The sequence below is a fragment of the Chionomys nivalis genome, chromosome 12, assembly GCF_950005125.1.
Source record: "Chionomys nivalis chromosome 12, mChiNiv1.1, whole genome shotgun sequence".
NCBI lineage: Eukaryota > Metazoa > Chordata > Mammalia > Rodentia > Cricetidae > Chionomys > Chionomys nivalis.
The window spans coordinates 26,632,969-26,777,147 of NC_080097.1; positions in this window are offsets into that span (position 1 = coordinate 26,632,969).

A 144,179-nucleotide genomic window follows, 5' to 3' on the forward strand; every position below is an offset into this window, starting at 1 on the left:
TCTGGCGTCTGTCTCCAACAGGAACATCTATACACTCATTTATTATTATTGCTTCTCCCTACTTCACCCTCTTTCTCTCAGCATTCAGTTTAGTTTTCCTACTTAGCTCCGTTCTTCTATAGGCTTAAAGCAGTTCTTTTATAATCAGTGGTAACCACAGCATACATAGGGGCATCTCACATCAACATCTTTATTGGTATAATAAAGTGTAGGGACATAGCCCCACCCATTGGGGGCGTGTTCGCCTCGGGCTAATGTTTACGGATAAATCTGCCGGGTGTGAGCCCAGCAGCCCTTTTCTTTTGCTCCGCTTTTCCGGTACACGGCGGGAACCTTTGGTCCTGTAAGTTTATTTCCTTATTAAAGCTGTATATATCTATATAATCTGTCTACATTCATTTGCGCCACCACAATAAAGAACTGAATGACCTATAGTCAGGCAGAAAAAAAGGTAAGTGGAGCTTGCAGGTAGAGAGAATAAACAGAAAGAGGAAGAAAGAGCAAGATAGAACAAAAGGAGGATGACATCAGGGGCTAGCCACCCAGTTAAACACAAAGAGAGAAGTAAGAAAAGATATTTAAAAAGTAGAGAAAATCAGGAGGCAAAAGGTAGATAATTTAAGATAAGAAAAACTAGCTAGAAAAAACCAAAGTAGGTCTGGGAATATATAAGAAAGAATAGGACTCTGCGTGTGATTCATTTGAGAGCTCTTAGTAGGCTCTCAAAGAGTAAAGAGCAAAAAGAGAGGAGTAAAATAATTAAATAGATAGATGACAGATAGATAGATAGATAGATAGATAGATAGATAGATAAAACTACAGTTTTATTTTTAAATATTAAAGGCACCAAGAAGACCTGTGGTGCTCATAATATTCAGGCAAAAATATTGTACACATAAAATTAAACGAATAAATCTAATTTTTAAGTGAATGTAAAAAATAATAGATTGTCTAATATTAGATTGCTAGGGAAAGGTGTCAAGAATTCATCAGAGAATTTGAATATTGAACCAAATTCACAAGATATAATTGACTTGTGGGATGTGGTTATCACATAAATTTTTGAAACTTATGCCACCAAATTGTAACTACTCTTGACATCTGAACTTTTAGATTTTCCTACTGACCTCCTAATTTTATCAAACATATAGAATAATCCCAAATACCTATTTTGAAACACACCATATGCATCAGTTACTCTTATAAGGTATAAATAATAAGATAAAATCAAATTTTAAAATAAAACAATGCAGGGTATATAAATATCAAAAGTGAATAAAATAAGAAGAAACCTGAGATAGTGAAGAGAAATAAATTATTAGATCTGTTCATCATAATGACTTCTTGTAAATTCTACTCCATTGTAATAAAAATATAAAGAATTAATATGTACTGAGGTTGTCTTCTCAGTGTATAAGTATGTATCATAAACCCTTTTTCTTCTCACCATTCTCTTTTTGTGTTTATCAGCTCTTATAGGCAGTCATGAGTTACACAACGAATGATTTTTTTAATCTGACATTTATATATTTAGAATTAATGTCACTGTGTTTGCTTAGCTAAATTTGTCTTGTTATCTTTTCTATCCTTCAACAAACAGATATTATTTAAAAAAGACTTTACAAATTCAATATTCAGAATTTACTAGCTCACTGTCCTTTCATCCCTTTCCTGATTCTTTTCACTGTTTTTGTCATATTTGTACATATATTATTTTTTTTTCAATTTATCTATTTAATTATTTATTTATTTTGTTGAAAAAGATTTCTGCCTCCTCCCTGTTTCCCATTTCCCTCCCCCTCCTCCCACTCCTCTCTCCCTACTCCCACTCCTCTCCCCCCCACTACTCTCCCCCTCCCCCCACTCCATTCCCCCTCCCTCTGGATGAAACTGGACTCTCTGAACAGGATGGACAATGAAGGCTGATGAGAAACCAAGGACAATGGAACTAGGTTTCGATCCTACTGCATGAACTGGCTTTGTGGGAGCCTAGCCTGTTTGGATGCTCACGCTCCTGGACCTGGATAGAAGTGGGAGGACCTTGGACTTCATGCAGGGCAGAGATTCTGGACCGCTCTTCATATATTAGTCTTAATGCTTGGATTTTTTGATTGTTATAGAATAAATAATATGATTTTAAAACATGATTGTATTTTAGTCTTGTATAAATAATTGTTTCTTATATAGTAAACTTACATGAATATACTTTATTTCAGTTTATTTATTTATTGGTTGTACACACATTATATAATTACATTTGGCCAGAATTCAATTATGAGGTTTTTTTGAATGTAGAGCTCAATAAAGATCAGTAATAAAGCACTGATGCTCTTACAGAGAAAAAAAATATGCTTCCTGTTTAATACCTCCTATCCTTGCTCTTCTTCCGATGATATTTTTCTTCAGATTGAATCATTCCTTGAACTTCTTATTTGTTGTTAATTGTTTGGTTAGATTTTTCATCTAATGATTGTTTATTTCATTTCCATATATATGAGTACATGCACATATACTGATAGATATTTTCTCTGAATTCTTATGTAACATTGGTTTGTTTAGTTTTCTTTTCACATTGTAGACTGACACATTACCTATTGTGTTTAGGTTGACATTCTTCCCTTGTTTTAACCTTGTTATTACTCAGCTATGTGTTTTGCATTGTCCTACTTAAATTGTGCTATCATTTTTACATCTGATTAATTTTTTACTTCCTCAAATAATTTTATGATTACTGAATGGCATATTCAAAGTAGTTTTTGACCATAGGATAGCTCAGTAGTTATGAGTACTTCTTCCCCTAGCAGAGGACCCAAGTGAGTTTTCCAGCACTCACAACCTTCAGTGACCCCAGTTCCTGTGTACCTGACTCTCTCTTCTGATCTACAAACATCACATATACACATGGTTTACATAAATAGAACCAAAACACTCACACACATGAAAATAAAAATAAATCTCCCCAGCTAGATCCTTGGGCAGCTGAGGAGAGAGAGCCTGAAATGGCCCGATCCTATAGCCATACTGATGAATATCTTGCATATCACCACAGAACCTTCATCTGGCGATGGATGGAGATAGAGACGGAGACCCACGTTGGAGCACTGGACTGAGCTCCCAAGGTCCAAATGAGGAGCAGAAGGAGGGAGACCATGAGCAAGGAAGTCAGGACCGTGAGGGGTGCACCCACCCACTGAGACAGTGGGGCTGATCTATTGGGAGCTCACCAAGGCCAGCAGGACTGGGACTGAAAAAGCATGGGATGAAACCGGACTCTCTGAACATGGTGGACAGTGAGGGCTGCTGAGAAGCCAAGGACAATGGCACTGGGTTTTGATCCTGCTGCATGTACTGGCTTTGTGGGAGCCTTGCCTGTTTGGATGCTCACCTTCCTAGACCTGGATAGAGAGCAGAGGACCTTGGACCTCCCACAGGGCAGGGAACCCTGACTGCCCTTAGGACTGGAGAGGGAGGGGGAGGGGAAGGGGGCATGGGGAGTGAGGGGAGGGGGAGGAAAAAGGGAGGCGGAGAGGAGGCAGAAATTTTGAATAAAAAAATAAATAAAGGAAAAAAATAAAATAAATCTAAAAGGTATTTTGAGTATCATGATGATGATCATTATTTGCATACCTTTCCTATAGCCTCTGCTAATTCAGTTAAATTAAACAAAAAAAATATTTGGTCTACATATTTCAACATATTTGAATTCTTTGGGTTATTATTTATTGAAAATATTTTATTTATTCGGATTTTTGACTGTGTATGCATTTTTATATTCTCATTTTAATTTTGGAAAATTCTGTATCTACATGTGCATTTTCTAGTATATTTACTGGGGTATCTAACTTCAGTTACTTGTAGTATTTTTGCAGTTTAAACCATTTACATTTATTTTCATGAATCTGAACTAGGAAATTTAAAAATTTTTTGTTTGTGATTTTATTGGATGTTTTTAGCCTGTCATCTGGCTTCCAAATACACAGGGTCTTCACAGACAGCAGCACTATTTCTTTTACCTGCTGATCCAGTCTGCTGCTAGAGTTATAAAATATATTCTTTAAATGAGATATTAGCACTTCATTTGATTCTTTTTGCAAGTTTTCATCTCTGCTTCTCTTATGTGTTTGCACAAGCTAAATTCCCCATTATTAATGTTTTAACTTATAAATAAAATTCTGAATTATTTCATGTCTGTTATTTAGATTAGCTTCTCATCTATTTTTTCTTTCTCTTTGTGTGTATTAGTGTGTATATGTGTATGTGTATGTATGTGTGTGTTTGTGTGATTTTAAAATGTTCTTACAATTAGGTGCTGTTAAGAGAGTCATAACATTGGAGGAAAATAGTGTTTTAGTAGTAGGTTTCATATTAATCTGACTGGGGTTTGGGAATGTTTAGTTTGTTTTGTCTGTGGGTGCCAGAGGCTTCACATTTTCTCTAGTGTCCTTGTTTTAATCTCTCCTATCGATTCTGGGTTTCCTTAAGTACACCTCTGAGAATGGCAGCTTTTTCTCTCGTAAACCACTATTATTACTTGAGACTTGTTTCTCTGTTGGTAAGATCCATGTGGGAGGAAGTATTCTGTAATCTTACGATTAAATCTCAGTCTTCAGAGTCCCTGAGATGCAATGTTCACAAGTATTTCTCGGCATTTTTCTCCTACTTAGATAAGAGGAGTTCTCTACAGGGCAGAGACTGAGAAAAGTGTACTTTTTCCAAAAAGAAGTAAATTCTGCTACGGTCTTTTCTTCTGGGGAAAAGGCTTTCACTGGAGACAAGTCACATAATATATTTCATCACTATGACTCATTCCTTACCTCTGCCAAAGTTATGAATTGTCATTCTTAAAGATTATTTCTAGTTTTGTATTCTAGGAAGGTGTAAAATCTTTTCCAAACGTTTCTGATTCCAATGTTAATTTAAGTCTTTTGATAATTCTTCCTAATTGTCATTTAATTGTTCTTTTCCTTGATCCAAAGTTTTGGTTCTACTGATTATATATCAAGTCACTGAATATTTCGCTTCTGTTGATTTTGACATCAATGTTTACAGTGTGACAGGCACAGTTTGAAGTTTTTGCTCTTTAAGATAAATCAAATTTATTAATGATAGGGATGTTTAGCATGAATCTGGTACACAGAAATCCATTTAGGTAAATCACACAAACATATCAAACAAAAGAAATAAAATAAGTACACAAAAAAGGATTGTACCGATGCACTGCATGACCTTCTCCCTTTTAGAGACAAAACTATCAGCTTATTAAAGGCTTTACATTATTTTCTCTCATTTTCAAAGACAGATGTGGTCAAGTTGGTTCCATTCTAGAGATGGAACACACTTCAAAATACGTAATTCATTAAATGTCTGCAGCATATCTGTCTAACTCCTTCTGGCTTTCGGAGTCTCCATAGAGAAGTATAGTATAATTTTAAAATGTCTGTCTTTATTTATTTCTTGGAACTTTATCACTTTATGAATGGAATGCATATTTCAAAATAAATTTGTCATGAAAAGTTGTATTGGGCAGCTTTAGAGGTCATATTTTGCTACTCCAATACTTCAAGAGCTATATATGTTTTATATTCCTTTTAAAAATTTATTTAATTTTTAATTATTTGTATGTCTGTCCCTTGAAGATCAGTATGTATACCAATGTGCAGATCCCTGTGGAAGTCAGAAGAAAATGCCAGATTCCCTCAAGCTAGAATAAAAATACAGTGTACTCACAAAACAAGCACAAGGATGACCCTAACTAAGACCCTAGGCAATAGTGAAGTGGGTGCCTGAACTGACCTTGGCCTGAAGTCAGATTGATGACTATCTTAAATGTCACCATAGACACTACAGGGGAACAGAAGCAGAGACTCACAACACAGCACTGACCTCCAAAAGTCCAATCGAAGAGTGGGAGAAGTAAGAATATGAGCAAAAAGGTCAAGACCATGAAATTGTCAAAGAACTAACAAAAATGAGATAAAATAAAAGTGTAACTCGTTCTTTCTCAAAGATTTGCTTCTCACTGTAAGACATTACTTTAATAACCACCACCTCACTAGTGAGTGCATATGGCAAAGAAAATGAACTGAAAACTCTCCTGTTCAATTTCATGCACATTGACAAAAACCTCTTCAGAATAATCTTTGAAGAATAGTTTGAACTCTCGGGATTCTTCAGTATCACCTAACACATGGTGGCCAGTGTTATAAACAATTTGGTTTTTATAACCAATTCTTTTATCCTGCTTATTGAGGATTGTTTTCATTTTTTATAAATATTCAGTATCTTCTCTTTTGTGACAAAATACACTGTAAGCTCAGATTCATTTTAGCACAAACATCTTAGCACAAACTCAGTCTTTTAAGTGTAGGATGCACTAATTCCTCAGAAATGAAGAAAAAATAAATAAATTACACATGCCCACATTCACATGTACACACACACACATACACACACACACATACATACACACACACAGAGACTCATAGACATAAACAAAGCTCTTTGTAGACTTAGGAAGAAGTACAAAAAAGCAGAATATTCTGGGTTCCCAAAGCCTCAAGTTATGATAAATTAAGCATCTAGAGGCGTTTTACATTCCAACACCCATTGTTTCTTGTAGGTTCATGTATCTCCCTTCTTTTATTGCCAGAGTTCACCAAAGAGGATTTAAAAAAGAAACAACTACTACCAGTACCAGGAACACATAGGACATGACCACCCTGTGCTCATACTCTGAATTATTACACGAAAGAGAGTGGTATACACACCCAGAATAGCTTTTGCTTTTTATTCAAGATTTTAACATTAATGACAAATTTTCAGTTTATTTCACAATATGTTCATATTATTTTGACTTTCCAAAAAGCCAAAGTAATTTCACTTTGTTAACACAGGGAATGTTTTAACATATTTTCTGTAGCATCTCACAGATGAACAATGGAGGTGTTGAAAAACTGGAAAACAAAGTACTTTGGTGATATTTCCCAGGTAGATAATACTACCTAATATTTTTATGCTAATTCAGTATTTTATGATTTTTCAAAAGAAAATAGTTTTGAAAATGAAGTTGTACACATTTACACATTCATTTAGGAAATTAAATGAATTGAATAGTTCAATCACAATATATTCAAAATCACTCCCCTGCTTTTCTCTTGGTGTGCATTTTTGTTTTATTCAAATTTGTTTTGTGGGGTTTTTCTGTAGTGTTTTGCTGTGTAGCCTAGGTTGGTCTCAGGCTTGCTAGCTCTTTACCACAGTCTCCCTCTCTCTCTTGATCTCACTCTTTTAGTCTTTTAAACAATTTCTATGTGTCACAGCTCCCACAGTCCTAGAATTCAGTCTGTAGAAAAGGTCGGCCACAAACTCAGAGAGATCTGCCTGCCTCCCAAGTCCTGGGATTAAAGGTATTTGTTGCAATCTCAAAGATACTGGTATTACATGTATGTACATTTACACATAGGTTCTGTGATATTCTATGTGGTTTGTAGCTGTATTGAATAGCGATGTTTCTCCGATTCCTTTCTTAACCCATCTATTATCTGTGTTAAGGAGGGGTACTATTTTTTTTTTGAGTTAATATTTTATCTTGCAACATTGCTGAAGGTGTTTATGAGGTGCAGAAGTTCTTAGGCATATTTTTTATGGTCACTTATCTACGGTATCATATTATCAGCAAATAATGAGAGTTTGACTTCTTTTCTGATTTGTATCCTCTTGATCTCCATTTGTTGTCTTATTGCTCTATCTAGAACCTCAAGAATTATGTTGTATAGATATGGAGAGACAGAACAAACTTGTCTTGTTCATGATTTCAGTTGGATTGCTTTGAGTTTCTCTTCAGTTTGATGTTGACTGTTGTTTTGCTGTATATTACCTTTTTCAATGAATAGGTATGTTCCCTGCATTCCTATTCTGTCCAGGACCTTTATCAAGAAGTGATGTTGTATTTTGTTGAAGGCTTCTTCAGCATTTAAGACATCTTTTTCTACCAAATCTTCACACATGTTTAAATTCATACATAACTCATTGCAGCTTACTTTGACCTTTTATGGATATTCTTATCACCACAGTATAAGAAGTCTATAGCGTATTCTCCCAATCAAAGTCCTTCACATTTAAGCAATGTGGTACAGATTTACTACTACACCTCAAATACCAATTAGAACTTTGTGTATTTGTGTTTTTAAAAACTTAGATAGGATATTTCTGTATTATTATAAGTTAAAATAACAAAGTTCAGAATATAAAATAACTTTACAAATTACAGATTGATGGAATAATTTATATTTTCTCTCATTTTCAGAGGGTTTAGTACATAGCACCAGAAGAGATAGAGAGAGAAGCTCATTTGAACCCAGGAAGCAGAGAGAAAACTATAAGTGAGCACAGAGAAGATATCATCAAGGATATATCTCTAGCAACTTATTTTTTCTAACCTTGCTGCACATAATAAAGTTCAAGAACTCTCAATATTTTACCAAAATTAGAACAAGCAGTTAAATAAAACTTCTAAGGGCCATTATCTTCTCAACAAATAAGAATAAAGTATTAAATTTTCTAAGTTACATAGATATATTTTGTTAAAACTTATGTAAAATATTCATTTACATGAAGTTATTAAGAAAAAATTTAAAGAAGTTTGCATAAATAAAATACTATTTCCAAAATACAATTATTCAGAAGTTTTGATGCTGAATTTTATTTGTGTGTTGTAGATATTTTTAAATCTCAGGGTGGTCGAAGTGAAATATATAGCATTTTCATTATAACTTTGTAATGTCTTTTTAATATTTTTATTTAAACACTAAATAATATAGATGTCAATCATTTTAACAATATAATATAAAAATATAAGAAATAATAGATAAATCATTGGATCTTTGTATTTCTTTCCTTTATAAATGTAAATTTCTTTGGATTGCACATATGTACATGGAAAAATAATAAAAAGCTAAAATTGTATTATACAACTTTTATTGTTAAAGTTATTTTTCATATATATTAATATTATAAGTGAAAAGTAAGGAAGAGATTTTTTAAAATTTAAATAATTTTAGAGCTCAAAATTATGAGTTATGAAATTATAATGACATATAAAATATTTTCTATGACAGTCCAATGCATAACATAGTTTTGTGTAGCATGTGAGACTTCACATTTATCACTAAAGATAAAGCACCTTTTTGATGAGGAAGGAAAAGTTTCAAACAAGTTAAAATATACATCTAATAGTTGAATATGACTTTTGTTGATGTGTAGGTTAAACTTTAATTTCCCTTCTGAGAGTTTCTTCACAATTAATGAACAGTAGCAATAATATAGTATCTTAAAGGAGATTTGAAAGTCATAGAAGTCACATTTATCACTAAAGATAAAGCACCTTTTTGATGAGGAAGGAAAAGTTTCAAACAAGTTAAAATATACATCTAATAGTTGAATATGACTTTTGTTGATGTGTAGGTTAAACTTTAATTTCCCTTCTGAGAGTTTCTTCACAATTAATGAACAGTAGCAATAATATAGTATCTTAAAGGAGATTTGAAAGTCATAGAAGTGCAACAAAGCAGTTAATTTTGACAATTAGTGAAATGTTGTGGAAAGTGAATCTTCTACCACCAAGTGGTAGTTTAGTATTATTACATATTAACATACTTCATTTACTTTCTCTGCTTAATTGGTGCTGTCTCAATAAAATTACCTATCAGTCCATATTCAGGAGAAGTAAAGAAAGCACACAGCAGAATTACATTTGCTGTCTGTTCTTATTCAGAAGAAATATAATGCTGCATACACAGTCATGTTTTAGTCTCAGGAGCAGCAATAGCTCTACCCTGTGATTAATAATTAATCAGAAAGCAATGAGTGTCTTAAATTATAGTTGATCATTTTAGAACTGATGGAAAGAAATTATTATGTCATGTTCAAATAATTTCCACAGTAAGTTATTAAAATAGATTATCTCATTTCAGGATTTTCCTGAAATCCACATACCCTTTGTTGATCATTTTTATTTCTGAATTAAGTCAAGTTTGATTTCTTTATATAATTGAAAGAAAGGTAGAATAACTATTGTTGAAGCATGTTGAGTCAATTAATTTTGATTTTAATGTATTTTTCAGGTTTTGTTAGGTTTAATTAGTTTTCCCATGATTTTTACTCATTCATTGAATACCATACATTTAATTCTGAGTCATAACTTACAGATTTATTATCCTCTTCAATATAAACAGCGTGCAACTGTCATTTTTTTCATTGCTTTGAAAGATCCAAGGTACAAAATTAATTTTTTATTTAACAGTGACTTTGAAAGTTACTGCATTTACAAAGATGTCTCCCTTGGCCATTTCTCTTTTGAGCCACTTGCTCTGGTCTTTATCTTGTGTCTATGTCTAGCACTGTATGAATACTGATCAATAGGGTATCTTGTAGGGAAAAGGGCAAGCTAGAAAACTTTTGATCCTTTACTTTCTTAAGCCAGAGTCTGAAACATATACCTAAAAATGCTTGTAGGATACAAACAGCAGTATTAATTGGTATATCATGTTAGTAACAAAAATGAACAGAGAGTCAGTCTCCACCCAGCTGCCTATACCTTTAGAGTTGGTAAAGAATGTGCTATAAATTGGTAATCAACTTTCCCATCACAGAGCCTAAAGTACTGCATGCATATGTTTTCTTGAAAGTGATTTTTCATATTTTGGAGACAAATCCTAGCTTCAAAATGTAATTGCATATAAACCTTTTCAAGATAATATATCCTAAAATTAACTATGAGAACTGAGAAAAAATAAATGAAATAGTGCTTGCTTTAAGAACCATAAATGTAGACATGGATGAAGAGGCAAATCATTGTCAAGGTACCTAGTAGTGGAAAACCTTCTCCATTATTAGACATTAAACAAAGCACCTATGTCTCTTCATAAATTGAGGGACTTAATTTTATTTTAGTTCTTTTCAAGCAGAATATATTAAAATTCTACTTTTTAACTAAGTATCATCTAGACACATCTTCAAAGATTTATAGGTCTATTTCTTAAATTATCATTTTTAAAATTGTCAATTGGATTAATTGTTTCATTTGGAAATACCGTGTCTCTAGCTGTTATCTAGAATGGCAAACATTGGTAGAGATTAATTCAATTATATTTGCCCTTGTGAGCATACTTGGTAAGTAAAATTAAAAACGTGTTGCAATATTTTAAAAATGTATAAATTCCCAACAGTTATTAATGTTATATATTTTACTAAAGTATAAAATAAACTATTTTTGCTAAATTAGAGTCATTAGAAAGTCTAGCGTTGACATACATGAAATAAAATGTTTCTACTTGGTAATCGTTTTTGCCATTTCCTTTATTAAAAACAACTCTGGTTATCCAAATTCTGAGTGGTGAAAGTTATCGTTGGAAGGCTTTATATTAGGAATATTGATAATAATCATATGACAATGAGTTCTCTTTGGATTTTGTGATTCTAAAATTCTTAGAAGATAGGTAGATTATATTAGAAGTTGCAAGTAGGAAGCAATTGGGACATGATGTTCACAAGGACACAGGGTTTCACACCTCCTTCTTCTGATCCATTAATTCACTCTCCATGTTTAAAGGAAACTCATTCTCAATCATCCACTATATCCCTTTTAAAAATGATAATCAAATATCTTAATTCTGTGTCACTTCAGCAGGATTCAGAACTGTGCCAATAAAATCAAACAATATTTGCTTACAAAATGAAATCCTATGAATGGCTTAGAAGAGGACTTTCTCAGATTGCTGCTGGTATGTAATAGACATAAGCAATGCAATGGCTGAAGGTAAACAAGATTTTCTTAAGGAAATTGAAAGAGGCAATACCATTTAATCAAAATGCAGCAATGTTTCCTTAAATTTTATTTATGTCTTCTGACATTATAACAACAGCAAAAAAGAATGGTACTAAAAAGTCACACAGAAGTCTAAAATATTTTTAAGTTCCCAAGATTCAAGTTCCAAAAATATAAAATAAAATAGACTGCATTTCCCATAAAAATTTATGGATATTTTAGGTCAAAATTATTATACAAATATTAAGAAAGTAAAACATACTTTAACTTCTTGAAAACATTAAACAATTTTGAATTTCCAAATCTGAAATATTACCTAAAATTTAAATATTTCTTGGTTTTATTATGTATTTCATGATTAGTGGACAATGTCTAGAATTCTGTAGTACATAAATTATATTATCATATACATTCACAAAACTTCTACTGTATTTTCGTTCATGGTTGAGTGATATGTGACCTATTAGAACTGTGATTAAATTTTATTTCTTAGCACACAAAAGCATACATAATATATTTTCTAATCTTTTGTCTTGATAATCTAAGATTTGAAACTTAATACATAATGCATGTGAAGAGAATTCACCTAGACTACTTGAATTTTTTGTTTTCTGTGCTTGTAGCATTAGCTATGGCTGTTTCTGAATTATTTCACTGATTATTTCTGTTCAAGTTTTGTCAGGGGCCAATTTCTGTAAGATCATCTTATAAAATAACATAATGTTATTGCTTTGAAAACATAAATAAGCAAGAAAGTTGCTATTCTGGATTCAATAACAAGCTTCACTGAGTATAATGTGATCACTTCTTTGTTATTTATTTTTTTAAAGGTACATACCACCTAAAATTCAATTCCATTATATTGGTCTGTCTAATATACAAAATATTCATATCATGACAGTAATCACTAAATTTATTTAAAAAGAATAAACAGTCTATATTTACTTTAAAGAATATTTTGTTCTTCTTATATTTATTTTTCATGTGTGACAATGTCTGAATATAATTTTGTTATCATATAAATTCTGCTGTCACTGAGTGTCTATTTTTTCATTTATACATGCAAACTTAATTTGAAGCAAGCTTCAGAGCTAGCCTATGAATTTTACATGTGTATATTAGAAATAAAAAGCATAGTTGCACTATACATTATTGAAGATAATCTTAGTAAGAAGCTGCATGTTGAATAATTTTTTTCTCTTCAAATTCTCCTCATTTTCATGTTAATGTCTTTGGAAATGTCACTCCAGTACTTTTGCCATTACAAATTTCCCAAAATCTGTCTATAAATAATGTATCCATGACAATATTGTCCTAATAACTTATTTAGGCCATAATTAATTCACAGCTCTGGGCGTACTTAAATAAGGGTCTACTTTAAAGTTTGTAACTTTCAGTGTTGCTGGTTTAGGCAACAGAAATGAAAATGAAATTCTAAATAAAAATAGTACATTTCCTGTGGCTCTAGTCTTGAAACCACAATCAAAAACAGATATGTGCTAAGTAAATTACCAAATATCTGCATAGGTTAGAATATTTTCCCAAACATATCTATCAAAAACACTGTCAGAAGTATTATGCATGGTGAGCAATACCTTGTCGTTAGTGTTTTTGATACTGGACATTCTGACAGGTTTAATGGTATCTATGAGTCATTTTGATTTATATTTCTCTGCTGAATAAAGATGATGACCATTTCTTTAAGTATCAGCCATTTGAGATTCTACTATTGAGAATTCTTTATTTAGATATGTAACCCCCTTATTAATTAGTATTAATTATATGGTATTTTGATGTCTAGTTTCTTGAGTTCTTTATAGAGATAAAACTTCTGTCTGATATGGGGCTGGTGAGGATCTTTTCCCATTCAGTAGGCTGCCTTTTTTGTCTTATTGGCTATGTCCTTTGCTTTACAGAGCTACTCTGTTGCATGAGGAGGCTTGTAGTAGTAGGAGCGGCGTCCCACCACCAGGCTAGCTTTACCTGAAGTAATTACACGGAAACTGTATTCTTTTAAACACTGCCTGGCCCATTAGTTTTAGCCTCATATTGGCTAGCTCTTACATATTGATCTAACCCATTTCTAATATTCTGTGTAACACCATGAGCTGGCTTACCAGGGAAGATCTTAACCTGCGTCTGTCTGGAGTGGGAGAATCATGGCGACTCACTGACTTGGCTTCTTTCTCCCAGCATTCTGTTCTGTCTACTCCGCCTACCTAATTTTCTGTCCTATCAGGCCAAGCAGTTTTCTTTATTAGTTAACCAATGAAATTAACACAAAACAGAAGACTCTCCCCCATCAGAGGCTGGCCCTTTGTTTGTCCTGGTCACCCCGCTAGCTTACACCCAAAATAACCACACAGAAATTGTATTAATTAAATCACTGCCTGGCCCATTATCTCTAGCCTCTAATTGGCTAACTCTCACATCTTGATTTAACCCATTTATAATAATCTGTATATCACCACAAGGTCGTGGCTTACCAGGAAAGATTCAGCATGTCTGACCTGGCAACTCCATGGCGGTTCTCTCTGACTCTGCTTTCTTCCTTCCAGAATTCAGTTCTGTCTTCTTTGCCTACCTAAGTTCTGCCCTACCAACTAGGCCAAGGCAGTTTCTTTATTCATTATCCTATGAAAGCAACACATAAACAGAAGGAAATCCTACCCCACTACTCATTAAACACAGAGAAATAGAGAAGTTGCCTACATAGAAACTTCATTTATATTATCTAGTTTTCATGTTACTGGAAGGGACTCTGCCTGCTAACAAAGAGAAAGGAAAACAGCAATCCAGGTACAATCATTCCATTTCCGATGGTGATCTAATGCAAAATAATGAGTACAGTAACTGCATAAAGCTTAAGGGACTAACTGACCAACATCTGCTTGTATTTAACACACACCATGAGATGAAACCCATCCACAGCTCTACTTGGACAGTCAACAACCTGAGACTAGATAGTCCAGAGATAAGGGAAAAGCAAATACTGTTGTGCTGAAAGAAGATAGCAATAGAAACACTAAAACATTGTTCTACCAATATTATGGAACATGTACAATAAACTAGTGATTTTAGGAGATTAAAAGGACATAAATAGCTAATTTTGTCTTTGAATACATACAGGAGATAACAGCTTTGAAACATTGTGTTTAATTTTCAAGTAAAATTCATCGATACATATATATAAAAACATAAAGAAATATGTACAAAGAAATTCTGCTAAATCGCATCAATATTTTATCTTTATTATTTCTCTGTTTCTTCAGTTCTGCACTTTATCCATGTCCTGTCAATCCCTATATCATTAAATGGTAGAATTGGTTGGGACCCTGGGGTTGAATCACTTTTATACTACATACACAGAAATTGAAGCCATGATACATAAAATTACTTGCCTTAGGCAAGTTTATGGTAGAAGTACATGTCAAAACATATTTTCAAAAACATATTCTCTTGAAAGTACATTCTTTTATATAAAATTTATTCTGAAATTGAGCATCATGTCATTTTGAAAATGTATTAAAAGATGTTGTGTACTGTGAAATACAATATATTTTTTAAAGTGTTCTCAAGAGATGTCTTACCAGCAAACTGGAAGTTACAGTCCCCAAGACAGAACATTATCATTTCTAAAATCATCAATGTTTTGCTATGGTAGAAATAAAAATATACATTATATGCTACTTTATATTAGGGTCATGATTCAATGGTGGTAGTGCCTAAATATCTAAAATATTTTATGTAATCAATTATTATTTTTCCATCAGATCACATGGGAAAGTAAAATTGGACAATTCAATAGGATAATTTTTTTCAGTATCAAAATCACACTTTCATTATTTAATGTTGTGTTACTTTGTCTAGGATCCACTAGAGTTTCTCCTTTAGTTTCTCTATGAAAGCTGTTGACTGTTCAACCATCCTGAGCAGGTCTTGTCCGCTGGACAAGGGACTTGAGGACCTTGATGAATGGAGTAGACTACAGTTCAATGTTATAAACAACCTTACTGCAGTTTCAGTATACTTTTATATACAAATTAAACAAAGAAAGCAATACTCCAAGAAGTTTGCCTGAGTTCAGAAAGACATGACTGGAAAAACGTGTAAGTTTAAGTAGATGTCAGAAAACATATAGTAAATATTGAGGTAACCCAGACAAAGAAAGACATTTATCACATGTACTCACTCATAGGTGGTTTTTAAGCAGAAAGTAAAGAAAACCAGCCTACAAACCACAACCCCAGGGAACTTAGACAGCAACTAGGATGCCAAGAGAGACTTACATAGATCTAATGTACATGGGAAAAAGAAGTAGAAAAAGACAAGATCTCCTTAGTAAATTGGGAGCATGGAGACCTTGGTAGGGTGAGTTGCAGTGAAGAGAGCAGAGAAAACTGTAGAGTTCAATAAAATTTAATTTAAAAAAAGAAAATTTCTAAAAAGAAAGTAAAAAAAATAGTATTACAAAGTAGCTCTTTCACTAAATGTTCTTTTTAGGACAGACTCCATTGTCTAGCACATACTTTAAATTTTATCTAGGGAGGCAAACAGGCAAAGCAGAAGGCCATATTCAGATTCAGATACACTGACCACATATGGTTTTATATCTGTGTTCTGACATTCAGCAAGAATTGCATGACAAAATGCCTAAGAAACACCAGGATATGACTTAGATCTTCCTCAAATACTCACTTTGCTGTCTCCTGGAAAAATGAGGAGATTTATATATTAAAAATTCATGTACTTTTAAAGTTGTTTAATTTTCATCTTATGATACAATTGGAATTTTATAGCCTTAACATATGAACGGAAAATGTGGATGTTACATACTCTCATTATGGTTAAGGAACTCAGATGTTCTGGCAGAATGACAAATGAAGCTGAGTTACAGAGAGAACACAGACTTCATAAAGGCACCTCATTGCTTTGCTCAGTGCTTTACGCCAATTTACTACAACATGGATCCGTGGCATGTTACTGTGCATCCCTTTATACACTGTGACTAAAATGATTGAACTTTGCTACTTCAAGTAGCCTAGTAGGTATACAGTGCAAGATATAATCAAAACACACTCAGATATGGGCAAGCTTAATACATGTAATGGACATTCGAGATACTAGGGACCTTGTTATTTTCTTAACATATGTAAGAATATATAAGAATAGAAATATGATCATTGAATCTTTCAAGTGTAATATATTTTGAAATTTCAGGTAATTGAAGTTGAAAATTTTCTAACACAGAAGTAATTTCTTTTAAAAGTAAAAATATTATAATCTGTTTGCTAATGTTTTCACATTTCTACTACCCTAGGTTTCTCTTGAAAATTTAAGAATGAATATGCACATTTAACATAACATATATATGATATATATGTTGTGTGTGTAAAATAAAAAAAATCATAGAACACTTCTTTAGGGAAAACACACTGCAGTACATATTAAATGAACAATAGCCATAACAATCTGCTACTTTCCCCAGAGTGCAGAACAGCAATTTACTCTTCATGATGAGGTGTACTGTACAAATATTATGTACTTTCAAAGAAATATGTTATCACTTATTATTAGCTTCACAAATACATATAATCATAACTCAGTCCTAACCCTCTGATAGTTTTTAAAATTTATATGCTATGCTTTATTTAAAAGAAATGGACTGTTGTATTTATAAATGTAAACCTTCCCCTAGCTAACAAGATCATAGCCAAGAATCTTTCAAAAGACAAATTTACAGCTGTTAATTTTTCTGTGAGTCAATATACTTTAAAGCATACTACTATGTTGTAAGTATAGCAAAATCTAATTAACCAATTTCAGTTATAAAATAAATACATTAAATTCAAAATACTTAAATCAATAGGAAAGAGTGTCACTATTTGTGTATGATATGCTGATTTTGACCAAATGACCAAACTGTCAACAATAATAAACATAGAAAAAAGAATGGACAGAAAAAATATTTCAGAATATATCTTAAAAACAAACAAACATAGTGATTTCTTCCTTTTCTGGTACACTAATATATATATATATATAAAGAGATTAATATTAATATTAATATATATATTAATATATATAGAGAGATAGCAGGAGAGAATTTTGTATAAATGTCATTTAAATATTTGACCAATTCGAACCATTTGCTAAATATAGCCATAAAAACCATTTGCTATACAAAATGCTTAGGATGCTTCAGGTTTTGTTCTTTTAACAATACTATGTTCTTAGCATTTCCTTGGCTGTGTAGTCAGTGCTTAGTCTTTGATTATGTGTCCTGGTTGAAAATACAAATGGAATAGAATTCTCTCACAGCTGTCAACAATACTACCAGAGATTCCACTTTTAACATTTTTACCTCTTCTTAAACATTTCTTTCTGTACTAGTATTGTATCTTTAATTCACTTCTTTTTGGTTCATTTCTTCTGAAAACTCTCTCTCTCACCCTTTCTACTTCTTTTTTAACTGCACAGCATTTTGAAAATATAAGTCAACAGAATTTTTTCTCCACATCCTTGGGGTTGGCTTCTAAACCACTTTCAATTTTGAAAATTATGATTACAACTTTCATATATTATATTGAGATTTATAGTATTCAGGCAAGCAGGGATAAATAAAAAGTGTTAAATATTAGAGTAAACCTTTAGTGTATCCTTCAATGCCCAGAGGCTCTAGCTTTGTCAATCTTCAAATAAGAAAACAAAGGAGAAGTAACATGATGAGTAGATGATGGAGGGATGTTACCTCAAGGATTCACTTTTCCAATAAAGCAGAAATTACATTTTCCTATTTACTAACATTGTAACACAACAAAAAAGATAAATATAAAACTCAAAGGAAAGTATGTAAGTGCCTTGTGCATTCAAGTATGCACAGCGCAATTCAATCCTTTGTTTCTTTGCTTTGAATGCCAGCTGCATGCTGTGCTTTTACAAAATTTCACTACAGGCTCCTTACTCATGGCAAAAGCAGTTAGAAATTAGAAAAACTCATGAAAGTCAATATTGAAGAGTTACTTAACACAAGAAGTTTCCATTCTTGCAAATATTATTACATGGTGTATGTTCCTACGATAAATATATTTATCAATTGTTTTCTTGCTTTTGTAAGAAGCGAAAGAATAAACTTACCACAGATCTTGAATTTATATTAGATGATCATGTTTCTTGTCAATTACACAAACACAGTGTGTGTGTGTTTGTAAACTTAAAGTCTACTCCCTTTTTTCAAAGAGGCAATTTTTCTGCAGGCAAATTGTACATTCTATTAGGCCAAATGCATGTCAATTTTTAAAGCTTGTATTAGATATAACCTGAGATAGATCAAGCTACACAACTTTCTCCCGCATGCAGAAGGCCTAGTTCAGTTACATAGAGACTCCACACCTGCAGGTCTAGAGTTCACATGTTCCCACGACTTAGTTCAGCTCTCTCCGTAAACTTCCTCTCAGGATCTTGACCTCTCTTGCTTATATTGTAAACCCTTCTCTCTCTCTCTTTGACTGGATTCCCGGAGCTTGGTCTGGAGCTTGGTTGTGGATCTCTGCATCTGGTTCTATCAATTACTTTATGAAGGGTCTTTGATGGTAGTTAGGATAGTCACCAATCTGACTACAGTGGAATCTACTCCACTATTGCTAGGAGTCTTAACTTGGGTCATCCTTGTCAATTCCTGGGAATTTTCCTAGGACAAGATTTCTCTCTTCAATTCAAATAAAAACTGGCTATTTATTTCTTCCTCTAAGAAGAAATTTCAAATTATGCATATTATTTATTTAAAATTATAGTGTTTTTTCCCAGGATGCACTTTAAACTGATTAATATTGTTCAATTCTAGAGTCTGGATCACAGGACTGATGCTACGTTTCCTAGTTTCATTCATGACCTTAACTGTTTATTTAGTTTAAAATACAGTGCAGTAGAATGAATATCACTGACTAACCATTCAGTACTCTATATATAGTGCACCAACAAACATAAACATATTCTCCTCCTCGTATTTGAAATTACATTTTACATCGAAAAAATAGTAAAAAAACACGCCTTTAATCCCAGCACTCGGGAGGCAGAGGCAGGTGAATCTCTGTGAGTTCGAGACCAGCCTGGTCTACAAGAGCTAGTTCCAGGATAGGCTCCAAAACCACAGAGAAACCCTGTCTCGAAAAACCAAAAAAAAAAAAAAAAAAAAAATAGTAAAAAAAATACACTGAAAAATACAATAAATTAAAACAATGACAACACAAAACAGGCAAACAAAATCCTGTCAAAACTTCCCTGAAGGCTGTACTAAAAGTGTAGAAGGTTAAACAGATTCTGAAAAATACATTGCAGGTTAAATAGAAGATTGCTGAAGGTAAAATTGCCTAAAGGAAGCTAGAAAGGGGAGGTCAGTTGATTTAACCTCGTGTGCAGACTCTAGCACTCTAAGGAGGAGAAGAGCCACCAGTGAAAACTTGTACATACTATCATATAGATCAAATCAACAATTCACAGAACTCACCCCGCAGCTTAAATTTCCTTTGTAAAATCCAAGGGACTAATCTCATTTGAGCTCTAATATTTTCATCTAGCTAATACTGTTTGCATAATTTTGCTTTTATTTGATTTTACATTCAAGTATAAGGAAATACTTCAGTTATGAAATACTCTCATAATCTGTACAGTACTATAAATATTTTAAGTAGAAATGGAGTAAAAAAATTCTTCCCTAGCAGTGAATGAGGCATTAAAAGACATTAATACAGTTTTTATTTCTAATCAAAAGAATTTTTCTTCAATAACTATTGTATCATTGTAAGAAAGGTTCATTTAATTTATTTAGAATAATAAAAATTAAAGATATTAGCTCTATAGGCAAATGAAATGAATAACAAATACTAATATACTTGCATTGAACAATATTTCAATGATAGTTTTAGAATGAATTAATCATTTAAAGCTATAGTTCTCATCTCAAAAGAAACAAGAGACTGTTTTGAACTAAATTTGCTTGAACAGGAACAGTGAACAATTTCTGCTTCAGGTTGTGAATTCTTGAGTTTTTACTCCACTCCTCAAGTCTCCTACTTGCTACCATGATTCCATCAAATAGCAGACTCCTTTCGCTTTAGAATCACAAGCCCAAATAACTTCATCAATAAGTTGCTTTAGTCATTGTGTTTTACCATTGAAACAGAAAAGTAACTGAAACCAAAGTTATTTGCAGAGAATGGCTTCTTTCTCTGACAGACATGATTATGCTAATTTCTATGAAAATGTGGAAGACTTTGGGACTTTGGAGTAGAACAGTCGTTAGAGGCTCGAGGCAAAGCTTAGTGGTCCTCTATTGTGATTTTCCTGAAAACAGATAATGAAAAAAAAATTCTGCTATGTTTTAGAATTTCATTAGACCAGCATTTCAACCCTCCCTATGCCCCATTCCTCCTTTGTGGAATAGTATTATGCATTCTTTGCCATCCTGTTGGAAGCATATAATTTCCGTTTATTTTTAATGTGGAAGTTACCATTAAGACAGTCTCTTGAGTCACAGAAGTGTCTGTGGACTTTAGAACTTAAAGAGTATTGAGACTGCAGAAGAATGCATTTTGTGTTATGATTGGCCATAAATTTGTGGGGGCCAGTGAATAGGATGTGGTGGTTTGAATGACAATGCTTTCCATTAGGCTAATGTACTTGAATATGTGTTTGCAACAGGTGGGGCTGTTGAAAAGGACTAAGGTGTTACTTCGTGGGAGATTTTTAGTGGAAGCAGGCTTTGAGAGTTTAAGGCAAATGCCATTACTGGTTCATTCTTTCTTCTTTGTGTTCACGGATGAATTTTCACACAAATTTAAATTATAAGGGGTTTATTTTATGCAATATCTTTGGGGTATACTTAAATACAGGAATCATAAAATGTGACTGAGAAAAAATAAGTCAAAGAATTATTACATTTTATGATTCATTATTTCTGCATTATAAAATAAATTTAGATAGTTAAATTTTTAATCTATTATTTGATAACCCAAATAATGAACAGGTTCAATTCATGCCATCTTAATTTACTCTGTCATACACATCCATTATGGAAAACAATTTTTATGTTCATTTATTTAAATGAATTTCAACTTCTTAGTTTTGAAATGATTCATAATATTTCATTTACGTAAAGCATCTTACTTGGCAACTGTATTCCAGTGTTTATGCTGTCAATATATTAAATAAAGATTTATTGCTAAACAAGTAATCACTGGGAGGTCATCTTTTCTTCACATCCTCTCTTTGTTGATTGGAATACCTACAAAATAAAAAAGTTTGTGGTTTTTAACGTTATATAAATCTTTAAGATTATATTTAGAAAAAAAGCTTATTTATACAGCCTAATTTTACTATAACAAATCAAATAGCTTATTAGAAATTGATAGAAATTATTTTGTACGAATTAAGCAAATATTTTACTCTGCAAGCTTTAAATGGTGTCTTAGGTAAATTTTATTCTGTCCAGGTAAAATTTAATGACATACTTAAGTCTTTTATTCAGTGCTCAGTTTAATACATACAGTTATGATACATAACTAAAAATTGTTCTCATTTCTATCCTAGTAACCAATTAGTCTGTTATGTTACATAATAAAGACTTCAGGTAGAAATAAGATCACCATCAATTGTCTTCAAAATAGGAAAAATTAGCCTGGATTCAATTCAGAAAAATTGATATAATCATAGAGCTTTTTAAATGGGGAAGTAAAAGAGAAAATTTGGGCAATGTAATGAGAAAAGCTGACCCAATGAAGATAAGGTAATTGGTTAATGAACTAAGCAATATGAACAGCTTCACAAAATTGAAAAGGTTAGTGGAATAGTTTAACTGTTACAGCCTCTGGTAAGAAATGAAGCCTTCCTGACCTGCACTTCATTCCTCTGAGATACAATTTGTACTTCTGTGTATTGAAATGCTATGTAATAAACTTTTGTTATTTTAAGTTACTAAATTTTTGGCATTTTTCAGGAACTATAGAAAACGACTATATTTTCTCAAAGGTGGAAGAGACCTCTGCTAAATCTAAGGTATTAGAATATAATAAAACTAAACGTTTTAAGGGAAATTCTCAACGTCATTACACAACAGTTTTATAATTTTAAAATTTTCCTCTTACTATTGCACTAAAAACAGTGCATGTAAGTTACAGGGTTTTTTATTTTATTTTATATGTCTCTGTGTTTTGTCTGCATGTATGCATGTACATCATGTGTATGCTACCTACAGATGTAGGAAAAAATACATTGGACTAACTGGAATTAGAGTTGTGAATGATTGTTTGTGCAGGTAATGTGTAGAATGGAACAATTTCACTTGAAGACAAAATATTGGAATAAGACAACAATAATAAATAATATAAAATGGTTTTAGAATACATGGAAATAATATGCAAGAACTGTGTGTCACCATGAAAGACCAAAATTTTGAATTTTAAGTAATGCTGCAGTAGAAGATTCCCAGTTCAAAGGCATAGACCATATTTTTAACCAGAATAGAGATGAAAACTTTCCCAAATAAAGAAAAGGTATACACACACTTATACAAAGAACACAAATTTGATATGACAATGAAAAGAAACTCTCCTTGGTATATCATAGCTAAGTTATTATATGCACAGAAAAAAAATAAGGCTTGGAAAGCTGCAAAAAAAATGTTACAAGTCACATACAAAGAAAAATGCATTTGAATAACAGCTCAAGAGAGACTTTAAAAGTTAGAATAGATATTAGTCATCTATATACAAACTTCTGAAAGAGGATGAATGTCTATCTAAGCTTTATCCAGAAAAAAAAACTATATCTCATAGTTTAAAAACAAAGAAGCATTCTCCATGATTAAAATAGTCCATCTCCACCCTCCCACTCCCCCAAGCTGTTGCCAGTCCTTCCCTTCCCCGTTCCCTCTCCCCGTCTCCCCTTTCCCCCAACCTCACCCCACCCCTGACCCCACCCCCATTCTCACAATGTTTTCCCAATTTCCAGGAAGATCTATAAATGTTTTTCTTTGGGTTCACCTTGTTATTTGGCTTCTCTGGGCTGTGAACTATAGGCTTAATGACCTTGGTTTATGGCTAGAGTCCACAAATGAGTGAGTATATACCATATTCATCTTTTTGGGTCTGGGTTATCTCACTCAGGATAGTGTTTTCTATTTCCATCCATTTTCATGCAAAATTTAAGATGTCATTCTTTTTTACCGCTGAGTAGTACTCTAATACGTATATATCCCACACTTTCTTTATCCCTTCTTCCATTGAGGGGCATTTAGGTTGTTTCCAGGTTCTGGCTATTACAAGTAATGCAGGGAAGAAGATTCTTACATTAAGGGATCCATTTTAGGGTTGGCAAGAGACTGGGCTCTAAAGGGGATCCCAGGTGTCCACGGGGATGTCCACAGCTAGGTCCTTGGACAGCAGAGGAGAGGGTACCTGAATGGTCCTTGCCCCACTATCACGCTGATGATTATCTCGAATATCAACATGGAATCTTCGTTGAATCTTCATCTGGAGACGGATGAAGATGGAGACAGAGACCCTCATCAGAGGAACGGACTGAGCTCCCAAGGTCCAGTTGAAAGTCAGAAGGAGGGAGTAGATGAGCAAAGAATCAGGACCGCAAGGGGTTGGTCCAACAACTGAGGCAGTGTGCCTGTTCTAATGGGAGCTCACCAAATCCAGCTGGACCGGGTCTGAATGAGCATGTGATCAAACCTGACTCTCTGATTGTGGCTATCAGTGGGGGCTGACTGAGAAGGCATTGGTAAAGGCACTGGGACTTGTTTTTACGGTATGATCTGGCTTTTTGGGACCCTAGCCTATATGCATGCACAGCTCCCTAGGCCTGAATGTAGGGTGGATGGCCTTGGACTTCCCACAGAGCAGGGATCCCTGCTCTCTCTCAAGCAGGGTGGGAGAGGGAAAAGGGGGTGTGGAGGAGCGGGCGGAGATTGGAAGGAGGGAAGGAAGTGTAAATAATTGAATGGAAAAATAAAATAAAATAGTCCAAAAGAATTCATGTACACAAAACCAGCCCTACAGATAATACTAGAGTGGGTTTTCAAATACAAGGTTCAAAGTATGAATTATTCACTAGTGTATGCATTATGCTACTTAATATGAACAAATAGAATGTCTGACAAAATGTACTCCCTCAAAAAAAAAAGTTTTTTAAAGTGTCATTTAGAGACACTTTGTTTAAATTGAAAACAGAACTTTCTGAGAAATTTACTCCACAGCCTGCAACATCTCCAGTGACATGCATAGCTAACTGTCACAAAAGCCCAAATTTTAGTTTCTAATTGGATCTTAATCACTATGGGAAAGAAAACTATTTTTTTACAATATAATGCATTTTTAAATATTGCACAAAATCCTGTCATTTGCCTAGGCTAGCCAGCTGTGTGCTTGCATATATTAAAAAGGATGTTTTTTTCAAGTTTAAAGTTAACAAAGTCTCAGAGTCGTCTATAATCCTGAAGGCAGATATGTATTGCAGTGACCTGATTCATCCTGTTGGACCTTTTGCAAATGTAGTCTAATGTTTTAAAGGGAAAATAAAAATACTTTGCTGAACTGTGTTAATATTTCTGTAATTTTCTTGTTACCAAAGACCTAATTTCCCATCAGAAAGTTAAAACAAATTAGGAGAATCCACTAACAGCAGCCAATTCAAAATTAATATAGCTTTAAATTTCCTTCAAATTCTTTATTATTTAAAATGGAATTCTAGAAATTGTATAACCATTTTTTTTTGTTTCATTTTTGCTTTGGAGTCAAGGTTTGTCTGTGAAAGTTTGCCTGTCCTGGAACACTTAAAAACATAAATGTAGGCCTTCTAGCCTCCAAGTCACAACCATCTGCCTGCCTCTGTGCAGAGTACTTGGAGTAGAGAATGTGTTATCACATGCAACTTAATCAAGTTTTAAATCAATGAAAGAATTTAGTTTTATTAAAATATGAATGATTAAGAGTTGCTTCTATATGATCTGAGTAATCCAACTATTTTTCTTATTATTGAACAAATAATATTTTGTGTAGCTCATATAGCCTTTTATTATTAGATATATAGGATTTAAATAGAATATATATGAATTTTTCCTGTTATATTTTTTCTACTTTTATTATTTTAAAAACAATATGATTACCTCATTTTGCCATTCTACTTCGTCTTTCCATACTTCTGTTACATATTTCATTAGAGCCTCTGTTTCATTAATTGTTACATGCATATATGTATATACATATCTATTTATATTTTCCTAAATACATAAATGCAACTTCCTCAGTCTCTGTAATGTTATTCTCTAATGTTACTAGATTGCTCAGCAACCTCAATTTTTTCCTCATTTTCAAAATTTCTTTAATGTGGTAAATGTGAACTGAAGTTTGCCTTTAAATAAAAATGTTTTGTTTTTATTTGAAGATATTTATTAAAGATGCATCTCTTCTGCCTTATGTATTTGGACATGGAACAAAGATAATCAGTGTCCTCTTTTATATAGGCTTAAAATTTAGTGAGTCTATGGTTACCGTACTCAAGCATGTCCAAGATTACACTCAACATTTATGCTGGAATCTAACTCTTGCATATTTTACTTTTATCAGAATGGGCTAAAGGAATGAGGTAAACATTGTCAGAATTTAAAATAAAACTCATTTAATGGGCATCTTAATATTTTGGTTCCTGTTCTCATTCATATTAACATATGAATAATACATACACCAAGTTGCATGACAATAATTCTGTACCACATGCTGTTCACTTATAAAACTTTAAATATACAAATCACTGCCTCTGGCTTTTAAAATGTATTAAAGATGTCTGAGTGAACAAGATACTTTGTTTCTTAACTTTATATTATCACACAATAATATTTTTATTTATTTGATTTTTGAGATTATAATTTAGTCACAACATTTCTGCACTCAGAACCTACCCTCCCATATAACCCTGCCATCATCCTGCAAATTTATGACTACTTTTGTCACTAATTGTTATGACATATATACATATGTGTGTGTATTTATACAGACACATAGATAATTTCAATTATAACCTGTTCAGTCTGTATAATGTCACTAGTATGCATGTGGTTATGTTTGAATGTGGTAATATACAATGAATTTTTTTAATGAGGACAACCATCTCCCGGCTAATATAATATATTCTAATCACAGTTTCCCAGTCAACAAGCTCTCCCAAATACTCTTCATTTTCCCATCTATATCAAACAAGCAAATAATAAAACAATTTTGGATATATTGTATACATATCAAGATATGTTGACTGATGTGTTCTCTAGTGTATCGGTATAACTTTTAAAAATTTATTCAACTTGTGATAGTGAAGAATGTGACATTTTGTCATCATTTTATTAGTATTTAATATGTTTCCCCTGGGGCTAACTGGGAAGTGAATTTCAAAATTGCTTTGTTAAGCCAGATACTGATAAGGAACTTAACAACCTCAATTTCAGGAAATAATTCAGGAGACCAGGTTATTCCTATATCATATACCACAACCTGTCAAATCTACAAATAATAGTTTAAAGTTATATTAGATTCAGTTCTAAGATTGATTCTTAAAGATCTTAATTTTGCTTTTATCAAACTCACTGCCAAAATAAGAACCTATGACTTTGATAAGAGTTGTTATTAAATGAATGAACATCAGTGATGATATATTGGTAACACATGTCATATTTATCCATTTATGGATTTATACAGCACTATTCCTTTTTGAACAAAGGAAGAACATATTCAAAAATGTAAAAATTACTCATTCTGAAATATATATGAAAATGGTATATAAAGAGTTAATGCTATTAAGTAAAAATAAAATCCCTTTCAGAACATATGAGTATATATTAAAAGCATGCATTTTAAATAAAGATTTGTCCAAGTTTGAAGTTTACTTTTAGAAAGAGATGTTGCTTTAAGCTTATCAGAAGTGGTAATTATTCTACTATCAATTAGTGTGTATTTATTTTTAATCTATTTGACACGCTTAAATAAACTATAACAGGCATAAAAAGGATGGGTAGAAGAATCTTTCAGAGTCAATCTGATTTGCATTTCCCTGATGGCAAGATATTGAGCAATTTCTTATGTCTTTTGGCTATTTGAGATTCTTCTGTTGTGAATTCTCTGCTTAGATCTGTACCACAATTTTAATTGAATTATTTGGTATTTTGATATCTAGTCTCCTGAGTTCCATATATTTATTAGAGATGAGCCCTCAGTCAGAGTGGGGTTGCTGAATATCTTTTCCCATTCTGTAGGTTGTCATTTTGTCTTATTGACCAGATCTTTTGCCTTTCAGACGCTTCTCAATTCAGGAGGTCCCATTTATTGAGTGTTGTTCTCAGAGTCTGTATTACTGTTGTTATATTTAGTAAGTGGTCTTCTGTGCCAATACATTCAAGAATATTCTCCATTTTCTCTTCTGTCAAGTTCAGTGTAACTGGATTTATCTTGAGGTCTTTGATGCACTTGGACTGGAGTTTTGTGAATGGGGATAGATATGGATCTATTAGCATTCTTTTACATGTTGACATCCAGTTATGCTAGCATCATCTGTTGAAGATGCTTTCTTTTTGTTCCATTGTACCATTTGGCTTCTTTGTCAAAGATCAGATGTTTATAGGTGTGGAGATCAATGTCAGTTTCTTTAATTCAATTTCACTGATGCACATGTCTGCTTTTATTTTATTATCAAGTTTATGTTTTTCTGTAACTCTATAGTGGAGCGGAAAGTAAGGGATGGTGATGCCTCTGGAAGCTCATTGATCGTACCGAATTTTTTTGCTAACCTGGGATTTTTGTTTTTCCAACTGAAGTTGAATATTTTTATAAGGCCTGTGAAGAATTGTTTTGGGATTTTGATGGGGATCGCACTGAATCTGTAGATTGCTTTTGGGAAGACTGCCATTTTTTTCCATGTTAATCCGGCCTATTCAGAAGCATGGGAGATCTTTCCATTTTCTCATCGCTTTTTCATTTTTTTCCCAAAGATTAACAGCTCTTGTCACAAAGGTTTTTCACTTATTTGGTTAGAGTTAATAGTGACGTTTTTGGGTTTAAATAAATAAAGCTTGACTCAATATCATAGTGCAAAGCTAGTCACACTAGTCAATCATATAGACAGGCAGTGGTGGCACACACATTTAATCCACAAGAATGACCTCAACTAAGACTCCTAGCAACGGTGGAGATGATGTCTGAATTAAAGACCTTCCACTTTAATCAGATTGTCATCATAGAACCTACATCCAGTAAGCTGCTGGAAGCAGATACAGTGACCCATAGCCAAGCACTGGGCTGAGCTCCTTTAATTCAGCTGAAGAAAAAAAAGAAGGGATCATATGAACAATGGTGGTCAAGAGCTTGATGGGGAAAATCGCAGAGATGACTGACAAGAACCACTGGGAGTTCACAGACTGTACTGACAGCTGGGGTACCTGCACGGCACTAAATTAGATCCTCTGAATGTGAATGACATTTCTGTGACTTCATCTATTGGTGGCATGCGCTGGCAGTGTCACCAGGACCTATCCCAGGTATATAAAATGGCTTTTAAAGTGCATTGCCTATGATAGTTTGCTCAGCCTTGATATTGTTGGGATGTCCTTAGGCCTGCCTCTAATTGATATATCAGACCTTGTTGACACTCCAAGAAAGGCCTTACTCTCTCTAAAGAGTTGTTGGTGGATGGGAAGCAAAAGGTGGGAGTGGAAGAAGGGGAAGGAAGGAAAACTGAGGTTAGCGTATGTAACTGTCAATATTCTCCATCCTGCTCTTCTTCTCGTTTGGTTTCTTTCTACCCACCAGGCCCACACACTAGTTCCCAAAACCACTTATAAAATAATCACCCCGGGGCTTATTATAAATTCCTATCGTCTAGTCAATGACTTAGTCATTAAATTAACCTATTTCTATTGGTCTGTATATTGCCATAAGGCTATGGCTTACAGGTATGGCATGAGACTCCTTTGCCAGCTACATTGCGTTTGATCCTTCCATCTCTGTCTCTTTGTTCAGATTTTCCAATTAGCTACAACCTGTCCATTGGCTAAAACAGCTGTATTCATCAACCAATTAAAGCAACACATATACAGGACATCCCAAATCAGGTATGTAAAATGAAAAGTCAATTTTTAAACAATAACATATGACTAAAGAAAAAAATATTTTCAATGAAGTATTAGAAATGCTTTACTGGCAAAAGTATTACTGAAAAATAATTGGAACAATAAAGCTGCCAGTGAACATAAATGAAGAATTTCCAGAAGAAGTTCAGTATGATTAATAAAAGCACAGAAATGACATAAAAATTTCCAGACAGAAGACAATATCTTAGAGAAATTGAGATGAATGAGCTACCTAAAACTTTGGGATTATTTAGAATTTATGTAGCATAAAGCACTTCAAAATTGAGAGAATCTAGGGGAAGAAATCATGTTTTGAAAAGAAAATTAAAATAAGAGTTAAGAATGTTAATGGGGAAGGGATACAAAAAGCCCTTTTTCATCCCATTCATACAGGATTTACTGCTCTCTTAGACACAGTAGAATTGCATTTGTGGGTCAAACATGTTTCAATATTATAATAGCCATAAATTAAATAAGTTTAGCAAAATAGCTTTCTAGAAACAGAACACGGTAAACTCCAATATTACTTTACTATTTCAACAATTTCCATTCCTAGTCTGTGACATATGAGTGAGTGCAAAGGGTTTATTTCATTTTAATTATTGTCACATACCATAGTTTATATTCTGACCACTATGTTTCAATTTTTTTTTGTGCTCTGATGCATGACCTATTTCTTAGAAAGCACATATGTTCTTGTGGGTGATATTTTATTTTGTCAACATTGAGCACTGACACACATTTCGAAGCACAGTGTTTTATTTCATATAGCATGTAGAATCAAATCAATTAGAATTTCTTTCACATCATTCCCACACTGACATCTCTTTCTTTTTTTAATAGCCATGTTTAATTAACTCAAAAAATGTTTGCTTCCTGCTCATTCAGTGCCTATCCTGCTGTGTTAGTAGACCAGTTCTATGAGAAAAAGAAAGACAGGACCATCAGAAATAACGAGTTGGGTCCAAAATAGAACAGAAATTCAGTCATTTTTAAGAGATCTTGCTAAATTAAGCTTCTCACAATTGAGTCCTATGATAAATTGTCCAAAAGCAAATTCAGAGTGTTGACTTAGGTGACAAGTCCTAGTTTTTAATAGAAAGATAGTCTCTTTATAGTGGAAATGAAAATTAGTGTGAATAAACCCTCCTAGACTAAAACATAGGATTTTTTTTAAAATATTTATTTATTTATTATTATGTATACAATATTCTGTCTGTATGCCTGACAGCCAGAAGAGGGCGCCAGACCTCTTTACAGATGGTTGTGAGCCACCATGTGGTTGCTGGGAATTGAACTCAGGACCTTTGGAAAATCAGGCAATGCTCTTATCCACTGAGCCATCTTTCCAGCCCCTAAAACATAGGATTTATAAACTTAGAATAACTATATATAAAAATTATCTATGTATCCAAAATTTTAACAGTTTTGTTTTTTCTAAGCAACTATGAAATGTAGCATGTCTTAAGTGATTATATGTACTTAATGATTTAAAAAAAATAAATCATTTTAATAAAATAAAATTTCATATTAAATTGTAATATGAAAGAATTATAACAATGTACATATTAAAAGGTACTTAATATCTCATGTCATTTAATAATAATAAACCAAGATAATATTAGGTTACTATATACACTTTATGATTTGTAAAATTCAAAACACTGAGGATACAAACTACTGCTTAGAATCTGGAAAAGCAAAACTACTTTTTCTTTTCTGACAGAATTAAAGATAATTCTAAAAATTTCTTAAAAAAAAAACTCAAATTTTTGTATGATCTAGTGGTTATGTTCTTAATGTTTATCCAGTTGTGTTAGAATTATGTATCTGTACATAAGCACACATTATAATAGCTACTGTTTTTTTAAATTATTGAGGCTTGAAGGCAGACAATAATGTTGTTCATGTAAATGAATAAACAAATAGGGATACATTGAAAAATGGAATATTATAATAAGCAGACAAGTGCTAATTTGCTTTGAGAAGACATGAGAAATGTTTAAAAATACATATTGATGCATGTAAGAAGCCAATTTAAAACCATTGTAGGATGTGTGATGCAAATTCTATTACAGTCTTAAAAAGACACTGAACATTGTAAAATTTTCAGTAACTGTTACCCAAACTATAAGAAACATATATCCCAACATATATAATATAAGTTCATAATATTTATGAATATAACAATAACATATACCAGTATATATACAATATATACATCCCTATTATATCTATTTAAATATATAAATTATTTTTTAATTTATATTAAATTTTTCTAATTTAATTTTTTAAATTTAAAATGGTTAACTTGTGTAAAAGGCCAAAATACTATTTTAAGATAGGAAATAGAGCTGTTAAAAAATAAGAAATACATTTGTAACTTTTGTTTTTTAACTTCAGATATACACTTCCTTATTGATACATTTCAAAGTGAAATCTATATGTTGTCTAGAAGTTGAGGCTCAGGGAACCAGACTCACAAACCTAGGCCTCATAATTTAGATGACTTAGTAAAATACTAACTGAAACTGCTTGACATCAGTAATTATAACAAATTACAGAGCTAAAAGAAGTTCTGATGATTTTCTTTGTATATTACCTGGTGGCAAATTCTTAACTCATTTTTCTTCAGTTTTCCTGTTTAAACCTCTAATCATGCCTCAATAACTTTATGTTCTGATAACCATTCCACATAATGAACTTTTAAAAAAAATAGTATGTACTCATCACAATGTTATTGATTCTATCTTCTTCTTCCTCTTCCTCTTCTTCTTCTTTCTCCTCCTCCTCTTCCTCCTCCTCATCCTTCTTCTTCTTCTTCTTCCTGCCCAACTGATTCTACTCTCTTATAAGGAAAAGAAGACCTAGAACTTAAAACTCTAAGGAAAACAATTGTGACAATGGCCTTTGAGAGGCGTGGATTTGGGGTAGCAGAACTCCAGAGGAGTTCCTGCTTGGCCTCATCCTACTTGCCACACCTGGATGTTGGATTACATTCCTGTTTCCTCGTTGTAATCTGTGGGTTTCCCTTTTAATAATGAAAACCTTTGTATACCCTATTCTGAGGTAGCGTGGGATTCCTTTATTTGCGGTTTCCCCACATCTGATGCATTCGGCTTCACATACCAAATACTGGACAGTCCCACCATTGGAAACCTTGCCTTGTTACCAAAGACGGTTAGTTAATTCAGGCTCCATAGGCCCCATTCCCAGTAATCTTCTCAATGTTTATCCTCTATATTCCAGGAAGTTTCCATTGGACTAGGATTGCACTTCACACTCTGCCCATGCCCTCAATTCTAGTCAACTCTATAGTACTTTGTTTCCATCCCCCTCTCCCTGACCTGATCCCTCTTGTTCCCATTCCTATCTGTGCACAGTACACCTGCAAAATCTATTATTTTCCCTTCCTGGGGAGAATCATGCATTCCCCTTTTTTATTACTTACGTTCCCTGGTTCTGTGAATTGTAGCATGATTATTCTTTACTTAACAGCTAATATCCACTTACAAATCAAGTTGTTGTTGGTGGTATTAATTTTCACAATTTATTCAGCAATGACATACTATATTTGATTCACTATTTTTTTCTGTCTTAAGAAACATTAAAGTCTTCCATTTAGCCTTTCTCTACAAATTAGAGAACCAATGTAAAAATTCTGCCAATTTGTAGCATGTCTATCCCAATTATACATTCCAGGACTGGGAAAATAACCACAGAGAGAAACTACCAAAAGAAATACTGAACATATGAAAAACTGGGGCTTTAATTTCTCATCTTCAACAGAGTCTTCCACAATAACTTCAAAGTTATAAGATCTTATTTTTTTTTAAAGTAATGCCTTTACAATCACTGCCAATATTTTCTGAGACTCAAACTTGAAATTCATTATAATTTAGTCAACATCATCATAATCAGGGCTTGGGTTTGATCTTTTCTCAACTTATGTTTTATGGATGCTAGAGAAGATTCTCTTCCAAAACACAGAAAATTTTTCTCTATGTGCAACTGAAGGCAGTCAGTTTTGTCACTAAGTTCATTGGTACCTTTCATTGTATAATGGGCTGATAGAAGTTGCTTAATTTGACCACGGAGTTCCTTCTTTTCCTTTGTCAATTTATCCAGAGATACTAAGAGCAACCTACAAGCATCATCGTTTTCCCACAAATAGGTAAAAGTTTTATATGCAGAGTCACCAAATACATTGTCTCTCACAATTGGTGAATCAGACAAACAAAATGGATTTGTATGCTCAAATTTGTATAATGGTTCACACTTTGGGTTTTCAGGACTCTCTAAACTTGCAGGAAAAATTTCAGTAACAGAAAAAAATAGGCTTGAGCAACTTAGAAAACATATTATAGATACTTAAAGTATGCATTCCTATTTCTGTTTCTCTAGACACTTCTGGAACAAAAATGTATATTAGTCAGGGTTGTCTAGAGGAAAAGAACCTATAGAAATGAATATATGTGTATATACAAACACATATATATTCTATATATATACATTTGTAAGTGTTCATGCTATATACGTATATATATATGTTGTATAACGGGGATTTATTCGAAATATGTATACACTGTGTCCATCTAGTCAAAGAATGGCTGCATAAAAATGAAATGTTCAAGATTTTCAGTAGTTCATCAGTCCAAACCTGGTGTCTCAGGTGGTCTTTAGTATGTGCCAGAATCCTAAAGTACTAGGCTCTAATCCTAGTGAAAAAGTGGATTTCTATTGAAAAGGCAAGTAGGAAAATACAGAGTGAATTTTCTTTTTCCATTTACCTTATATAGGATGCTAGCAGAAAGTGTGGCCCAGATTAAAGATGGATTATCCCTCTGCAAAAGATCTGGTTTAAAAGTCTTTCATCTCACCTCAAAGAACTAGATTAGCAGTTATTCTTCTGACTTCAAGATATTTAATTAAGAAAAAAATCCTTCACAAATGTGCTTTTCCATTTGGGTTTTAGTTAATTGCAGATGCAGTCAAGCTGATAACGAAGAGTAGCTATTTTACCACTGTTACCCTGTCTCCATATAATGCCTTTGCCTCTTAGGATAATAAACTTGAGCTTTTGGATAGTCTGTTATGTCAGCCAATGCAGATAAATGCAACTTAAATTAACAAACAATATTAATGATTACATGAATATTTTATGGAATCAATAAAGATCATGACCTAACATATCATTCATCAAAGAAAATCAAAGGCTTTCTCATCATAAAAAAAGAGTCAGCAAAAGAGGGTTCTCTAAAGAATGTTACTCATTATTTTTTTGTGTGTTATATAAAGGTCTGAACGCTTTAGCATTTTGCTGTGAACATATCTTCATTATAGAACTGTCAGTGTCCTCATTGATATACAGTGTCTCTGGTTCCTGGAGGCAATTGAAGTGATAGGTACAAGGGTGTTAGGGAAAGAATGGAAAGAATAGACAGGCATTCCTGTGCTCATATATTAACATAATTATTAAGAATAATTAATGTTTTGAAAATATTATATCCCATGCATAAAATATAGGAGTAATGGATGGACAAACTGTGTCTCTATGGTATGTCTCCTGCTAGCAGGTACAAAATAGTTATCAACTGAAAAAGTTATACCATAGTGATAAATATTGAAATATCTCAAAAATAAAAAAAATAATTCTTAGCTTATAGCATTTAAATTTCATTGTTCAATCTTTCTCTTTTCCTATCTAGGTATCTAACATTCTCTTTTTTTATTTACTTTTTTTTGAAATATTTTCTACTGAGGAGATGTAATCTTGGTTTCTTTTTCCTTTATGTTTTGTAGGAGGAAGGTCACTTGTTTGTCTCGGCTGCCCAGAACCAACCAAATACTTTTTTTTAATACTTAGAAATTTCTTTTTTTTTTTTAGAGGTAAAAGAACTTAAAATCAATTTACAGTTCAAGGACAGTGATTGGGACAGGTGAGATAGCTTTGTGAGTAAAGGTTCTTGCCTCCGTACCAGAGTAGCTGAGTACAGCTCCTAACCTTAGAAAGTTTTTTTAGTTTGTTATATTCTTTTTTTATGTAGTAGAATTTCATTCATTACTCTCCATTCTATGAGTATTATTTCAGATGAGGGGATAAAGACATCCTATATTTAGTCAGAGATAAAGTTAACAATATGTACAGTATACTAAAAGCTTGCTAAAAGATGTAAGTTATTGTTGCTATAACTCTATCAAACTTCTTAACACATATTGACTAACAATGAGAAGTTATGATGCATAAAATTTTCTTATATGTTGTAATTATTTAATTATATATATTTGCTACCAAAATATCATGTTGTATTACAAAATAATTTTAGAAAATTTGTGGAGAAAATATCATGCATTATCTTTTAAAAATAACATGCTGGAAATTTTTAATTTTTTGCTTTTTATAAAAATCCCTTTATTGTAATTAGATTACTCATGTGGGATTCCATTCTGTATGCTGTGAATGTGTTTTGTTACTACTGGTAAATGACTAAAGGTGCATTGGCATAAGGAAGGGAAAAATAGAGCAAGGCAGGAATTCTAAGCAGAAATAGAGGAGAAAAAAAGGCGGAATTAGGGAGATGCCATGTAGCCATAGAAAGAGGCAGATACTGGCAGGAACCTTACCAATAAACCAGTGATGTGGGATGTCTTTCTGTATATGTGTTGCTTTTATTGTTTAATGAATAAATCTGCCTTTTGCCTTCAACAGGGCTAAATATAGCCAGACTAAAAAGGTGTATAGAGAGTGTAGACAGAGTCAGGGAGACACCATGCACCATGTAGTTGCTGAAGGAGACAAATGCCAGGGAACCTTACTGGTAAACCATAAGTCTTGTGATGATACATAGATTAATAGAAATGGATTAATTCAAAATGTAAGAGTTAGCTAGAAATATGCATCAGCTAATTGGTCAAGCAGTGTTTCAATTAATATAGTTTCTCTTTGATTATTTGAATCTGGGTGGGCGGAAACAAGCAAGCAGCCTTTGCCTAAAGATTACAAATAAAAATATCACAGAGCTATATGAGGCTGGATAGCCCACAGATCTAGGAAGAAAGCAAACACAATTGAAGAAAAAAATGTCAACATAATGATGCCTAATGATGCTCTGCTATACTCATAGATTGGTCACTGTCTCGGTTGTCATCAGAGAGCCTTCATCCAGTAACCATGGAAACAGATGTAGAGACCCACAGTCAAACATTAGAATCTGCTAAAGAAAGTGGGAAGGATTGAAAGAGATTTACAGGTCAAGGTCATCAAAAGAAGACCCACAGTAGGAACTCAGTCTTAAAGGAGCTCACAGTCTAAACTGATAACCATGGCACCTTCATGAGACCAATGAACAACCTCTACATGTATATGACAACCACATATTTTGATCTACTTGAGGGATTTCTAACAGTGGGAGCAGGTGTTGCCCCTAACACTTTGACTGGAGTTTGGTAACCTATTCCTCATTCTGGGTTGCTTGCACAGCCTTAATCTAAGAAAAGGTACTTATTTATATCATATCAAATATAGAAGTTTAATGTTAAAATGATTTAATTTCTGAAAAAGCCACTGAAATACACATGCCTACTCCCAAATTACAATAATGAACTTCTATAAAATTAGAATGTCTACTCTCAAGCTGTTAGCCTTTCGTAGGATATTAGTCTCTAGTGTAAATTATGTTTGATACATATATCTGCCAAATATATATGACAGAGTTGATCCTTGAAAAAATTAAATTTAAATTCCTGATTCATGTGTCTTTTTGCCTACGTCCTATACATTTTATCACCTATTTCTGTGTTAAATGACTTTCTTAGTTAGGGCTTCTATTCCTATAAAGACACACCATGAAACACAACTCTCATGAATAAAACATTTAATTAGGGTGGTTTGCTTACAATTCCAGAGGTTCGGTTCATTATAATCATAATGGGGAGCATGACGGGCATGAAGAGAGACATGGTATTGGACTATTTAGCTGAGAGTCCTACATCTTGCAGGCAACAGGAAATTGACTGACATACTGGGAGTTATCCTGAGCGTAGGAAACCTCAAAGCCTACCCCCAGAGTGTCACAATTTCTCCAGCAAAGCCATAACAACTCCAACAAAGCCACACCTCCTAATAGTGCACTCCTTTTGAGATTATGGGGGTCACTTACATTCAAACAGCCAGAATGATACATACCAAGAAGGCTTTGCAGTGCAAATTTACAAAAGTAATTGATTGAATATGTTTTCTAATAAAACTACTTCTCATTCAATAATTTCTTTAATCCAAATTTTAAATATTGTATTTCTGGTATTTGATAACAATCTATGTATTCCTGTATTAAAATTATTTATAGCTAATGATCTTTAAAGAGTTGTTCTCTAGTTCTTTATCACTTTTCATTTTTTTGGCAGTAAAAATGAAAAAGAATAAAAACGAGTAGACAGTTTTTTTTTTTTTTTCTCTAGTTCCATTTGGTTTTATCCTGGACCTGTGGGCCCTCCAGCCTCTGGGTTCCATCACTCAGGTAGTGTCAAGGATGGGCTTACTTCATGGCATGGGTCTCAGGCTGGACCAGCCATTGGTTGGCCAGTCCCTCAATCTCCGAGTCACCCTTACCCCAATACATCCACAGGCCAGGAAGATGGTATGTTGAAGGTTACGTGGGTGGGGCTGGCTTGGTCTCCCAGTCCCTCCAATGGCTGTCTTGCCTGGTCTCAGAAGGTTCATGCTATGTATCCCCTTATGACAGGGGACTTAGTTGAAGTCACCCCTGTAGAAACAAACTCGTCTATAGAAAAGATGTCAAAATAATGATACCTAAAGATATTCTGCCATACTAATGGATTGGTGCCTAGTTCAACAGTCATCATAGAGATTTCATCCAGGAACTGGTGAAAACACATGCAGAGATCCACAGCCAAACACTACGCTGTGCTTGGGTAATTCTCCCAGAGAGAGAGCAGAAGGTTTATAGGAGTCACAGGGGTTGAGGATATTACAAAAATATGTAAATAATCAACCAACCTAAACTCATAGAAGCTTACAGAGACTGAACTGAAAACCAGGGAACCTACATGAGATTGACCAAACTCTCTGCATATATGTGACAGTTGGGTAGCTTGATCTTCTTGTGGGACTCTTTCAGTGGCTTTGGAGACCCTTATTCATCATACTGGGTTGCCCTGCCCAGCCATAATATAAGGCATGGTGTTAAAACAACTTTTTATGCTGTGTTTGTTTTGTTGATATATGGAAGGTCTGTCCTATGCCCTCTTCTTTAATAGCTTAAAACTATGAAGTTTCAAAGAACATCACATATTTTTACAAAACTTTTTCAAAAGCTATTATTAATTTTTGTATCTTACCTAAGTTTAGAAAAGCTTGGAAATGATCATTTGTTATTTTTGCATTTTGCCTTACTATTAATTTTAATTAAGTTTTGCCAGTTTTCTTTTAGCCTGACTTCTCCTGGAATATCTGAATATTCTTAAACATGAATTATAATTTGAATTGCTTGCATTTATTTTCCTTCAGCAACCCCCCAAGGACATACAGAATCATAGAGATAAAAATATTGTGCTTCTTAATTTATTAACTTGTAGAGTTTTCATAGAAGACACTTTTTATTTAGCTTAACATTATTTCCTACATATTTTATGTAAACTAGTAAGCAAATAGTATCTAGAAAGCAATTTCCTAATGTTGTATGGGGTATGTTATAGGGCTGGAAAGTTTCTCCAATAAAACATTTTTAAAATATTAAAAATGTTAAATCAATATTTTTAATATATATTTGGAACAGGTTGGCACAAACACTGTAATTATGATTATTTTACTGCATAAAGATTTATAATTATGTTTAATATTGCCAAAAATTTCGAACTGATACTAATTTCAGACACAACCTTTACAGACTAAATTAAAAATATGTAATTGTCTTTTTTTTTTAATGGAAGAATTGGATTATTTCCTATACTATTGGGTTTTAGTCACTCTCTAGTTCCTCTGCCTTACTTTTATCTCAATTATCTTTACAGACTGACAAGCAGACTTCATACACTTTAGCAATGGTAAAGTGATTCAAATAATTGTCATGCATAAATTCATTTAATAATAATGAGAAGTAATAAAGATAAATCAGTTAATGTAATATTTTAATGAATTTGTCACTCTTACTATTTTTGTCTTTTTTGTGTCTGCATAAAAATGGCACTGTAATACTTCTTTGACAAATACTGCTTGATATGATAAAAGAATGTTTAAAGAAAAAGCTTTCTTAAACTTTCTTTTTCAAGAATATCATTTACTTCAATGTAAAGTCTGGTTCACTTATGAATATTTATCACCTATACCAAATGTAATACCTCTTTAAGAACATTTTTCCAATAATAATTTTTTTTCTTGATGTAGAACTTAGTAACAACAACAAAAAGCTGATGGTGAAAATTGTAAGTTGTTCACATACGTTGCAATGGGAACAGAGGTTGAGGTTAAACAGTACTTTAAGGGTTAAAATGCCAGAGTACAAGGCACTATAGAATACAAATAAAGGAGATTCTAGTTGGCTCTGAGATAATGAAGCAAGACAGATAATAAGGGAGAAACCTGTGGGCCAGTAAATGCAGACCACCTGGTCCTCAAAATGCTTAAAGGAATATGTAAGACACAATTGTCTTATTTATATTTCTATTTCCAATGTAACTAATTAAAATAGACTAAGTGGTCAATGGTGTTTTCTACCAAGAAGTTTGAACCTAAAGTATCACCTCAGATAACCCCTTAATGTAAACATGAAGTAACAAAGAACGAAGGAAAAGCAACAGTAACTTATAAGTTAAATCAAAATTAACTCTCTATGGTAACTGACCATGTAAATGGGAGAACAAACAGAACATGGCCTAATTAATAGCAAAGGCATGGCTGAATTTAATAATGCTCATCAAATAATTAACTCTAGCAATGAAAGTCTATAAGTAACACATCCAGATTCAGTGAGAGGCACAGCACGGGGCTTTAAACACTCCTATTTGATGGAACTGTTCATAAACTGTGCATCAAAATTACTCCAGTTGAGCCAGTGTGATACAATTACAGTGTGTACCATCTACATTGATATGGAACATGAAAGTCCTGAGAACTGATCAGTTTCATAGCAATTTCCCCAGCCTTCATCCACCCTCTGCCTAATCCTAAAACATACCCAAACAAAAGAATACACTTTCCCTGTATGGGAAACAACTTATTACTATCAGTTTTCCATACTTTTTCTTCAATTTCTTACTCTTATGTAATAATTCTTAATAATGTTTGCTTTTGCATTGATTAGTCACAGAAATATTAGATGATTAATTTTCTATTGCACAATGCAAGGAATCAGAGTAACTACCACACATCAATCTTTACTAGTCATGAATGTTATGTATTTCAACTTTCTGTCATTCACACCAAGGCTATAAAAGTTTTGTCAGACTTCAAAGAATTTGAAGCAGTCCATTATCTCTCTACGTATTACATCCATCATTCATGTTAATCAAATCCCCTTGGTTGATAGATGACAATTGTACAAATTGCTGGATTACTTTCAAATTTGTATCTATGCCAATTTTTTTTACCAACAATATATACTGTGATTAGTGATCATTCTTGCTCTGTATGGTGATTCTAAACTGTTTTGTTTGAAATGTATTAATGTTTAACTGCATTAAAATGTGGTCTCATACAAATTTGTTTTGAAGTGAAATTTTACAACGAATACACACACTGACAAAAATATTACCTTTATTATGCATATGCTTTTTTAGTTTATTAATAAATAAAATAAAATAACTAAATAATCCATAAAATTTTAACTAAGAATATTCTTACAGGGGCTTCAACCTGAAATTTGTTGCAAGAAAACTAAATATGGATCTAGTTATCTGAAATTTTTTTAAAGCAAAGATCTGTCAAAATTGTAAGAACGTATTTCCTCGGAATTAATTCTAAATTTGGAAATTTGGCTCCAAAGAATTTGATGTCTGAGCCCTGGCTTATGCTCTTCAAGGCTTCTCAAAGGTATGTTTTTTTTTTTTTTCTTTCTTTTTCTTTTATTTTTGTTTTTTGTTTGTTTGTTTCTTGTTTGAAGTTTAGACAAGCACTTAGAGCTACTGACTGGCAGCACAGGTCATTTGTCTTTAAACCTTTCTCACATTTCATTCTTTCTGCTTCTGCCAATTCGGCGTTTGCCTTCAGTACTGCATCACATTGATTGTGTGGTGAGAAAATTCTTGCTCATCTTGCAGCTATTTCTTTCTTCAATAAGCATTCCAATTCCGCCCAAATTACTAAATTATTTTTCCTATGAGTTCTCAAGTTCTGAGGATAGCCCTATCATGTCAAATATCAGGTTGCATCTAATGTTCCATTTATCCTTATGTGCTATATTTTGGTTTACCAATTCTGTGAATTCAAGGACTACTAACTTTTACAATTTCATCCTCAATAACTTCCTTGCAGAAGGCATTCCAAGCCTCTCATAAATAGTTGCTCAATAATGAGGAGATATATGCCCTGCTTCTTGAAGTATTAAAAACATCAAAACATTAAAAATTTAAGTAAAATGGGATTAAAATGTCTAAATGTGAAAGATTCAAATTATCTCATCAAGACTTGAACAGTTTCCCTTAATGTGTGCTCCACTAACAATTGTCCAAATACTCTTCTAAGTGACCAATGAATGAAAATCTGTTTAAAAGTAAACAACTGCCGGGCGGTGGTGGCGCACGCCTTTAGTCTCAGCACTTGGGAGGCAGAGGCAGGCGGATATCTGTTAGTTCGAGACCAGCCTGGTCTAGAAGAGCTAGTTCCAGGACAGGCTCCAAAACCACAGAGAAACCCTGTTTCAAAAAACCAATAAATAAATAAATAAATAAATAAATAAATAAATAAATAAATGTAAACAACTTTTATATATACTAAATTTGTATAGAAGTAAACTGACATAAGAATTATAATCTTTTAAAAATTTTTTTACGCTTTTGAGAAATTTTAGTACATTTAAACAGAGAAATTTTTTAGCTGTTATAATTTGTAATCTTTTACTAGCTAATATATGACTTCCTCTTTTGCAATATTTATCTATTTTTTTAATATTTCATAGTACCTAATATAAAATTAAAAACATTGTCCTTGTATATATATATATTTTTCTGATCATGAAAATTACTGTCAGCAACTAGTGCAAAAGTAGAGCTTATTGCCTAAATCAGATATTTATTGTCTAATAAATCTCATAGGTGTTCAAAGAATAAAGCAGATAAAAACAGAAAAACAAGTTAAACAAATTTAAGAAATACTAATTGGTTCAGTACACCAATTAAAACTAGAAAGAAATGTTCCTGAAAACTATTTGTAGATTGATTATATAAGAAAAAGTAGCTTGTGTTAAAATATTTTAGTTAAAGACATAAGATATGTAATTGATTATATAGTATCAAATAGAGGAAGTAGTCTTGCTTCTCAGTATTGTGTTATAATTCAGGCTTCCAAAATTATTCATTCAAAAATGTCCTTAAAAGTAATACAAGCCTATGGTATAAAAGCAAATATACTGTGCTATGAGCAATATATTGGTTTACCTAGAGAAATGCTTATCCCGGTAATTTTAAACATGGCTTTCAAGTTGTGTAGAGAATAGAAAATTTTCTCAGTGTTTGTATGCATTACAAATTTACTGGCTTATTTTATTCAGCCATAATTGTTTTCATTATCTCCTTAGCTGAAAGGTTCCATTTCACAACCAATAATCTCTTGAAATCCATTAAGCCATAAATTACTCATTATGGGAAATTTTCAAAGATCATTACATTCCCATAGATTTTCCTTCTTGGTCTCCTCTATTCTCTCTTAAAGTTCTCCTTGTAACTTGGGAAGGCAGGGGCAGGATGGTCCCAGTAAAATAGAAACTAGGAGTTTGTGTACATTTAAGACCACTCTATAGCTTTAAGAGCAAACACATCATACTTAATACTGTGTTTGCAGATTTTAAAATATCACTAAAGAATAAATTAGACCTTAGTTATAATCTTTTGATAGTTTCTGAGTTGTTCAATGATTTCATCATATTTTAGAATATGCATAAATGTATATTTATGTTTAGTGTTTTACCATAAAGGATTAGGAACAATTTATCAGATAACTATTTTAAACTGTTAAGTTACATAATATTGCCTATAAGAATATTGACAGAAAATTGTTTCATTTGTACTAAAATGAATGCCTGATTTTGTAAAAAGAAAATTAATTTGCTGATACATCCAATTCAGGAAATATTTCTTCCTCCAAAACTAGAAAATGTCCTTAATATTTTATAGTGAACCTGGTAACTCTGCAAGTCTGGAGAAATCTGTATAAATAGTCTAATAATTTGTGTATAAAATGATTAATCATTAAACAAAATTTGGAGATCTTGTCTCCGACACATTTCTTAAAATACTACATATCTTCTAATTCATGTTTTTTTTTAAATTTTAAATTTTTTACCTATAAAATTGTGAGAACTTGGTTTTACATTTGACAACAGAGTAATTATTAGTCCTCTTAATGTGAGCTAGCTGTTTAGCTTTTTAAAAAATATTTTCGTTTATAAAAAATAAAAACACTATAGTGTCTAGCAATTAGGTGACTTAAAAGAGGTTTGACTTTTTTATGTTCTGAGCAGTCTCAACATTATGAGTTTAAAACTGTTGCAGTGTCCTGTACCAAAAAGATGTCACTGATAATTTCTTAACTTACCTGACTTTTAAATGAAACGAGTCACAAACTCTGGCACACAGATGCATGGTACCAGTGAAAATTCAGAGGTTGCAGGACAGGGAGTTAGGTGTGTCAGTGTGTTTTGGGAAATTGTTGAGAAAACAGGGCAAACAAGGAGCTCCATTACCAGAAACAGCTTGAGAAATGATTGCAGGAGTTGCCGAGGTTAGCTAGAATACACCACCAACATGTTCTCATCATTAAAATGAGGTTGAGGGCACTTCTTACTATTTAGCATCTGACTAGTGTTCAGCCCTGAGAATGATTCTGTGTGCTTCCTAATAACTTCTTAATAAATTCTCTTTCTGCTCAACCCAGCAAGGGTTGTTTGAAATGCGTACAGATGAAAACACTCTGATGGAGAGAAATGGTTACAAAATGTTAAATAACATTTTTACACAGTAAATTATTCATAAGATTTATGTAGTAAACTGAATTTTACATTAGATGGGGCAGAATTTGTGTCTGCCTGAATTCTTGTGAATCTGTGATACACATCACTTATCTCATGGTTTTTTAAGTATAGTGCTATCATTTAAAAGCAGATATAAATTCATTGTTCTTAGATTCTATCAAAGCTAAACAGTGGGTAATTTTATACATTCCATGAAGAATAAGGAAATTATCTGAACGACTTTGTACAATCACGGATAAAAAGAGATAATACCATTTTAGCAATTCTTAGTTTTAATAAATATATGAAAGAGACCATGGATAAGTTATATAGATTATAATGGCTTTTAATTTGTAGCTATAGTTTCTTTTAAAACACTGAAATCCCATCTGACCATACCAATGAAATACCTACGTTTTAACTATTTCGTGTTAAGCATTCATATTAGCAAATAGTCTGTTTGCACACTGCATTTCTACCCAGTCTTGTTTCTAAGTAATTCGGCTATATAAACCCATAAAATGAACACGAAAAAGACATAAAAAATAATTGACCTCCCTAAGGCAACTTTCTTGGCTGTTGTGCAAGGGTATAAATTCATTAAAGTACTTGTCATTACTTGTGTTCATTAAAGGAAGAAACAATCTATTTTGTCATCAACAAACCAAACAAACTTCCTAACCTCTCACCACCTCCAAGATAACATTTACTTTAATTGGTCTGACCCCTACAATCCTTCGGGCTTTTTGAGAAAATAGGCAGATTCAGTGTGGAGCAAAATTAAGTGTGCATCTACTTAGTTCCCGAAATGGCTCTGTTAACTATAAATTCACATTAACAAAGTTCAAGTAAGAACGCATTATACGTGACAACTACATTCCAAGATGTCAGAACCAAATTCAGACAATCTGAAAAATGCTGGAAAATGCTTTCTAAAATCATGGACATTAATTATAGACTTTTTCATTAGTGACAAAATTTATGAACAATCACTTTATAGATTGTTTTTGTTTTGTTTTTTGTTCTATATTGTTGTTTTTGTTTGCTTTTTGAGGTAGAGTTTTTCTGTAGCTTTGGGAACTATCCTGAATATAAGAATTATACCAAGTCCCTAAAATGAAAGATTTGCATAGTTAAATGGCAGTGACTTAGAAACCTTTTTCAATAAGTGAAATTGGTAAATATAGGTAGCCGAAAGAGCAAATTTCAAGATGGGAGGATGGGCTAAATCATCTGCCCTCCTGACAGTTTGCTTGAAAAATAAGAAAAAGGCTTTATTTAATCCAAGAGCCAGAGGCTCTTAAAAGTGTATTTGATCTTACCAAGAGGTTTTTCATCAAGATCTACTCTAGCTAATATTTGGCTATTACCAACTGTTGTACTTTTTAAGTAACTAAAAATTAAAGATTGACCAGAAAATAATGATAGTTTAGGTTTTTAAATTTCGTTTTGTATTCTTTGAAAGTGCCAAACATATATGTACTGAATTTTGCTAATTTTTATCCTTTTCTACACTTTCTCAGCCCGCCTCTCGCTTAAACTTCTCTTCTTCTCAATGATCTCTGGCTTCCTGTGTTTGTATGTGTACATGTGTTTCTTTCTCTACTTAGTTATAATTCCAATCATTAGACTGGGATGGAAGCTATTATTAGAGCATAGGAAAGTTTTAAGCTGCTTCACCATTGCAGAAAATGACACTTCTTTCCCTAGTCTCCCTTAACTTTCAATAATATCCCAGAGAGGTCTTATGTGATATTTTGATTGTGTTCTGACAAATAAAGTTGCCTGAAGTCAGAGGATGGAGCTACCCCCTAGCTGACCAAAATTACCCACAGTGGTTTGAAAAGCTGTAGACAGATAGAGATAGTAAGTAGTAAGGCCAGGCTCTGAGAGGCTCTCAGCTCTTTTGGAGGAAGGAACAGAAGAGGTAGGAAGTCATTTGTTGGCTTCCTCCCTGCTTATCTGATCTTTTAGGTTCTTACGCCGGTATCTGACTTCCATTTTTTATTGATTAAAAAAAAATTAGTTAAGGCTTCACCTGGCATCCAAATTGGAAGTTGCTTTCTTCAGGGTTTTTTTTTTTTTTTCCTGTCTGTGAATCTAATTCATGGGATAGGTTCATCTGTATTTAAGGTAACTCTTCCAATTTCAATCAACCTTATCCAGAAATTCACTAACATAAAAAGGAAGTTTGTGCCCTGAGTGAATCTAGATTCTATCAATTGACAATCAGTATAAACTATGATGGACATCAACACGCCTAACTTTTTAAGGAGTTTATATTGAGTATTGTTGTATCAAATTATAATTGTGAGTACCATGGTCACTGTCTTAATTAGCTATCGGGGTTGTGAAAGAACATATGTTTAAGAAAGTCATTGGGAAAAAAACAGGCTGAGCTCACTGAGATAACAATGATGATGACTGCAACGGAGGGAAAACCACTGATAGAGGGAGAAAGGAGAGTTCTCATGCAAGTACACGCATGTGCATAACACACACACATTGCTTTAAGGCAATATATTTCATTTTTAAAAGTTATTTGTTTAATTGCTTTTGAAGCTCTGGAGCTTAAATGCAGGATATACTAACTCTAATTTAGTTTAATGTACAATCTTAATTTTTAAATTTTGGTTCAGATAATTTTCACCATTCAGAGAATTGAAAGTAGTATAAAAATTGTCAGATACATTCACCCAAACAGAACGAAGATTAGAAAACTGCCTATGTGTTATTTCTTTATTTTTCTTTTCTTAGTATCTGCATAGACATGCAAAGGTACATTTTTTTTTCTATGTAACTTTGGATCAATACTGAAACAAAGACCCTGTTTCTAAATTACCTGTTTATCCAAAAGTCAACTCATTATCTTAAGTAGCTTAAGTCAAATAGTCAAATATTGAAATTTACTCTTTTTCCTTTTGGTATCTTTTGAATCCAGAATCAACTGGAATTCTTGCTAAATAAATATAGATTTACTCAATACTTCTGACTTAAACACAGAGAAATAAAATATGGATAGTAATGGCATTTTAAACAAATAGAAATTTTTAGGAATATAAAAATTGTATGGGTGGAAGAAGTCTTCAGTGGTGGTACAAAAAAAAATTGGCAGAAATGGAAAGCTTAAGAATTTTCAAGAGAAAATTCCAAGTAGACAGAAGGATATAGAGAGAGTTACTTCTAGGGAAATGTCCTTGCCTAGGAGAGGAGATTATCTTTCTGAGTGTTATGAGTCAAACTGATGTAAAATAACTCATAGTTGAAGGAAAGATTATTGATTTGATGCATGACATATTGCCTTTACTTTCTCAATAAAAATTTTAAATAAATTTTGAGGCCTAAGTTCAAATAAAAAAAAAAGACTTTTATAAGCAGATAGACAAAGAATCAATCACAGAAGTGAAAATATTGTCATGATTTTTCACAGCATCATACAAAGAGACTAGAAGGTCAGAGGTAAGACCAGGCAATCAGTCATGAAGATTCCTCTGAAAAATAAATCAAAACTACAACAACAAAAACTGTCCCCAGGTATAGATGGTGTTAGAGAAAAAATAAAAAGTTAGGGTAAATAAAAATAGAAGACTATAATCAAAAAAGAAGTTAAAGCACCCCAAAGTTTTAATAATAAACAAAACTAAAAATAGTGAAATAGATTTATGTTAGGATGTCAGGGGGATGTTTCCAGAATAGTTGGAACTCCCAAAGTTGAACCAACAGTTCAGGTGCTATTGATATAAAAATGTGGGGTACGATCAAAATAGAAATCAAAAAGGCAATGTTCAAAGAAGTAACAGGTGCAGAGGGAGTCCTAAATTTGAATGATTTTAGCATCTGATGATTTTCTGTCTTATCCTAACGGCACAGGTATTGTCTTCCTCATATCTGAGGAGAATTTTCTTCATGGGTGAAAAAAGAAAATCTTTTCTTTTCTATTTTCTTCATTCCTAAATAAAGCTTGTTTGCATTCTTTATATCCACTGTGAATAAACAGAATCAAGTTTCAGGGTACTTGCCTCTTTTCTCACCCAGAAAGCTTTTCTTTCAGCAAGGAGTGTAAAAGCGCCTGTCCCTTATCTCTGCAAATTTGAATGCATTACATTTACATGATAAGCTGTAGTCCTCTGATAAGTCAATAATGCTCAAGTACCCAAATCTGATCAATTCTTTTTTTCAGTAACTGAATCTCATAACTGCAATGAAAAATAAACAACAGATTGAAACCACTAGACTTCTAGCTTGTTGTGTTACTGAAAGGGTTTTTAAATTTGGGGTATGTTGATTTGAAATAGACCATTTCATCATCTTTTCTTTTCACTGGTAATCTTAGGCTAGCTTCTTTATCTGCAATGAACAAAAGCACTATTTCTTGCTAGCAAATGTTTAAGGTCCTGTAAGAGTATAATAAAGTAAACCTCTTCAGTTCAGTTTTTCCAAACACTATTTCTTGCTGAAATGTTTAAACTTGAGAAAAACTTGGATAACTACTTGACACCGGAGCACAGAGATATTTTACACTGTCAAGGTTGCTAGCACATTTAAACTCCACATTATCATATTGTTTTCACTCCATTTAAAGGAGTAAGAAACGATAAAATCTTAGAACTTTGTGCAAAGACAGAACTTATGTGCAATTATGACTTTAGCATTTTATGAATGCATGTAGTAAAATTAGGTTAGCTAATTCAACTAATCAGTATTACAGTGCTGATATTCAATATTGTTATATTACTAAAATGTGATGATATGACTTAGCACCTTAAAAATCCCTTAAAATGCTTATTTTTTGATATTTACTGGTTTGTTTTCTTGGGGGGGTTGCTTTTTTGTTTTGTTTTGGTTGTTGGGCTCGGGTTTTATATTAACTGAGAAAAAATTATCAAACTTTTTTGTACATGTTAAGAAGGATAACAATGTAAAAGATGTCAGGAAAATGCATATGAATTAATTAATTTTATTCATATTATATCATTTACGTACATCTCTACTTTTTCAGTAGCAAATAACAGAAAAGGTAATATTTAAAATTTAAGTTTTTATATTGTGTTGTTCTTCAAATGACTTGAAGATTGAATCATTTTACCCAGGGATAACTATAAATTAATATTAACTTCTATTTGTTCGCTCTATACTCCTGTATGTGATCCCTCATAAGTTCTCATTTCAGTGTTGAATAAGACTATTTTTTCCTTGTGATAATTCTCCACTATCCACCACATAAATGACATTTAAGATAGATCTTGTACTGCTGGAATATTTAATGAATAATGCATATGTGAAATATGGATGACCTTCTATAGAAAGAACAAAAAATTCCCGTTAAATATTCTCCAGCTTTATTGGAAATTTCCCTATCTGGTTTATGTGATTTCTTTGTATTCCAGAATGTGATTTATATAATTATGTTATAATTGCTTGTTCACTTTTCTATTGTAACTTATCATATTTAAATTCATGTAGATTAAAAATTTTCCGTCCATACCAAACTTTACTTTGCAAAATTTATATTAAATAATTGATACTGATGATTAGTTTACATTTATGATCCAAACTTTCTCTTCTTTATCCTATTATACTAAGCTTTGTTATGATAAAGGCATTCAACATAAATATTCTGATTTTTTTTAAGTGTGCATTGTCTTTTCTTGAAGGCAATTTGAAAAAGAGACCATGAAAGAATGAATGTAATAGACTTAGCATCTCACTTTGGACTTACAAACAGTTTTAGAAAGAACTCTGTTCATCTGTTTCTATTTTCATTCTAAATACTACAAAAATTCTATTTCAGGAAGGAAATGTCTGCTATGAAAGACATTTTATACATGGTTCTTAGTCTCATACTTGCTATTTTTTATACATACAGTATGAGAATATGTTTTTTTTAACTTATTTATTTATTTTTATTCTTTTTTAATTAAAATTTCCACCTGCTCCCCATTTCCCATTTCCCTCCCCTTCTCCCAAATATTGCCCTCCCCCCCTTCCCTCCCCCTATCCCCACTCCTCTTCTCCTCCCCCCACTCCATTCCCCCTCCCTCTCGTTACTGAAGAGCAGTCCAAATTCCCTGCCCTGCGGGAAGACCAAGGTCCTTCTATCTACGTCCAGAAAGGTGAGCGTCCAAACAGGCTAAGCTCCCACAAAGCCAGTTCATGTATTAGGATCGAAACCTAGTGCCATTGTCCTTGGCTTCTCATCAGTCTTCATTGACCGCCATGCTCAGAGAGTCCGGAATCAACCCATGCTTATTCAGTCCCAGACCAGCTGGCCTTGGTGGGCTCCCAATAAATCAGTTCCACTGTCACAGTGGGTGGGTGCATCCCTCGTGGTCCTGATTTTTTGCTCATGTTCTCCCTCCTTCTGCTCCTCATTTGGACCTTAAGAGCTCAGACCGTTGCTCCAAATTGAGACTCTGTCTCTACCTCGATCCATCGCCAGATGAAGGTTCTAAGGTGATATGCAAGATATTCATCAGTATAGGATAGGGTCATTTCAGGTTCCCTCTCCTTAGTTGCCCAAGGTACCAGCTGGGGACATATTCCTGGACACCTGCGAACCCCTCAAGAGTCAAGTCTCTTGCCAACCCTAAGATGGCTCCCTTAGATAGGATATATACTTCGCTGCTCCCGTATCCATCCTTCCTATATCCCAACCATCCCAATCCTCCGAGCTCCTCCCATCCTCCCCTTCTCATATTTCTCATCCCATTTCCCCTTTGCCCCATGCCACCTCACCCGCAAGTTCCCAGTTTTTGCCCTGGAATCTTGTCTACTTCCCCCTCTCCATGCGGATGACTATATGATTTTCTTTGGGTTCACTTTCTTATTTAGCTTCTATAGGATCACACATTATATGCTTAATGTCTTTTATTTTATGGCTAGAAACCGATTATGAGTGAGTACATCCCATGTTCCTCTTTTTGAGTCTGGGATACCTCACTCAGGATAGTGTTTTCTATTTCCATCCATTTGCACGCAAAATTCGAGAAGTCATTGTTTTTTACTGCTGAGTAGTACTCTAATATGTATATATTCCACACTTTCTTCATCCATTCCTCCATTGAAGGGCATCTAGGTTGTTTCCAGGTTTTGGCTATTACAAAAGACACCTAAGGTCATGCTCAACCTCCTTAGCGATAAGGGAAATGCAAATTAAAACAACTTTGAGATACCATCTTACACCTGTCAGAATGGCTAAAATCAAGAACACCAATGATAGCCTTTGCTGGAGAGGTTGTGGAGAAAGAGGCACACTCATTCATTGCTGGTGGGAATGCAAACTTGTGCAACCACTTTGGAAATCAGTGTGGCGATTTCTCAGGAAATTTGGGATCAACCTACCCCAAGATCCAGTAATACCACTATTGGGAATATACCCAAGAGATGCCACATCAAATGACAAAAGTATCTGTTCAACTATGTTCATAGCAGCATTGTTTGTAATAGAGAATATGTTTTAAATGTTTCATTCAACTTTTTTTTCATTTTATTACTGATACATAGTGTCTGTGTTGAGTTTGTGCTTACTTCAAATATTTTAACTGTTGTATAGAGGTCAAATATTTCAGATTTCCAACATCAAATTCTATACAGTCTCAACTTTGACATTATCTCATTTTTACAGTTGAACACCAAAAATATATGTCATTTCTAGCTTTCTGCATTCATGATTACTTATTCTTAGTCGAATGATTTTTTGTAATGGTCCTATGATTGATATTTTTTTTTATATTTTTAGAAAACATATACCATTGAGATAAGCTACTAATTATACTACTTAAATTGACTACTGGGAAAGAGAAGAATTGCTTTTGGAATTTAAAGTACTGGTAAAAAAAAATTTGGTTCTTAGTTTTGAAAATGTCAAAATCATAAAAAATTCAAGGGCTCTTGATAAGAGGGGGAGGTGAGAGATTTAGTAAAAATGGGAAACTAGTCAGGATATTAAAATCAACATGTGATCAACAACATGTTAATGAAACTCATAGGCCTATAATGCATAAATAATAAATTTTGTTAAAAAGAAGTGTTTAACCAGGCATGGAGTTCCATTCTTGCAACACACAGAAAGCAGACTCAGCAAGATTATGATGGACTCATATCAAGTTCAAGTCCAGAGATAAATATATCACAGAAAGACTCGCTCCCTAAAGTTGGAAAAGAGGTAAATAATCTTCAATGTAGAATGTGACATAAATTTCTTAGTATAAGGGAATATATTATATATATATACATACATACACATATACATACACACACATATATGTATGTATGTATGTATGTATGTATGTATGTATAATCTAATGGAAGGGAATTTGAAAAAGTTGATGACCTAAGAAACTTTTTAAAAGAGTGGACTCTGTAAGACTAAAGCTGTAAGAAATATTACATCAAATGCTACAATAGTGTAGTATCTTCTTGCAAAGGCTATCTCTAAATCCAGTTATATGTGTGTGTGTGTTTAAAATTCTGTAAATGTTTGAAAGATTGTAAGAACTTGGTTCTTCACTAATATTTATCTTGACACATGAATAATGGGTTAAACAAACATTGATCCATAACATTATGAATTGAATATTAAGATATAATATTGATCGGTATGAATTCTTGATATGATATTTGTAGGGTAAATGGGCCAGCTGAAGATACATACCCTGACCCTGAAACCAGAGCCAAAAATCATATGTTGGACCTGAAACCAGAGCCAGTAACAGAAACATACTTTGGCCCTCAGCAAAAGAAACACTCTGCCACTGAACTGCATCCAATCCAACCAGTCCTGGAGCAAGCAACCAACCAATCTCTGAGTATGAAATCCAGCCAATCTTTGAACTTTTCCAAATTCAGATATTGAAATCTGACCAATTCCCACCCTGAAAATCTTCACTTTGGAAAAACTCCCTACCTTGTACCTATATAAGCCTTGTACCTGTTCAGTTGGAAACTGCATTCTTCCATCCTGGGGGAGGCAGCTGCCTTCTGGGATTCTCCCCTCCCAATAAAATTTGTGTGAGACCTTCTTTAGACTGCAATGGAGATGAAATTAATGAAGTATTAATTTTCTCAAGAACCAGAGTGGACCAAAGCAAACTATAACAATTTCAGTGTGGAAACCTTCTCCTAGGCGAGGTAGCTGAGTTGTTACACTATAAGGGGGACCTGAACAGAAAGACTGTAACAACGTTCCTGGAGAAACCCTACCCTGTAGGAGCAGAGTTGTTACATTGGGGAATACTTTTCATGAAGCAGGTCTGTAAGCTGCTAAGCTTAACATGACTTTGTGGTATTCCTTGGCTCACAACTGGCAGGATCCCTTTCCATCTGAGTTGCAATGCTTATAATATTCATATGTATGAGCAGTATAAGTTAATGCTTGAATTAGATTTGATGCAAATAATAATATATAAATATTTATTAATATGAAAATATTGTTATATATACACATTTCCTTCTTAAAAAGCTGATACGGTATAGAAACAAAATTTCCAAACAGAAATGAATATGTCCAACATGTACAACTAGTTCCACTTTCAACATTATAACACAGAGTTATTTAGTAAAATAATCATTTTACAACTGGGGAAAAAAGAGATTAATTTAGACATTGTATGCTGTTTTTTCTTCTTTTTACAAGTAAAAAGTTCTCAACATTAGGAAAGCAAGAAAAAAAAGTACTGGGGCTATGACACTGGAACATACATCCAAGTGAATGCTACCATGGCAAATTGGAAACAAATGAATTACAAAATAAATATAAAATCATTAAAAGATAGAGAACATTCATAAAATCAAAAAATCATGAACACATGTATATTAAAAAAATAAGATTATAAAATTTAAGTAATATAATTAGTAGATTATCTCAATGGAACAGAAAAAATTGCAAATGACCTGTAGAGAAATTCAAGAATTTATGATGTTTTCATTTTGAAGAATGAAGAGCACAAATCCCTCTTCATTCAATTGTTGGCAAATTGTAGGATGTAGCACTCAAATAGTGCGTTTTGTGCTTTTGAAGGAAAAAAAGAAAGAAAGGAAAACACAAAGAAACCTGCCTATTTACCTCAGCAAAAAACTCAAAGTAAATATCACAGAGATGATCATATATACCTTTGAGTGAATTATCCCAACAAAATCTTCCAAAGCCATGTGTAATCTGAGGAAAACACGAGCTGTAAAACTGTCTTTAAAATATTTCCTTTTTTGCTCTATTTTAATAACATTAATAATTTCTTTTACTAAATTTTCTGTTTGGTGGGTGAGTACATCTTTATTTCTAGCACTTGGAAGGCAGAGGCAGGCAGGTTTTGGTGGATTGAAGGCCAGACTGGTCTACAAAACAAGTTCCAAAGCAGCTAGGACTGTTAAGAAGAGTAGTACTATCATGAAAAACTAAAAGAAAAAAAAAACCTAAAAATATTTTCTATTTCATAGTCATTGATCTTACATTAAGAGATATACTTTGCCTCAATGTTTGCTTGTGTGATTTTGAGTTCACTTTCTCATGTAGGACAGAGTTGAGGATCAAATCCCTTTAACCAAGAATTACAAACTTTCATAAGCTACCATGTAAATGTTGGGACTCCAATCCATGTGGTCTTTTGAAAGACTGAGCAGTATTGTTATCTACTGATATATCTCTCTATCCCCCAAATGAATGACTATTATAAACAGCTATGAAAGCATCCACAAGGTCTTGATATCTTTTTAGGAAAGGAACCAATCTTGAGGAATATAGAATAAAACTAGGCAAAATATAAAACCCATGTCAAGCCTTCAGGTGAAGGTATTTTCATACCACGGAATGTGTTTATACCATATGAGACTGTCTTCAAGAGAATCAGCCAGGGCCCTTAATTGTTGAGCCATCTCTTGATCCCCTGTGTGTGATAGTTTACATACCATTCTTAACAAAGTTTGTACTTTCAAATTTTGTACTATTTTGTGGTCTGCAACTTCTATTTCTTGTATAGATGAAAAGGTGAATTAAGAACATATAAAAAAATAGAATAGAAGAAGATTATTCAGGGCATGCACTAATAAATAAAGTCCAATGAGAAAATGGAAGAAGATTTATTAATAAAATTCTTTAGTTCAAATTTCAACTCAGAAAACTATTCACAAAATGAGTATGATTGATATGTGTTTCACCTTTGTGTGCTATGAATATATCTTATTACCATTTGCTAATAAAGAAGCTGATTTGGCCTATGACATGGTAGAATATATGTAGGTGGGTAAACTAAACGGAATACAGGGAGAAAGAAGGCAGAGTCAGGCAGATGCCATGTAGTTGACAAAGGAGTAAGAAGGCAGAGCCTTATCAGTAAGCTACAGCCTCATGGCAATACATAGATCAATAGAAATGGCTTAGTTAAATATGTAAGAGCTAGCTAGAAATATGCCTGAGCCATTGGCCAAACAGTGTTTTAATTAATGTAGTTTCTGTGTGATTATTTCGGTCTGTGTGGCCGGGAAATGAATTTGCAGTCTCCATCTACAAATGGTAGATTTTAATATGCTTTTCAAAGGCAGACTCCAACCTTCTTCAAGACAAGAAGAAAACTGGAAGAAACTTTGAAAATTACTTTATTTCTAATTAATCCACTGTAGTTTATTCTTCTTGATTTTAATAAATTGGTTTAATTCCAGTTAACTAATAATTTATAACTGCCTACCAATCAGAGCTTTGTTTCACTGATATTTCTGATATTGTTAAGATAATTGTGTTTACAAAGCTTCCACCTAACTAGAGCAGAAAAAAAATCCTCTCACTCCTAAATTTCTGTTATATAAAACTTTCTCCTAGGTACTTTGAATTAGAAATTTACCTCCATACTTGAAGGCGATGATTAGGATTTCTAAGTCTTTGACGTTGAAACTCCAAAGTGAAGAAAGGGAAAATGTCAATCCATGGAGCCACTCAAACATTTAGAAAAATAGGAAAATATTGCCAATATTCCATAATCCTTTGAAAAGTGAATGTCTACTATTAATATAATTGAAATTATTTATGATAAGGTATCACAATTTATACTCAGTCTTCTGACAGCCATGTAAACAAGGGTTAGATAAGTGAGGCCTAACCAGCAATGGTAATCACTTTCTATTCCTTCTCCCCACTTCAAAACGTTTTTCTTGCCGACCCTAAAATGGCTCCCTTAATTAAGATATATACTTCCCTACTCCCATATCCACCCTGCCTCCATCCCAACCGTCTCATCCCCCCCCCCAAGCTCTCCCCATCCAAGGACAATGGCACTGGGTCTTGATCCTGCTGCATGTAATGACTTTGTGGGAGCCTACTCTGTTTGGATTCTCACCTTCCTAGTCCTGGATGGAGGGGAGAGGACCTTGGACTTCCTACAGGGCAGGGAACCCCGACTGCTCTTTGGACTGGAGAGGGAGGGGAAGGGGGATGGGGGAGCGGGAGGGAAGTGGAAGGAGGTGAAAATTTTTAATTAAATAATATAAATAAATAAATAAATATTCTTATGTATATGAATAAAGAGTTGTGACTTTATAAAAACAGGTATGCAATGATTGCTGTGGGATAACTGTCTTTTATCCTGTTACTTGTATTATTCTTAATAAAATGCTGATTAGCCAGTAGCTAGGCAAGAAGTATAGGCAGGGCGATCAGGCAGGAAGTACAGGCAAGGGAACAATATTTCTGAGAAGAGGGAAGTTTAAGTTTGTATTCATGACCCAGCCTCAGAGAAAGAAGATGTGACTGCTTCACCAAAAATGGCACCAAGCCATGTAGCTAACTCAGACAAGAATTATGGGCTAATGTAAGTTATAAGAATTAGTTAATAAGAAGCTTGAGTTAATGGGCCAGGCCAATCAGTTTATAACTAATGTAGACCTTTGTGTGATTCTTTGGGACTTAATGGCTGCAGGACTGGGCAGGACAGAAAACCTCAGTCAACAAATGGTGCCCACATAAACAACTGCATCCACATAAAGCCTGAGAGAGCTTGGGGAAGTAATTTTATACAGAAAACAATAAAGTTAAGCATGGCTTTCTGATAGCAGCACTTTCTCACGTGACCTCTGTTTGCTAGAGGCAAGCGCTCTCATTTCAGAGAGGTTTCTTGACTGAGCTTTAGCTGCAAAACCTTGCAGATCTTTTAAGAGGTCCTGCCACAAAACACTTAAATGGTGTTGATGAAAAGCTGATTGTATACTATTTGGTGGAGCAGGGTCCTTGAAATGCCATAGAATTGTGGCAAAAAAAAAAAAAAATTGGCTCCAGTCAGTAGCTCTACCATCAGACTTGAATCTCAGAAAGCTAAGGAATGGGCTGCATCTAGTCGTCAAAGCCATGGCTTTAATCCTAACCATATTGCTTAGCAAACTAAAGACTCATGTGGTTGGAAAAAGAGAGATACAGTAAGGACAGTCTCAGATTAAAAAAAAGTCTATAACAATTTACAGTGTGTTTACCAATACATGTAGGCTTGAAAAAAGAAAAAAAGGTTAAAGTCCTTAAAATACAACAGAAAGGGAGTGAGTTCAATGTGTGGTGGCACACACCTATAACTTCAACACTTGGGAGCAGAGGCAGGCCGATCTCTGTGAGATCTAGGACAGCCTGGTTTACAGAGTGAGTTTCAGGACAGCCAAAAATACACAGAGGAACCCTGTCTCAAAAAGCCAAAAAATAAATAAAAAATAAAAATAAAAGAATGGATAAAGAAGGTGTGACACATATACACATTAGAGTTCTACTCAGCAGTAAAAAAACAAGACATCTTGAATTTTGCTGCAAATAGATGGAAATAGAAAACACTATCCTGAGTGAGGTAACCCAGACCCATAGAGATGAATATGGTATGTACTCACTCATTAGTGGATTCTAGCCATAAATAAAGGACATTGAACCTATAGTTCGTGATCCTAGAGATCCTAAATAATAAGGTGAACCTAAAGAAAATATATATATATATATATATATATATATATATATATATATATCCTCCTGGATATTGGAAGTAGATAAGATCGCTGGGCTAAAGTTGGGGGCACGGGGGTGGGAGGGTTGTGGGGGGAAGAGGAGATGGGGAGAGAGAAGGGAGAAGGGGAGCATTGGGGAGAGCTTTGGGGAATGGGATGGTTGGGGTGGAGGAAGGGTGGATATGAGAGCAGGGAGGTATATATCTTAATTAAGGGAGCCATTTTAGTGTTGGCAAGAGATTTTGGCTCTAGAGGGGTTCACAAGTGTCCAAGGGGATGTCCCCAGCTAGGTCCTTGGGCAACAGAGGAGAGGGAGCCTGAACTGCCCTTGTCCCATAGTCACACTGATCAATATCTTGCATATCACCATAGAACCTTCATCTGGCAATGGATGGAGATAGAGACAGAGACCCACACTGAAGCACTGGACTGAGCTCCCAAAGTCCAGATGAAGAGCGGGGAGAGAGAGAACATGAGCAAAGAAGTCAGGACCGCGAGGGGCGCGTCCACCTTCTGAGACGGTGTGACTGATCTAGTGGGAGCTCCACCAAGGCCAGCTGGACTGGGACTGAATGAGCATGTGATCAGACTGGACTCTCTGAATGTGGCTGACAACAGAGAAGCCAATGATAATGGCACTGGGTTTTGATCCTACTGCATGTACTGACTTTGTGGGAGCCTCATCTGTTTGGATGCGCATCTTCCTAGACCTGGATGGAAGGGGGAGGACCTTGGACTTCCCACAGGGCAAGGAACCTTGACTGCTCTTTGGATTGGAGAGGCAGGGGGAGAGGGAATGGGGGGGAGGGGAGGGAAATGGGAGGAGGGGAGGAGGTAGAAATTTGTAATAATAATAATAAATTCATTATTTAAAGACAAAAAAAAAAAGATTAGTCTGCCTTGCCCCCCCAGCCCTGGGATTAAACACATTTGGTACCACACCCGACAGTTTACTATCTTAAGAGAAATAGCCAGGTGGTGGTGGTGTAGGCTTTTAATCCCAGAACTTGGGAAGCAGAGGCAGGTGGATCTCTTTAAGTTTAAGATTAGTCTATTCAACAAGAGCTAGTTTCAGGACAGGCTCCAAAGTTATTCAGAGAAACTGTTTCAAAAAATTTACATACATACATACATACATGCATACATGTAAAATCCCTGAGTTTTGCATAAGCCAATAGCTTTGATTTAGAGTTCTTGTTATTAGTTCCTTGTATGATTAATATCAAGGTTATCATCTAATTTAAATTCAACAGGAAATTTGTTTCTATTAGTGATTGCTACCAAATACTACTACTACTACTAACATATATTTTAAAATATTAACTCTCTTGCCGGGCAGTGGTGGCACACGTCTTTAATCCCAGCACTTGGGAGGCAGAGGCAGGCAGATCTCTGTGAGTTCGAGACCAGCCTGGTCTACAAGAGCTTGTTCCAGGACAGGCTCCAAAAAAAAACCACAGAGAAACCCTGTCTCAAAAAAACAAAAACAAAAACAAACAAAAAAAATTAACTCTCTTAAGTATTTGATGATAATCACTTAGCAGTTTATTTGTGAATTATACAGGTGATCATGTTTAATGACAACGAATGAGTTGACACATGTTTAGTAATACTGCATCATTTCTCTAGTGAAATATCTGCCAATATTTTCATAGGTGATATTAATTTGGAATGATGGCTATTAGCTTTCTGTATATTTTGGAAACAGTTCTTTATCAATAGTATACTTTAAACATATTTTCTGCTAGTTAAATGTTGGGATCAATTGGAGTCCTGGTCTTCCCTGCTAGAGCCTTCTAATTGAAGTTACTAAAAGCTGTGCCTTGCCTAGAGGATCAGAGGATGGGATTTTCACCTGTTGGCCATTGACTGCTGGGTATTTAAGCCTCCATGGTGCTATTAAAGAAGGGCTTTTGTACCAGTGGGGAAAAAAGCAGGTTGTATACTTCCAATATACAATGGCACAGGATATACATTACTGTTCAAAAAGGGCGGAAAGGGAGGACAGAAAATACATGGAAAAAATACAGGAAAAAACTAAGACAGAAACAAGCAGGACAAAGACCAAACTCTGCAACTCCAAGTTGAAGGTGTAAGAACTCCTTAAGTTTCAGTTTCTTTCAGCATTGATGACTACAACACGTCTTTCTCTTGGGCTGATGCCACTCCAAGTTAGCAACTTTCCTTGGTAGGGTTTGAAATCTCCAGTATCTGGGTATCAAAGGCAACCCAGGGTTCCCTTTTACAGTTTGAGACAATGGACTCTCTGGGCCACCATGCAGGGGTAAACCTGCCACACATCAAGCTTCAGTGATGTCTCTTAGTGGCAGATTCTATAACCTTCATGTATCTCTGACTCTAAACCCATTTATCCATATTTCTTTATTCTTTCTTCCCTTCTTATTTTTATCAGTTCTCTCTGAAACAAGCATTCCCAGTCTTATATACCCTTATAACCATAATTTCCCAGTCCTAACAGCTTCCTGGGCTGAAATTCTTTTGCCCCATAAAAAATTAGATATAGATTTACACACAAACACACACACACACACACACACAAACACACACACACAGAGAGGGAGACAGAGAGACAGAGAGACAGAGAGAGATCAGTGATTGTCAGTTAAAAGGTGGGAGTGGCTAGTGTGTGTCTGGTGAACTCCTTAAAGGAGAAAGTTAGTTTTAAAAAAGGAATTAAATCATTAGGCAATTCTAGAGGGGAAGGATAGTGCATTGCATTACATTTTAGGTGGTAGAAATACTGACCAAATGCCTACTGATAAAGATAATTACACGAAGGCAGATATGTTTGCCTAGGAGAGAGGAACGAAGGCTTGGCAGTGGGAAACTGTTTTCACATATAGCTAGGGGGAAACCATTCTAAACTGTGGAAATTAATTACCATATGTAACAGAAGGGAAGTCAGCTACAGAAAAAAAAAAAACTTCAACAAAGGACATCCCTTTTATTCACAAAACAATAATACCAAAAAGCCTTGTTTTTTGGTTTAGCCTTTATCAGATCCCTTTGTTTTGATAAGTCACTCATGAAAAGATGACTGATCAACTATTTTTTAATGTTGCAGCTTGTAGCATTATCTAGTACATTCCAAATATTATGGTTAACACTGGGACTCAGAGAGGTGACTCAGCAGTTAAGAGAATGTACTCCTGGACAGGTCCTTAATTTGATTCCTAGCACATGAATCAGGCAACTCACAATGACCTGCTACTCTAGCTTTTTGGAATCTTATGCCCTCTACCGGCCTCTGTGAGCAAATAACTATGTACAGAAAAACATAAAACATAAAACGTGTTTTAAAAAATTGATATTAATTCTGAAAGTAAGCAAATTTTCAGTATGTTAATTCTATTCTTAAAAAATCACTTTTAATTTTAAAATTATTTTTTATTTCGTATATTTTGTTCACCTAACAGTAATTAGCAAACTATAGTTCACATGTAATAACATTATCATTTTTAAGTTTTTTGTATGTTTTATTATTCTTCATAAAATTTTAATGAAGTTTTTAAAAACTCCTTTGAAAAAGTGTGAATACATCATGTTAATATACCAAACTTGTAGCAAAAGAAACAATAAATGTGGATTTATTCTGAGTCACAGAAATGGAAGAGTTCACAATTAAGCCCAGATGGGATGAAAAGTGAGCTGGCATGTCCTATGTAAAGAACTATTAAACTGTTAACCCCACAGAGGCTCAGAATTTTCAATTTTAAAGAAAGAAAGAAAATACACAGAAAATCAGACAGAATCTTGGCAGCGATCATCAGTAGGACAGATATTAAATTAATTGTTATAACTTGGTAACTCTATATGTTATTAAACAAGTAATAGAAACAGTTGTAATAGAATCTGTTGTTTGTTCCAGAGTATATGAATCAATTGATGTGTAGTGTAATGAAGAGAAGGGAAGATAAAAGAAAAGAGATAAATGAAGAAAAAGAAGAAGCCTTGAAAATTTTGAAAAATTAGAATGAGTCCAGAAAAGTTAATTTAAATCTAACCATTAAACAGAGAATCTGAAAATATTGAGGCATTCGAAGTATTGTATTTCTCCTCTCTTTATATCTCTTTCTGTGTATGTGTGACCCAGCCTCAGAGAATGTGACTGCCTAGCCAAAAGTGGTATCAAGTGATGTAGCTAACTCAGGCAAGATTTATGGGATAATGTAAATTATAAGAATTAGTTAATAAGAAGCCTGAGCTAATGGACAAATCAGTTTATAACTAATGTAGACCTCTATGTGATTCTTTGGAACTTAATGATTGCAGGACTGAGCGGGACAGAAAACTTTGGTCAATAAATGATCGCACAAGTTATGTCAACATTACATTTGCTATAAATTGTTTCCAAACAAATGAAATATAACTTACATTTTTATAGCAAATGAACTGGGAAAAACTTTTAAGGAGTATCTACTAAAATATCCAATAGCTACAAACGTTTTCAAGCTATCTGATGCAGGAAAATAGCAACTTGTCTATGAGTTAAGTAATAACTTGTGAATTAATTCAATAATTGGTGTACCCTCACTTAGTACTGCCTTCTTGGCAACAATAGTAGTCTGTAAGAAGAGGAAAGGATAAGAAGGATGGATACGGGAGCAGCGAAGTATATATCCTATCTAAGGGAGCCATCTTAGGGTTGGCAAGAGACTTGACTCTTGAGGGGTTCGCAGGTGTCCAGGAATATGTCCCCAGCTGGTACCTTGGGCAACTAAGGAGAGGGAACCTGAAATGACCCTATCCTATACTGATGAATATCTTGCATATCACCTTAGAACCTTCATCTGGCGATGGATCGAGGTAGAGACAGAGTCTCAATTTGGAGCAACGGTCTGAGCTCTTAAGGTCCAAATGAGGAGCAGAAGGAGGGAGAACATGAGCAAAAAATCAGGACCACGAGGGATGCACCCACCCACTGTGACAGTGGAACTGATTTATTGGGAGCCCACCAAGGCCAGCTGGTCTGGGACTGAATAAGCATGGGTTGATTCCGGACTCTCTGAGCATGGCGGTCAATGAAGACTGATGAGAAGCCAAGGACAATGGCACTAGGTTTCGATCCTAATACATGAACTGGCTTTGTGGGAGCTTAGCCTGTTTGGACGCTCACCTTTCTGGACGTAGATAGAAGGACCTTGGTCTTCCCGCAGGGCAGGGAATTTGGACTGCTCTTCAGTAACGAGAGGGAGGGGGAATGGAGTGGGGGGAGGAGAAGAGGAGTGGGGATAGGGGGAGGGAAGTGGGGGGAGGGCAATATTTGGGAGGAGGGGAGGGAAATGGGAAATGGGGAGCAGGTGGAAATTTTAATTAAAAAAGAATAAAAATAAATAAATAAGTAAAAAAAAAAAAAAGAAAAAAAAAAAAAAAAAAAAAAAAAAAAAAAAAAAAAAAGAAAGATTGTTGGTGTCCTTTTTTACTAAGAACCTTTTAGAATGCACTCTTAAACTTCAGTTTCCCAAGGAAATATGTATAAACTCTTTAATAGCTTTATTAGTTACAGTATTTGCATTTCATTTTTCTACTCAAGGATTAAATACTATATATGCATATGAAATAGTTAGAAAAAGTTCATTGAGGCATAATGTCTCATTTAGTTGCTATCTATATAGTTATAATTCCTTATATAAATAGCCAAGAGCTGCCAGATATTTCTTTCCTCCTATTTACCATACTGATGTACTTTTGCAGTGATATTCTACTAAACAAGCAAAATCCCAAGTGGTAAAAACTCTCCTTTTTGCACAATTTTACCTCAAATGATATTTAAGTTTAATTTAGTGGCTTATGTTAAGAGCGACATCTCAGAACAACTATAACATGATAGCAATAATTTTTACAAGGTTTTACAATGTTTAAGGCCAACTAAGTAACTTGACATTTATTTGCTTCTTGTTCTATTGTCAGTGTATGTGGTGCTATGTTTTGAATCTGGGGATCCACTTATGCAAGGGAAACATTTGAAGATTGTCATATATAGTTTGATTTATAGAAGAAACCTGAGAACAGTTTCTTTACTGACAAATTCACTATTTATTGTTCAATTTAATATTATTTTCCAGCTATGGACATTTATAAACATTATTATATGTTTTGTGACTAATTTCTCTTACCAGACTGTTCTCACTATACATGTTGCATTGTTCTTAATAGTTCATTCTTATTTGTGAATATATAATATTTAAATGCATATTGTGTTTTCCCATTCCTTCTCTGGTGAACATTATAGTAATTACTCCTTTGAAAAGTCTTGTTCTTATATACAAACTCATCCTTTTGTTTAGGTTCATCATTGCTTATTTATTTGTTTGTTTGTTTTGGTTATATGTCTAAGTGTGCAGCAGCTGGGTTATATGACAATGTTAAAGCTGTTTCAGAAGCTGTCCAATATTTTCCAAATTGGTTGTGTGACTTTATTCCTAATATCGTTTGAAGGAGATTTATTTCTTTGTTCTGATTGCTATTTGCCTCTCTCTACTAGTTTCTAATCATTCAATTGTTATAAAATTGCAACGTTCATTTTGACTTGAAATTGTCATTCACTAAGACAATATTGATCCTATTATAATCCAAGACAAAGAAGTCATCAGTTTGAAAGGAAGGGAGCATCATAAGGCAAAACTTTGAGAGGTGGACTTAAGGAAAAGTTGGAATAAGAAAAAAAGAGAACATGATAATTATTTTTAATTGAAAGGAACACTGAACATTTTCCATGGAGGCATTAATAATTTCTATATTTTGTTCAAATAAAGTTTATCGAGATACTTTTCAAATCTTAAGTGGTACATTTTGATCATATGTCTAAGTTGTAAGAGCTATTCATTTGTATTAATATATATTTTGCAAAATATATGATTTACAAAAATGTTCCTTTATTGATCGCATCTTTAAAATTTTAATTATGTGCTTTGGGTTTAATTTTTTTCATTTTCAATGAAATCTGAAGTGTCTATGTCTATGTTTTCTCATGTACAAATGCATAAAATTCTGAGTAATGCATATTCTTCTATATGTTTTCATTTGAGTTCTGTAAAATTAGCTTTCAAATTGAACTCTTTGATGCATTGTACATTATGCATGTGTGATGACAGTTAAGAACCTATATTTGTTCTTCAAGATTTGGTCTATTTACTTGTCCCAACTGCATTCATTAGAAATAGTACTTTATCAACTGGATGATCTTAAAATCTTAACTAAAACTCACTTGACCAGAGATACAGATTCTTGTGTCTAGTCACAATCCTAATCCATTTCATCTCCCATTTCAAAGACAATAAACTTTTAAAATTATCATTTCTTTGCAGTATGTCCTAACATTTAAAAGTATGTGTCCTGCTGGTACTGTCTATGTTCTATGATTGTTTTAATTGTTATGAGTAACTTCATTCAAACAAATGATTCTTTAAATAACTTGCTAGTTTCTAAAGGTAAGTATGCTAGCTTTTTTTGAGTTGTGGTAAAATTACAAATTATTTTAAGCAGTTTTGTTTAATAAAAGTAAATATTTTACTACATGCTGGTGAATACTTCCCTTCAATATAAATTTTATTTGTTTATTTTTATGTTGTTCAGAATATATGCATTCCATTTATTGTATTAAATTGGTTTTGAAGGTATTTGCTTTCTCGTCCAACTGGAAATTATATGGTCTTCTGAATTTTATATATAGAACAAGTATTGCAGGTGTTCAGAAATATCATTTTCTCTATTAATTTTATATACTATCATCAATATATTGCAAAATTCAGCAGATTTTTAATGTAATTCTTAGGTAATTCTATATAAAAGATTTTTTCAAACCTAAAAATTATGACCACTTTACTTGTCTATTTTTAAATTTTAAGTCATTTAATTCATTTTGTTGGCAATTCTCTCATAAAATTATGAATAGGAACTAAAGCTACATCACCCTCATCTTTTTCTTGACATTATAGAAAAAGATTCTGTATTTTCAATAAGAATAATGATATTAGTCATAAAGAGTTTATCTGCCTTTTATTATTATGCAAAATTTTTCTTTTCTATTAATAGGATTTTGTGTATTATATTTGAAGTTAGATTAGGTGCTGTCACTTTTTGTAATCTACTGATATGATAATTAATTTTTTAAACTTTGTTTACTTTGTACATTAGAGAACTTTCTGTTACTTAGACGAAAGACTTGAGAAAATCAATCTAAAATAAGGGAGAGTTTTTTTTCTACCCTCTACAGTTTCAGATGTCTTTGCTTATCTTTGCTTTCCCCTTCTAAAATGTGTTTGGTTTAGTGTATTTTGTTATAGCATAAATTGTCATCAGTGTTTTTGATCATGGACATTCTTACAGGTGTAAGATGGAATCTCATAGTTGTCTTGATTTGCATTTCTCTGATGACTAAGGATAGTTGAACATTTCCGTAAGTGTCTTTCAGCCATTTTAGATTCCTTTGTTAAGAGTTCTCTGTTTAGGTCTATACTTCATTTGGATTATGTGTTCTTTTGATAACCAATTTCTTGAGTTTTTTGTATATTTTGGAGATCAGACCTCTGTCTGATGTGGGATTAGTGAAGATCTTTTCCCATTCTGTAGGCTGTCTTTTGTCTTGCTGACCATGTCCTTTGCTTTACAGAAGCTTTTCAGCTTCAGGAGGTCCCATTTATTAATTGTTTTTTTTTTTTTCAGTGTCTGTGCTGTATGGTCTCATTTATTAACTGTTTCTCTCACTGTCTGTGCTCTCCTATGTCAATGTGTTCAAGTGTACTTCCCACTTTCTCTTCTATATGGTTCAGAGTTTCTGGCTTTATGATAAGGTCTTTAATCCATTTTGACTTGAGTTTTGTACATGGTTGTAGACATGGGTTTATTTTCATTCTTCGACTTGTCCATACTCAGTTATGCCAGCACCATTTGTTAAATATTTTTTTCTTTTTTTATTTGATATATTTTGCTTCTGTGTTAAAAATCAGATGTTTAAAGAAGTGGATTAATATCCGGGTCTTCTATTCATTTACATTGGTCCTCCAGTCTGTCCTAATGCCAATACCAGGCTGTTTTTAGTATTTTTGCATCAATGTTCATGAGGGAGGTTGGTCTGTAATTTTCTTTCGTAGTAATGTCTTTCTCTGGTATCTTATTGCTCTAGCTAAGGCCTCAAGAACTATATTGAGCAGATATACACAGAGTGGATAACCTTGTTTTATTCCTGATTACAGCAGAATCGCTGGGAGTTTATCTCCATTTATTTTGATGTTGGGTGTTGGCTTGCTTTTTATTGCATTTATTATGTTTGGGTGTATCCCTTGTATCCCTGCTCTCTCCAAGACTTTTATCATTATGGGATGTTGTATTTTGTTGTAAGATTTTTTGGCATCTAATGAGATGATCATGTAGTTTTTATTTTTCAATTTGTTTATATGGTAGATTATGTTGACAGATTTTTGTATGTTGAACCATCCCAGCATCTCTCAGATGAAGCTGACTTGATCATGATGGATGATGGTTCTGATGTGTTCTTGAATTCAATTTGCTGATTATGTCATTGTTTCTCAAATATTTCAGGTTTGTCTTTTGACTATTCTCTGTTTAGAACGGAATCACATTTTTCATTAGGTTATTTGTTTCCTTGATATCTCAATTATTTAGTTTATTAAATATTTTGGATGTGGTTCATAATAATCTTTTTCCATTCTGCACGTTATTGATTTGTTTGAATGACAATAAAATACAGAGAAAACTTAGTAAGTACTGATGTGGAATTTAAAAATCATGCTCCTGCCACCTGAATAGAAAAAAATAAACAATGTTTGGACCTGTCATACACCTTAAATCTCAAGAGTTTATGAACTTATCCACTACATCAATGTATGAAGGATAAAATAATTAAGAATTAAACAATCATGAAACATTGTGTTGTAGATAAAATGCATGATTTTCTGCTATGATATTTCCATTCACTTAAGGATTATTTAAATATATTCTCAGTAATTTTAGAGTTGTGCCTGAAACCTAAGTTGTCTGTGTCTCAGTTTTTATTTATCTTTATTTGCATGCTTTCTGTATAATGAAGATTTAGAGTGTTTGTGTAAAATGGGTGGTTTAATATCAGATTCATTCTTATGTCAAAATATTATGATTTGGACAGCAATTTATTTCCTGTTTATTGCTTTATCCCTGATTGAACTGGTTGAAATCATAAGTTTCTGTTTACAGAAACTTAAAATTTATGGGAAACAACCGTAGAAGTTATCATAACTTGCCAGTTCTCAGGAGTGCTTGATACAGAATTTTAATCCAAAAAGTTCATGGAATTTCAAAAGACATGCACTAGACCAAGTGAATTGAACTCAGCTTATCTCCTATCATTCTTTTATAAAGATCACATATCATAAAAATGGTAAAAAAAATAAAAATCACTGTTATTATGTGTATCTGGATGTTAATACATGATATGCTTGGAAAATTCTCACATTTTTATGTCACTTGTCAATGTGAACTAAATATCACTGTTATGTTGGCTAAGCTTAATTTTCCAAAGCAAAAAGTATCTGCATATTAAACACAGAGAATGATTTTATTGCTTAGAATATATCTTAAAAGCTGGCAGTATTTGCACTTAAAAAATAGACCTCAATTTTAAATCAAGTAGAATTGTTCCATCCATTGCCAGTCAGATAACAGAATATAGCTGTCTGAATCACCAGGAAATGTTGAAATGATGCTTGGTTTATGGAGATATCTTACTAAGTCTCTGAATATGAATTTACACACTTCTAAACATAAAACTTTCTCTGCATAGATGCTACCCCAAAGGAGACCAATTATATTATTTTCCAGCCAGCCCCAAGGGCATTTTTAAATTTGTCAGTGAAACAATATGAGTTCGCAGACAGAACCATTTGTCTCTGACTTGCAAAGTAAAATAACAGCATGCATATTGAAAGCTCAATCTGATATAACAGTCTAACTCTGATAGAGTCGCTGACACATGGTAGACACTGTTTCCAGTATTTTATTGTTTCTCTTAGTTCTCTATGTATATATGTTGATATGACTTTTATTGTTTTCCAGATGAGAGACTGGGATGCCAAGGAACATCATGATGGTTGTATATATTGAAGTGGCATAGATGCCTTGTGAACCAGGAGTTGACATTCAAAGGCTGCAGTTTTAAGCAATGTGTTGTTCTATATTTTGTTATAGAAAATGAGAGTTACCGAGTGAGTTATTTGGAAAATAGTGAAATAGTGAAAATGGTGTACTCTTTTGCTAAGTTTTATAGTAAATTAAGATAAACATAATTTCTAGAACTTGGCTTGTCACATTTGTTGGAAACAAAAATAATGTTTCAATTTTCCCCCATATTTTTTTAAACTATAGCAGTAATCTATCTTTGATTTCAGTATTTAATAATGCTATAAGTAATAAGAAATCACAGCTCAAATATTTTTTAAAACAATCTGGATATTTAATCTTTTCTAGTGAGGGATTTTTCTTTAGTAATTTAGAGACCTATATCCAGAGATAAAATATCTGGAAAATAGGGGTTTTCCATAAGAGATAATAAAAAAACCTGTCCAGAGAGTTGCAACAACTTATATTGAAAAAGTAATGCTGAAGATCATGTTCTTTGGAATAAGTTTCTTAGCCTTTGTATTCTCTTGAATTTTGTTTTATAATAGTAAGAAAAGTGTGGATTAGTTGCACTTTAATCTTAACTTTGTCACTTTAAATGTTTTTTTATGTGAATATGTAATTGAGAGATTTTATTTATTTATTTGTTAGGCAATTCTAGAAACATGCATATCCACATTTTTTTTACAAAATAGTTTGTATCAAATGTAACAAAAAGTAATGTTATTTATTGAACTATTCATATTAAGTAAATGTAGTTTCTAGCTGATATTTCAGGACACTATTTCAAGCATTTGTGTCGATTTCTTCTTGTTATACATGATCAAATAACGGATGTCTACTGTGAAAAACACTAAAGAATTAACTTTAATATAAACTATAATTTGTGAAAAATATGAATCAGGTGAACTAATTTTATGAATTGTATAGTGAATATTTATGAATAGTGAATACATAACTATTTCTCTTTTTATCATTTATAATAAAGATAACAAATTTTAATTATTAGATAATTGCTGCTATATATTTAGAATATCTCTGATGTAGATATACATATATAATCTTGGTTTAAGTTTAAGTGAAACTAGTTACTGGAAAGTGATTTGATTGGCTCAGAAGCAATATCATACAGGTCTGAACTTTACATTTTTATTTTATTTTATTTATTTATTATTTTTTTATTAAATTTTTTTAAATTAAAAATTTCCGCCTCCTCCCAGCCTATGTTTTCCCCCTCCTACCCCCACTCCCCAAACCCCACTTCCCTGCCCCTCCCCCTCCCCCTTCCACCACTCCCCACACCCCACTTCCCCCCTCCCTCTCCAGTCAAAAGAGCAGTCAGGGTTCCCTGCCCTGTGGGCAGTCCAAGGTCCTCCCCCCTCTATCAAGGTCTAGGAAGGTGAGCCTCCAAACCGGCTAGGCTCCCACAAAGCCAGAACATGCAGTAGGATCAAAACTCAGTGCCATTGTCCTTGGCTTCTCAGCAGCCCTCATTGTCTTCAACATTATGCTAAATAATTAAAATCCTTCATCAGTTCTCTTCCTTTTTATCACAGGCTCTTTTTATTTCACAGGCCATTTCCTCAACTTCATGGTGATTCCCATCTAGTGGTTTATAAGAAAATCCCCAAATAAATTTGGATCCATTGTAACATCCAATTTCTTGCCAGAGTGAATCTGACCTATCCTATGCTCACTTACTCTGCTCAGCTAGGCTATTTGCAACCTTTCTATCACTGGCGTCAAAAATGAATATGAGATACACTGTCTTATAAATGGTATATTGAGAATAAAGTGGTAGAAATGATACAAAATATCAAATGTCAAAAATGTTAATAAGTAAAACAAATAGAAATACATGAAATTTCACATAAATCAAACTTACCCTTCATTTTATCGCTCTCAACATTGAGCATTTATGACCAGCGTTTTGCTAAGTGTACTTTAGACTTTGGAGTAGCTGTCACAATAGTAGAATTTGTGTTTATTTATTTTATTTTATTTATTTTTTTTTTTTGGTTTTTCGAGACAGGGTTTTTCTGTGGTTTTGGAGGCTGTCCTGGAACTAGCTCTTGTAGACCAGGCTGGTCTCGAACTCACAGAGATCCGCCTGCCTCTGCCTCCCAAATGCTGGGATTAAAGGTGTGCACCACCACCGTCCGGCTAGAATTTTTGTTTAAACAAGAAAGCAAAAAATCTAATAAAAATGAAATACAACCTTCTCTGATATTTTAATGAAAATGGCCCATTAGGACTTGAATTGTACCAGAGAGTCTCTTGTCATTTAAACACAGCCAGACTTACAAGATAATTCTTCAAGCATAACTGATTATTTTGATGATTTAGGAGATAAAAGGTCAAACTCAATGTCAAATGATGGACTGAGAATGAGAAATGTAAAGTGTACTGGACTCTATGAGAGATTTTTCTGGGTGAAATCCCTTCATTTCTGCATCCATATCTTATAAACTCTACAGTTTCCTGTCTCAGCAGCTGCCTAACACAGTCCACTGTCCAGTCGCAGAAATTATGTGGTGTTTGAAATTCACTTATGTCATAGCTCAAGGAGAATCAGTAAACCAGAAAATTCACTACCTCCACTGTATCTATCAGATCTGTGAATATCTCTGATCTTCTGGATTGTAATCCCATTACCTACACAGTTAATCTCAGACATGGGGTTAGAAGAGAAGAGGTAGATTAAAACTTTCCCCAGTGTGCTGGGAACATGTACTGGTGCAGAAAATGTTTCAAAGTAGCTATTAGCTCCAATTTGAGATTCTCAAGATGACATATTTTAGTATGACCCTGGGACTAGATGATATAGACAATGCAGTATCATAGATGATAAACTTATGAAGTCATTTCATATTCTGAAGAAAATGCTAGTATCTTGCATTCATTTACAGTATATTATGGGGTTAATGTATCATAAACTAAGCATGGTTATGGAAATTAATAAACTAATTTATTTAGTTCATTATTAGTGCATAGTGTAGAATTTTTTGCTTTCTCTAACTTAGAAAAATGCTATGGTAAGACATGGATATAGAAATAGTAATGTAATCCAGATAACAAAGGACAGAAATGGTATAAGGAGACAAGTGTTACCCTTCCATTTAAAATTCCCTATTTCCCTTTAGCCTATCATCATTTATAAGAATCATGGTCTATTAAGATTTCTTTTCTGTATAAATTCCCCCTCTATGAGTTTTTAACTTGAGATAAAGGAATTATATGGGCATGTATCTATGACTACATGTTACATTTGAATGTATGTTTTATTTATTTATTACTGCAGTAAGAAATCTAAACTATCCTAGCTTTAATTGAAATAATACTTCCCTCACCCATTCTGCATCCTGAAGAAGTCTTCATGTTTTTTTCTCAGAGTGTCCCGTAGGCTTTCCTTCTGCAAGAACAAAGTTATTGCTTTCATTTTTGATTTGAAGTTTTGGTTACTCCTTTTGTAGTTATAAACTTAATGCTTTAAAATGTACTGAAGGCATTCATTTGTCTTTTAATGTTGCATATTGAAGTTTATTATACACACTTGAGTGTGTATAACAACACTTCAAAATATAAATGGTTTTAATTATGTACACAGAATCCTAGATAGCAAATCCAAAATCTTTCATAAGCTCATCCGTACTCACTCCCTGTCTCTTTTGCCTTCCACAGAGGAATTGTATATGGGATTCTATATTTTGCGGTCTACATAATGTATACTATTTTATTTTATTTTTATTTTTTCTAATAATTTTTATTACTTTATAAATAATACCATTGAATATTTCTACTTCCTCCCCTCCTCCTACTTCCCTCCTGCTCCCCCACTCATCCTCCTCCTTCCCCCTTTAGTCCTTAAAGAGGGCAGAGTACCCTGCGCTATGGGAAGTCCAAGGCCCTCCCCACTCCATCCAGAGTTAGGAAGGTATGCATCCAAATAGAACAGGATCCCAAAAAGCCAGCACATGCAGTAGAGACAAATCCCAGTGCCATTATCATTGGCATCTCAGTCTGGAACTGGCCTTGTGTGTTATTTTATTTTACTTTTTTCATGCCAGATAATGCTTATGATCTCTATTAACCATAATTCAGTTTATTTTTATTGTTATTGGGGATCAAACCACTTTAAGGATATGATAGAATGTGTTTGTGTTCTAATATTTCTAGAGTATCCTAGTTTAAAATTTCAGGTCAAATAAAGTGCAAGTATTCTAGTTCAATTCTTATTTGAAAAGACAAAGTAAATTATACTATTTCCTTCACATGGTATATTATTGTCTATTGCTATGTTTAGAAATACATGAATACATTTATTCTTCAGACAATCAGTGCAAGCACAAGCTAACTTCTTCTCTTTCTACATTGATGACAAAGAGGAATTCAAGTTGCCATAGGTGAAAATAATAGAGAAAAAGACAGCACAACCACAGCCAACTTTTTCTTTTGGAAATCTGCCGGTGGTGTATTCTTATAATAATATGAACCACGAGGTTGGAGGGTTTTGCTTTACTGGATATTTCTTCAGTCTACTATCATTTGATATATAAGCCTGAAACTTTGTTATCCTTAGTTTAATAAGCTTCTCTGGAAGAATGTAATAGCTTGAATTTCAAGACTTAAGCACAAGGTAACCTCACTTGGAACATACTTCATTTTAGTTTGGAAGATACACCACAAGTTCCTTGTCCTTGTCTTTAATTAATGTAGCACCCAAGCAAATAAATATTTACTTAATAGCAATATTAATATTACAGTAGTAAAACGTACTCCTCCAAGCTACAATATAAATCTGGCAGGCTAAATATATTGAATACCTTTCATGCTTGTGAAGTAGATGAAATTGCATTGTATATCTTGGAACTTAGATTTTCTCCTACCATTTACTTTCCCTTAGCTATACATGTATGTGTATAATTATCTCTTTGTTATTAAAGTTCCTTATCTATTCCTTTAGTTTTTCTTCTGGAATTTGAGGAAAGATTCTCTTTTTGTGGTCATATCTAAGTAACCAAAGAAAGATCTTTTCTTTACGTCTGAATTATTTTCTGATATTGCAATCTTGTACTAGTTCCTCTGTAAAGATCATTTTTACTATACCAATTTAACACTTAAGGGCCCACATATGTGAAGCTTTATTTAAAGAAAAAAGAAAAGGTATTAGAGGGAAATCCTATTGAGAAATTTAACTTTGAAGGAGTGATTGGCACATAGGATTACTGACTTTGGTAATTTTGAAGATTTTTCTGATTCACTAAATATTAAACAACAAGCTTCAGAATATTATCAATTCTAAAAATCTACAAAGGAAAATCAAACTATGATAACAATAATGTAATGTGAACACTCTCATGTGCTGTATCTTGGACTGTCCTACTAGAATTACTATAAAACTGAACAGAATTATTTCCATTTTAACAAATAGGTAGAAATATGATATTCACAAATTCACCATATTAAATATTTGAAAGTAGGTGCCAAGAGTGCACAGATTTTGAAACTATATAATCTTTCTCCTTTACACATCTTACAACATAAAAGATAACAGTCACACGATTAAAATAAATCAATTTAAAAAGCATATGAAATTACTAACATAATGTTTAAGAATCATTCGCTAATTATCCTAATGTTCTTTAATACTTCATATTTATCAGTACAAGATGGAAGAAAATAAAGACCAAAAACGATAGCATGAAGAAAGCATCAATGAAAGGTATGAGGTTGTTAAAACAAAACAAACAACCACAAAAAGATGTTATACTCTTTCTCATATGGAAGCAAATCCTCCTAATAAAATTTCTAAGATTCTTTTCCACACTGACTAATTTATTTTAATAGAGTTTCACTATCTTTGTATATTAAAACAAACAATATCTAGTTCACTGATACCACTACATAATTGGGTAAGTTTTTAAGACTCTAGAACCCATGTCATCTAAAGTTTGAACAAGAACCTCATACAGTACAGTCCTTCACTGTTGTTCATGGGAAATCTTAATTCTTAAGCAAAGACCCTCTGGTGTTTAATTTTCAACATCAAACTGATTAGTTTAAGAAACCCCTAGCTACAACATTTTTTAGGAAAATCTTAGAGCCTGTTTATGAAGTCATTTCAAAGATAATTAAGAGAGAAAGCTCTCCCTTGGGTGTAGTAGATTGCATCATTTCATGGACTGTGGTGATAGGGTGAATAACAAAGACAATGATGCAGCATCATGAGACATAGTACACCTGTTCATCACTCTCACCATGATCTGCTGAGGTTTTAGACCACTCATATTACCAGAGGCACAAGCAAATTTTACCAATATGTCTTTCATTCCTTGAGGGAATCTATTTATGTTGAAGCTAAATTAATCCTCTGTTTTGGAGTTGTTTTTGTCAGGTTTTTGGAAATTTCAAGTAATTAATATAAATCCGTTGATTTATATTTAGAAGTAATATTAAAAATTATCAGCCAATTGTTGCCTGTTTTCTCTTTCACTTTAAGATATTTGGAAGAAAAAAATAGGTATAGATGGATTCCATTACACAATTCATGACACTGGCCTTTTATTTAAAATGATTTTCATATGTATGTGTGTATATAAAATATATGTATAACATATTTCTAATTGTATGTTATATTTTGTATCAAACACAAGATGACATTGGTAAGTAAATTTTCTGGTGTGCGTACACTGTGTGTGTGTGTAGTGTGTGAGAGGTCATATGTACAATGACAGTACTTGTTTATCTGATTTGTTTGTTTTATTGGTCCTCCATTCTTTGACACTGACATATCATGTCCTCTTTCACAGTTTCTCATGAGTCCTGAAGAAAGAGACCTGATGTGGGAATAACCTCTTTATGCTATCATTACTTTGATTAATCAAGAAGCATCTTTGGGCCTACTTCATCACAGAATAGGGCAAGGTGGAAATTCCAAGGTGATCGAGGAAGACAGAATAAATCTAGTCAGGGAGAAACCATGTAGCTTAGCCACTGTAGGATACAGATACTGGATTCCATCTAACCGGTAGGCCACGAGCATGTAGCAATACACAGATTGATAGAAGTGGGTTAATTTATGGTAAAAGAGCTAGTCAGTAAGAAACATGAGCTAATAGAACAAATAGTGTTATACCAATTCAGTTTCTGTGTGATTATTTCAGGTCTGAGTGGTCGGGAAACAAACAAGCAGAGTCTTAACAGGGATCACTGGATATCAACAAGTTGGAGAATGCAAATAGATCCATATCTATGCCCATGAACAAAACTTATGTCCAAATGGATTAAAGACCATAATATAAATCAGACCACCTGACAGAAGAAAAAGTGGGAAGAAGCCTTCAATGCATGCAGACCAGAGACTACTTCCTAAATATAACTCCAGTAGCACAGGCACTGAGAGCAACAATAAATAAATGGGGCCTCCTGAAACTGAGAAGCTTCTCTAAAGCAAAGGACAGGGTCAATAAGACAAAAAGTCGGCATAATGAATGTGAAAAGATCTTCATCAATCCCACATCAGAGAGAGGACTGATATCACGAGATTTAAAGAACTCAAAAAATTATACATAGAAAGTCAAAATAACCCAATTAAAAAGTGGGGTCCAGCACTAAACAGAGAATTCTCAACAGAAGAATCTCAAAGGGCTGAAAAACAATTAAGGGAATACTTAGCATCTTTAGACAGCAGTGAAATGTAAATCAAAATGACTCTGAGATACCACCTTAAACCAGTCAGAATGGCTGAGATCAAAAACACCAATGATAGCTTATGCTGGAGATGATAAGGGGAAAGTAGAACACTCCTCAATTGTGGATGGGAATGCAAACTTGTACAAGCACACTGAAAATGAGTATAACATTTTATCAGAAAATTGGGAATTAATGTATCTCAGGACCCAGCAATGCCACTCTTGGGCACATACTCAAAGAGTGGTCAATCATACTACAAGGACATTTGTTCAACTATGTTCAAGTGTATATTAAAAATCAGGTTATTAATCGCACCTGCATGGAGCATTTGACACTTTCATTAATATAGATGACTGTGGCTGCATCTTGTCAATACTTACTTATTTCAATAAGTAATGTTGACAGCAATACTGAGATATTGACAGTTCTATGGAATTTCTTATTTGGACATTTATTTATCAGTGGAACATTTAGAACAATGTTTTACAGATTACAGATACTACAGAAAAACCAAAGTAAGAAAGAAATCTAGGCTTATGCAATTTCAAATGCTTCCCTAAAAACAAAGAATTAAAGCTAAACATGCAAAAATAAGATTCTTTGAACTGGAATGAGGACTAAACTTTATGTGTGGGTATAAGTGCAAATATTTAGAGTTAGTTAGGGAATATGCTTGTTTAGTAAAATGGTGTTGATTGGTTCTGCTCCAAGATTTATCATATTAGTAATACTGGATAGTTGAATAGGTTTCTAGTATCAGGCATGATTTCCCCCTTGATGAATGATTTTTAAGTTTAATTATAGGACTGGTGGTTACTGTTAAGTTATATATGTCACTACTACACACCTAACACTACTGTGTCACACTGGACATTGTTATAGTTCATAGGTATCCTTTTCATAGGATTATAGGTTGCTTTCCCTGTTGGGAAGTTTGCCCAGTACCTTCTGGTATCATGCATGACAGCTAGTTCTCAGGGAGATTTTTATGTTAATTCCTGTAGAGGGACATGACATGCAAATTGTGCCTGAAGATGCAAATTCTGCATCTACATCACAACCATTCCTCCAAGATTCAAGATCATTATGGAATATGCAACAGGAAGAATATAAAAATCAGAGGTACTGAACATCTGCAGAGAAATAGTAATGGGCAGAAATGATAGGGCTATTTTATACATGAACTGATAACATCTGTGAGGCACACCTAAAACCTTTCCAATAGTAACTTGAACAAAGTCATAGCGCCCGTAGTAGAGCACTGGCAATTGATGGTTTATGAAAGAGATAGAGTTACTTTCCTTCATGAATGGGGCTTCTGAAAGGCTACCCATAATAGATTAGTCAACAATAATGCATGTACTATCCTGAAGCTCTAAAAGGACTCAAAGATTCACATAACATGTTGTGTGGGACAGTGGTAAGGCAGAGGGTAAGTCAGAGTGGTAAGGCAGAGGGGATGTCAGAAGTTAAGGATTAAATACAAATATATGATATACATATATAAAATTCTCAACAGTAAAATAAATAAAAAGAAATCTTTTCTATCAACTTAGTAGAATTTAATATATCCTGCTGATTTTCTATAACTTTCTGAGAAAAAAAAACTGCAAATAAAGTCAAATTTGGCCCATAAAGAACAAATGATATGTGAGATATATTACTATAATTAAACTAGGAATAATTTTGAGACATCACAATACTAAACAAGATGAATTATGAGTAATTGAAATAAGGTCATTCCATAGTGTTGGCTGAATTTTGTATAATTATGAACACTAATTAATTCTCCATAAAAGCTTATTTACCTTTTGTACTAGCCTAATGGTGATAAAATTTTGTTCAAGAATTCTCTTTCTCCATTTGTTATATGTAACCCAGAAAAAACAGATCACATCCTCAAGTGGAGAAGTTACTAGTTGTAGACTGTGTAGATTAGACAGGTACTGATCAAATTCTTCATGGAAATGAAATTAGTTTTAATTCTTATTTCAAACTTTGGATCTATCATGTTCTATATCTGCAAATTAGTGAGATGCAAAACTGGTGGAATAATAGTATTACTATTCTTGTGTAGGTTGATACTCATAAGTCTTGAAGAACCCATCATCAATGCTGACTCTTGAACATTTTGGTTATAATTTTTATCTTTTTTTGTATGCATGCTAACCATTTTATGTACAAGTAAATCCTTGAAATACAAACACATTTTGTGTTATTTAACTGACACTTGGCCCTTTTCCACTGGTATTCACCTCTCCTTATAATAGATCTTGTCTCACTTTATCCTCTGGAACTGTTAAAGGATCATTTTATTTTCTAAAATATGTGACACTGGAAATGACAGGTTTAGACATAGAGAAGCATTAACTTTCAATGTCCTTGCATTAGGCTCTTTTATCAGACCCTTAAAGTTATTTTTACACTATTTTGATACTTAATTTTTTATGGCATGTGAAAATGTATTTGTCTGCCAGAGCCTGGAGAGAATTACAGAGAAGGATGACAGATGATGCTGCCATCACTCTAAATGTCATTAGCTTGGCAGTTTTCTCTGGAGCAAATGGGAGTACATCTATAAACAGGAGGAACTTGGATGGCAATATAAACATTTTCATAGAGATTTAATGATATCTGATCATTTAACAAAGTGTTCCCTATACACATTATATCTAAAATATACACTAATATTAATGTTAATGGTAGTGTTTAATTTTCTTACGGTTTATCTAATAATTCCAGCAATAAATTTTTAAGTGACTCCCCTGAAATATATATTCATTTAATACAATATTTGACTTATAGCTTATAGTGAATAAAATATTTTAAATTGTGAATGATAGAGAGATTCAACTTTCTAGTCTAACATTTCCCTGTTTTAAAGCCTATAGCATTTGTAAATATCATGACAAGCAAGGATCTTAACTTTTCTAAATAATTTCAAGTTTGAATATATTTTCCTTTATTCATTAATTCATGATACGGCTACTTTGAGGACACTTGAAATTTGTTTAAAAGGCTAAGATAATTTTAAAAATCCTTCATAGATTTGTTTAAAGGGTTAATATCTAGGTGATTGTAGAATTTTACACTATAGGGTAACCATTATTGTAGTTGTGTTTCAGCACATATTCTGGTCAAAAATATTCCCATAGCACTATACACACACACACACACACACACACACACACACACACATAGATGATATAGATATAGATAGATATAGAGATAGAGATATGCATACATATATCCCATTACAGTGTTTATGAGCAGCCTCTAATTTATCACTAATACAAATGTCTTTGTTAGCGTTACTATTTCTGTGATGTAATGTCATGACCAAAAGTAAGTTGGCGAGCAAAGTGCATATTTCACTAACATTTCCAGATAACATTTTATTACGAAAAGCAGTGAGAGAAGGAACTCACACAGTACCAGTACCTGAAAACACGAGCAGATGCAGAGCCACAGAGGTGTTCTGCTTATTGGTTTGCTCCTCATGGCTTGCTCAGTCTACACTGTTATAGACCACAGGACTACCAGCTCGGGATGGTCTCACCTACAGGGTCCTGGACACTTCCTTATCAATCACTAAATAAGAAAATGCCTTATAGGCTTGCCAAGATCATAATATTGTAGAACTATTTTCTTAATTAAGGTTCTCTCCTCTTGAATGAGTTTAGCTTGTTACAAGCGGACATAAAACTATCCAGCAGTAAACAAAACTAAAGATTCACACCTTAATTATATAGGCCACATTTAAGTGTTTATATATGCTTTAATAAGGGTTAATAGTGATCTGTTGGACAAGTCCTCTTACTAATTTTATGATAGATGTGAATAGAACAGTAGAAGCAATATCAAAGCAAAAGAAAAAAGAAGGATGATAGAGTAAAATGGACAGAGATGATGAACACAATGAGGAGACAAAAAAGATAAGTTCATTGGCTTGCAAAACTTGGAAGGTGAAATTCAAAAATGATGAAATCACTCTGTCTATGGCATCATTGCTGATTTAACCTAGAAAATAATAATGTTTAGAGATAACAAGAAACTGATACACGGGGATTTGATATTCTAGATTTCTGCTTTCATTTAACAACAATAATGAAAATACGAAAGAAAATAACAGTGTATGCAAATATGAAACCAAATTTAAATTATTTGAAATGTTTCATAGATAATATTAACCCTCAAGTGTCTTATAGGTTTGGAAATGCTGTTGTCAGTTACAGATAATTTTTTGGTAATGGACAGGAGTCCAAGTCCACTTCTTTCTTTTGGAACTTGAACTGAAATCTGGTTCAAACCTGTGAAGGGCCTTTGTATGTGTTTCCATGGTCACTGTGAGTTCATAAGTCCATAAATCCTGTCCTACTTGGTAAACACTGTTTTCTTGGAGTCATCCATCCTCCTTGGCCCTTACAACGCTTTCTCTTCAACTTCTTTATTTCTATTTGAGCCTTGAGGTGAGGAATTTGATAAAAATAGATCTGATTTAGAAACAGTGTTTCAATATCTCTTAGTCTCTGCACATGGTCCAGGTGTTTGTCTCTGTGTTACTTTCCATCTACTGCAATAGGATGCTTCTAGGATACTATGATTTTTAAAAATTTAATTTTAAGTTTAAATAATTTAAAAATTAGACATCAGCATGAAGATAAAGGAGATATATATTATGTTATGCCAACATTTACATTTTGTTATTTGATATACAAATAAACATATATATTTTATATTTCAAGTGAATACTCTGAAAGACTTAGACTGAATAATCATTTGATAGTCAAAATGTGTAACAGACAAGAAAATAATAAAATTAATACTATGGGAAAATTAAATAGTTTTGCAGTGTGACTTGACAGTGAATTTTTAAAGGCTTAATGGGATAAAACAGCTCCACCTGTACAAACTATGAAAAACAAATTCAAGATAATAAAACAAATTCACAGGAAAAGAAGTGTAATCTTTAGCAAAACTTTGCCACAGTAAGTGATTAGCAGTTTTTTAACAGTGAAGGAAATTGAAGATCACAGTTCAATGACTTTGTGGGACACCAGGTACTGATTACTTGAACTCAATTTAAGATAACTTAATTTTCTTTTCATTTTTGTGGGAACATTGTTTTCTTTTATTGAAAATACATTCTTTTCTCATGCAGTATATTTTGATTATAATCTACCCTCCAGTTAGCCTTTCCAGTTCTTACCTACCTCTCCTCCTCACAAGATTCACTCTTTTTCTGTCTTACATTAGAAAAAAAACTGGCTTCTAAGAGATAACAACCATATACGTCACCATAAAATATAGTAATATGAAGAAAAATTAATATCAAAGCAACACAACAGGAGGATAAAAAGTCCTAATATCAGGCACATATTAGAAATATGAGTTGGGACCACACTCATTTTCATAGTCAGGAGTCTCATAAAAATAGAACTAATAGCTGTAATACATATACAGAGGCCCTGGTGCAGACCCCGTAGGTCCTTGTTTGCTGTTTTACTCTCTGTGAGATCACATGCTCCTTGGTTAGTGGATTCATAGGGCCTTGTCCTCCTGGAGTTCTCTACCCCTCTGGCTCTTACGAGTTTCCCACCTGTTCTTCTATAGGATTCTCTAAGTTCAGAGAGGGGATATTTTATAGGGATATCCAATTTAGAATCTTTCTCCACAGAATATCCAGCTGTGTATCAATATATCCATTCCCATCTGTTGCTGAAACATGCTTTTCTGATGATGACTTTATAAGACACATATAGATCCACAGAAGTTAGATGAGATGAGAGTTCTCTCTGGGATTCACAGATCTCTCTAGAAAGAGGAAATAGAACAGAGTTCAAAGGTGGACTGGGAACAGGAGGGACAGTAGCCAGAGGGATCATAGGTGGGGATAGGATGAAGAGAGGGAGTGTGTGGGGGAGAGATGGCTGAAATTAGGGGGGTCACTACATGGGTGTTGAGGAAACCTAGGGGAGTTGAAACTTCCTAGAAGTTATGAAAATGACCCTAATGAGGACACATATAGTATTGGCGGAGAAAATGTTTCAACTGCCCATCTCATGGAGCCAGGTAAGGCTTCCACTGATGATAGAAGGTTATATTCAGTTTAGTTGTAGGCCTAGGGAACCCCATGGAAATCTCCAGACAACCCATGTTAAATCCTAGGACAAAATGGTTTTCTTCTCAAGCTAACAACAGGGTCCCATTGCCGAGAACAACACCCATACAAAGAGTGAACATGGAGAAGTTCATGCTTGTGCTCATCCCTACATTCTTAATTTGCCTTCTTAATGTTGGAGAGTATTGAAGGAATATTTAATTGATAGGTTTAATCTAAAGTGAATTTGTGTTCTCTAACTAGCACATGGTTGTATGGTAAATTATATCAAGAGTTGTTGCATAAGAACTGATTAGCTTGAAAAAAAAGATAGTGGGAAGTTAGACAGTGAGTGTCTGGCCTTTTGGATTGGTGACCTCAGTAAACCAGAGGGAAAATTTTGATGCCAGTTGGAGATGTTATACAGCTCAAAATTCCTTTGCTTGCAGTTGTTTTACAGATCAAAGAGCACTCTTGTTAAGGGTCTTCAGATACCCATACTAGTTAACCACTGATCTAGATGGCCAGGAAGACTTTTGATATCTTTGTACAAAAGGACCAGCTATCCTTTAAACCCTTATTCAATATGTCTTTGATTTGTAGCTATTTAAAAGAACAAAAAAACTTAAGCCTACTCACAATGAGCTGAATTATTCTTGGAGCACCACCCACTTTGGGATTTTCTCTTCTGATAAATGATGTGGGTTGAAGTACTACAATTTTTTAAATTAAAAAGTATTCATTAGTTGGGCATACTTGTGAATGCCTTTAACCCCATGCTTTGAATAGCCACGGTAGAGGAAGTTAGATCTCTGAGAGTTGGAGGCTTGGAGGCTAGTCTGGTGGTTATAGTGTGTTCCAGGAGAGAAAGACCTATATAGTGAAATGCTGTCTCAAAAAAACCCACCCATGGGGAGGAGAAGAGGAGTGGGGATAGGGGGAGGGAAGTGGGGGGAGGGCAATATTTGGGAGGAGGGGAAGGAAATGGGAAATGGGGAGCAGGTGGAAATTTTAATTAAAAAAGAATAAAAATAAATAAATAAGTAAAAAAAATAAATAAAAAATAAAAAAAAATAAAAAAAATAAAAAATAGAAATGTCTGAAAATATCTCAATTTCATATAATTATAACTGTTCTTTTAAATACTGACTCTTTTCAGGATAAAGTAGGATATACTCACAAACTTTCAAGTGACCAAACTTTTTAAACATTTATACAGAAAAAAACATTTACATGATTTGCTTTATATAAAACATTAAACATTATTCTAGAATAATTTTTTATAAAATTCATGATGAAAATCTCTGTGTGGAGATTACATGTTATTATAAAAAAACATTTCAATGAGAATTTGACAAAAATAGCATCATTTAATCTTAGAATATTTCCTATGACTCATTGTAAAAACCTTAATTTTTAGTAAGATAAACCACAAAACTTTAGAAAAATAATGAGTTGTCTAACTTCTTATAATGTTTAAAGTGATAATTTCAAATGAAAATCTACTTAATGTCACTAATATCGAATTGTGGCACATTCTGAAACACTTAAAACATGATCATTTAGGTATAATAATTATTACTCTCTCTGGAGTTAATCTCTCATAAAGATTATCTTGTTAGTAAATTGTTATTTGTTAGGCTTCATCTGTCTTAAAAAGCTTTTGTAACATAATCTCCATGGACTTTATTACAGTTGAAATTTTACTTATAACCATGAATATACTAAATAAATATTGGAAACAGAAGAAAAATATTATAGATAGTTTGAGTATCGTTCACAACGTTTCCTGAGCATTAGGTTATGGAATTGCTTTGTAGACACATCCATTGGGACTGGACTGCTCAACTCTGCATCCTGAATGTTGTGGTTTTCTTTAATGCTGTCTGTTGCAAAGAGAAATATCCTTGATACATAATCACTACATTTACTTCTATCTCTCTTGTCGGTCAGTCATCTATCCACATATGTGTGTGTGTGTGTAATATCAGTTAAAACAATAAAATGCCATAAATCTGAAAAAGAACAGGCAGTTAAAGAAGATGTCTTGATTGAGGGAGCCATTAAGAGGCTGACAAGAAACCTTGCACTAGGAAAATACTCACGAATCCACACGGATGACCTCAGCAAAGACTGTAAGCAATAGTGGAGAGTGTACCTGGGCTAGTTTTCCTCTGTAATCAGATTGATGACTACATTAATTGTCACCATAAAATTTTCATCCAGCAACTGATGGAAGTAAATGCAGAGATTCACAATGAAGCTCTGGATTAAACTCCTAGAGTCCAGTTGAAGAGATGGGGAAGCAATAATATGCGTAAAGGGCTCAAGACCATGATGATGGAGATACCCACTGAAATAGCTTACCTGAAATAATGTAAGCTTAAAGACTTCAGACTGACAGGGGAGTGCCAGCGTGGGACCAAACTAGGTTCTATGAATGTGTGACAGTTTTGTAGCTCTGCCAGTCTGTAGGGCCACTGGCAGTAAGACTAGAATTTAACCTTAGATTTTGAACTGACTGTATGAAGTCCATTCTTTCTGGATAAATTGCTCAGCCTGGATATAGTGTGGAGGGCCTTGGTCTTGCTCTGAGTGATATGCTAGAGTTTGTTGACTTTCTAGGGGAAGCTTTACCCACTCTGAGGAGTGGATAGTGGAGAGGTGATGGGGTAGAAAGAGCAGGAGGGGAAATAAGTGGGAGCTGGGATTGTTGTATAGCATGAGAAAAGATTTTTTTTAAATAAATAAATTTTTAAAAAATGACAAGCAGTAATACACTGGATGTTTTGAAGGGAGGAAAGGAAAAAGAAATAATACAATTATATTATAATTAGAAAAATATAAAAGAGATTATTTTAGAAAAAAGTATAATATCATTTCAATAAAAGTAGTGATAATTCTGTGTTAATTTCAAAAATCTAAAAATTAGTATTTAAAAATGTTTGCAGTCTCTGTCTACAAAATGACTTGCCAATGTGGCACAACTAAATCCACATAAAACCTGAGAGAGCTTGGGAAGGAATTAACAGAGTTAAGCACAACTTCATGGTAGCAGCATTTTCTCAGGTGGGCTCTGTTTGCTAGAAGAAAGCAGAGGATTGATTTCTTTAAGAGAAGACTTCCGGACTCAGCAGTAGCAGTAAGGACTGTGCTGCTCCTTTAAGAAGACTTTCTGGTTCATGCTAGTAGTAGAAACAGCTGTTGTCTCTTTTGGGAAGGGGATCAATTGAATGGGGTTTGTGGGCAGCATGCTGCAAGTTTCTTGGTGGCAGTATGGGACCAACCACTTACCAGACTTGAGGTGGTGAGCATTGCTACCACCCAGAAGACCCAGAGCTGGAAGTAAAAGGACCTCTGCCATATTGAAAGGCTGAGAGAGGCAGAGCCAGCATCCAGGGCCATTGAGACCCAGCTGCTTACCATTTTAAAAGCACTCCTGATCAGAAAAGGATTACAAATAAGCAATAAAGACAGAATATATTATAGAGATGAATGCTTTGCAGTGGTATGGACCTTGGCTTATTGATACAAATTTAATGTCAATTTTGTTATACATATCTTTCTACTATTGATTAAGGAATTGTGCTTACACAGGTACATATAGATTGACATTGGGTTTACATTTTGTAAAATATTTGTGAACAGTACAGGAATCATAAAAATAGCTTCCTTACTTTCAGTACCGTTATCCAGTATGATCATAATCATGTTTTCTTACCTCACAATCTAAATCAAATAGTCCCCTTTATTTAGGGCCTTGGACATGCTGAAACATGTTTGCTTTCAATGTGCAGTGCAATGCTAGCCTATGAGAACTACTCTCATAAGCCAAATTAATATTTTTCTAAAATTAATTGCTTCTAAATTATGCTTAATATTACCAGAAAAAAATTCTTTGGACACCATTGTTTTTTTCATTTTAGACTATATTTGAAGTTTCTTACATCCTCTAGTTCTCAAATGAATTTTTTAATTAGACAATTTGCTAAACATTTAAATGCATGCACCTTATTTTGCTTTTATGTTCAATCAAGAAGAAAGTAGAAAGCAATCACTTAATGAGGACATAACCCACTCAGCCCTTAAGGCTCACACTGATTACCTTTGTATCAGCTTTAACACGTGAGAGATTCTGTTTTCTGACCATCTCATCTCCCATGGGTTATAACTTCCAACCCATTAAGAAGATTGTCTCTGCCCTTGCTGATTCTATTCTCATTTATATTATCCATGATTCAGCTTGGATCAATTTACTAGATTCAAGGACAAATTTGTGTCTAGGGCCCAAATATGTAGACTGTGAAAAAATACAATCTATTTATAAATATTTCAATATTATCAGATTGGCATACATAAGAAAATTGAAAGCATGCTATTGCTTTACTGAACAAAATATTTGAAACTTGAGAGCCCTTTAAGTAATCAATGTATTCATTTCTCACACTTCTTCACTGTGAGAGTCAAAACAATTGATTCAACCTGGGACAAATGTTCAGCGTTATCCAGAAATTTGGCTTCATCTTATTCTGCCTCCCACTAAGTAGAAAAAACTGCTAAAACCCCTGGGAAGAAAAGGGCTATACTAAGGTGAAACTTTTATCAATATAACACAAATAAATAAAAAATAGGATATCCTCTAAAATGCAAATAGATCAAATAGCAAATTGGGCAACATTTGAATTATTAATATCTCCAGTGGCTTCCAAGATGCCAGGGCGCAAATCTAATTAAAGATAATAGCATAAAGTTTTTGAATATTTTTTCTTCATAAGTTCGACCAAATTTATTAATATGTCAGAAATAATAATATGGTGCTAAAATGTAAGAGGAAGAAACATATTAGCACAACAGTACAGTGTGTGTGTCTAAAATATTCCACTGCAAAAATTAACTGAAAAAAAGTTTTTACTTGTAGCCTCAGCTGACCTGGATCTATCTAGACCACACTGCTCTTGAACTCACAAAGATCTTCAACCATTTGCCTCGCCAGTATATGATTAAGGACTTACATACAACATAACATAATCTTTATCCTGTTAAAATAACAAAAGTAAACATTTATAAGATTTCTCCTATTCTTTTGCATATATGACATCTTTATGTTAGTACTAATGAGATACAACCTGTGTGAGAAAAATCATTATTAATACAATATGGAATTATAGTCTTGATACTAGGAGGCATGTTAGTAAGACTAATAAAGAATTGAAGTCAACAAAATGTGACTATTAGTAAGAAACTATTTATCTCTAGGCAAAGTATTCACATTTAAATTTTGGTCTGTTAAGCATCATAATTTTTAAATCACTGAGGAATAAAAACCTCTAAAATATCTTGCAAGTTTTACTTGGTATGAGAGATTTGTGTTATAAATAGAACTTAAAGTTTATTTTGTTTCATAAATGTATGAAAGTGGCAACTTCAAAATAATTTTTATAATAAATAAACTCATGTTTACAATGAAGATAGTAACAGTATTCATTGTTCAAACTTGGCTCTGTCCATTGAAAATATTATTGTTTGTCATTTTGGAGTGATTGTTATATATATTCACTTTCAAATTTCTTTGGCTTGTGGCAATATATAGTATCATAAGTATTCTGTAACTTATGGGATATATTTTAGAAGACCCTTACCTCAATAATGTCTCATTGACACTGTTAATCAATTACTGTCACAAAAATTGAAAATATAGCTGCAAATCATGGTATTTAAATGATACGTTTTTAACACCATCTAAGTTCAACCACTATGGGAAAGTTCTACAAGGCAGATTACAAGGCATATTATACTTTCGCATAAAATCTAAAGGCATCACTCAGAATAACCAGAAGTTATAAATAATAAAAACATATATTAAAAATCCAATATTTCAGCCAGTGATGTGTGCATTTAATCTGAGCACTTCAGAGGCAGAGGAAGGCAGATATCTGTGAATTTAAGTCCAGCCTGGTCTACAGAATAAGTTCAATGACAATGAAGGCTACACAGTGAAACACCTTCTTGAAAAACATAACAAATCAAAAGCAAAATAAAAGAAAAAAGAAAACCAGTATTGCTATATTATAAGCTATTTTTATTTAATTTCTAATAACCTTATGGAAAAAGATTATTTTTCCAATGTTAATATAAAAATTGGGAGGATATAAAATATCCAAGATAATTGAAAGATGTCTTTTAAGAAATTATGTGGCCATTTCTCAAGCCTCACTACAAATTCAAATTATGGAAAATATGACAGGTAACATATAAGCAATATGTTTAGATTGGAATGAGTATGTCTCTCTTTACTTTTTACTTTTTTGTACTTCTAGCCCTCAGGGTGACAGTATCATCAGGCATTTTTTCTAAAAAGATGTTAAAGTCACTATGGCCAAACTCACACGATTAAGACTAGAGCTATTATAAAGAAAGAATCAGAGTGTTTATTAGCCATTTTGGTTATGCACAGTCTACAAAACAGCTCTAGCCTGACCAAAATATGCCTTTTGGTCTTCAAATTATTTGGATACTGAAATCTTTGCTTTTTGAGTGAGATTGCATGTTCCTAGAGCAGGGCAGTCATGTGCGATTAGGTCGGTCTGTCTGTAAATTCTACTTACTGTATGAAAACTGAATATCAATGTGTTTATGTGCTCATCATAGACTCTGCAACTCTCAAGCAGCTGGGCGGTGGGGGGAGCAGTAAACTGTGTTTGAAAAAAATGAAATTTATGTCCTGGTAATGCTGAAGCTTGCATGAGAGGCCTGTATATGGCATTTTTGTGTCCATATTGAGTTTTATGGTCTTAGCTGAAGAACTCTTCCTCAGGAAGTCACCAGATATCATTACAGATGATTGTGAGCCACCATGTAATCGCTGAGAATTGAACTCAGGATGTTTGGAAGAGTAGGCAGTACTCTTAACCAGGCCCAGACTGTGATTAGGTTGTATTATATGAAAACACTATCTATTTTTAATTAAAAAGTAAAGAGAAAAATGATATGCAATATAAAATATGTATTTACTCCTACTTTTCTTCAGTATGAAGTCCTCTTTTTTCCTTATTATTTGAATTTTTGTTAATATATTTTATCTTATTATTCTTTAAACTTTTACTAATGCCTTTTATTTCCTTATTCTTTCCTATTTTAAAGATGTTCTTTCAGCTTCATTGTTCATTATACATCAAAATTTGCATAAATATAACAATTCCCTTAAAGTTTTCCGGCTATCGGCTGTTTTCAAAAGTAGCATTTTATGAATTTTTATAGATCTATATTTTTATTATCAAATATTGTCATTCTGCTCACAAAGATACTGCTTATGTAAAATTCTGAGAAATTTTATATAGAATATAGTTATGTATAAATTAGTGTTAAGGGTATATAATTTAAGCAACTAAATATATAATCAGATAACTAAGATTTACTTTGTGTGATATAACACTGTAATATAATGTTTAACATACATGTTTCAAGAAATAAATATGTAAATTCATGGAGAAAAGTAAAATAAATTCAAGGTAGCAAAATGTAAGCCACTTATATTATTGGTCGCTCAAAAGAAATTGACTTTCAAAATAAAGGTAAAAAATTTAATTAATCACTTAACTATTTAGTACAAATATTTGGAATCTTAAACTTTCATGACAATATTAGCCCTCAAATACAGATTAAAGTACTGGCTTGGGAATAAAAAATGAGCTATAAAAAAGTTTTTTATTTTATCACCCCTTTCAGTTATATCACTAATTTCATAAATGAACCATAATACACAGTATAAAATGATATTTATTTAAATATAATACTTTATTATATTATTTGAACTGTAGAAAGCTGTTTTTAGTACTGCCAGTAATCATTCATTGAAATCTTATTAATATTTAAAATATGAAATATTTTATCAGTTTCTCTATGCCCTTACACTCCATTATATATTTTACACATGCAATGTGATGACTAATGATCTATGTTGAAGCCAACATAACATATAATAATTATAATTATAATGTGATTCCTTCAAAGTCATAGAAACTTGGAGGCACTAAATCCCGAATTGAAGTCAAATTGTATTGAAATCAATAATCCTGCTATATAAATGGCTTTGCATGTAACTTTTTGGGGCTGGAATTATTCTAAAATAATTAGATACTTAAGTTTTACAAAAGGAACACTTAAGAATTTAAAAAATAATAGTTCATTACTGAATCAAATGACATTTATTCTCAATTGTTGACAATGATTTATTCTTCTATGTATCTGGGTTGCACTAATATAAACAAGGCTATTTAGATTTCTCAAAATTTATATGCTTTCCTTGAGTCAAAATATCAATGGAATCTAAGTCAGTTAATCTGTGCTTTTTAAAAAATGTGTTCATTAATCTTTTTATTTAATTGTTTTCATTTTTCATACAAACCTCATTCATGCCTCATGCCTTTCTCACCTCCAGCTTCCCCCATCCCACACCCCCTTCACTCCTTAGAGGGGTCAAGTTCTCCTTTGGGGCATTAACATATTCTGAAATACCAAATACCACGTTGAATCATGATCAGGACCCTTGCTCTTGCATCAAGGCTGAGCAAGGTATCCAATCATAGGAAAATGACTCAAAAAGGTCAGTTCATGCACCTGGGGTACATTCTGGTCCCACTTCCAGGGGGCCCCACAAACAGATAAAGCCACACAACTGTCACTCACATTTAGAGGTCTTATGTCAGTCCCTTTCTTGTTTCCCAGATTTCGTTCCAGAGTCCTTAAGAAACCAGTAGCTCAGGTAAGCTGTCTTGGTGATTTTTCCAATCAGGATCTTTTCCCCCATTGCTCATATGATGCCTGCTCCATCTCTTTAACTTAATTTCAGAAGCTCAGCTCAGAGCTTAACTGTGGATCACTGCATCTGCTTCCATCAATTACTGGATGTAGGTTCTTTGATGATAGTTGTGGTAGTAAATATTCTGATTACAGGTGTAGGCCAGTTCAGACACCCTCTCTACTATTGATAGGAGTCTTAGCAGAATTTATCCTTGTGGATTCCTGGGAATTTCCTCAGTGCCAGGTTTCTCTCAAGCCCCATAATTTCTCTATCTATCAAGATATCGGTTTGATTACTCCCCTCTTCATCCTTCCACTAATTCAACCATCTCAATCCCTTATGTTCACACGCCCATCTCTTCCCATCTATACTTCTCCCAATTTACCCTGGAGATTTTAACTATCTCCCCCTTCCTGGGCCCCTCCATTTGTGTCTTTCTTAGTGTCCTCTACTTTTATCTAGATTCTTTGGGGTTATGGATTGTAGCCTGATTATCCGCTCCTTCTCACATTCTCCAACCCATATACACCCCCTCAATGCTTCGAGTTTTCTCGGGAGATCTTGTCTATTTCCCATCCAGTGTATCCATGTACGTTTCTTTTAGGGATCTCCTTGTTCCCTAATTTCTCTGGGGTTGTGAGCTATAGGCTCATTATCCTCTGCTTTATGTCTAATATTCACTTGTGAGTGACTACATACTGTACTCATCTTTTTTTGGTCTGGGATACCTCACTCAGGATGTTTTTTTTTTTTTCTAATTCCATGCATTTGCATGCACATTTCAAGATATCAAAACATTCTAATTTATTGATAAGTTAATAACACAAAGGAAATTACTATATTTTAAAACAAAAATGAATAATCACTTTGTATTAATTTTCAGTTATCAAATTTAAGTGATAGTTACTTTCATGGCCTCTGTACTAAAGAAATACATAATTTCTATTTTTCAGTTTATGAATCTTAAAACAAAATGTGACAAAGAATTTAAAGAAACATGTTTGTATTTACACAAATTTCATTAAAAATTAATGCAAATGCTTTCTGGGTTCAGAATATGCTAAATATTTTAAAATTTTTCTATTCCATTGCTCTAGTAAAAGGATTTGCTAATATGGCAGGTGACTTGTTATAGTTGTTTTGGGAACTCCATGAAAAGAAAGTAGGAGAAGAAAATTTAGATTATAACTTACATATAATAAATTATCAACCTCTGCATGGTCCAACATTTCATTGCTCTTTCAACAAGTTTTGTAACTTCTGCTTTAGGCTTTTCATCCATGAGCTGTGAGTAAGAATTGAAGTTTAGAAAATGATAGTGGAGTATATGGCTGGAAAATTCTTTAATTCCCAGTGCCGATCTTTACCTAAAGGGGAGACTAACACTTGTTAAATGTGTTTTCAAGTCTACCCTTGAAATAAGTTAGTGATCAAAATGAGGTCTTCCTGGACAGCATTTATCAAAGCAGAACTCTGGCTTCTCCTAAGGAATTGTTCTCAGTATGATACATTCTCAGCCAGAAAAGAAGCAATATCATTTGTCTTCTTCCTTAACTTCTTCATGGTCACTAGTCTGTAACACTTCACCCCCTTGAGAAATAAGTGCCTGCTTTCTGTTTGCCCCGTTAGTGTTCTCTTCAGTGAATTGCTTCCTGATACTCAGCAAGGGTACATTTCTTCAAATGGAACCTGGCAATAATAAGAGATATATCTGATTACACTAGGGTTAGATTCTTAAAAACCAAGTTTCTTAGTAAAACCAAACATAGTTTATCCTCCAGCTGCTATAATTTTGAGTCTACTATAGATAATAATGCATCTATAAATCTGAGAAGTATACTTTTATTAAAATGGAATATAAATTGAATGATGAGTCTTACTATCAGGATAAAGAAATTGAAGTTTTGTATGTTTGTATGTTCATTCATGAAGTTCTGTTTTGTACCTGAAGATCTTTATTTGAGAAACTGATAAAGTTAGAAAACAGAAGCCATAAAGTTGATGTGATTATTGGAATTTAGTCAATTTACGTAAATAGTTTTATAACGTTAAAAGCTTGGTTTTTATATAAAAGATGTCTTTGTTAATAAGTCTCAAAAATAATGCCAAATTTTCATTTCCTACAGAAAGGATGATTACAATTTGTTTCTTTAAGTTTCTAAGCAAGTTCAGCAATCATTTCTCTGTACTCTCATTCCAATGTTTTTCTCAGTACTTGAGAAAATCTCAATTTCAGTAAGCCATGGCCAAAGTAGGAATGGTAACCCCTAACAAATGGAAATACTTATCTAAAGAAAGACAGAAGATACGTGGTGTGGAGATGTTATTTCACATTCTTTCCTGATTGCTTTGCTCATTCTTAATAAATACAAATGTAAATAATGAATTATCAAGAAATCATGTGGTATTTTTATTTTACCATATTTTGGAAAATTTATAGAAAATATGGAAAGCTAAAAAAGCAGATATGATTATATATGTAAAATAGAATAGCAAATTGTTATATTGATAATTTGTTACCTAATAAAATCATACTAAATTTATTTTATAATTACTTGTAAATCAAAATAATATTTTTTAAATGAAAGTATCAAAAAAGTTTCTTTTCATGTTCTCCCTCCTTCTGCTCCTCATTTAGACCTTGGGAGCTCAGTCCAGTGCTCCAATGTGGGTCTCTGTCTCTATCTTCATCCATCGCCAGATGAAGGTTCTATGGTGATATGCAAGATATTCATCAGTTTCACTATAGGATAGGGCCATTTCAGGTTCCCTCTCCTCAGCTGCCCAAGGAACTAACTGGGGACATCTCCCTGGATACCTGGGAGCCCCTCTAGAGTCAAGTCTCTTGCCAACCCTAAAATGGCTCCCTTAATTAGGATATATACTTCCCTGCTCCCATATCCACCCTTCCTTTATCCCAATCATCCCATTCCCCCAAGCTCCCCCCCATCCTCCCCTTCTCACTTTTCTCTCCTCATTTCCCCTTACCCCCATCTCACCCCACCCCCAAGTTCCCAATATTTGCCCGGCAATCTTGTCCACTTCCAATATCCAGGAGGCTGACTATATATGTTTTTCTTTGGGTTTACCTTCTTATTTAGCTTCCCTATGAACACAAATTATAGGCTCAATGTACTTTATTTATGGCTAGAAACCAATTATGAGTGAGTACATCCCATGTTCATCTTTTTGGGTCTGGGTTACCTAACTCAGGACAAGGAAGTCAGGACAGCGAGGGGTGCACCCACCCACTGAGACAGTGGGGCTGATCTATTGGGAGCTCACCAAGGCCAGCTAGACTGAGACTGAAAAAGCATGTGATCAAATCGGACTCTCTGAGCTTAGCAGACAATGAGGGCTGATGAGAAGCCAAAGACAATGGCACTGGGTTTTGATCCTACTGCATGAAGGGCTTTGTGGGAGCCTAGCTGTTTGGATGCTCACCTTCCTAGACTTGGATGGAGAGGGGAGGACCTTGGACTTCCCACAGGGCAGGGAACCCTGACTGCTCTTCAGACTGGAGAGGGAGGGGGAAAGGAGTGGGGGGAGGGGAAGAGAAGTGGGGAGAAGGGGGAGAGGAATGGGAGGAAGGAGAGGGAAATGGGAGGCAAGGAGGAGACAGAAATTTTTTTTTTAATAAAAAGAAAAAAAAGTTTCTTTTCAACAGAGGGAGCAGGTTTTTGCAATAATATAAACCTATAAAGTTGATAAATTTAAGACTTACTATTTATCTTTCATGCATGATTCCTGTGCTGAGTTGTTCAGAATGTTGAGCATTTGAAGAGGATATTTTGGGAGGATATATGAACTAGTACAATGCTACTCAAAACCCGATTGAAATGCGGGACTTCCCCTGCTATAGTCAGAGCTATTCGTGTTGCCAGCATAAACCAGGAAGCTGTCTCTCATAAAAACCACTCAGTTTTCACTGCTAATGCTGAGTCAGGAAGCATTCTCTTAAAGAAATTCGACTTCTGCTTGACTCTAACAAACAGAGCCTATCAGAGAAAAGCTGTTATCAAGAAACCATCATCAGCAACATGGCATCTCTTTGACTCTGCCTACTCTCTAAATATATTTGTTTATCAATGCTTCAGGCTGTTAAGTCATTGGCCAAAACAGCTTTATTCATTATCCAATTAAACAAAATATATACAGAAGGACATTCCCCATCAATTTCCTAAACCGTGGAAGAAAGGGTGTTATGTAGTTATACCATATATGGCTGAGAACTTTACAGACACTTATTTTTGTGCTTTGAGTAGATGTCTCTATAATAAATACTCTATACTGGAAATAGATATTTTTCTAATAGTCTTGAGAGCTTCACTTGTGTATGTATATAAAGATAATTATACTAAAGCATTTTGATATGTCTATTGGGCAAAATAATAGTGAATTATTTACTAGGGCTAAAACTACCTAGCCACATATTTTTATCCAAGTTTAAAAGAGCAGACAAACAAAACATCAAAGTCAGTATGACATTTATACACACACACAGAGACATGTATATGTGCAAATATTATCTTTATCTATATCTGTCTATCTATCTATCTATCTATCTATCATCTATCTATCTATCTATCTATCTATCTATCTATTTTTCATCTCTTCATCTATACAATTTAAATAAATACAAAGTTGTAAAAATGTTCAAATCCACTTGCCTAGAAGACATATTTCTCTTCATAAATGTCAAATTATACTTTCTTCTCCAGTGACCTAATAATTATATCAGTATTTGCTTTAAATTGGGATGATAATCTATTTGGAATATGCATCAAATAATCACTGCAACTGGAACAAATCTTGGTGTTCCTATAGATTTATCATCAATGTCACAAGAGACAATAATGGACAACTTGTGTTCAGGAAATAGTTGTGATTATAACATTGCCATTCACAGTTACTGTTAGAGTATCATTGTCAATTGTTCCTACTCTAATTAATACAGAGGAATTTCTGGTGTTTTGGATGGATTTCTTTCAGAACAAACCCTAAAATGACCATTTCTTACTATATATGCAGTTTGTCATTTTATTGAAGATTTTACACTACAATCATCTACACTTTTATAGTTTTTAAATGCTCTAAAATAATACATAGATAAAATTATACAGGTTGATTAAAATTTAAACTTAAATGAATATTGCTATTAATCATTCATATTTAATGAAATTTAATGATTATACTTCCCATATTATGATAATGTTATCATAAGACTGGTTTTATTAGTTGACATTGATATAGCATTTAAAAAATAAACATTTCAAAGAAATATGCTTAATCTATTCTAGCATTCTTTTTTATTTCTCATATGTTTTCAAAATATAATCATTATTATCAATGAATCTGATTTTAAAATGTACCTTTATTGTGTGTATGCCTGGTGACATTTTTGCCTTGTAATCTATATTTCATTTAGTAATATCTGAATAAACATAAATCATTTCTGTACCTGATAAAGCAAAGTTAATTTGAAAAAAGATTACAGGAACCCACAAAATGAACTTTCATGATGTCTAGAGTAGAATCTGTATTTTCGTATTAGAAACATTGAAGAAAAACAGAACTTTAAGTAAAAATAAATTAAATTAAGGATTCATTTTATATGGTGCAGATATCATAATTAAATTAGATTTTAAAATCAGTCTCTAAAACTAACTATAAATGAATAAAAATTATACATTTATTGTGGGGGGAAAGAAAGGAAATTACAACAGAGAAATGGAAACAGTATTTGAATTAAATTTTTAATTCTTATATAAAAATCTCATTACATCAATAAAATTATATTTATAAAACCACAATGATTAAAATAATAGCATTATTCTGATATTTGTAGATAGTCTTGAGAGGTATGGGATTTGCGCATTTGAAGTCAGCTAAGAAATTAATTAAGAAAGAAACTATAAATGAAAGAAAGCAAAAAAATAGTCTTCAACTTAATGAATGAGTGGTATGGTAAGTATAAATTGTCAACTTGACATAAACTAGAATCTAGAAATAAGTGTCAATGAGTGGTTGTTTACATTAGATTGATCTGTATATTAATCGAAGTAAAAGATCTACCTTTTACACATGTTACCAGTCTCTGTTCATGACATTTTGAATTTTATAACAATAAAAATAAGTAGATCACTTGCAAGCACGCTTGTAGCAATATATTACTTACTTTTTTTTTTTTTTTAACTACGGATACAGTAGCTTCAAATTCTTTCCACATTGACAATGATGACAGACAGATACTTGGGATTGTGAGCCAAATCAATTTTTTCTCTTATGTTACATAAATCAAGGAATTTTTCTCACTGAAATAGAAAATCAAATAATAGAAGTTTGAATGAAAATAGTTTTGATAAGCTTAAATGTTTGAAGGCTTAGCTACCAATCAGCGCAAATGTTTGAGAAGAATTAGAAGCTATGACCTTGTTGGAGAAGGTATTTTACTGAAGATCAGTTTTCAAAAGTTTTCAAACGCCCATGCTAAGCAGTTTCTCTGTCTCTGTCTCTGTCTCTGTCTTTCTCTCCTTCTCCATTTCTCTCTGTCTACCTGTGGATTAAAATGTAATGATCTCAACTATTCCAGTGTCATGATTGTCTCCCATGATGTTCATTGTGCAACCTTCTAAAAGTTTAAGCAAGCCAACAATAAAATGCATTATTTTATAATAGTTATCTTTATTACAGATAACTACATAGCAATAGAAGTATAAGTCAGACAGAAATTTATGCCAGAGACTCAGGCTTTGTGAGAAAGCCCAGGTCATGCTTTGTTCGTGAAATATGGAAGAATAGTGGGCATTGAACTAGAGAAATAGTTAAATGCTTTAAGTGGGGATTAATGACCCATCTTATTAGTAGCATGGGGAACAGTCATGTTGAAGGTGGTGTGAGCTAGGCAGGCCTAGCTCAAGAGATTTCAGACAGGAAGAAAATTACTGGCTGACATAGAAAACATTCTTGTCATATTTTGGTGAAGAAAGTTGCTGACTTTTTCCCTTGTCCTAAATATCTATCTGTGGCTAAACTGAAGATTTGTGAATTAATGTCTTTGTCAGAGAAAATTTCAAAAGAGCCTAGTATTAACTGTGCACTGTGGTTATTGGTGATGATACTTATTATGCAGATATATAATGAAGAGTAGCAAGTATGCAACAGGGAAATAATGTACAGTTCGAGAAGCAAAGGGCACCAAATAGTTGTAATGCAATGTTGGAGTCAAGTCTTGCCCTCAAAAAAGACAAGTTTAAAGGAAAGCCTGATGCTAGATGGATAACAGGAGTAGTAACATCAGTAAAAAAACCCACACAACTAACCCTACACTGTGTGAAAGTTAAAGGCCTCAGGTTTGTCCTTGGCCTAAACAACAATAGAAAATCAATGCAAATGTAATTCAATGAGGGACCAGGTTTTAGCATCAGAAAGCAGAAGAAACTGACTGGCAATTTTTCCAACTAATCTGATTTTAAAGTAAAATGTGGTACAGAAAAGAAGTTGTGAATGCAGTTCTTTTTGGGTTAAGGAAAATTGTTTAAAGTGTGCGTGGGAGATGAGAATCCTTGCATGGAGAAGTACTGAGTAAATCTGTGAAAGTGAATATGTATTGCCTTGGAGACACCAAGGAGCTGGAACCATCAGGTCCTTGGAAAGGTATGGAAACAGTTCAGTGGGGAGAAAAGTGTTGTTGTCAGAAAATCTAAAAGGGAAAAAATTCATGTAATATAACCTTGTAGCAATATGTAAGAAGTTGCAAAATATGGAATACATACTGTACCTGTTGGACACATTCTTGATTTGGTCCAATATTTTCACTATGCCTTTTTCCATTCATGTTTGGAAGATAATATGTACTCCATTGGACAGTGTGAATATGTGATTTGACTTTTTTATTCTGATATTATAGGAAGTTTCATGTAGAGATTGTTTTGAGATTCAGAAGAGATTTTGAACTTTAGCATTTTAAGTGCAGTTATGTGAATGGATGCTTTATAATTGGACTAAATGGATTTTTCATTATGGCATGGCTACAAGACTATGGGGGCAAGAAGTGAAATGTGTTTCTTTGAATTACAATAGCTCCCATAGGTTCATAAATGTGAATGCTTTGTCACCAGGGTTTGGCACTATTTGAAATTCTTTGAAAAGATTAGGAGGTTTGGCCTTATTGGAAAATATGAGGCCTTGATAGAGGAATTACTGTTCCGTTGTAGGTGTTACTTGGATATGCTTTAAGGTTTGAAAAGCCTATGCCAGGTCTAGTCTCTCTGTCTCCCTCTGTCTCTCTTTCTTTATCTCTCTTCCTCTCAACCCCGCTCTGTTGTTTCTCTCTCTCTCCTCTCTCCCTATCTCGCTCTCTTTCTGCTGCCTACAGGATAGGATGTAAAGTTCTCAGCCACTGCTCTAAAGACATACTTGACAGATTCCCACCACGATTATGAACTAACCTAAAACCATTATCTAGCCACAATTTAAATGTTTTGAATTTTTTTATTAGAGCTGTGTTGGGCATGGTATCTTTTCTCATCAAGAGAACTCTAGCTGAGAAAAGAGCCAAAATTGCTAATAATTATTAACAATGTATACTAAGAATTATACATAAATACAAACACATAAACACACACACACACACATACACAATACAATTTAGGCCATTCAACTAAGTATTTAAAAGTTCCAGCTTAAGAGAAAATTTGGAAAGCAGAAAAAAATGGGGACTATTATAACCATTCTGTGACAATATGGGTAATAGTTAATTTCTCATAAGAAACAATTACAAGAATGAGTGAAAAATCTATATTGAAAGCCGGGCAGTGGTGGCACAAGCCTTTAATCCCAGCACTCAGGAGGCAGAGGCAGGCGGATCTCTATGAGTTCAAAAACATCCTGGTCTACAAGAGCTAGTTCCAGGACAGGCTCCAAAGCTACAGTGAAGCCCTATCTTGAAAAACCACACATATTAAAAAAAAAAAAAGATAATCTGCGTAACATGCATAAAGAAGATGACTCAAGGCATTAAGGTGCTTCCTGCAAATCCTGGGACCCAACCTTGATCAATGGAAGAGAACTGACTACTTACTCTAAGTTGTCTTCTAAACCTCCACTTGCATGCTATGGCACACATATACTCCCATCCCCATAATAATTAAACGTAAAAAAATACTATTAAAGAACATAATGTTAAAATGACTCTAAATAACTTTCTTGCTCAGTTTCTCACTCATTCGTAGTTAGAGAAAGATGTCTTTAGCACTAAATGGGAGCTTATACAGATAGATCCACAAATGGACAATGTACTGCCAATTAGAGATGTTAGAACACTCAGTCCTGGGGCTGGAGAGATGGCTCAGTGGTTAAGAGCATTGCCTGCTCTTCCAAAGGTCCTGAGTTCAATTCCCGGCAACCACATGGTGGCTCACAACCATCTGTAATGAGGTCTGGTGCCCTCTTCTGGACTTCAGGCATGCACACAGAAAGAATATTGTATACATAATAAATAAATATTTAAAAAAAAAAAAAAAGAACACTCAGTCCTAAATGGCATGTCTTTATTCAATCCTTTCCGTAAGAGTTTTGGCAACTATATAGAAGAGGGGACAGAAATATTGTCAAAATCAGAAAAGATGATAAGAAGGAAAAAGTAACTTCTACACACAACAGTAGCATTCATTACATAGCTGAAGTAACAGAGACAGTGACAGCACACATAGGGGCTACACAGGTGAGACAGATTGAGATCCAATGGTGTAACACTGAAGTGGTCAATAACTTGCACCAGTAACCAAAAAAACAATTTTTCTTGACAAAAGCTCACGAAGGAAAACTTAGTTTCTCCAAGAGACTCACACTGGGTATACAAAACACATATAAGTACAGTAAAAGATGAACACTACAAATTATCAAATGATTTATTTTGTCTTATACTGCTTTATTTGAACATTGTAAGGTTTATTTTTGTTTGCCATTTTGATTGTGTAATTAGCTATATAACGTGATCAGATATACTTGTGAGGGATTTGTCTTGATAGAAACATTTTATGTTGGCAACTCAACTCTCAATAAGTATTTTCTGAGATGAAAGATTTATTTTAAATATGGGCTACACCTTCTGATGGAAGACGATATAAATTAAATGCAATAAAGAAGTGTTATATTTTTTCTCACTGGCAAAATAATTCCTTCACTGGTATTAATACCTACTTTTTTAGGATTCCAGAATATACCAAAGACCAACTTAGCATTGAATAATTTCTACTGGATTCTTGAGGAAGATATTTGAAGAGATGAGGGAGAAAAAGCCATGATTAAAGTATAATGTGTGAAAAATTATTTTGAATAAAATCATTCAAATAATACCCACACCAAATTCTGCATGTGAATATAATAAAAAATAGAAATGCTTTCATTATATTAACTATATTCACCATCAACCTTAAATTTTATAAACTTGCATTGTGCTTTTAAAACAATACAGGCACATAGAAAGTTCAGTTACGTACAAATGTTTACATATATTTTCTGTATGGATGGGTGCGTATGCATACTGGCAAAGGTATGACACATTAAGTTTTTGGAGATAGGAAATTTTTTTCAGAGGTTATTTTATTCCAGCTTTCCCGTGGATCATATTCAAGTCACCAGGTTTGGCAGCCAGTTTCTTGTCCAACTGAGCCACTCATGAACATAGTAGTTATAAATATGCTACTGCATGGATAAGCAATAATTGGTTCTTATTTGAATAATCATTCATTTTATATATAGTATTTGTTCAGCATTTGTTCTACTTTTGCAATTTCATGTAGAGTTGCAGAAATTCTCGTTGTCTACAGGTCATGGCAAGATACCAAAATTGTTTTAAGATCATTATTTTCCTTTAAATCTACCCTATTAGTAGTCTGTGCTTATACTTCAGGTATGTGAAGGTTTATAAAACACCTAAAAACATTTGTTCTGAAACTCTGTCTTTATGAGCCAGTGATTCTTGTCTCTAATTTGGTGTTCTGAATTCTGCTATTTAATCTTTATCTTTAGAATAATGAGTTGACCCTAACTGGCATGAATATACCAATTATCCCAGAAGAATTGTACAGAAGAACACTATTATCTCATTTTCTATGATGAGACATCTGTGTCAATGAAACAGGAAATCAAAGCAGCTTTATTTGCTAGGAAAATATACGGCAAACTCTGCACTAATATGCTGTCATCTTGAATTTCAGAATTCAGTATCACTATGATATAAGCTGAATACAAAATCTTTCCTTGTCTTTGCTTTTGTTCATGCAAATATGTCAATGTATTCCTTTAAGCATCTATTGTTTTATATTGGTACATTAGAATTGCCTAAAACTATTTCTTTTTGTTTCTTTATTTTATTCTTTTTAAATTAAAATTTCTGCCTCCTCCTCGTTCCCATTTCCCTCCCCCTCCTCCTACACGTTGCTTCCTCCCCCCACTCCCCTCCCCCTCTCCCTCCTCTCCCCTTCCCCCCATTCCTCTCCCCCTCCCCCCACTCCTCTTTCCCTCCCCCCAATCTTCTCCCCCTTCCCCCACTCCATTCCCCCTCCCTCTAGGTACTGAAGAGCAGTCCAAATTCCCTGCTCTGCAGGAAGTCCAAGGTCCTCCCACTTCTATCTAGGTCCAGGAAGGTGAGCATCCAAACAGGCTAGGCGCCCACAAAGCCAGTTCATGTATTAGGATCGAAACCTAGTGCCATTGTCCTTGGCTTCTCATCAGCCTTCATTGTCTGCCATGTTCAGAGAGTCCGGTATCATCCCATGCTTATTCAGTCCCAGTCCAGCTGGCCTTGGTGAGCTCCCAATAGATCAGTTCGACTGTTAGGGTGGGTGGGTGCACCCCTCGTGGTCCTGACTTCCTTGCTCATGTTCTCCCTCCTTCTGCTCCTCATTTGGACCTTAAGAGTTCAGTCCGTTGCTCCAAATTGGGTCTCTGTCTATCTCGATCCATCGCCAGATGAAGGTTCTAAGGTGATAAGCAAGATATTCATCAGTATAGGATAGGGTCATTTTAGGTTCCCTTTCCTCAGTTGCCCAAGGTACTAGCTGAGGACATCTCCCTGGACACCTGTGAGCCCCTCTAGAGTCAAGTCTCTTGCCAACCCTAAGATGGCTCCCTTAATTAGGATATATATTTCTCTGCTCCCGTTTCCACCCTTCCTATATCCCAACCATCCTATTCCCCCAAGCTCCCCTCATCCCCTTCTCACGTTTCTCACCCCATTTCCCCTTAGCCCCATGCCACCTCACCCGCAAGTTCCCAGCTTTTGCCCCGCAATCTTGTCTACTTCCCCTATCCAGGCAGATGACTATATGTTTTTCTTTGGGTTCGCCTTCTTATTTAGCTTCTCTAGGATCACAAATTATATGCTCAATGTCCTTTATTTATGGCTAGAAACCAATTATGAGTGAGTACATCCCATGTTCATCCTTTTGGCTCTGGGATACCTCAGTCAGGATAGTGTTTTCTATTTCCATCTATTTGCATGCAAAATTCACGATGTCATTGTTTTTTATAGCTGAGTAGTACTCTAATATGTATATATTCCACACTTTCTTCATCCATTCTTCCATTGAAGGGCATCTAGGTTGTTTCCAGGTTCTGGCTATTAAAAACAATGCTGCTATGAACATAGTTGAACAAATGCTTTTGTCATATGATAGGGCATCTTTTAGGTATATTCCCAAGAGTGGTATTACTGGATCTTGGGGTAAGTTGATCCCAAATTTCCTGAGAAATCACCACACTGATTTCCAAAGGGGTTGCACAAGTTTGCATTCCCACCAGCAATGGATGAGTGTGCCCCTTCCTCCACAACCTCTCCAACAAAGGCTATCAGTGATGTTTTTGTTTTTAGCCATTGTGACAGGTGTAAGATGGTATCTCAAAGTAATTTGAATTTCCCTTATCACTAAGGAGGTTGAGCATGAGCTTAAGTGTCTTTTGGCCATTTGAATTTCTTTTGTTGAGAATTCTCTGTTCAGTTCAGTGCCCCATTTTTTAATTGGGTTAATTAGCATTTTAAAGTCTAGTTTCTTGAGTTCTTTATATATTTTGGAGATCAGACGTTTGTCTGTTGCAGGGTTGGTGAAGATCTTCTCCCAGTCAGTGGGTTGCCTTTTTGTCTTAGTGACAATGTTCTTTGCTGGCAAACCGAACCCAAGAACACATTAGAAAAATTATCCATTATGATCAAGTAGGCTTCATCCCAGGGATGCAGGGCTGGTTCAACATACGAAAATCTATCAATGTAAATCATATAAATAAACAGAAAGAAAAAAAACATATGATTATTTCATTAGATGCTGAAAAAGCATTTGACAAAATTCAACATCCCTTTATGATAAAGGTCATAGAGAGATTAGGGATACAAGGGTCGTACCTAACTATAATAAAAGCTATTTATAGCAAGCCGACAGCTAACATCAAATTAAATGGAGAGAAACTCAAAGCCATCCCATTAAAATCAGGAACACGACAAGGCTGTCCACTCCTTCTATACCTCTTCAATATAGTGCTTGAAGTTCTAGCAATAGCACAACATAAGGGGATCAAAGGGATTCGAATTGGAAAGGAAGAAGTTAAACTTTCATTATTTGCAGATGATATGATAGTGTACATAAGCGACCCCAAAAACTCCACCAAAGAACTCCTACAGCTGATAAACACCTTTAGTAGCATGGCAGGATACAAGTTCAATTCCAAAAAATCAGTTGCCTTCCTATACACAAAGGATAAGGAAGCAGAGAGGGAAATCAGAGAAGCATCACCCTTCACGATAGCCACAAATAGCATAAAATATCTTGGGGTAACTCTAACCAAGGAAGTGAAGGATCTATTTGACTAGAACTTTAAATCTTTGAAGAAAGAAATTGAGGAGGATACCAGAAAATGGAAGGATCTCCCTTGCTCTTGGATTGGGAGGATCAACATAGTAAAAATGGCAATTCTACCAAGGGCAATTTATAGATTCAATGCAATCCCCATTAAAATCCCATCAAAATTCTTCACAAATCTTGAGAGGACATTAATCAACTTTATATGGAAAAACAAAAGACCCAGGATAGCCAAAACAATCTTATACAATAAAGGAACTTCTGGAGGCATTACCATCCCTGACTTCAAACTATATTACAGAGCTTCAGTATTGAAAACAGCTTGATATTGGCATAAAAACTGAGAAATCAATCAATGGAATCAAGTAGAAGACCCTAATTTTAACCCACAAACCTATGAACACCAGATTTTTGATAAAGGAGCTAAAAGTATTCAATAAAAGAAAGAAAGCATCTTTAACAAATGGTGCTGGCAGAACGCCTTGTTAACCTGCAGAAGAATGAAAATAGATCTATATCTATCTCCACGCACAAAACTCAAGTCCAAATGGATTAAAGACCTCAATATCAGTCTGAACACACTGAACCTGATAGAAGAAAAATTGGGAAGTACTCTACAATGTATGGGCACAGGAGATCACTTCTTATGTATATCCCCAGCAGCACAGACATTAAGGACAACATTGAATAAATGGGACCTCCTGAAACTGAGAAGCCTAAAACTATTTCTGCAGAGAATTATTTCTAGATTGTCTAGGCATGCTTGATCATATAAATGGCTATTGCCAGCCTTATTCTGTTTCTCCAGCAATCTCAGTGACCTGTTTTCTATGTTCAAAACATAAAAAAGATTTCGCAGCTTAGTCTTGAACAGTTTCTTTATTTGGTACACACACACATACACACACACATACAGAGCCTTCTATTAACAGAATTCTAAACTAATCATCCTAGCATAAGTTTATCTTCCTTCATATAACACAACATAATATAATAAATAGGGATTTTTATAAATAGATATAAATCTCAGTTATAGAGAAATTTTCTGGGTGGTGTGAAGTCCAGGACTCAATACCAAACACTACTAAAATTACTGATTAATATGTATGTATGGTAGTTGATGCAAGGAATTCCACCATATTAAGAGGTGAAGGCCGAGGGATCATTGTTCATCTACAAGTTATCCTACACAGAAATCTGAAACCACTTTAATTTCAGAAGACCAAAGAGGTGGGAACTGGAATGTATAGTTTGTTTTATTTTTTTATATAAAAATTGTTAGGTAATGAGTGTTTTCATTGTTTTTTTTCTGGTTTCACTATTAACATTTGATATATATATTTTTGGCAAATCAATGGAATACTATTTCCAATAGATAACTTATGAAACCAAATTAAGAACTAAGCAAATGATAATACAATAAGGGTATATCATCCTATTTTTATTTATCACATGTGAAGCAGAGTCAGTGCTACATTTAAATAGCTAACAAAGAACATAATATAAAATATGTGAAAATGAATAATGGACATTGCAGACCCAGGGAATACTGAGGGAAAATATTTCAAGGTGATTCTTTCCCAAGTCATCGAGCTGTGTTGATTTCTTGTAAGTTTGTGGGGAAAAATATATATTCTAAAACACAAAAATTAGGTCACAGAATAAACTAGTTATGAATATAATGCTTTTTTATCATTTGTTGTTTTTTGCCTGCATACATTATAAAATGTAAAAATAGAAAGTAATACAGTTATTTCTGTCTATGTATCTATCTTTTCATCTATATCAATCTTACATCTGCTTAGATACTTATGTATATATAAAGCAATGTTTATATATACATGAACATAGAAATATGAAATATAACATTTCTTCTCACATAATGTTAACAGGCATAATTTTTCCTGAATAAAATTTTACCTCTCTCCACTTTTTATATTTCTGCAAATGGTCTAAATGTGTTAACTTGAAATCATGTCTTCCAGAATAGAGTTATTTATTATGTATCAACTTTCATTGATCTATGCCAATCTGTGTCTGCAAGAACTGGGATGATAGGACCTTAAAGAATCAGACAGAGTATAGTCTAAACAGATAGAAAACATTACTTCAGTTTCAGTATACTTTTGTACATGAATGTAACCAAAAAGCAATGATCCAAGGAAGCGTATTTGAGTTCAGAAAATCATGATCAGAAAAAAATATGTAAATATTAGTGAGCACACACTACCTATTAGCAGAGCAGCCCTTCAACACAACTTTTGCAGGACAGACCAATTTAAACACTGTTGCCTGACATGTATTATAGATTATATCAAGGAAAGAATAAAAGCAAGGCAGGAGGCCATATCCACTTTCAGGGTAGACTAGATTAGATTCTGTAGCTATGTCATGACATCCAACAACAACAACAACAAAAACCTTACAAATACAATGTAAATTTTTGTTGCAGGAGGCTTGAAACTATATGTGAAAACAAACCTGGGAACTAAATGCACCTGAGTAAAATACTCTCTGCCTCTTTCCCTGCAACCTCCCTCATGGCATTTGTTCCAAGGCATTGTTCATCATGAACTATTCTTTTAACTGTTTTGAAATAATTATACTTTTTCTTATTAATATTTCCTTTCTCCTCTTTATTTTATGGCTATATTATTTGGATTGTGGTGTGTAATTTTAGATTTCATGCTTTAATTTTATTACTCTTTGCTTAATTTAAAATTTGCATATTTATAAATGTCCTATTTCATATTTACTGATGTTTGAACTCACTAATATTTTGTTCTAGTTAAAATGTGTCATTTTTCTAAAAGTGAAGTTTTTATTCCAATAATCCCAAACATTTATTAACTTGAATTTTGAGCCTTATTTTTTAATGTCTATTTTATTAATATTGTTGTTTTGGCCTGTTTGTACTGTTTTCATATATATCCAATGATAGGCAACTTCTAAGGGGCAGATATTTTCTTCTCATATCTCTGGCTAATGCTTAATCAAGACAGCAGTCAATTTTGAAAAACGTGAAAAATAAATTTCTTGACCTTGTTTTGAAAATTGTAGTTATCTTTAGAACAGATTTTATCAAGACAAATCGAGTATTCCTCTACTGTAAGTTTGGGTTTTATTTTCAGTGTTAACAATTTGCAGTGTTCCATAGGCTAACATTATAAGTCACAGGTTCATGAAAATAATATGACCTTTCAGTGTGTGCAATTTCAAAGTCCTTTTCTCTCAATTATAATTGAAACCTGTGTGTGTTATGCTCCTGGCTACATTGTAATTATTTATCAACGTGAGTTATGGTATGTGATACAAGAAGATAAATAAAACACTGAATTTTTCTACACCAAGAATATTTCACTTTTGTTCTATATGAAAATAATCAAGTACGGTTTTCACTTTTAGATCTTAAATGCTATTAATAAACTCTATAGTGCCTGAGCATTATTTTCTCTCATCAAAAATAATTACAGCATCAACAAGATGCTGGAACAATAACACAATATTAGCTTGGAGCTGCATCTTAAACAAAATATTCTCAGTAATGTGAGAGACTAATTACTTCTACTTACACAGGGAACAAATAATGGTGAGAAAAAGTGATTGTCAGTGAAAAATCAAATATGGTTACATTGTAAAAATATGTACTTAAATCTTATTTACTGGGAAAAAAAGCCCAAAGGTTATGCTGTATTTCAAAATGTTATTTATATCACTGTCTGTTCCTCTTAGCTCTGTAGCTAAGTGATTCATCACAGTTATGTCACCAAAAGGCCCTGAAAGCTTTCTAACACTATATTAAAAAGCACAGAAATCAATGTGAATCATTAAGACATAAAGTAGTATAGGAGCATGTAGTATCACAAGTGATTAATATGTTCAAGGTATTTATCCAATTGCTTTACACTGCCGCAATCAAACGTAACTCTACAAAATTTATTCTTGATTGAATAAAGGTTCAGCTTTGTGAATAATCTACCACATAGACCCACACTTAACATATGACACAAATTTGGGGGGTTAATTCCCTTATGTCTTCAAGATGATTAACTAGCTGCTGTCAGTTTTATAACATAAAATTTTATACGTGGTATGATGAAAAATTTAAAATGAAATAATTTCTCTTTCTAAATGTATGTGGGAATGATGTAGTTGAATTTTTTTCTTTAAAGCAGAGTTTATATTTTACCTCAAGGCTCATGGTCTACTAGTAATGTTTCAGCTGGCAGCTCACTACTTTCTACCATGGCAGCTGTATGGCATTTCCTGACTTTACCTTCTTTCTTACTGCATTCAGTTCAGTTTAATCCACCTAGCTCTATTCTACCATATCACATGCAAAGCAGCTTTTTTTATTTTTTATTAACCAGTAGAAGCAACATATAGACAGAAGGACTTCCCACACCATTATGCTTCAAGAGTGCTATCTGGTATAATTACAAATAATCTCTGAGTAGTTGGTATGGTTATTCTGAAGTTTTTATTTGAAGTTCTGGTCAGAATTTTGTAAAAAAGTGCACCATGTGAGTTAGCCAAGTTCTTATCATCTTGAGCAGTTTATAACACAAAACTGATATGGATGTGTTGTTATCAGCATAATGACATCATATCAACCAAGTGGAATTGTTGTGGGACTCCAATGTTTTCCTGGAAACTTCACAGATAATTGCAAGAAAACTGATTGTTCATTTTAGAAAGCATAAACATTATTTATATAAACATCTATTAATGAAAGGTCCATAGAGAAAAAAATATAGGTATGGGGTGAAAGCAAAGTTTTGGTAATAATAGTCCCTAAATTTATTCTTCCTTCTGTCCCACACCAGATGGTTCCTGATATGAGACAGAAATTCTAAATTTTTCTTTTAACAACATTCTTGGATTTAAAGAAGGATATCTGCTATTTAGTTCCAAAGTCAATTTTGAATTTTAACAAATGATGATTACTCTTATATGTATGTTTAGGTATTGATATCTTACCCTGCAGAGGATATTGGTGTCATAAATTAAATTTCTCTTTGCTTGGTGATTATTTCTGAATAGCTATCTCTTCTTCTTTAAAAATCTAGATATCCATGGCTTCTCAACTTTATGAAAATGGATATTTACCTACAAAGAAAAAAACAGTGACTTTCCTCAACACTTATGAGGTCTACTTACCACATGCAGGATTATTACCTCTGTGAAAGAGCTTTCATTTCTCCTTGTCAAGAGGTTTCTATTTTTCAAACTGAATCTTTATTAATTTTGATGGATCTGTAGCTTTTCTTCTCCTGTGCAAACAAGAGGGAAACGCCTTTCCCAATATAGCACATCTTCTGGTTTCCATTCTGAGGTCAACATATCCTTGAAATACACTGGCTAATTTAATTCAGAAAAATTTTATTATCAAACATCTCTGCAGTCACTGTTTCTTTCTCATTAGCACTATTAAAATTCAAGATTAATAAAGCATTATGCTATCTATTTGTGGGGGACTTTTTCATCAGCCCCTTCTATTTGTTTAATATATCCATTTTAGTTCAATTTGATCTTTTTATAGCTGCTTGTTCTGTAGGACTGTGTGGTACACCTGTAAAATGCTTCATATTATAATAGTGAAAAACTATTTCATTTTCTTAGAAACATATGCTGGACCATAGTCTGTCTTTATTTGTGCAACTATACCCACAATGGCTATAACTTTTAATAAATGTGTGCTTACCAATTCAGATTTTTCTGAACTCAAAGCAGTTGCCCATTGTAAACCTTAATAGCTGTCAGTATATTGAAAGTTTAACATTATAACTCAGTTATAACAAAAACTGTATATCCTGTCATGTCTAGAAAAATTGTTCTATAGATATGTGTACACACATAGACATGCTGGTGGCCTCAGTGGAACTGGTGACTTTAAAAAAGAGTTCATGAATTTTTTAAAGAAAATAAAGCTATTTATTTACTTATTTTCTGCATGGGACCATGATGTAATATTAAGTAATCAATGATGATACAAATAGAGATGTTTTATGGTAGGCTTTCATATGAATATTAATCTTTATCTTGGAGTCTTTCAAATGAAGCATCTTAAAGATGCCTTCATAGCTAAATATTTAAAATATTGCAAGTGAAGACAAATAATTTATATAGTGTTTAATTTAATAAACCAAAACATGCACAAATGTGTTTTAATGATTTAAAAGCTATTAGAACTGGGCAGTGATGACATGCACCTTTAATCCCAGTATTCAGGAGGCAGATGGCAGTTCATGAATTTTTGAAGGAAAAGTGGGGAAGGGTTATGAGGTGAGTTGGAGGAAAAAAAGTGCAGGATGAATTTGAAAAAACAAATTATGCACTGCTTGATATTCTCAATGGAAATAATTAATGCTGCTCCAGCATACAAGTATTTAAAACCATTACTAGATTGCATAAAAATATATTAATAGAACTTAATTATTTTTTAAATAAAACATCACTACATTAAGAGATATAATATATACATTAATATTACAGTAATTTAGAACTACTTGTAAAATAAAGCAATACCTTTACCAGTGAGAGATAAAGAAAGAAAAGTTTTAAGAGCTATTATCTAAGGTATTCCAAGTAAATATTAGATTCAAAAAGAAAAAAATATGAAAGGATGCTGCAGCAGAGTAACACATGCCTTTAATCCTAGCACTTGGGAGGCAGAGGCAAGTGGATACTGGGAGTTCAACACTAGCCTACAGAAAGAGTGTCAGGACACCCAAAGACACACCAAAAGAAACCCTTTCTAGAAAATTAAAGAAAAAAGGAAAGAAAAACTTATAAATTATTGATAAGAACTTAGATGTAAAATATGATAACACTTTTAGGAATGTAAATTAGCATTTTATTTAGATTACAAATTAAAAAGTTCCAAAACTTGACAACTTGGTTTAACAAATTGTTGATCATTAGTTACCTAAAAAAACTATAGAATGGAGAAATCACTATCTTTATTAGGTTTATTTTTAACAGAACATTTACATTTTAAATTATATTTTTGCTGTTACCACCCAGTTTCATTTCCTCACTCCAAATTGTCTATGTATCCCATTCTTAATGCTTTATTTCAAATTAATAGCATCCCTTAGTAAACTTTTAATCCTTGTCCTGTTTCATCAGAAGCTATACCGAAGAATTCTCACAAACATTGTTGCCAAATGATTACATAAAAAAAGAAATGAACTTGTTTTAGGAGAAAATATCTTATGGAAGAATAAAGTATAAAATGTATGTAAAATTGATCTTTGAAGCACTTTTCTATAAAAGGAAATAAATACTAATAGCAGGTAGTAAACCTATCATAAAAGTTATTCATTCATTTTATTCTGCCAGAGATTCTGATTTCAGTAATGCTTGGAAAATATTCAACCTACTCTAACCCACTCCAAGAAGTTTCTTTCTTATGTTGGAAAGATTACACAATACTGATCTTTAATAAAGGTATATGTGTTTTGTATCACAAAGACTAATTACTTTAACCTTAAATCTTAGTGTAATGTGTTTTTTTTGTCAGCCAGACATTAATGGATGTGATTAATTGGTGTTAATAGAAGGTAGTTTGTAATAACAAAAAAAATGGAGGAATAAATTTTATTAGTTGAAATATGAAATTTGATAAAAAGAGGAAATATTTCATAGTTTAAATTATCTTGAATGTTTAGAAAAGTGACAATGAGATATAGAATGTTTGTCCTTAGGTAATTTGCCTGTATTATCTATAGATAGAGGTTAAAGATAGTGAATATAAAGATATAGAGAAGTAACCAGTCATATTTCTTCACTTATATAAGTTAGGAGGAAGCACATTAGTTTCCTGTTATAGAAAGCAAGTGTTGTTGACAATATGTTTTATATTTAATCATTATTCTAATTTTCAGATATACTTCAAATTCATTGCCTTTACTTCCATTAAATGCTACTGCATTCATATATGTATTTGTATATACATATATATTCTTAAATGACTTTTTGAGTTTGCATAAATTTCTTTCATGTATGTTCAAAAGACAGACTATTTGGCACTGTATAAACAAAAGATTTGTTTTTCCCAAGGAGGAATATCTCCCTTGCTCCCTGATCTCCTCTTTTATCTATAGTTCTGTGTTGTTGCCTAGGTGTGAGGTGTAACATCTTGATGAGAATAGAAATTTTTGTAAAAAGCATAATTAATAAAAACTTTTGATGCAACAACATGTCAGGTGACTTTGATCAGCTGTTTAAAAGCTTTTACTTAGCCATTTTTATTTCTCCTTTTGAAGATCTATTTAGATCCATACCCAGTTTGCAAGGGTTGTTTGCATGCAACTTCACATAAGTAGTAGCAATCAAACTCCAGTCCTCTGGGAGGACAAATGTTTGTAAACCCTGAGTCTTTTTATAGCCCCCAAATGGTATTTTAAAGAAAAATGCTAAGTAAAGGCAGATATCAGAATTACACCTTACTTCTCAATGGAAATAACGAAAACCAGAAGGTCCTCGATAAGTGTTATTCAGAAACGAAAAGACCACAGATGCTAGCTCAGACTGCTATATCTAGCAAAGCTTTCAAACATAATAGACAGAGCAAGCAAGATATCCCATGACAAAACCAGATTTAAACAATACCAACCCACAATTACAGTCCAATAGCAAGTGCTATAAAGAAAACTATCCCCAATGAAGTTAACTACACCTGTAAAAACACAGGCAATAGATTATCCCAAACTAGCAAAACCCAAAGAAGGGGAAAACACACATAATACCACTACTAATAATGAAACCAAAAATAATAGAACTAACAATCACTGGCCATTAATATATCTAAATATCAATGACTTTAATTCACCTCTAAAAAGACACAGGATAACAGAATGGACACACAAACAGGATTTGTCCTTCTGCTGCATACAAGAAAACAGCTCATCTTCAAAGATAGACATACCTCAGATTAAAGAATTGGGAAAAGATTTTACAAACAAATGGACCTAACGAGCAACTTGGTGAAGTTATTTTAATATTCACCAAAATAGACTTCAAGCTTAAATTAATCAAAAGGGATGAAGAAGAACATCCTCTATTTATCACAGGAATAATCCATCAAGATGAAGTCTCATTTCTGAACATCTATACACCACATTGCTAAAGTTTAAATCACACATCAAACCACACACACTGAAAGTAGAAGACTTCAGTACCCTACTGAAACTACTGGTTATACCTGCCTGACAGAATCTTAATAGAAAAACAAAGGAACTAACGGATGTTATGAGTCAAACAGGTTTAACAGGCATCTATTGAACATTCTACCAGAACGAAAAATAACATACATCCTTCTCAGGAACTCCATGGGACATTCTCCAAAGTTGATCACATACTCAGTATCAAAGCAAATCTGAACAGATACAAACAAAGTGGAATAAAACCCTGCATCTCATTGGATCACCAGGGTTTCAAAATAGAATTTGACAGCACTAATTGCAGAAAGCAGACAATCTCAGGGAAATTGAACAATACTCAACCAAATCATCCCTGGTTCAAGGAATAAACAAAATAATTAAAAACTTCCCTGAATTAAATGAAAATAAATGAACCACATAGTTATAGGACACTTTGAAAGCAGCACTAATAGAAAACTTCATAGCACTATGTGCCTACATAAGGAAGCTGGAGAAAACTCTCACTTGAAATTTATCAGCATACCTGAAAGCTATGGAACAAAATTAAGCAAACCAATGTAGGAAGAGTAGAAGTCAGCAAATAAGCAGATTAAAGACTGATATCAATAAAATAAAATCAAAGAAAACAATACAAAGAGTCAATGAGATAAAGAGTTGGTTATTTGAGAAAATCAATAAGATAGACAAACCCTTATCCAAACTAACAAAAGAGCAGAGAGAGAATTAACAAAATCAGACATGAAAAGGGGGGCATAACAGCAGATATTGAAGAAATCCAGAGAGTCATGAGGTCATAGTTCAAAAACTTGTACTTCACTAAATTGGAAAATATGAAGGAAATAAACAATTTTCTGGATAGCTATTATATACCAAAATTAAATCTAGACCAGATAAATAATTTAAGATACACACACACACACAAATATACATGCATACATCCAGGGCCAGAAGGCTTCAGCACAAAATTCCAAAAGAATTTCAAAGAGGAGCTAGAACAAATACTCTGAAAAATTCTTCTACACAATAGAAACAAAAGGAACATTGCTAAACTCTTTTCATATGTTTATATTTACCCTGATACCTAAGCTACATGAAGACATTACTAAAAATGAGAATTACAAACCAATCTCCCTCATGAATATTGATGCAAATATAATCAATAAAATACTGGCAAACTGAAACTAAGAATGTATCAGAAAAATCATCCACCATGACTAAGTAGGTTTGATCCCAGAGATGAAGTGATTTTTCAGCATATGAAAATCTGGCAATATAATGACCATAAAAAACAAACTAAAAGAAAACACATGATCATATAATCAAATGCTGAGAAAGCCTTCCACAAAATCATGAAAAAGGTCTTGGAGAGATCAGGAATACAAGGATTGTGCCTAAACATAATAAAGGCAATATACAGCAAACCCACAGTAATCCAACAGTCAATATCACACTAAATTGAGAGAAATCTGAAGTGAGTCCATTAAAATAACTCTTCAAATTTATTTAACATAGTACTTGAAGTACTACTAGAACAATAAGACAACAAAAGGAGATCAAAGGGTACAAATGGGAAAGGAAGAAATCAAACTTTCACTATTTATAGGTGATATGATTATATACATAACAGACATGAAAACTTCTTCCAGTGACCTCCTATAGCTGATAAACTCCTTCAGTGACATGGCAGGATATAAGATTAACTCACAAAGAAAAAAGAACCAGAAACCCTCTTACGTACAGATTTTAATCAACTGAAAAAGAAAATCAGAGAAACAGCACCCTTCACAATAGCCACAAATAAAATGAAATATCTTGGGGTAGTGCTAACCAAACAAGTCAAAGTCCTGTATGACAATACCATTAAGTCCTTGAAGAAAGGAATTAAAAATATATCATAATACAAATTTAATGTAATACCTATCAAAATCCCAATTAGTTATTCACAGACTTTGGAAGAGAAATACTCAACTTCATATGTTTTTCCATATGAAGTTGAATATAATGAAGGATTCTTTATTTAGAGGTAGATTCACAGAACAACAGTCCTCTGCACGAATGGGGATCAGGAGGCGAATGCAACAGCCGAGAGAGAGAGACTGCCAAATTTCATGTCTGTATTTATACTACAAGAGACCATGCCTATGTGGGCTGGTATCTTACAGTCTATTGGCTGAGGGAGCACCCACAGCACCTCCCACTTTTGTCTAAGTAAGAGAGGTCCAAACAGAATACACAACTATATACAATAAGAAAAATATGAAGTATAAAATTAGAATTATAACCAACATAAACAATATCAAGCAAGGCCTCAGTTAATGCCTACAGGATTTGGTGGATTAGATACTGGGATGTGTTGGGGGAAGGAAAGTTGCAGTAGAATATCACTCTGATACATTGCAAACAGAATCATAAAGGAAATTTGCAGGCAAATAGGTGAAACTAGAAAACAATCATCCTGAGTGAGGTAACTAAGTCCCAGAAAGACAAATATGGTATGCATTCACTTATATGTGATGTTAGCCATTAGACAAATGATAACAACCTATAATCCATAAACCTAGAGAGGTTAGTTATGTTGACTGAAGTTTCTGTTCTGGCTGGTTCCGTAGTCGTTAAGTGCCAAAGAAAGCACACAGAGGTCTACATTAATTATAAACTGATTGGCATAGTAAGTATTTCAGGCTTCTTATTAATTCTTATAATTTATATTAGCCCATAATACTTGCCTGTGTTAGCTACGTGGCTTGGTACCTTTTTCCATGAGGCAGTCACATCTTGGTTGCTCTGTGTCTGGCTTCCTCTCTGTCTGGGTGATGACTTTAGACTGAAACTTCCTTCTTCCCAGACTTCTCGTTGCCCTGCCTCTACTTCCTGCCTTGTCATCCCACCTACACTTTCTGCCTGGCTACTGGCCAATCAGCATTTATTTAAAATACAAGTGACAGGGTACTGACCATTGTCCCACAGCATAGGTACAGATGCAGCAACTGGAGGTGGAGCATTTGAACTTCTCAGGGAGGGGGAAATAGAATAGATTTTATGGGCATACTGTGATTAGGTAGGGTGGAAACAGTAATATCAGGTGGAGAGATGTAGGGGGCTAGAAGGTTGAGGGAGCAAATGTTTGAGAGAGAGTTGGAATTGAGAAGCATTTGAGAGGTGATGTGGAAACCTAGTCCAGTAGAAACTTCGTAAAGTATATGACGGTGATTTTAATGAAATCTCCTAATAATGCTAGATATAAAATTCCAACTGGTCATCTCTTGTCACCAACGGAGGCTTCCAGGACTCAGACTGGGTGGCATTAAACTGAATTGTTGATCAGGGGGTTCCTGGAGAAATCTCCAAACAACCAAAGCTGTTTCTAAGACAGTGGGTTCCTCTCTACAAACTGACATCAGGACCACATTGCCAAGGAGAACACCCACACAACATAATGAACATGGAGAACATGAACTGGTGCCTACAGGAAGCAATAACTCCTATTTTCTAGTTCCTTTCTAACAAGAAGATACTTTGCAGGCTACCATGAGGGAAACATAAATACCAACCCAGCCACAAAACATTTGAAATACACTCTGTCTTTCTGAGGAGATGATAGGCCAACTGTGGCATAGAAATTGTGGTAGCAGTCAGCCAACATTTGTTTTGACTTAAAACCCACTCTTTAAGATGGAAACAATACCTGACATGGTTATGGGGACCAAGTACGTTAGAATAGATAGCCCAGAGTCCTAGAGTAAAAACAAATTCTACTAGTCTAAAAGAAATATAAATAAAATGACTTTTAATAATATTCTGCTAAAATTCTAGATTTAAGCTTTATTCTGTTATCATTAGAGAAGCTTCAGTCTGTAGCACACAGAAACAGATGCAAAGACACTTCCCAGAGTCCTTGTCACACAGAACACTAAATGCGATATAGTGATATATCCATCAAATCGTTCATCTCAACACTAGAGAACCCTGTAAAAGAAGAAGGAGGCTGAAGGTAAGAGGGAGAGGAAAAGGAGTGCACAAAGAGAACACAACCCTTGAGTCAACTGATCATGTCTCCTATGAACACACAGAGATTTAGGCAGCAAGCAGAGAGCCTAAACAGGTCTGCGCCAGGTCTTCAGCTTATAGAATATAACTTTCAGCTTGGAGTTTTTGTTTTTTTTTTAATTTTTTTTTAAAATTTTTATTGAAAAAATAAAGTTCCGCCTCCTCCCAGCCTCCCATTTCCCTCCCACACCCCCCACTCCTTTCCCCCTCCCTCTCCAGTCCTAAGAGCAGTCAGGGTTCCCTGCACTGTGGAAAGTCCAAGGTCCTCCCCCCTCCATCTAGTGGAGTTTTTATGGGACTCCTGTTTGAACAAATATGTTCCTACTGATTCCTGTGCCTGGTCCTGAGACTGTTTTTTTTTTCTTTTTCTTTTTATTGCTTTATAAATAATACCATTCAAAATTTCCACTTACTCCCCACCTCCCATTTCTGTCTCCTCCTCCAGTCCTAAGAGAGGTCAGGGTACCCTGCCCTGTGGGAAGCCCAAGGCCCTCCCCACTCCATCTAGGCTTAGGAAGGTGTGCATTCAAACAGACTAGGATCCCACAAAGCCAGTACATGCAGTAGAGAGAAATCCCAGTGCCATTATCATTGGCTTCTCAGTCAGCCTCCACTGTCAGCCACATTCAGAGAGTCCGGTTTGATCACATGCTCCTTCAGTCCTGGTCCATCTGGCTTTGCTGAACTCCCATTAGATCAGGCTCACTGTCATAGAAGGTGGACCAACCCCTTGTAGTCCTGACTTCCTTCCTCATCTTTTTCCTCCTTCTGCTCTTCAGTTGGACATTGGGAGCCATAAACAATGGACATCGAGTCTATAGTTCGCTGTTTTTCTTTTATTGATTGCATTACCCAGGCTTGGTGAAGTGGGCATTTTTCTATCTTTTAATATTTTACTTTGTAATGTTTGGCTTTATCTCTTAAGAGCCTGTATTTTTCTAATGACAGACAGAAATTCTGTGGCTGAATAGTGGAGAGGATGTGGTGAGGAACTAGGAGTGGAGGGAGGGGGAACTATAGTCTGGATATATTGTATAAGAAATATCTGTTTTCAATAAAAGAAAAGTAATTTGAAAAGATAATTTCTTCTCAGGTAACTGTAGATATGTTGTTTAGAGTTTAAATGAATTACGACAGTGTCACAGCATGCACACAAGTTTTATGTAGCTTAATTCCCAGTTAGTTGCAACAATTAATTAGTGAACCAGAATTTGAAATAATATATTCTTAAGTACTAGACATATAATTTAATATATTAGAAAGAGTATAGTGACATTAATTACTCATTTATTTCAGATTTTGATACCTAGAAATTTGAGACCTATGTTATGTGTATAGCTTTATTTTTAATTTTTAAGCTTTTTACTAGTATAATCAGCAGATAATTAAGGTGTGAAATCATATTATTTGAAAAGTCAGGACTCATACCACCTTAATTTGCCTTTTGAATAGACTTCAGACCTCTCATTGCTTTTCTAATCATGTGGGTATCAGAAGCGTGCCCTGTTCTTCACTTCTGCATTGACACAATACATGTATGACTCAAAGACATTTATGACAATTTTAGAACCCTATCATTAGAAACTAATGTTTACTTAATTTAGTGGAAGGTGATTTCTCTTTTAAACAAGCCATTTTCACCAGTAATCTAAAAATGAAAGAAAAATGATTATGAATCAAAACAGACAACTCCTGAACAAATTTATTTACTGTGATTTTCATATTCATAGGTTTTTTTTAAATTAAAATTGACTTTTTCTCTTTTTCCATCAGGGTTACTTGTGGGGCTATGCTTCGTTACAGTTTCTGTAATTGTTCAAGACAGGGTTTCTCTAGCTTTGTAGCTTGTCCTGGAATTAGCTCTCGTAGATCAGGTTCGAACCAGAGGGGGGGGGGGGGGGGGGGGGGGGGGGTGGTGGGTGGGTGTGGTTGTTGTGGGGGGGGGTGTGGGGGGTGGTTTATTTTAGAGATTTGCCTGCCTCTGCCTCCCGAGTGTTTGAATTAAAGGTGTACACCATCACTGCCCAGCTGTTTTCTGTAATTGTTGACAGTTAATTAATTCTTATTATTCTATGATTTTTAGCCAGAAGTTTACTAAAGATTTGTTTTAGAAAAATGAGTCAACTATCTCTCATATTTTATCTAGACATTTTAAAATTCATGTTTATCTATCCAGTTGTCTCCTTATCAAAGATTTTAGATGTAAAATTAAAGAATTATTAGATACTGTATTTAAATATGGTATACATTGCTATTTTAGGAAGAATTTGACATTGTAAAGAATATTTTTCTTTAATTCTATTTTCTTTTTTTAAGACTGCATTTCACTATGTAACCAACACTATCTTGAAACTTAGTATATATATGGCTGACTTTGATCTCAAATTATTAGTTTACCTCTGCCTATTGAATGTTTGGATTAAAGGTGGTGAGACAATTTCTGGTTATTGATTCTTTGAGAATTTTCTGTAACGAGTTTTGATCATCGAACATATTTTGAAAAATATCATCCTGCACCTTTTTGCCTGAATAGGATCCTCCATAATTGGTATTTGGCAACTATTTCCTGAAACAATTTTTTATAATTTTTATGAGGTATATATAATGAATTAGATTTTTTCACAAAGAGTAATCTAGACAATAATCCAATATACAAAAACATTATTAATTAAATTTCAGTCACACATTCCTGAGTCCTTATGACACTTCTCAAATCAAGCCTAAAACATATCAGTTTGTCCCAGTGATCATATACAATAAATTTAAGTAGGTATAATAGTCTCTTAAAGAAAGTTTCATAATCCATTTAACATCTCATTTTAGAGCCTGACTAACATTCTTAAGTGGTGAGTTTCACACCTCTCATTTTCCTTCAATATACATACATAGTAGTTTCACAACAGAAAATGTCCTCTACAAAAGATTTTTTATTTAAGTTTTCTTTCTATCTCTTAAAGGACTTTGCATATGAAATAGCTTCCTCTAACCTTTAGATATCTTTCTCAAAATAGTTTTTGAACATAAATAATGTGTTTGTTTTGTTTTATTTCTTGTTAATTGTTTCAGAGGCTTAAATATATGTGATGTTAAATGAGTAATGTTTGGAGAAAATTCATAATAAGTGGGATTTTAAATACACTTCTGCCCTGTTCTGATGGTTAGTTTAAATACAATTGCAGGGGTATATATTCTCCCCCTTCCTTCATATTATACACCATGTAAAATGAATGAGGTCTGTTCTCTACATTGTTTGCATCACAGAACAGAGTAGGGCATAATATAGATGTGAGCTTTTCATAAATATTTTATGATCTCTCCTGGTTGACTTCCTTATTACATTCCCTAAGGGGCCAGAATAGGATTTCCAATCTCGCAGTTCTTACCTGAGAAAGGAGAGTTCATGCTGATTTTGATAACTGCTAGATCAGAAAGTGAATATGCCTTTCGCACTGCTGGATACTTTGTCTGTGACCAAAGGTTGTCTATTGATGTCCACACGCAGCTCTCATTAACACTCTGGAAGTTATGCATGCGCTACACCAAGATATGGATCCCTTAATGTTGAAAAATGATCATTCCTAAAATAAACTCTTTTTACATATAAATTGTAATTTACAGGAGGTCTCACTTCTGAGCAGCGCAAAGCCGAAGAAGAACACTCTCATGTGGATAATGAGTATATGCAGAATTCTTTAATGGATAATCACAGACACTGGCAAAGGCAGGATGCATCTGTGCATGCATAATAACAGTCTCAAAAGCTGTGCTGCTTGGAGCAAGCCTTGTTGTTGTGCGTAAAGGAAATTAATCTAGGGATGAAAAGTTATTATGGCGCTGGCTTAACAAACTATAAAATAAACTTAATGTAATTACATTTGATAAGAAGTTAAGCATGGAGCATAATCACTGAATTTGAAAAAGATGACTCTGAGAGGATATGAACTACCCAGAGTGATAATTATTTAGTAATGCCTCAGGATATTATCTAGTTAGGAATCTGGTTGTGACTCAAATGTGATTGGCAAATTTTTCATGTTTACAATGAATGCAGCCTGTAATGGCTCTTTATGGTAAATCAAGACCCTTCTCTGAAGTGGATTGGCCAAATCAGGTTGGGGACCTGACGCTGGTTTGCACAGATGCTCTTGAGAGGCTCATTTTGCCTTCTGCCTGTTTCATGCTCTAACCTCTCGCTCATTTTCTTTCCTGTTTTGAATTGTCTATTATTGATCTTAGCACTCCATTCTGTCTCATTTAAAAATATTTTCCTATATGTATTTCTCTTTCTTACACCTTATCAATAGAAAAATGTTTTATTTTTATTACTCCTCTGTTGTATGTGCCTGCATGCATGTGTGTGTGTGTGTGTGTGTGTGTGTGTGTCAGAATGCTACATTCGGAAGTCTTTAACTCATGTAATAGATCTTGGTGGTCAAACTCAGGTCAGTACTGCAGGATACGTATTTAAAAATGTACCCTCTGAGACCTCTTGTAGGCCATTCATTACCTGTTACATTTTTTAGTGCTAAAACTCTTAGAGAAGTGTTCTCATCTTGGTATCTCCACTGTTCTCTCTCTCTCTCTCTTTCTCTCTCTCTCTCTCTCTCTCTCTCTCTCTCTCTCTCTCTCTCTTTCTCTCTCTCTCCACACACACACACACACACACACACACACACACAGTTTGTTGAGATAGGATCTCAAGTAGACCAGGTGGATATCCAATGTAGCTAAGGATAACCTTGAATTCCTGATTCTCTTGTTTTGTTCTCCCACAGGCTGAATTCAAAGACCTACAACACCAACAACACACCCTGTTTTATTCAATTCTGCCATGGAGCTCAAGGTTTCGCACATATAATACAAAACCCTACTCTACAACTCCAGGCTCTCCTACTGTTTTTGATACCCATTTCCTTTCCATTTACCACAACAATAGCAAAGCGTGGTGGTTGTACGCTCTCCGGAAATGCTTCTCACCTTGGTCGTAGAAGGCATCCATTGCCCTCAGTTCAGACTGAGTTTCCTTCATCCAGAAGAACTGATGATACAGGGAAGTGCTTCCAGAATAAACAGACGTGGAATTTTCTAAGAATCCTTGGAGATGAGATCTTATAGTCTTTCTTTTTGCATTCTCTAGTAAGTCCCCACAGTATTTATGACACCCTGTATACTGCCAGTTTCTCTTGCAAGATACTCATTTGCACATACCAGGCAGGTTTCTAGTTTCCCCTTTTCATCCATTCACATTACCTATCCTCTATGTTGTTAGTCATGCCCTGAGCACTACAAAAACAACAGTGGATAAAACCTGAAGGAACTGGCTTATTCTGATAATTGTCAGTTAGATAGTTCCTAAAACATCTTTGCAGAACAGTTTGTTGTTAATGCTGAATGGTGTAATAGACTGAGATATTAAGGGTATTGAATTGGGCTCAGATTTTATGATTCCAACTTCTGTTCTCCTGTGAAATTAATTAATAACAACCACAAAGACAACTCCAAAGAAAACAAATAAAAGTAGTAAGAGAGTCTGACGTAGAAGATCAGTAGGAGACAAGGAAGATGGTTCTTCAGTGGAAATTAGAATTTTCCAATAAATACGAATGGTGAAATAAAAATATGGAGAAACAAGATAAATCTAAAGCTCTAAACAGCTTTTTTCTGCAATGTTGTCTCTGTAAATAATTGTATTACTTAATTTTTAATAATAAAATGAGTATAAATTTTTTCTCATGTCCACTTAGTATTATCCATTAATTTGTCAAGAAGCAGAACTGAAAAGAAAATAGCATGATTTTGAAATAGAACAGACTCCAAAAGTAAAGAGTCAATATTTAGTTAAAGTTTTAAATAATAATTTATGGCCCATAATAAATACATCTGTTAAATTTGCCTTTAATATATTCTATTGTTTCTTTCTCTAATACACTATTATATTTTATTCTAATATGATTTTTGAAAAGTATAATTTCCTCAATCAATATACCAAACAGCTCCATTAATTTATTATATAGTAAATAGCTTTCCAAAGACTAAAGTACCTCAGGGAATAGAAACTGCCCCCATGTAAACATACTTCTATAATTTAGGAAATGAAATTTTTCTATGGGATTTTGAGCATTTTTGAATCATTCTGTCAGTCAGGGTGGCTGATTTCTGAAGAATGAGACAGATTATTTATATAAAACATAAAAGCCTTCTTCCATGTTAGAAGTGCACAACCTGACCTCAAAGAATAATTATTTATAGAGTTTTAAACAACATGTTTCTGAACCTGTCGTAATATTAGTTAGATGATGTTATGGACTTTGGTAATTTTTCAAGTATTTTGTGCATGATGTTTTGAAAGGTGCTTAATTGAAAAATCTTTACTGAAAATGATTGAGTTAAATTAAACTGAAGTTGTCACAGAGGAACCAGGCTCAGTTTCCATCACCCCCATGCTGTCTCACAAACAGCCACACCTCAATTCCAGAGTATCCTACACCTTTTACGTATGCTGGCACCCAACATGCACTTGGTGCCCATACATACTTACAAGCTAAATATTTGTGTGCATAAAAGGAAAACAAATAGATCTACTTTAAAAGGAAGATCTAAAAATGTTAGAATCATTTAATTCCTTTGTGAACAGGAATGATGAGTAACACAATCACTTAATGTCCATGAGAGTCTAATTTCACATATTGCTAAACTCAGTCGTTCAGTCTTCATTATTGGACAGTATGTTCTTAGGTATTGTTCAACTCTTTGAGCTTCTAAAATACATTATTGTATATTTTAAGAAAACTATCCCTTAACTTATAACTTATAATGAATGGAAGCTTTTTCGTTCTTTTAACTGCTGGCAAGACCTATACCAGTGAGGAGTTTTCCTCTTTATTTGTAATGAAAGACCATCAGAAAAACAGGGCTTGCTATACTTCTTTGTGTTTCAGCTCAGGCTTCTAGCATTAGTTTGAGGTGTTGCTGAAATTAACCTGAATCAGTAAGCCAGAGTGCTTTTATAACCACGATGTAAATGACGTCATACTTGAGGACATAGTTAGCACAATGAGACAACTTTCTCGATACATTCTTTCCAATGTTTTCATTTTAGTTTCATTCATTACTAAAATGTTTAGTTACAGCATAACAGCTACCAGAAACTTCTAGCTGATGTCATAACTCTCTGCTACTGCAGTTGCCAAGACATACTTCCCGTATTATGTTGACCCCTCAGAAAAAACATGAAACCCACTAGAATGCTAACAATATCTATTTCAGCTTTGCTGAATCATTCTATTATTGTGTGACAAAGACACTATTGGCTTGTTATCTAGGTCCTCTCACGTGTATTTGTTTTGAAGATACTTGGTGACTGTTGTTTTTAACAATATATCTGTTTCTTAATGATTTTAGTACAATAGTGTGTATTATAGTGTGAAATAGGTGGGGAATTTTGCTCTAAGTGATAAAAACTATTTATTGCTAGGTATGTTTTAATTTTGTTTCTCAAACTTAAACTCATACTAATAATTAAACTATCTAATCTCTGTTAGAAATTTAATTTTTATTTGTGTTCATAAGATGTGTCATTGAATTTGTGTTGATATTTCATGTTATCTCAATTGAATATTTTTCTTCTGTTTGCGGTTTTGAAGTTCTGTACAGTTTATCCCATTCTAATAATGCAAATTTGTTTATCTTTCAAAATATTTAACTAAAGTATTTATATCTTTATAAATATTAATGACTTCTGCAGTTAAAAGTATTTGATCTTTAACAATAGCATGTTGCACTTGTGGATATAGGAATATGCAAGAGACATCTTTTCTGAATTTATAAGTGTAATAAATAGTGATCTATAAAATACCTAATTCAAATTGTCTATAATAGTTGGAAATATATATACATTAAACTTCATTTATATATAAAATTTAAAATATATTTCATATATAAAGTATTTTATATAAATATAAAACAAAGTTTCATTATAAAATTTAAAATATTTTATATATATAAACATGAAATGAAGTTTCATGGATCACAATGCAGAAATTTCTACCTTTCTATTTTTTAGGATTTATAAGTAGAAAACACAATCAATAAGTTGGTATATTTTTATGGAACAAGAAAATGTGATGTATAGATAAATGAGTACAGTGGGAGACTACTAGCTTTCCATTGTTATACCCTTTTCCATTTTCTCCTGGGGTTTCACTGATCCTAGGATTGAAACAAATATTCTAGAGCAGCATGAAATAATCAAAAGTCATGTGCTATCGAAAACTCACATTCAATAGGACAGAAAATTTGTTGATAGATTAAAAATAGATTAAAAATTTGTATATGAAATACCACTCTTTAGTACTTTAATTAAACAAATAAAAATTGTTCAACATTGCAATAATTTAAATAACCACACAGGAAAAAACCCATACTGTATAGCAAAACCAAGTAGAGTTTTATAACATGTAAGTTGTGGAATATTAAAGTTAAAGAAAATATTACATATAAGTCAAACAATAAGATAGTAGAAGGCTTGTCATGCAGTAATCATGCAGTATTTCTTTAGTATGGGAATCTTTCTCCAATAAGTATATTGCACACACACACAAATACACACAAAAATACACAAAAACGGAGAGAGAGGGAGAGAGAGAGAGAGAACAAGTTTTGTTTTGTTTGTTTGTTTTTGTTGCTTTGTTTGTTTGTTTTTTCAAGACAGGGTTTCTCTGTTGCTTTTGAGCCTGTCCTGGAACTAGGTCTTGTAGACCAGGTTGGTCTCAAACTCACAGAGATCCACCTGCCTCCACCGCCCAAGTGCTGGGATTAAAGGCATGTGCCACTTTCGCCGGGCTTTAGGACATGGGAAATTAAAGCATTTATTCATAAATATCTTAATAAACATTGTTATTCTACATGTTTTCTGAAATGTCTTTTAGTTAGACAAAATGTTAGCTGTTCTCTGAATTTTCAGAATACTTAAATGGTGAAATTATCACCTTAGATACCGTTATTCTTTTCTGGGTATGTACATGACAAAAGAAAAATTGAACTATAACTTTGAAAATTTGAATAGCTAATCATTTAAAAGAAAGGAAACCTTTTAAATTAATAAGATAGTGAAAATGTCTATGTACATAATGTCAGAATAATATGCAGCAAAACTGACTGCATACTGTGAATCTTTCTATCAGAAGGAGTAAGTTTCTTTAAATGTGGCCTGTTATCTAGGCGTGAAGATCATAGGAGAAAATACTGCTAAAGGGTGCATCCAGTTAAGTCTCTATTTTGGTTTTATATTCATGAATAAAAAATAAAAAGAGTAAACTCATTCTAAAATCAGAGCTTATGGCTCCTCTTGGATATTAGACTTGAATTATACAGTTAGGGTTGCCTTATGGTAGGCTGATAAACATGAATATTAACAACATAATCTTTCCCTAAATAATAACAGTAATAATAATGATAGCAATAATAATAATATAATAATTTAATATGCCACTTTCAGTAGAAAATAAAAAAGAGCAATTTGGTACTCTTATAAAAATTCTTCTTTAAATTGTTCTCAAGAAGTTATGGTATGAAATCTTACTTCATCTATATGAAGAGGGATAAAAAAGTATTTGACTTATTAAAAACCAAAGATTAGGAGAATTAGAAGGCAAGTGAATAAGGAAGAACAGAGACTTTGGCTGCCAAAATACATTTAACAGGATCATATGAGTAAGCATCAAAGTTTACACAGAAAACTGAGTAATTTTTTTGCCTTAGGTGTGTCAAATTAGAAACGTAAATGTTATAGGTTAAGAATGCTTGCATCTATTAACTTACAGTTTTACAAAAATTTCAAATAGCACTATCTTTCTTAAGACTCAATTTAGTTATCTAATGTTGAGTAAATTCTAAGAATATGTTCTCCATATTTGCTTTCATTTATAAATAGTATACCTACAGAGAATTATCAAAAGATGTTATTATACAAATGTGAATACATTTCTCATTTCTGGTGATAAAAATATTAAGAAATATTTCCTATATGTGAAAATCATAATTATTTTAAAATTCATTACTATTAATAGTTATGGATCTTTACAAACCAACAAGGTGAAGGGCAATACTTTGCACTAGCATACACTAGTAGGCAGCATTTATGTGGAAATTAATATATATATATATATAATATCCTTGATTATTATTTATATCCTTCCACTGTTTTGCAATATAAATTTACTGTTATTTAAAATGTAAGCATTTAAAAATATCATACCAACAATTTCAACATATGTTTTCAAAATTTTCAACTAATTTTACAGTGAAGACCTAGATAGATAGTATATGATTCTATAGCATGAACTGATTCTTAATCATATTAATTATCTAAAGTGGGAAATAAGATTTCCATGAGTTTCAGAAACAATCTATAATATTAGCAGTTATATTATTAAAACTATGTTTTAATAATCTTATAGCTGACTGAAGCTTTTCAAAGAGAATCTCACCAGAGTATTAACTGTCAACTATATTTTAATTACTCTAGAATACCATCATGACAAGGGCAGTGAAATGTTCCCAGTATTGGGAATTGATTATATGAACATTATTAATTAATTTGGAACCATATTATAATTTTTGCAGAAAGCCTCGTATACTAAGAACAATGGAAAGAGTGAAATAAAACAAAGAAAAAGTCGTTATTCTAGATGTTCTCTCAGCTAGGATTAGATAAAAAGCTAATATTCTAATTTTGTTAAAGTTTAGTTTATTATTTGCAACATAGGAATAAATGATCATTTTCTGTATGACTCATAGTTTTGTTTACTATATTTCCCTTGAAATACATCAAATAAGGCGTGAAATAACCCTTTACACATTTTCTATTATATTTTTAAAAAAGAATCCATTTCCTTATCTCTGTTGCATTTCCTATATCCTCGATAATTTAGTAAAACAAACAATAATGCACCATTTTGCTTTCATCAGTACAAAGCTTACACCGTGGAGCAGAAAAGTCTTAAAAACACACATGCTAAGGCCTGAAACAAACTGTCAAGCTAACACCAATGCACATTCATGCACTCACACACATATGCACACACACATATTCATACACATACATATATACACACATACATACACAAACATACTGTGTCCTGGAGTTCTCAAGTTTTCCCCCTAACTTTCACTTTAGTGAATTTTCAGTTTCTAAATAATTGAACTGCATTTATTTTGCTTAGTATGTATGAGGGTAAATGAATATTAAAAGTGTAAAATCAGCTTTTAAAGTCCTTACATATAGTAATTAGTAAAATACTAAATCTGATGTTTTTATCAAATCATGTAACTATTACTTATCTAATCCACAAACAACTGTAACAAACTTTCTTCCTCTTGATTTCTACTGGTTCTGTTACTAAACCACAATTCTCCTTGAGATACACGTTAATCCAGGAAGACAGGGCTTGGGTTTTCATAGGTAAAATCGTACTTATTAACTCAGGTTTACACACCAAATTTAAAAATGTAAGAATAAAATAAAAAAAATGTGATTTTCAAACTGGATATTTCTAATTGAAGATAGTGAAGAGAGAAATGTTGGCTGTATCATGTGTATTTTGTATATTACATGTTGAAAAGATGGGGTTCCTCCCTTATACTTCATCAATGTCACTGTTAGGTTATATGTTTATGATGTTATTTATATGTTTTTGTGTAAGTATATTTTTTACATGAATAATAATACAATATTTGTCTTAAACGAAGGGAAATATATAATAATTATCATTATTCAAAGTGACAAAAGAATGCTATGCAACAATTTATTCAAACTTATCTTCCCCCTATTTTCCTCTATGCCATTATAATAATTTAAATATTATCACTAGGTATGTAAAAGTAATTGTGTACTGAATTTTCCTTTTGGAATTTAATAGCTCTTCTAAATACCCCAATCTTAGAATTGAGAGAACACATCTTACCAGAATTTCAAAATACACCTAGTCATTTAAAACGAACAAATAATGAATAGCAAGAAAATAAGTAGATTTGAGAACAAATAAAGTAAAAGATGGAAGTTTGTTTACTTACTTTAGTAAAGTTACTTTACGACATTGATTATTTTTCTCATGCCCTTCATTCCTTTCACTCCTACACTAACCATAATGGATTCTCCTAAAACAATGGGGCCCTAGGACACATACGGGAAATGGCTAACCTGAGTTTAGTTCTTTTACAGCCTCTTGCATCAACTGTTCCTCTACCAGCAATTTCACAGTCTCTCCCATGCCATCAGGAATATTCCTCTTTTCCTGCCTTACAGGAGTCCTGAGTCCACTTTGCCCACTGCTTCTCTGTCTACAAAACACTGCCCCTAGATACTTCTGATTGAAGATATTAAAAGAATTCCTGGAGAGATGGCTCAGCAGTTAAGACCGTTGGTTGAATTTTACAGCAACCACACGGTGGCTCACAACCACCTATAATGAGATCTGGCGCCTTCTTCTGCTGTGTAGGTACAAACAGAACACTATTATATACATAATAAATAAGTCTAAAAAAATGAAATTCCTCTAATTCCCCTCTCTGAGGGTAAAAGTCTAGCTGATACTTCTAGATGAGGTTATCATTGGAGAACAAGAAACCTGATTCCTAAATCTAAAAGCATTACATATTAATGGTCACCATAACTTAACTAGTAATCAAATGCATTTCTTCCTAAATGCAGAAAGAAATGAAGTTGGCATTTTCAAAATCATTATCTTATGAAAGAATATTAAAACTCGTAATTGACTCCTTTATGCAACATTAAAAATTGCTGATAATCATGGGATAGAAAGATAGATTTATGTGAGTATAAAATATTTCCAATTACTCATTGGTTTTGTTTCTTTTTTAATTAACTACTTAGAGTTTTCAAAATATATATTTAAAATTTTTGTAGCTTTCAACAAAATTATGTTCTGTTTAAATACAAAGTATTATAATTTCCTATTCCAATACTGTACACTCAAGCCATATGTGAGCATGGTTGATATGAAGATCACGAAAAACAAAAAACAAATACAAAAACTCAAATTATTCAAAAATTGAGAAACCATCTGGACCAGTAAAATGTTAGTAACAAGGTTTCTTTGGTTAAAGAAAAAACAAATCAGCACACTAAATAATGGAAACACAAATTACTGTCTGTTTATTTATGACAAATACAGTCTGACATTGATATCTTGTCAATATAAGACTAAAAGAATTTCATAAAAAATTTAATTTGCTACATTTGAATACTCAAATAGGAGGTAAAAACCTATGTGTAAAAACATAGAGACTCTTCAATCCCTAGAACATACATGTAAATATATATATGTAAAATATAAATAGAACAGTATGTGTGTGTATTGCTAGATTTGTATATAAGTACACATTTATATGAAAGGAGCAAAAATAAATGGAAAGAAAAGCAATGAGTTTGAAAGTGAGCAAAGAGGGTTGTGTGAGAGGGTTTGAAGGAGGAAAAGAAAAGGCAGATTGATGTAAGTATATAATAAACACAAAATATAAGACTGAGAACTTGAAAATTACTCCTTTTCTTTTAATCAAATATAAACTTGTGTTCATTATTTCAACACTAAATGAAATTCCTGTTTTTCCAAATTAACATATGTGCAATGAAGATTCAATCAAAAATAAAGTAGAAATTAAAAATAAAAATTAATTTAATTTATGGAAAGTTATCAGGACTTTTACATAAAACAAAATTATTTTTAATAGCAATAATAATTAAATGTTAAAATGCATCATTTAATGAAGATGGAAGTGGTGATCATGTTTTATAGAATGGAACATATGGGAAACAATCTTTTCACAACTAAAGAATATGGATCACTAGTGACTGGTGTTCATATACCCCACAATATTAAACTTTCAGTCACATATAGATATTAATATGTTCAGAGCTCACACACAATTCATAACAGTTTCTAGAATGTTGGCTCTATATATGATTAAAAGGAGTAGTTTTCTTCATATGAAAGGGTTGCAGGAACAAAATGCCAGGAAGTAAATGGTTAGTGTGATAGGTTAAAAAGAGGCAGACAATGCAGAAGGTGGGGAAAATACATATTTTGAAAGAATTGAGAGTTTAAGTACTGTATCAAAATAGAACAAATATTATTCATTTTAAGCAATTAAAAGTTACTCATGTTCAAAAAGATTTAACTCATTTGTTTTTCTCTTTTCAATATTTAAAATTCTGATTATTTAATTACACATTTTCAAGTGAACTGATTTTAAAGTTTGGAAAAGTAAAAAATTTGTTTTTACTTAAAGTGGTTTCAAAGACAATTATATAGCAAACAAAAAATTCTTCAGAAATGTAGACTAGGCCAGAGTCTAAAGCTACAAGCTATTTTGTATACTGTATATTAATTGGAGTTAAGATCCATTTAAGAAAAACTTCAATGTTGAATAAAGTTTTAAAGAATCTGGTAAATAATGCAGACAAATGAGCATACAAATTCGTGCTTATACAAGCAGTATAAAGGTCATAATAAATAAGTGTTAACGGAATGTCTTGCGGCATCATTCTGTACTCAGATTATGCTTATTCAAACACACCTTGCTTCTAATCATTCATTTAACCTCTTGTGTCTCAGAGGTTTTCTCATGTGAAAGAAAACGCAGTTAAAGCAAAAATCTGGATATGTGAAAGCCTTTAAAACACACCTGTGTTACAACACAGAAGGACTTTAATTTCCACTGAGTTACAAAAGAACAGTGAAACTTGATATTTCTGACTTCATTTGTTGTTCAAGATGCCAATTTCCAGGGAATACTAGATATTCAAAAATAATATTATTAAACAAAATATTTATGATTTTTATAAATATCTTAACAAATTTGTATGCTTTTATTTGTAAAAATATACTCACTATCTTATACTATACAATTAAAGTCACAAATTGTTGTCCATGAAAATTGTCTCCAGGACATTTTCTCCATAATATTTATGACTGAATAGAATAGTGTTATCATAATGACCTCATGAGAGATGAGTGGCTATATTAAACAGGTTATCAGTCTTCAGCAATTTATAAGTGAAAACAGATTAACATAACCATTACCTTTATTAGTCTATTCTATTTTAATATCAAAGCATTGCTCTAAAATTTCTATCATTTCTGCCATTTCTTATCTATTTCTATTTCACTATTCTGTGTAATTAATAACTACAATTAGGGAAATAGAACATTTTACTTATATCCTTGCAACATAGAGATTATTTGTTCTATTTGTTATTTACTCTTGTTCAGAGATCTATAGCTTCCTAGTAGAGCAACCATCTTGCCTTTTTAAAAGTAACATACTTAGAGCTTTCAGTATGATACATTGGACACACTATATAAGAAATAAAAAAAATGAAGTGTTCTTGAAATCATGAACAATGCTCCTTCATTTTCCCATTCCAGTTATATATTGAGTAACACATCATAGATTTTTAAATATTATCAAGCAATAATTTCTAACCTCAGTTTTCCTTGAGATAATACAAAGACATCTCTAAAGACTTTAGCTATGTAAGTTTTTGCTTCCCTTGTAGTTTCTAGCATAACAGAAGAAAAATTTTGAAGATATTATGATTAAAAGGAAGTTTCAGCTTTGAAAATAAAATACATCTTATAGATAATGATGAGTTTGTCTTGAGAGTGTATGTATATAATACAAAAATTATTAAAATATAGAAAATAAAAGCATTATGATCAACATATTACAAATCTAATGGATTTTCAGTTGTCTTGAGGAGTAGATGAGGGGGAAAAAGCTGTTGACACAACTTGATGAGCTGAATTCCTATAATGCTAGTTTTAATGGAGGGCCTGATGCAAGCTCTTTGGCAAATTTTCCAATTCTCTAATTTTTCAATTCGTACTTGAGTTAAACTTTTTCCTCATGACTGAATCCTTGTAGGTTTTCATATAAAATAAAAACATTAATGAATAAAATTGAAAGTGTTAGCAAACACAAAACTATGCCAAAGTCATGAGAAAGTACATCTGTCACTTAATAAATTTTATGTGAAAAGGTTGGAAATTATATAGACAGTTAAATAAAGATCATATAACAATGGACAAAAAAAACACAGTGTATAAGATTATGTAGAAGGGATATGAAAAATCATGACTTAAAATATATAAATGATTTATTAGTCTATTAATCAGGAAGGAAAACAGAAATTCATTATTCTGGAAGTAAATGATAATATTTTGAGTTAAGTAAAAAAATGTATAATAAAATTTAGTAATGAACTAAATAATTTGAAAAAGGTTCTAGAAGTACCGTTTTATGGTTTGTCTTCTTGTTTGCTATCTAATTTTAAGATTTTGTGCTGGGATACATTTTTTCTTTTATATGCTGAGGATCAAATCCATGACTATGACTATGCCAAGCAAGGGTTCTATTAGTAAGGTAGTTTCCAACAATATTTAACATATTTTAGTGTCACAAATATGCTTAGTATATTTAATTATAATTTATCACCCACATAAATTATATGATTGCAAAAAATACAAATTCTTTTAACTAATGTTTAAAGGACTCTGATTTTTAAAAAGGTATTAAACAAAGTCAGCTATGTAGCATCGCAGGTACAAAGACTCTGAAAATGTGATGATGTTAATTCAGTGAGAAAAACTCGTAAAAAATAAGAGTTCATAAAGTTGTCTTTTAACTCCCACATGTAGCATCAAATATAAATGATTTTAATGTTTACTGAACTACATGAAATTATGCATGAAGAGAATGCAGAAACAGGAGAAAAGAAATGAAAACCCTGAGTTCATACAAACTCAGGATATTTGAGACCCTAAAATATGAAATAATAAGCAAAGATAAGTGAGGTGTAGTGGCAATGGAAATTTAGCCTGTATTTTCTAGTTAGTTGTTATTCTAGAAAGTATAGAGTGAGAGCTATAAGTGAGTGGATTCTACAATGGACTTAAATGCTAACTCATTAGTGGGTTAGGTGAGTGGAGATAATGGTACTGTGGTTTGCATGGAAATTATCCTTCATAGAGTTATGTCTAGAAATCTGAGGACACTACTGTCATTAGTGCTTTAATATGTTGTAGAATGATTCAAACTTGGGTTTGAAATCTTAGCTGCAGTAACTTTGTTGCTGATGGTAGGCCTTTTCAATAAGGTTGGACGTTTTGAAATTGGATTTTATATTTATTTTATCTCTAAACCTCTGTGCATGAGGAGAAGTATATTATGATTGGAAAGAAAAATATTCCACCAGAGGGTCATGTGTTTGAATACACAGCCCCTAAACTATTACTCTATATTAAAAAATTGTAAGAGAAAAAAAATAGTTGAGACTTAGCAAGAGAGTTTGTGGCTTCTGTTTTGCTATTGTATTTGTTATTATGTAAAAAAAAAAAAACTTGGCCACATGTTTTGAGAAATGTTGATAATTTAGAAATCAACTATAGTAGTTTAATTATAAGGAACTGGCTAGAGCATTTTACTCTGAATGAGAAGCATAAATTTATGGATAATTCTTATAAGAGAACATGAAATACATTTATATACTGTGTGTGTATGCAGGAGGTTTTTTTTTTTCTATTCCCCAAAAGTTACACTTCTTCAGTGAAAAGAAATAACAACTAATATGCATTTAGGGAGGATATACGGTTTTGCAGTGAGAAAACAAATAAATTGGATGCTTATCCAGAGTAAATAGAAGGATGAGTGGAGCATGTAAATAGAATGATATTACAGAAAACTTTAAGGATTCCTTATAGGCCAAGAATCAAGAAATAAAATGAGATAATTCAATATGAATTTCAGGACTTTGCTTTTCAGTCAATGTATATAATGACTTAGAATACACAAATAGCAAAAAGAGTGAACCTATTTTCAATAAAAACAGCAAAGTAGACTATCATTAATAGTATTGAGATTTGCTCACCAACAAGCAGATTATAGCGAATAGCCACGAGTCTTAATACAGTTGTGTTTAAAAGAGAAATATGAGAGAACAGTGATGACTGTAAATTTAGTACTAAGGAAGTACTATTTAGAATCTAGTCTTCAGGATATTGCTCTGAAATGGAAATATAGCTGATAAGAGCTATAAAACAAATGAGGAAGAGTATATGTGTTTGACTATATGATAACTGATGATTTGTGGAAAGATTAGAACATTGTTCTTTTCTGATGCACAATATTACATATTAATATGAGGCAAATGAAGAGAACTGACCACTCCCTTAATTACTGATCAGACATTGAGAACTGTTAAGGGACTTTTAAATGTTTAAAAAAATTAATATTTATGTGAATAACAGGTTCTTTTTATGCATATTTCTTTTGATGTTTATTTTAGTGTAAATAAGTAAAATGTATCTGGTTGTATACCAATCAGAATTTCTCACTGACAGACGTCAGATGTTACCACTCAGATTTAGGAGTGAACCTGGAAGAATGGAGCCAAAAATAAGGAAGACTTTAGTTTCACTCTATAACCAACTTTATGCGAAGCATCAGATAACTTATAATTCTGATGATATTATATTAGGCAAAGTTCATTTGAGTTCATGCTGCATACAGCCACAAGGGCAAGGTCACATGAGTTTAGACTGTATACAGTCAGGAAGACTTGTGCTAGGAAACACCATTCTGAAAATAATAATGGATAAAATGATGAACAATCCAAAGCAAAGCCTGCTCCTCTTATTTCATCCGGGAAAGGCAAGAAAAAACATTGGAAAAAAATCACACGGTTTGGAAAAATAGAAGGAACAAAGAACTCTTGTTTTATTTACTTGGAGTTTTCTCACAAGGTCTCAGAAATTTATTCAAGCAGCTTTATTGATGGTCTGAGTTTTATTTGTTAGAAGCTTTTTGGTGCTCTGGCTGCCTTGCTCAACGGAATAGCAATCAAGTAGCCAATTCTAGTATTACAATTAAGCCTGCTGAGTTGGAAACTTAGTGAAAGAATCATGGATGTGTGGGACAGCAAACGGACTATAAAAAAATCAGGCATCTCTAAGCACAACTACCAAAGTAGCAGAACAGCCTGACCATTTGACAGCTGGGATGAGATGTAGCCACATGAACAGATACTATCAACAGTAGGAATTTCCTGCCACCTCAATCCAAACTTGATAAAATCGCACTGTTCTTCTTGTCAACTTTCTATGAATATTTAAGATGTCTTCATTATATGGCATCATGTAGAAAATATCTTTTCATATGTTCTTTGTGGAACTGCTTCCCTATGTCAGAGTATCATTTGTATCTTCTTCACAATTGACTGAACTCTGTGTTACACAAATGAAGAGGACAGTATATTTTAAATCAAGCAATTAAAAAACAATATTATTATTCAAATATCCTAGGGTATTAAGAAAAAGTAAGACATTGGTAATCAACTGTGTTGGGAAAATGACAAATCTATGTGCAAATGTTTAAAACACTAAATCAAAATTATTTAGAAATTTAAGTGTGAGACATAATACTTTGAAGAAGAAGATAAAAGGAGATGGTTTGGGTAATTAGAAGAGATAAGGAAAACTTTAGACAAAACCTAAAGAGAAACAAAACCAAAATATACAAATAGAATGATATCAAGCACAAATGCTACTTTAGACCAAAGAAATCAATCAGGAGAGAAAAGAAAACATAAGCAATGAAAGATCATACAAAATAAAAGATTAATATCAAGAATAAATAAGTAAATTAAAAATTGAAGAATAAAAAATTAACTCAAATATATAATTTATTCTAATAAACATTTCTTCAAAAAGAAGAAGTACAAATGTTCAAAAAGTGTTTGGTAAAACAAAAGAAAGAAAAAAATATCATCAGAAATCAACATGCAAATGCACATGCAATTTAGAAAGATATGTTATCCTTGCCTTCCAGGAATGGCTATCAACAGGAAGGCATAAGCTGATAGTATGATTGTGCAAAAAACGAAAATTGCACATCTTGTTTAGAATAAATACTAGTATAAGAAATATGGTAATCTCATTTTGTTAATTTGTACTTTCCTGACTACAATTACTCACATGTTTTTCAGTAGTTCCATTATGTAAATAGTGTTTGTGTGTGTGTGTGTGTGTGTGTGTGTGTGTGTGGTGTGTGTGTGTGTGGTGTGTGTGTGTATGTTTGTTTGGTTGTTTGATATTAAACAGAGAATTTCATGATCTAGTTTAGAGCATGGGTATCGTGAGCCTTCTGTTGGAACTTTGTGAATGTCCAAAGATGACCTCATTCTGAATGAGGGTGAAAAATTTACATGACATAAATTAAATCTCATTAAGTAAATAGGAACAAATCCAAGTGAACACATTCTTAATAGTCCCAAATGTGTTACAGTTCATCTGACAAGATTATAAGGCTATTTTAATAATATGAACCATTATGTTCTGCCTTTCCTTTTTCAATGACAGACTGTTTACTTTAGCTCCTAAAAAGTAGTCACAATATTATCAGTGGTAATTGCCATCATTAAACCAATACCTAAGTAGAACACTAATTGGGGGTCTCTAGCAATGCTTTCTTAGGAAGCATTACAAGAGAGGATATTATGCTTGCTTTAACAGAAGCATGTAATACTAATGAAGCAGGAGACAGCTTGCCACTAGGAGATGCTACACAAAAATAGCATAGTTCTATGTGAAGCATTGTTAGACAGATATGAGTGTAACTGTAGCAATTTTGATGTCTTTAATTTCTTAAGAGGTAAAAAAACAGCAAACACACAATAATTACATATTGAGGTATGAGAAATGATTATCACCATCAACTGCTTTTAAAGTATAGTAGTCTATCTGGATCAGGATCAGTGAGGAAGTATGTTAAACTTATCTATCTGGCCTCATAGATTTAATGATCACTAAGTAGTAATTTTAAGGTAAGCCCATGGATGTGCTCAGAAGCAAAACTAAAATATATCATAGGTAAAGATTTTAAATATCTCAAAGTGCATATTATTTATAAGAGAGAATGTGCTAGATGACTCTTTTCCTCCCTTGGCAAAATTTTGTTATCACCTGATTTTTTTTTCTTTGAGATAGGGTTTCTCTGTAGCTTTGGAGCCTGTCCTGAATATGGCTCTTGTAGATCATGCTACAATTTACAGAGATCTGCCTGCTGCTGCCTCTCAAGTGCTGGGATTAAAGGTGTATGCCACAACCATCCAGCATCACCTGGAAGGCTTTTAAATTCAGGTGCCCTGGTTGTAAACAAGTCCAATTGCATAAACATGTCTTTGAGTGGGAGTCAGGTACCTTCATATTAGTCTCCAGGTGTGCTTGCTATGTAGAAAATACTAATCAATGAAGATAATATGTGTAATGGTCTGTATGTCCCTTTAATAGACAAGCCATACCCACTTTCTCCCTGTCCATGGAAGCAAGCTGATCTTCAGATTTCAGCCTGAGTTTCTTCACTTTTTGTCTCTCTGTCCCTCTCCCAAAGAGGTAGCTGCTCCTCTCTCTTATCTCTCTCTCTCTCTCTTTCTCTCTCTGTGTGTGTGTCTCTGCTCTTCTCCCTTCTTCCCTTCTGTAAGTCACTAAATAAATATTCAACATCACTCTGTGTGGTGTGCCTATCCATCTAGGTCTCTCACCTGCCATGGCTGCAGCTCTTCCAAGGGACCTGCTGCCTTTATGGCCCGCTGTGGTTTCATGCCCACTGCCCACTGCTGCTACTGGGGGACCTGCAGCATTTCTGCCACTGCACCACTTGGGGGATCCACAGCATTTGTATTTTTGCCATTACAATCCGACTATTTGAATAGATTTAACTATGATCAAGATTATTTTTCTGCAAAAGATAAATATTTAAGCTAAAATTAAAGTTTGAACAATGTTTTAAGACCTTAACAAACTTCCCTTTAATACAAGAAATGGCCTCTAATCTGCAATTTTATCATAACTAATTTCTGATTGCAAGGAAAGGTAACCAACATTTTCTCACTTTCTCTCTGCCTTCCCATAGCAGACAATTTTGAAACAATAAAAGCTGTACTTGTAATTTTTGGTATACAATCTGTTTATAACTGCTCTATTTTTCCAACATATTATTTTTTATTGACATACATTTGCCCAAACTTCTCTCTCTCTCTCTCTCTCTCTCTCTCTCTCTCTCTCTCTCTCTATATATATATATATATATATATATATATATATATATGTGGTGTGTGTGTATGTGTATAATTTTTGATTTGGGCTTGTGTGGTGTGTAGCGTGTTTATGTGTGTGTATGTGTATAAGTTTATGTAATGTTTACCTAAATTGTTCTAATATAATAAAAATTTGTGTGTCAAAAATTGATAATAAAGGCCTGACAAAGCCAATGAACAGTGAATAGTAAATTGGCTGACCTTCTCGCAATGTTTTTCTACATCTACCAGTAGCAGATATCAGCTCAGAAATTTCCTCTTCTCTTTTCCTGTCCATCACTTTCAGACTTCCTCCATTTTCCAATATCTTTATGGTTATTCTGCTGACCCAGTTGTTGTCTCTATCATGTTTAAATAAAAGAAAAGTTTCAACTCTAACATAGGTTTAGGTTTATTAACTATGTTAGAGTTAAAAGCTTTGTAGCCTGATAAGAACAGTTATCAATTTCAAAGAACATTTACATTGTCCAGTCCATTTATATTTGTTAAATTTAGAGAAAATATTGTATTATTTATTCTATCTTGGCTCATTCAAAGATTCTATCATTCATTTTTAGGTGATCAATACCAAGATATAAGTAAAGGAAATTTTATTCAATTTGAAAATTGTTATTTAAACTTCTATACAATGAAAGGACATTAAACATTGCAGTACTGAATTTATCTTGACATAATACATTTTCAAGTCCAATGACCTCAATTATGGAATAATGAATCGTTGCAAATATTTTTTCATCCAGGAGACTGGCATTATGTCTTCATTTTTGAATAAAATCCAATATTTAAGCAGTAACTTTAGACTCAAAGTCATCTTCAATGTAAACTCACACCATTTATCTTTATTTCCAATTCCTTTTTGAAGAAAATGTTTTTATTCCTAATACACTTTTTATTTTCATTCATGCAAAATACAAGTATATTCTGTATTCTCTTAAAAAGAAAAGGGAATTTCTCTATCAAAACTCACTTAAAAATAGAATATTTTAAAAGAAACTTTTGTTAGAGTCAAATAATGTGTGTTTAAAAGATATATTCAAATTCCCTATGTCAACACACAGTTAAGAGAATTACATTATGCTTAATAATGAATTCCTGCTATCTAGCAAAATGTAGTGATTCGATAAATATTTGTTTAATAAAGAATTATGCAAATTATAATTGAAGGTAAACAGAGGACTGCCAGCAGTTTTAATATGTTATTAAGGTGCAATTCTTTAATTGTCAAACATTCATGTTTAATCATAAAATACCAAAAAGGATGTACAATCTGTGTAAGAATAAACCTCAAAAGAGTTTTATTTTTGAGACAAGGTCTCATGTAGCTTATGCTTATTTGAACTTGATAAGTAAATACGAATGTCCTTGAAATTCTGGTACTTCAAACTCTGCTTCCCTAATGTTAGAAGTATTAGTTAATTTCAAAACACTTAGCATCTATGATTGAAATAAAGCTTTGACTCAAGTGAAAGAATGAAAAATTGTTATTTGGTTTATTCAAAATGTAAAGTTAATCCTCCAATTAATGTATGCTTTATAGTTTTTATTCAATATTTTAAAAAATGTGATAATGTCAGTTTTAAATATTATATTCAAACCTTTTTGTATGTCATTTCCTAGATTTTTCTCAGTAAGTTATCTCATTGTCCTCATGGACAGCTTCTTGTTCTTGTCTTAAAGTTCTTCTAAACTGGTTCTGTGGAACATTTTGTTCAGCGGACTATGCCATATTAACACTGTGTGTGTTCTGTAACTTCTTCGACGCTGTGTGAAATCGTTTTATTTCCATCCAATGCTGATAAATCCCTTCCTTCCTAAAGTCTCTCCTTTTACTATTGTTTGTTTCTGGATCACAAGCCTTAAAGAAACAGCTGAAGAGAGGAAGAGACTATTTCAGATGGTTATGATTCATCATGGTGGAAAAAAAAGGTGGATGTCATGTTGGCTTTATCAAAAGATAGAGACTCCTCATAACTGATGAGAAAACAGAAAGTGCAAGAGCTGAAAAATGATCATGCTCTAACACTCTAAGGTCCTGTGAGTGAAAACGTATATTCAAAAGGTTAGTGCCAGCTCTAAAAT